The 144,179-nt window shown below is 38.0% G+C and overlaps 2 protein-coding genes and 1 pseudogene across 2 annotated transcripts; 2 read left to right on the top strand and 1 right to left on the bottom strand.

Annotated features, from left to right (window-relative positions):
• The first annotated feature begins 5,178 nt into the window (after positions 1 to 5,178).
• LOC136142030 (melanoma-associated antigen B4-like) lies at positions 5,179 to 6,227 on the top strand (annotated as a pseudogene).
• Positions 6,228 to 26,099: 19,872 nt separating this feature from the next.
• On the top strand, positions 26,100 to 27,146 carry LOC136142758 (melanoma-associated antigen B10-like). Its single transcript, XM_065901034.1, has 2 exons — positions 26,100 to 26,241; positions 26,356 to 27,146. The coding sequence occupies exons 1-2, from the start codon at positions 26,100 to 26,102 to the stop codon at positions 27,144 to 27,146; spliced, it is 933 nt and encodes a 310-aa protein (XP_065757106.1).
• Positions 27,147 to 32,526: 5,380 nt separating this feature from the next.
• Positions 32,527 to 103,329, bottom strand: LOC136142029 (programmed cell death protein 7-like). Its single transcript, XM_065900133.1, has 5 exons — positions 103,258 to 103,329; positions 99,855 to 100,132; positions 99,220 to 99,529; positions 73,316 to 73,403; positions 32,527 to 33,746 (listed from the first exon to the last, which is right to left on the bottom strand). Exons 1-5 carry the CDS (start codon positions 103,327 to 103,329, stop codon positions 32,527 to 32,529), a joined length of 1,968 nt encoding a protein of 655 aa, XP_065756205.1.
• Between the last annotated feature and the right edge of the window lie 40,850 nt (positions 103,330 to 144,179).

Here is a 144,179-nt window from a genome sequence, read left to right as displayed (position 1 = left end):
ACAGAAATCTCTTGCATTCCTATACAATAATGATGAAAAATCTGAAAGTGAAGCTAAGAAAACACTCCCATTCACCAGTGCAACAAAAAGAATAAAATATCTAGGAATAAACCTACCTAAGGAGACAAAAGACCTGTATGCAGAAAATTATAAGACACTGATGAAAGAAATTAAAGATGATACAACTAGATTGAGAGATATACCATGTTCTTGGATCGGAAGAATCAACGTTGTGAAAATGATTCTACTACCCAAAGGAATCTACAGATTCAATGCAATCCCTATCAAACTACCACTGGCATTTTTCACAGAACTAGAACAAAAAAAAATCACAATTTCTATGGAAACACAAAAGACCCAGAATACCCAAAGCAATCTTGAGAAACAAAAACGGAGCTGGAGGAATCAGGCTCCCTGATTTTAGACTGTACTACAAAGCTACAGTGATCAAGACAGTATGGTACTGGCCCAGAAACACAAATATAAATCAATGAAACAGGATAGCAAGTCCAGAGATAAACCCACGCACATATGGTAACCTTATCTTTGATAAAGGAGTCAAGAATATACAGTGGAGAAAAGACAGCCTCTTGAATAAGTGGTGATGGGAAAACTGGACAGCTACATGTAAAAGAATGAAATTAGAACACTCCCTAACACCATACACAAAAATAAACTAAAAATGGATTGAACACCTAAATGTAAGGCCAGACACCATCAACGTCTTAGAGGAAAACATAGGCAGAACACTATGACATAAATCACAACAAGATCCTTTTTTCACCCACCTCCTAGAGAAACGGACATAAAAACAAAAATAAACAAATGGGACCTAATGAAACTTAAAAGCTTTTGCACAGCAAAGGAAACCATAAACAAGACCAAAACACAACCCTCAGAATGGGAGAAAATATTAGCAAATGAAGCAACTGACAAAGGATCAATGTCCAAAACATACAAGCAACTCATGCAGCTCAATATGAAAAAAATAAACAACCCAATCCAAACATGGGCAGAAGAGCTAAATAGACCTTTCTCCAAAGAAGACATACAGATTGCCAACAGACACTTGAAGAAATGCTCAACATCATTAATCATTAGAGAAATGCAAATTAAAAGTACAATGAGATATCATCTCACACTGGTCAGAATGGCCATCATCAAAAAATCTACAAACAATAAATGCTGGGGAGGGTGTGGAGAAAAGGGAACCCTCTTGAACTGTTGGTGGGAATGTAAATTGATACAGCCACTATGGAGAACAGTATGGACGGTCATGTAAAAATTAAAATTGAACTACAATACGACCCAGCAATCCCACTACTGGGCATATACCCTGAGAAAACTATAATTCAAAAAAAGTCATGCACCAAAATATTCATTGCAGCTCTATTTACAATAGCCAGGACATGGAAGCAACCTAAGTGTCCATCAACAGATGAATGGATAAAGAAGATGTGGCACATATATACAATGGAATATTACTCAGCCATAAAAAGGAACGAAACTGAGGTATTTGTAGCGAGGTGGATGGACCTAGAGACTGTCATACAGAGTGAAGTAAGTCAGAAAGAGAAAAACAAATACCATATGCTAACACATATATATGAAATCTTAAAAAAAAGGTCATGAAGAACCTAGGGGCAACACGGGAACAAAAATACAGACCTACTAGAGAATGGACTTGAGGATACGGGCAGGGGCAACGGTAAGCTGGGACAAAGTAAGAGAGTGGCACGGACATATATACACTACCAAACGTAAAACAGATAGCTAGTGGGAAGCAGCCACATAGCACAGGGAGATCAGCTTGGTGCTTTGTGAACACCTAGAGTGGTAAGATAGGGAGGGTGGGAGGGAGGGAGACGCAAGAGGGAAGAGATACGGCGACATATGTATATGTATAACTGATTCACATTGTTATAATGGAGAAACTAACACACCATTGTCAAGCAATTATACTCCAATAAATATGTTAAAAACATCAAAAATAGGAAAATAAAGGAAAGAAAATACACCATACACAAAAGCAACAATATAAAAAATATACCTAGAAAGAAACCATACAAAAATCTATATAATCTACATGGAGGCAACAATAACAATTTCCTGAGTGACTTAGGAAAAAGAAGTCTCAACCAGAATAGCATGTTATGTGTATTTGTGAGACACAGATATTGTAAGAATATCGATTTTCCTTAATTCTTTTACAGATCTAGTACCTTATCCATAGCAGCTGATGACAATCAAACATGGGCTACTGTTTCCTGTAGCCAAAATCAACCATGGAAAAATTATAGAAGGAATAAAGAAAAAACATTAAAAAAAGCAAAAACACAAAACTAAATAATCCCTGAAGGACAATAAGTCTCCACTGAACTAGAACCTGAGTGTGGGCAGGTAGGAGGAGGCCCTGAATTCGAGAGAGGTCTGTAGCCTGCAAGAGAGGCAGATGACAGGATTGATTAGAGAAAAGCCTATAACGTTGAGCCCTTGATTCTTCCACTGTGCTCTGGGACCATGAATCTCTACTGCTTCACTGAAGGAATCTGAGGCAGCATTTCAGAGCCCACATGCCAGGAGCGTGGGACACCAAAGATTGGGCTGGATGTGGCAGTATGGTCCACAGGCTGTGAAATAACCATCTGAAACTTTGTTAGTGGATGACAACTGGCCTTTTTAAGTGATCATCTTAATAGACTATCGCACACGGACTAAAAGACAAAAGCAAGTAACACAGTAGTTGTACAGAAGGACAGAAATTCATTTCTGAACTTTTGGGTAATGCCCCTGATGTCAACAAAGAGAGACCACAGTGGGAACTGTCAGGCTAAGGCGGCCCTTCACTAACTCCTCTGGGATTCTGTGGGGCACGGTTGGGGACAGGGATGGATTCATGCCAGAGAAGGAAGGAATCGCAGGCCCTGCCAGCAGTCAATGTGAGGACCTTGAGTGAGACCTGACGGGCTCCAAACCACAGAAGAGAGTCTCGCCTCCTTTCCCCTCAGCTCATCTTACCTGCAGCAGCCATCTCTGGGAGGCTCTAGGCAGAAGTGTCCAGATGAGACGTGCCTGCACTTCACACCAGCCGTCTCAGGGAGTTGATGTCTTTGATGTGAGGCCTTGGCCTCAGGTCAGCAGACGGGAGGTAGCCCAGCATCTGCAGGGAGTCAAGAGAAGACACTGAGAGAGGATTGAGAGCAGCATCCACCATAGAAGAGGGGGCCCCAAAGAGCCCTCACTGTCAGTTTCGGGGGACCCAGGCATGGCTGTGAGGCTCAGGGCCCCAGATACTTACGGCTGAGGTTACCGACAGAAATGAGAGCGAAGGTGTGACGCCTGCTGACTCAGCTCAGCAGAGGGAAAAGTCCCAGAACCTGCAAAGAGCCAATGAAAGGCCCTCGTGCCAGGCCTGCCGGAAGCTCCCCCGGAACCCCTCTCTGATACCCCGCCCCACCCCGCCCCACCCCGAACACAGTCCGCCCTGCCCCGGCTCCAGCTCGCCCCTGCTGTCCACCTGGATCCCAGATGCGCATGGCCGGAAATGACGTCATCCTAAAGACGATGTGGGGGCGAGGCCATTTTTGAGAGGTAACTTCCAGCGAGGGTGAGCCGTGGTAGGAGTGCCGCGTCTCGTCAGGTTACAAGGTGTGAGGTGACCCCAGTAAGAAGTGCCGGGACACGCCCCCTACACCGCCAATTCCCATTCCCTCCGAAAAGTGGCAGCCACACAGGCCCCACCTCCCCCGCCCCTGCTCTCGGCCCCAGAGGCTCGGGCCTGGCTGTTAGGCCCAAAGTCCATCCGCTTCCCCTGCGGGGTCTCGGGCAAGGAAGGCCTCGCTCTGAGGCTGCTGGACCCTGGCTCAGCTCAGTAGAGGGAGCGCCCCAGGCCCTGTGGAGTGAAGGACGGGACCCTCGCGGGGACCGAGGGGCTCCACACCCCAGAATGGCGGCCACGCGGACCCCGCCCCTGACGTCGGCCTGGGAGCCTCCGGGCAGGTCTAAAGACTGAGGGGCTCCCTCAGTGCGAACGCGGACGGACGGACAGACGCGGGAGACACAGGGAGGAGGGGGTCTTGTCCTGAGGGGCTTGCCGCAGGTCAGCAGAGGGAGGATTTCCAGGGCACGGGGGGAGGAGTCAGGGTGAGAACCGTCCTCACTGTTGCAAGGCCACCTCAGAAGCCCTCCCCTGTTGTCAGCCGCTTCCTTCTGGCCACACACGGAGGAGGGAGGGCTGCTGTCTGAGAGGACAGGTGCAGGCCAGCAGAAGGCGCATCCCTAAGCACTCCCAAGAGTCAGCCCAAGCCCCTGAGTGAGGGCCAGTGGGGCCGCCAGCCACAGGGCCTCGACCTGTCTGCCGCACGCTGCAGGCTTGGTAAAACTCTGCCACATGCGGCCGCGTGGTCACCCTCACTGCCTCCGAATGAGACTCAAGGAGGTGCCGGCACTGGTGTGAGCAGATGGCCCTCGGGGCAAGAGGAGCTCCAGGCTGCACCGGCCGTCCAGGGAGGACCCCGAGTGAGGACTAAGGGAGTCACCCACCCCGAAGAGAAGGGACAAGAGAGAATATGGCCTGTTCCCTCCTGTCAACCCTTAAACTCCCAAGAAAGGACTGTCAGGCTGAGACTGCCCGTAATTTCCTCTGCCAGGTCCGAGGGAGGTTAGAGCTTTGTTCTGAAGGGGCAGCCACCAGGCAGCAGAAGGGAGGGTCCCAGGACCCTTGGGTGGTGGGCTGAACGCTCCCTCCTTTCCTCCTCCTGGGTGTCATGGAAGATGGTGGTGTCAACTTCAGAGCAGCAGAGGGGATGGGGTGGGGGGGTAGTCTTGGCAACAACTGTCATCCTGACTCTGAATGGGAACCGCGGAGACCTACCTCCCCTGCCAGCCCCCACTGTCACCCCAGTACCGCCCAGGCATGGCTGGCTGGCTGGCTGTGCCCCAAGGCTCACTCTACCGTCCTCCACAGGGGTCTCAGGAGACAGGCTGAGCAGGAGAACAGGAGCCCTGTGGGTCCTCGAGCAGTGCCCTCAAGGACCCTGCAGAGGCGGCCTTGGTAAAAGCCAGGGAGGAATCTCCCCACTGAAGGTACTCACAGCATCTCCTTTTCCCTCCCCCAGGTGCCCTCGTTGCCTGCCTTCCTGCGCACACTCCCGCCTGCGGGCCCTGACCTGTGTCATCATGCCTCGGGGCCGGAAGAGCAAGCGCCGTGCCCGTGAGAAACACAGTCAGGCCCAGGGGGAGACTCAGAGTCTCAAGGGTGCCCAGGCCACTGAGGCAGCGGCGGCGGCAAAAGAGATACAAGAGTCGCCCTCCTACTCCGCTTCTGTTTCTCGGGGTACTCCCCCGAGCTCCCCTGCTGCTGGCACTCGCCAGGAGCCTCAGGGAACCCCAGGCACTACCTCTCATGGTGCAGGGGTTTCATGCCCAGGATCTGAAGAGGGTGCCCAGAGCCAAGATGAGAAAAGTGCAGGTACCTCCCAGGCAGCACCTTCCACCCGCAGGAGTTGCAGAGATCCTCTGAGCAGGAAGTCCACAATGTTCGTGGAGTTCCTGCTGGAGAAGTACATAACGAAGGAGCCCATCCTGCAGGCAGCACTGCTGAAGACTCTCAACAAGAAGTATGAGAAGCACTTCCCTGAGATCCTCAGCAGAGCCTCTGAGATCATGGAGCTGGTCTTTGGCCTCGAGCTGAAGGAAGTCGACCCCAGCAATCACTCCTACGCCCTCATCAGCAAGCTGGCCCTCCCCAGCGAGGGAAGTCTGAGTGATGAGTCCTGGCTGCCCAAGTCCGGTCTCCTAATGGTTCTCCTGGGCAAAATCTTCACGAAGGGCAACGTGCCACCGAGGACGAGATCTAGGAATTCCTCAATGCGTTGGGTTTGTATGCTGGGAGGAGTCACTCCATCTTTGGGGAGCCCAGGAGGCTCATCAGCAAATATTTCGTGCAGCAGAAGTACCTGACGTACCGCCAGGTGCCCGACAGCGATCCTCCGCGCTATGAGTTCCTGTGGGGCCCGAGAGCCCACGCTGAAACCAGCAAGATGAAAGTGCTGGAGTTTGTGGCCAAGATCATTGGTACCGTCCCCAGTGCCTTCCCAGATCTCTATGAGGAGGCTCTGAAAGATGAGGAAGAGAGAGCAGCAGTGAGAGCCGCGGCCAGGGCTGCAGCTGTTGCTGAGGGCAGAGCCCCTTCCAGGGCCAAGGCCTGCAGCTCCTCCCACATGTAGGGAGGGAGGCCGCAGGCAGTTTGCTCACTTTGTTTTGGAAGAGAGCAGTCAGGCTCCTAAATAGTGCACAGTAGTAGGGGTGGAGGGAACAAAGCATAGATCTTATTTATCTTCCTGTTTTAGACTAGTAACTTCTATATATTATTGATTGATTGATTTAGGTTTTTTCAAATGTTTTTTTCTTGTAATAGATAGTGTGTTTTCTTAAGAATAGGAATTCGTGAATGACATTGCTTGCATATTTATTGCTGTTTAAAGAATTCTAAAGTTACGGTTTTGGTATATGTAAAAGAAATTCACGAACCATCTATATTTTCTGTATGATCCAGAAGTAGAAAAACATGGCACTGCAATAGACATTGTCATGGAAATGTGAAAGGCGACCACAGAAAATATTTAGAAACAAAAAATGGAGAAAACAGAGAGTAAAAGCCATTTAACTCGTGGTTTGCCTTACTTCGTTTAAACTTTCTTTTGGTAGAAATAAAAGATACTTTGACTGATTTAGCTCATTTGTGAGTATTTGTTTCTTTTGCCCTAGTGGACTGCATATTCTCTGCTACCTACTGGATTAAAAATAAACTCTGATGGGAGGGTGGTATTTTGGGGGTTCATAATAATCATATCATAACTGCCATTCATCAAAAACCCAGTATTTCTTAATGAGTATGCCACTGCTTTACATGTAGTACATAACATTCCAACATTCACGCAGGATAGGATTTAGCAGACTCCCTTTACAGGTGAATAACTTGCAAATTTCTCAAGTTCACAAGACTGATTAAGTGACCTTGCTGGGTCTAGTCCCCTGGTCTGCAATAGTCTAGAGCCTACACTCTTCCACTCCTCCCAGCCTAAGCCAGACCTTATGTCTTTTAATTCATTTTTCTTCTCACCACTCCAAAATGTATCTCATGGGATAAAAGGGGCCCTGTTCCCAAAGCACTGTTTTGGAATACAGTAACAGTAACGCTGAATAAGTGAATGGTATGAATAAAAAGAAAAATTTTCGGTGACAGTGGGGTCTTCTACATACGCAATGTCAGATACCCTGAAAAGATCAGCATCTCCTCACTTACTCTTCAAGTTTCTCAGGGACATAAAAGCCTTGGTTTAAGAGCTGTGTCCTCAGGTCAGTGGAGGGAGGAGTCCCAGCCTCTGATAGTTACTCAAGGTGAGGACCTTAGAACAGAAGGGGGCCCCACAAAGCCTACCCTGCTTTCTCCCTTGTGTGGCCATGCGCAGAGCTGTCTGTCTGAAGGTACCCCTTCTTTTCCTCCGGGGCAAGGGTGGAGAGGTTCTCAGGGAGGTGAGTTCCTTGGTCTTGTGGCAGCATCTCCAATTCTGCCCAAGCAGGAGATCCTAACAGGCCTTAATTTGCTTCAGGGTGAGGACACTGGGTGCCGATGAGTGGACTCCCCATAACAAAGGGGACCACACAGAGGCCCCCCGTCAGGGGTAGCCAGGGAATAGGTCTCTTATCTCCCCTTCTGGTGTCTCAGGAAGGTGAAAGCCTTGGCCTGAGGCTGGCAGACAGTAGGGAGGGTGGAGTCCCATATGCTACCTGAAGTCAAGGTAAGAAACCTGAGTTAGGACTGAGGGGCCACTGACTCCAGAAGAGTGGGGCCTTGTAAAGTCCTGCTCCTCAGAAGACCCCGACAGCTTTGGACAGATCTGGTTCATCCTGACTTCCGATTCAGAATTCCCAAGAAGGTAATGCCTTTGTTCTGAGGAGCACAGCTTCAGGGGAGTGGAGGGTGGAGTCCTGGGTCTGGTCAGGCATCACGATGAGGACCCTGAATGAGGAGCAAGAGGACCACTCACTCCGGAACAGAGGAGAATGCAGAGTCCCGCCCCTGAGCTCAGCCCCAGGAGGCCCAGGACAAAGCTTTCTGGCTGACCTGCCCCCTCTTTCCACTGGGGGTGGTCTCGGGGAGGCGAGGGCCTTGGTCTGTGGGGAACAGCCTCACTCAGTAGAGACTGGAAATCTAGTGACTCTAAATGAGGATAAAGGGACTCCACCTAGAGCAGAGCCCTGCCACTGGACACCTCCCCTTGGCAAATCCAGGAATGTTGGCATGATGCGCCCCACGCCTTTCCTTTTAGAGCGTCTCAGGTAGATGAGGCACTTGGTCCCAGGGGCCAGCCTCAGGGGAGCACAGGGAGGAATTCCAGGTCATGCCAAGAGTCGAGCAGAGGACCGTGAGGACTGAGGGAACCACCCAAATCATAAAAGTGAGGACGCCACAGAATCCCTCCCTTACTGTCGGCCATGAGTGACCACAGGCAGTCATGCCCACGTGAGGCAACCCTCACATCCTCCTAGGTGGTCTCAGGGAATTAAAGGCTGTAGTATGAGCGCACAGGCCTCTCTAGGTCACGGGAAGAGCCAGCGTAAGGACTCTATGAGTGAGGACCAAGGGGAACGCACAACCGAAAAGAGAGAGGAACAAACACATAGCCCCACCACCCTTTCGGCCCGGGGAAGCCCCAGGCAGGGGTAGTTCGATGTGTCACCCACTTGCCTCCGGCTCTGGAGGACTCAGGTCGGTAGAGGGAAGAGTCCCAGATCCTGACAGAGTGAGGACTATTGAGGTCACAAACCCCAGAAGAGCGGAGCCCGGGGAATCTTGCCCTCTGTGTTAGTCCTCAGAAGCCCCTCAGAAATAGCTGTGGCTGCACGTGGCCTACTCTGACTTCTACTTCTGGGGACTCAGGGTGGTGAGGACTTTGCTCCGAGGCTGGCTGACTCAGCACAGGGGACATTTCCAGGTTGTGCTAGGAGTTGGGGTGAGGACCTAAGGCTGGAGTGGAGCATGAAAACCGTAACGATGGGGGCAGCACATCATCTCTCCCCTGCTGTCAGTCCTGGGAGACGCCTGGAGAGATGTCAGGCCGAGCAGAGGCAACCCTTAACTCCTCCCAGGGTGACAGAGAAGTGGGGACAGTAATAGGTGAAGAGGGGGAGAAATTATAGGTCTTCCCAGGAGTCAAACTGAGGAAGGGCCTGAGTGAGGACCGGCGCGGCCAAGCATAATAAGGCCTGGATCTGCCGGCCCCAGCTTCCTGCCTTCAGAGACCACAGGTAGACGTGGGACATCAGGCTACCCTCACTTTCTTCTGTTGGCTCTCAGAGAGCGGTGGGCCCTTCTATGAGCACATGTCCTCAGGTAAAGAGACAGGAGCCACAGGCCTTCCCAGGAGTCAAACTGAGAACCCTGAGTGACGACTAGGGGGAACATGCCCCACCCGCTGAGCTGTGGGGACGACAAAGAGTCTAGCCTTGCCCCTGCTTTCAGCACTTGAAGGCTCAGGACAGGGCAGTCGGGCCGAGGCTCCTTTACATCAGGTCTGAGGGAGGTGAGACCCTTAGCCTGAAGGTAAAGCCGTCAGAGGGCAGAAGGGTGGGTCCCAGGCCCTATGTGAAGCCAGCTGAGAGCACTGAATAGGGACTGAGGACCCAGTGATCCCAGGATAGAAAGGACTCCACAGAGCTGTCAGTACTGTGTTCCCCCTGTCAGGCCGGTGAGCTGGGCCACCCCTCCCTTCCTCTTCATGGGTCCCCGGGATCACTGAGGTGTCAACGGCAGAGCAACGGAGGGGAGGAAGCCCAGGTCCTGGCTGCCGTCCACCTAAAGATCCCGAAGATGAACTGAGCAGACTCCCCGCCCTAGAACACGGAAGGTCCCACTGGCAGCCCCTTCTGTCACCCCAGTGACACTCAGGTAGGCTGGCAGCCTGTAGCCCAAGGCTCACTCTACCGTCCTCCACAGGGGTCTCAGGGGACAGGCTGAGCAGGAGAACAGGAGCCCTGTGGGTCCTCGAGCAGTGCCCTCAAGGACCCTGCAGAGGCGGCCTTGGTTAAAGCCAGGGAGGAATCTCCCCGCTGAAGGTGCTCACAGCATCTCCTTGTCCCTCCCCCAGGTGCCCTCGTTGCCTGCCTTGCTGCGCACACTCCCGCCTGCGGGCCCTGACCTGTGTCATCATGCCTCGGGGCCGGAAGAGCAAGCGCCGTGCCCGCGAGAAACGCCACCAGGCCCGGGGGAGACTCAGAGCCTCAAGGGTGCCCAGGCCACTGAGGCGGCGGTGGCGGCGGCAAAAGAGATACAAGAGTCGCCCTCCTACTCCACTTCTGTTTCTCGGGGTACTCCCCCGAGCTCCCCTGCTGCTGGCACTCACCAGGAGCCTCAGGGAGCCCCAGCCACGAGCTCTCGTGATGCAGGGGTTTCATGCCCAGGATCTGAAGAGGGTGCCCAGAGCCAAGGTGAGGAGAGCGAGTCACACATGAGCGGGCCTGCCCCATCCTGGACGGTTCGCCTTTCCCTCCCCTACCTGGACACTGGTGGTTGCAGCATGCCCAGAGATCCTGCCTGTCGTGGTCAAGGACCACTGCTAGGTTTCCAGCCATACCAGGACCAAGCAAGACAAAACCGCCAGCACAGGTTGACGCAAGCGCACCAAGACCTACAAGGTGACTCAAGGTAACCCAGGGTTCATTACGCCTCATTTGTAATAACTTAGCGTTGCGGCTTTTGCTTCCCCGCCCCACCCCATGGGTTCTGCTTGGGTGCTTATGGGTAAGTGCCTGCATACTAGCAGGAAAGTTATATAGCCTAAAGCTGTCAATCGATTTGTCAGTCAAATAACACAGGACACAGGGAGGGACCACCACTCTACAAAACACAGCCCTACCCCATTCTGGGGCTGCGTCTGGTTTCCAGACAGCCCGCTCTCCTGCTTTCTCGGGAGCGTACCTTTGCTCTGCTTAACTGAACTCTTGCTACTTAAAACTGCTCTTCGCCTCTCGACAGAATTCTTCCTCTTTGGGAGGGTAAGAGCCCAGGACATCGCCATTCTGCTGGTGACAGTATGGATCACATATTCATTACTTTTATCAGGTACAAGTTAAAGTTTTGATATTTCATAAAACAAATTTTAAAACGTTCCATTTTTTTTTTTTATGACCTAGAACAAGAAAACACAGCAATGGAAGAGGGATTTCCATGGAACTGTGAATAGACTCGGCAGTAAAATAATGTGGGACAAGTAAAAAAAGAAAAGAAAAAGCGTACATGGTGGTACATTTTTGGTTTGTTTTATTCTTTTAGTGCTTCTGTTTGTAAAACTGAAAGATGTTTTCTTAGATTATTCAAGATTGTGAGAGAAATTAAACAATAATAAAGTAGACATCCTTATCGTTGCCACTCTTATTCCCAACCATTAATTGAGCATCTACTCTTTGGAAGGCTCCGTGGCAGAACTGGGGATGGTAAGAAAAAGAAGACTGAGCCACTGTCCAGAGAACTTTAGAGCCTAGGAGCTGCTGCCATATCAAGAAGATGGTGAGACACACTCTGAGACCTAAATAAATGGCAAGTTAAAACAAGGGGTGAGAAAGAGAGGAGGTTCCAGATGAGAGCAGTCAAGTGTAAATGCTCTGAAGCAAGGAAGTCTGGAGCTTTGGGACACTGCAGTTCCCTTGAGGAGGTGATTTTAAGTTAGGCGGGATGGTGGGCTAAATGAGGCTGAGTGAATTGTGGTGGGGGAGGGTGGGACCCTTAGATGGTGGGCCTCAGAGCTGACAGACTCAAGACTGGAATGGAAGCTTACCCTGAATTTTTACTTTGGGACTGTGGGTAAAACAGAGAGAATCTCCACCCGGGGCAGGAATAAAATGGCTTCCGTGTTCCCGTCCCAGTGCAGGTGAACACAGTGCACAAACTAGGTGTTTTAGTCCCATCGCCTCCAGGGAGTTTCTGAGAAACAAGGATGATACTTCCTTGAAGTGAGATGTCAAGAAGCCACTGTGATAGCACTCTTTGCACTGGGGTCAAAGGGCCAGAGGCCACTCCATTAAAGGGATGTTCTACTGCTTACCTTAAGTGTAATCTGGGGAACTCCAAATGAAGGCTACAATTTTTGGTGGTGGTGAAATTATAATGAAAATAGGGGTGGTTTGGATGAAAAGGCACCTGGGAGGGAAGTTGTTGGTCCTTGACGCAAATTCTAGAACCTCTGAGTAGCATCCAGCTGGGAGAGATTCCTCTACACTCAAATGACATATTTACAAATGGGGAAATTTTACATAGTTTCACTGTCTAAGCAGTTTTGTTCGTTCCAAAGGGGCTGCGTATCGTATTTTCTGACATCTCATGAGATTAAAGAAAAAAATCCCAAAGAGTTGGTATTATTGTCTGGGGTCAGAGTTATCGTAGTAATAAATGCTCAATATCATTAGTCATTAGGGAAATGTATACAAAAAAGACAGAGTGGGATACCATTTCACTAGGTTGGTTATAAAAATGGAAAATAACAAGTGTTTGCGAGGATATGAAGAAATTGGATCCCTCATACATTGCTGGTAAGAATGTCAAATGGTTCAGCCTCTTTGGAAAACAGTTTGGTAGTTCCTCAAATTTAAACAAAGAATTACCGTATGACCCAGCAATTCCATTTCTAGGTATATAACCAAAATAACTTAAAAATTGTATTTAAACAAATCTTTGTACCCAAATATTCAAAGAAGCATTATTCATAAAAGCCAAAAAATGCAAACAACCCAAAATTTCCATCACTGAATGAACGGACAAACAAAATGTGGTATATTCTTACAACGGAATATTATTCAGTCATGAAAGGGAATGAAGTACGGATAACTGAGAGACCACGGATGAACCTTGGAGACGTTATGATAAATGATAAATGATAAATGAAAGGAGTCAGAAACAAAAGGTCACATATTATATGACACCATTTACATGAATTGTCCAGGATAAGCAAATTCATAGAGACAGAAAGCAGATTGATGGATGTCCGGGGCTACGGAGAGCTATGAATGAGAAGTAACTTTTTGAAGGGTAAGAGGTTATGTAAGCAGATAGGATAGGCGGTCCCTGGAGAAAGAGAACCAGGCATGGCTTTCTTGACATAAGAGAAGCCAGTTTTTGGCCTAAGCCATTTTGTGATCTAAGCCATTTTAAGATCATTTTGTGAACCTGGAGACAAAGTGTGCCCTTGAACACACCTCCGTAATAATGATCTTAAGGGAATAAAAGAATGCAGCAACGAAAGACTGTTATCAGGCAGGAGTAGTAACAGTAGCAAAGGTAATAAATCAGTTGTTAAGACTCCCAGTCTTCTCAAGGGTAAAGATTAGCCTGAAGCACAATCTTCAGCTGTTCTGCAGAATTCAAACCCCCCTCGAATGGTCAACCACCACCAGACCAACTGGAACCGAAGGAATGATGACGGTAATCTTCTCTGACCCTTGTGCCTTCAAACCCCTATAAAGCTCGGACTCTGTTGACCTTTGCCCCAGCTCTAGGCTGAATTCTCCTCTGCTCAAGCCCCTTCATGAATATGCATGTACCCTTAGCTTGAAACTTCCCCAGTTCTGCTGTCCAGGGAAACACTGCTTTGGGGAAGATCCCCAGGGTTCTCCTTCCTTGCTGCAAGTAATAAATCCTTCCTTCTCCTGCTCTTTGACTTGGCTGTGTATTTGGCTCGACACCCACCAAGAGGCAAACCCAGGTTCCGGGTAGCAGTTACCTTTTGGAATGAGGAATATGTTTGGAGCAAGATAGAGGCGGTGATCGTACAACATTGTGAATGCAGTAATGCCACTGAATTATTCACTTTAAAATGTTATGTGGATATATATCAATGAGTTATATTTTTAATATTATATATAATACAATCAATAGATTGATTGATTCCACTATATATATAATATATATAATATATAGGTATATGTATGTATGTAAAATCAACGGAATGATAGAATAAGATAGAATGAGTGAATTACCATTCTACAGCCCCTAATGGATTAATGGATAAGGGTAAAGATCCTCACTACCTGTCAATACCACCAGGAAGCAGAAAACAGACACTATGTATCTCCTAATGGAAGCACACAGCTTTGTCTCAGGAGTGAACTTGCCAATAAACAAACTGGTAAATCAATAAGCCTTAATCTGAACAAGCTGTTTCCTACAATTATTGAGGATCCTTGATGCTGAGTTCCAGGTATATTGGGTTCATTATTTTATTCTCTGTAATGTTGTATATGATTGTTTTTATTATAAATATCATGCCTTTAAATTTGAAAACCCAAGTAAAATGGAACAATTTTTAGCAAACTATAAATCACTAAAGTAAAAATGTAGTCCAAACCCAGAGCACCATCAAAATGTTCCAGGACAATCCAGGTTTGGAGCCCCCTCACACCAAATGATCAGGGAAAAACTAATCACCACCTTATTTGAATTCTTCCAAACCATACAAAAAGATAGAAAACGGATCAACCATGTTAATAGGGTAGCCCTCCTTGATACAAAGTCCAGATAAGAATGCCCCAATAAAAGGATACTCACACATAACCATGTGATTAAATGAAGAAATGGGCTATGACTAAGGAACACAAAGATATCATATTAGAAAATACTGACAGTTGGAAATCACCGCACTAACAGAGAAAGGAGAAAATGCATTTCTAAAGGGAAAGAATATTTGTCTCTACACTTCTATTCCCAAGCCTGTTGACACCAAATGAATGGGCTTTTTGTTTTGTTTTGTTTTGTTTTGCTCACACAAACCAATTCTCTACCACCAGCTGAGAATCCTACAATTCAATTCAATTCTGACAATACCTACCTGCAGTTAGCATCAGATCCCACAAGGTAAGGGCTCATTCCCACAAGATTGCCCTACACTTAATCCAAACCCAGGTCTCCCATAATTCTGACTGACTGGCTATAAATTGGGGGCTCCCACAACCCCCTCCCTGGGTTTGGTAATTTTCTAAAGTGGCTCAAAGAACTCAAGGAAACAGTGTACTTACTAGATTACTGGATTATTATATAAGGATGTGACTCCCTAACAGCCAAATGGAAGAGATGTTTAGAGTGAGGTGCAGGGAAGGGGTGTGGAGCTCTCATGCCCTCTCCAGCTGCATCACCCTCATAGCACCTACATGGGTTCACCAAACTGAAAGCTCTCCAGGCCATTTTGGTTAGGATTTGTACGCAGGCTTCATTACACAGGCATAATTAATTAAATCATGGGACACTGGTAATTAAGTCAATCTCCAGCCCTTCTTCCCTCAGAGGGTAGGACTGAAAGTTCCTAGCCCCTGATCACATGGTGGGTCCCCCAGGCAGCCCCCCACCCTTAGGGGCTTTCCAAAAGTCACCTCATCAACATAAACTCAGGTGTGTTTGAAAGGGGCTTGTTACCAGTAACATGAAACACTCCTTTCACCTTTCTTGCTCTTTTCACTTAGGAAACCCCAACAGTTTTAGCAGCTCTGGGGACAAAGACCAAATATATATTTCTTAGTATAAATCACAATTTAATTATATGCAGGGGTAAAGAAAGGGCCTTTGATAAAAATTTTACACCAGTCCATGGTAATAACTTTTAGCAAACTCACATTAGTAGGGAGTTACTCTTCTGTAAAATCTATACGTATTAAACATACTTAAATGTGGAATATTATCAGAATTCCCAATAAAATAAGAAACAAGACGCAGATATATGGTACCACCTCTACTATTTGACAAGAATTTTCCTGCTCTGCCCCGTGAACATCTTGGAAGTCTTCACTCCCATCCTCACAATGACAAAAAGCTGAACAAACTCAAAATCAACAACTTTTCTTAGACCATCAGAGAATTGAAGTTACAGGGAAAACCAATGCTTCAAAACTGAAGATGCAGGGAAATACAGGGAATCACAGCTCACTGGGAGCTGAAAGTCCTGGATCCAAGAAGGAGGAGAAAAATTTACATTGTACTTGATGCAACACTGGAAGCTATGTGTGACAAGCTTCAGAGCCCAAAACTCCTAGGAGCTGTCTTAGGGGAGCCCACACACTTCTGTGAGTTTTACCTTCTAGGGTCCTAACAGGTTCTCACCGTAAAGATCCAAGAAAAATGTCCTCATGCTTCTGGCATGAGGGGGACATAAGCCCTTTTGAAATACACCTAGGAAAAAGTAACCATTTTGAAACACAGGCCCAGATGTTTCTGTTCTGTGTACTTTCCTAAACCAACTAACTTGGATGAAGGGAAAATCCTAACTCCAGCTCCCTCCAGACTTCCTATGTCACATAACAGGGGGGATAAAAGCTGAGAAGCATTTGTGAAGGTAATAGCCCAGGGGGCACAGAGCCACTAAAACATGGACAGCTAATCACAGGATTATAGAACACTTCCCGGACAACTTACCACTGCATCAACAAGGTCCAATATAATACCAGAGGATTCCTGCTGAAAGAACTGCAAGGCTTAGACTACTTATGAAGGCGTTCCTAGGGAAAAGCAAAGACAACAAGAACACTCAAGGAAACTGAAATCTCAGGTGCCTACATTAAGAGCAAACAGTAAACACGACATAACTCTTATGCAGATAAATACAAACTCTCATGCTAATGGCCCTTTAAATCGATTCCTATTTTCCAATACATTAAGTCCAGCCTTCAACGAAAAATTATAAGATATGCTAAAAGGCAGAAAAGCACAGTCTGATTAAACAAAGCAAGTAAATTAACCACACTCAGATATAGGAGATAATCTGGAATATCAGACTAGGATTTTAGAATACTTATGATTCATACTTAGGCCTCTAATGGAAAAAGTGAACAACATGCAAGAATAGTAGGTAATGTACGTAGAGAGACGGAAACTGTAGGAAAGCATCAAAAGGAAATGTGAGAAATCAAAAACATCGTAACTGACATGAAGAATACCACTGACAGACTCACCAGTAGACTGCACATGGCCAAGGAAAGACTCAGTGAAATTAAAGATATACTTTGATAGAAAACCCTCAAACTAAAAAGCAAGGAGAAAACAAAATAATTTTTAAAAAGGGAAAGAGTAACCAAGGATTGTAGAACAATTGCAAGAGATGTAACATATGCATAGTGGGAATAATCTGAGAAGAAACAGAGAAGGAAGCAGAATTTTCAAAGTAATAATGACTGAGAATTTCCCCAAATTAATGACAGACACTAAACTACAGACTTAGGAAGCTCAGAGAACACCAAGCAGGATAAATAGAAAAAAATAATCTACACCTAGGCATATCATACTCAAACTGCAGAAAACCAAACAAAAAGAGAATTCTTGAGACGAGGTAGAGAAAAAAGAACTTACTATAGAGGATCAAGGGTAACAATTACCAAGATTTCTCTTCACAAATGATGCTATCAAGAAAAGACTACAGTTAAATTTTTAAAGCATTGAAGTGAAAAAAAACCCAACAACAACAAAAACACTACCACCAACCTAGAATTCTGTAGCCAGGGAGAGAAAATCCTTCAACAGTAATGAGAAATAAAGACTTTCTCTGACAGACAAAAAAACTGATGGAAATTTGTCACACAGATCTACTTTGCAAGAAATGTTAAAAGAAGTTCTTCTGGGAAAAGGAATATGATATAGGTCAGAAACTTTGGCCGACATAAAGAAAGGGAGTAACACAAGGAGTAAATGAAGATAAAATAAAGCCTTTTACTTTTATTATTTTCAACTCATCGAAAATGATAGCTATTTCTTCAAAATAATATGACAGCAATGCATCCAGTGATTATACATTATGGATAAGAGAAATAAATGGCAGAAATGGTATAGTTGCACTGTTACGAGATACTTGCACTAACCATGAAGCAGGATGGGGTTATTTGAAAGAGGACTTGAATACGTTGGAAGAGTAAAATGCAAATGCTACAGAAACCACTACAAATTTTTTAAAAGTATAACTGATATGCTAAAGAGGACAGAAAACGGAATAACATTAAATCTTGAATTAAAACTAGAGAAGGCAGAAAAAGAGCACAAGATTAAAAAGGAAACAAACAGTAAGCTCAATGAGTAGAAAACAGTTACAAATATGGTCAATGTTAATCCAACTGTATCAATAATCACTTTTAATGTGAATGGTCTAAATATACCAATTAAAAGGTAGAGATTGATAAAAAGAATGAAAACAAAGGAGACCTAAGCCTATGCTGTTTATAAGAAACCCACTTTAAATATAAAGACATGAAATGATTAAAAGTAGAGGGATGGATACAATAGCTGGTCATGGAAGCAACCTAAATGCCCATCGACAGATGAAAGGATAAACCAGATGTGGTACATATATACAATGGAGTATTACTCAACCATAAAAAGGAACAAAATTGGGTCATTTGTAGAGACGTGGATGGACCTAGAGTCTATCATGCAGAGGGAAGTAAGTCAGAAAGAGAAAAACAAATATCGTATATTAATGCATACATGTGGAATCTAGAAAAATGGTACAGTTGAACCAGTCTGTAAGGCACACATAGAGACACAGATGTACAGAACAAATGTATAGACACCAAGGGGGGCAAAGCGGGGGTGGGATGAATGGGGAGATTGGGATAGACATATATACACCAATATGTACAAAATAGATACCTAATAAGAACCTGCTATATAAAAAAATTAAATTAAATTAAATTCAAAAAAAGAAAGTAAAGGGATGGTGAAAACTCTACCATGCTAATATGAGTGGAAAAAAACAACATCTGCTCTAGCTATATTTATTTCAGACAAAGCAGTATTCACAACAAGAAAGTCAGGAATAAAGATGGGCATTACTTAATGATTAAGTGGCCAATTCTCAAAGAAATCATGGCAACCCTTAATGTGTATGCACCAAAAATTTCTGTTAAGATACACGAGGCAAACACTGATGAGACACATCTACTCTTATAGAAGGAGATGTCAACACATCTCTTTTCATAATTGACAAATCCACTAGGCAGAAAATCAGTAAGGTGCAGTTGAACTGAAAAGCAACATCAATTAACTAGATCTAAATGACATTCATAGAATACTTGACAACAGCAGAAAGCACATTATTTTCAAGTCCACATGGAACATACACCAAGATAGATCACATTCTATGCCATAAAACACACATCATCAAATTTAAAAGAATATAAATGATACAAAGAATGATCTCATTCTGCGATGGAAATAAACTAGAAATTGATAACAAAAAAGTAAAAAGAAAATCAAGGGTATTTGGAGATTAAACAATATACTTCTAAATAACACATGGGCCAAAGAGTAAATCTAATGAGAAATTTTAAAATACGTTTAACTAAATGAAAACAAAATTACAACTTATCAAAAGTTGTGCAATATAGCAAAACCAGTACTTAAAGGGACATGTATAGCATTGAATGTCTATACTAGAAAAATCTAAAATCAATAATTTAAGCTTCTACCTTAGTAAACTGGTGAAAGAAGAGAAAAAAAAGCAGAGGAAAAAGAAATAATAAATCAAAACAGAAATCAATGACACTGAAGAAAGGGAAAAAATAGAGAAAAACAACAAAACCAGAAGCTATTTCTTTGAACATATCCAAAAGAAAAAACAAGATAACATTCTAACCAGGCTACTCAAGGAAAATAAAAAGAGAGAAAACACCAATTAAATCGCTAATAGCAGAAATGAAAGAAGGGCCATCACTAGTGATTGCACGGACATTAAAAGGATAATAAATGAATGTCATAAACAACTATATGCCTACAAATTTGAAAAGTTAAATCGACAAATTGCTTGAAGATACAATTTCCCCAAACTATACAAGGATAAATAGATAATCAGAATAGGTTTGTATCTATTAAAGAAATTTAATCTATAATTAATAAGCTTCCAATAAAGACAGCACCAGGCCCAGATGAATCCACTGATGAATTCTAACAAAAATTTAAGGAAGACATGAAAACAATTCTCTACAACCTCTTCCAGAAAACAGAAGCAGAGGGGACACTTCCTAATTCATTCTATGACGCCAGCATCACTCTAATGTCAAAACCAGAAAAAGAAATTAAAAGAAAGGAGAATTGACCACCAATATCTCTCATGAACATAGATGCAAATTCCCCAACAAAATATAAGCAAAACAAATCTAACAATGTATAAAAGGAATTATATACCACAACTAAGTGGACTTTATTTCAGGTGTGCAACATTTGAAAATCAGTAATGATAACTCATCATATCACTAGGCTAAAGAAAATAATCACATGATCATATCAATAGGTGAAGAAAAGAATTTGATAAAATCCAGTACCCATTCATCATAAAATTTCCCAGCAAACTAGAAGTAGAGAGCCATTGGCTCAGCTTCGTATACTGAATAGAACATCTAAAAAAAACCAACAACAACAGGTAAAACATCCTACTTCATACTGAGACGATCGATGCTCTCACACTATGATCAGGAACAAGGCTAAGATATCCCTTTTCACCATGCCTATTCAACACTGGACTGGAAGTCCTAGCCAATGCAATAAGATAAGAGAAGGAAGCAAAAGATATACAGATTTGAAAGGAAAAAATACAACTGTTTTTGCTCACAGATGACCTAATTGTCTACGTAGGAAATCTCAAATCATCAATCACAAACGAACTCCTGGTATCAATAAGCAAAGGTTAATATTCAATAGTCAATTGTTTTCCAATAAACAAATGGAATTTGCAATTGAAAAACCTAATGCCATTTACATTACCACCAAAAAAAGATTAATTATAAGTAATTCTTAGAAAAATATGTATAAGATTTATAAGAGAAATACAAATGTCACTGAAAAAAATTAAAGAAGATCTAAATAAATAGACAAACACTCCATGTTCATGGATAGGAGGATGCAAGATTGTTGAGATGTCAGTTGCTCCCAACTTGATTTATATACTCAATACAATTCTGCTCAAAACTCCAGCAAGTTGTTTTGTAGATAGCAACAAACAATCTAAAGTTTATATAAAAAATGAAAAGATCCATAATAACCAACTCAAATCAATACCGAAGAAGATCAAAGTCAGAGAACTGATATTACTGGATTTCAAAACGGACTTTAAAGCTACAATAATCAAGACCACATACTATTAGCAAAAGAAGAGACAAATAGACCAAGGCACAGAATAGAAAACCTAGAAACAGACCCCTCATACAGTCAACTGATCTTTAACAAAGGAGCAAAGGCAATTCAATAGAGAGAGGAGTCTTTTAACTCACAGTGCTGGGACAGCTAGACATCCACATACAACAAAAAAGAATGCTGATACAGACTTTATATGTTGCAAAATAATTAACTCAAAATGGATCACAGACCTAAATGGAAAACTCAAAATTAAAAAAAATCCAGGGACTCCCCTCAAGGTCCAGTGGTTAAGACTGCACTTCCACTGCAGGGGCCATGGGTTTGATCCCTGGTCAGGTAACTAAGATCCTGCCTGCCATGTGGAGTGGGAAAAAAAAAAAAAAAAAGAAGGTAATATAGGAGAGAGTGCTGGGTTAGGCAACAAGATTTTAGACACAACACCAAAAGCACAATCCATGAAAGAGAAAAATGATAAGCTGAACTTCATTAAAATTAAAAACTTCTACTCTGTAAAAGGTACTATTAAGAGAATGAAAAGACAAGCCACAGACTGGGAAAAAATAATTGTAAGAGACATATCTGATAATAAACGTGAATCTAAAATATACAATGAACTCTTAAAAAACTCAACAATAAGGGAACAAAAAATTCAATTTAACAGTGGTTAAAAGAGCTGAACAGACGCCTCACCAAAAATATACACACAGATGGCAAACAGCATACGAAAAGATGATCAACATCACATGTCTTCAGGGACTCTGGGATTAAAACAACAATGAGATACCTATTAATATGGCTAAAACAAAAACAAACACCTGACAATACCAAATGCTGGCAAGGATGGGGACCAATAGGAACTCTCATTCAGTGCTAAAGGGAATGCAAAGTGATAGAGACACACTGGAAACTGTCTGGAAGTTTCTTTTAAGCTAAACATAATCTTATCATATGATCTAGCAATTAAACGCCTAGGTATTTACTCAAAAGAGTTGAAAACTTATGTCCACCCAAAAGCCTTCAAACAAATGTTAATAGTACACTAATTCATAGTTGCCAAAAACTGAAATCAACCAAGATGACCTTCAGCAGATGAATGGGTAAACAAACTGTGGTAGTCCACATGATGGAACGCTATTCAGCCATGAAAAGAAATGACATCTCAAACCACAAACAGATATAGAGAAACGTAAATGTATATTGATTAGCAAAAGGAGCTATTTGTAGTGAGGTGGATGGACCTAGAGTCTGTCATACAGAGTGAAGTAAGTCAGAAAGAGAAAAACAAATACCTTATGCTAACACATACATCTGGAATCTGAGGGAAAAAAATGGTCATGAAGAACCTAGGGGCAAGACGGGAATAAAGATGCAGATCTACTAGAGAATGGACCTGAGGATATGGGGCGGGGGAAGGGTAAGCTGGGACAAAATGAGAGAGTGGCATGGACATATATACACTACCAAATGTAAAACAGAGAGCTAGTGGGAAGCAGCCGCATAGCACAGGGAGATCAGCTCGGTGCTTGGTGACCACCTAGAGGGGTGGGATAGGGAGGGTGGGAGGGAGGGAGACGCAAGAGAGAAGAGATATGGGGATATATGTATAACTGATTCACTCTTTTATAAAGCAGAAACTAACACACCATTGTAAAGCAATTATACTCCAATAAAGTTGTTAAAAAATAAATAAATAAATGAAAAGCCTACATACTGTAGCATTCCATCAATATTATATTCTGGAAAAGGAAAAATTTCAGAGAGAGTAAAAATTTCAGAGTTGTCAGGGGCTCAAAGTGAGGTTTTGAGGGATGGACAGGTGGAGCACGGGGGATTTTTAGGGCAATGAAACTCTTCTGCATGATGCTCTGTTGGTGAGTAGATGACGTCATGCCTCTGTCAACCACTATAGAACTGAAAAGCACAAAAAGTGAAATGTGTTATAAACAGTGGACAATAATCAATAATAATGTATCACTATTAGCTGATCAATTATAACAAATGAACTTGTATCCACTGAACCAATACAAGATGTTAATAATAGGAGAAACTAACTGGAAGAAGAGAGTGGCTGTATGGGAACTCTTTGTACTCTCTGCTTAATTTTCTGTAGTCCTAAATCTGTTCTTTAAAAAAAGTCTATTAATTTAAAAACTGGAAAAAAAACTTGGACAAGAACACATAGCCAGTACAGAGCTATATACAGCAATAGCAAATAAATAAGAGTCATGAGTAATGAAAAGCAAAAGATAACAATGGTAATAATTTGATCCTCTAATTAAAAATCTAAGGGAATAGGCACAGAGAATAGTCAAGTATATAAAGAACTTCAGAAACCTGGTGGAAAAAAAGATCACCACAGCAAAATCAAGAGACTGGCCTGAAACAATCAACAATTCCTTAGATCATGTTAATCGAAAATACACCAAAGACAAAAGCAACAATGTAAAAAACATACCTAGAAGGAAACCATACAAAAATGTATATAATCTACATGGAGGCAACAAAAAGAGTTTCCTGATAGACTTTGGAAAAAGAAGTCTCAACCAGAATAGTATGTTATGTGTATTCATGAGGAACAGATATTGTAAGAATATCGATTTTCCTTAATTCTTTTACAGATTTAGTACCTTATCCACAGCAGCTAATGACAATCAAACATGGGCTACTGTTTCCTGTACCCAAAATCAACCATGGAAAAATTATAGAAGGAATAAAGAAAAAACATTAACAAAAGCAAAAACACAAAACTAAATAATCCCTGAGGGACAATAAGTCTTCACTGAACAAGAACCTGAGTGTGGGCAGGTAGGGGGATGCCCTGAATTCGAGACAGGTCTGTAGCCTGCAAGAGAGGCAGATGACAGGGTTGACTGGAGGAAAGCCTTTAAATTTGAGCCCTGGATTCTTCCACTGTGCTCTGGGACCATGAGTCTCTACTGCTTCACTGAAGGAATCTGAGGCAGCATTTCAGAGCCCACGGGCCAGGATGGCACCAAAGGTTGGTGTTGTTTGAAACAGAATGAGTCCAGAGGCCGTGCAATAACCACATGAAACCTCTTTAGAGGATCAGGACTGACCTTTTAAAAAAATTAATATTATGATCAAATATAAGGAATGGAAAGAATGAATCACACTTAACAAGGGTAGGTGTTCTTTCATGAAAAAATGCATATACACACACACTTGTTAGAGATATAAATATATTTCTTAGTATGAATGAGGGTCAAAAAATAAAAGTGACCACACTGGACTGAGCAATGTGAGGTAATATAAAAGAGCTAGGTCTCACAAAATCCTGTAGCTTAGCCTCTTCTCCTCAGAAAGTAGATCTTTTAGAGTAGAAGGTTCCCCAAAGTCTAAGTATGGCTGGCGAACAAACGCTATGGGCCAGTGTGCCTTTTCTTTTACAGCCCACCATGTGTCCTGGGACCCCGCCTTATACTGCAACTTTCCCGTCTGGTATGTAGCCTGGGACTCATCCATTTTCTGCAAGGTTTGCAGGGAAACAGCTCAGAGCTTTCAGAGAGTTAGTATTTCCCAGGAAGTCTTTAAAGAAGCAGCCAAGAGGAGGACACCCTACTCCATGCCTCCACCTTGAGGAATGACGCGACAACCCACCCCAGAATAGAGGAACCCGCACAGAGCCCCGCCCCCACTTTCGCTCCTGGGAAACCCAGGGCAGAGCTGTCACCATGAGGTACTGACTGACTTCCACCTCCAGGGTCTCAGGTCTCTGGAGGGGAGAGGAGACGCTGCGAGCGAAAGGAGGACGCTTAGTTAGAATTGCAGGAACGTGCCTCCTTAGAACAAAGGAGACGTCATAGAATCCCTGCTACAATCCGACGCGTGCTAAAAGGCTAGCGGCAAGACTGTTAGGCCCAACGCACCGTCAGTTTTGCCTCGGGGTCTCAGGGAATGAAGACGTTGATCTGAGGCTGGTGGTTTCAGATCAACAGAGGAAAACATCCCAGGCTTTATTTGGCGTCTAGAGGAGACTGAGCGAGGACTGAAGGCACGCTCAACCCGGCACACACACTTGCTGTCCCTGCGGTCCACCCTGGGAGGCCCCGGGCAGGGCTGTCAAACTCCGGCAGGGGCCGGGGATGGGGGGCGGCTTGGCCTGGTGGGGGTGGCAACATGAGCGACGACTGAAAACCCTAACAAAGGGGGTGGCAACATGAGCGATGACTGAATCTAAGTGTATGAATGATATTGCGGAAACGCAACGCTGGCTGACTGTGGATCTGAGGCTCGTAAGCAACATAAGCCGGGCTCTGGGAGAGGACGCGGCGGGGCGGGGCAGGTCTGATTTTCTGTTTCGTGCAGCCAGCTGAAGGCTAAGTGCAGCTCTAGATGGCGTGAAGCATGCCTGCATCCGCGAGCAAAGGAACTAGCTCCTTGGGACTCATTGAAGTATAAAAGTTTATAATTTTACAGCAGTTGAAATACTGACATCAATATTAAACCCATCAACCCCTGCTCCTGTTGTCAGCTTTGGAAGGCCCCAGCAGGGGTGGCCCGCTAAGGCTCTCCCTCATTTCCTCCTGGGATGGGGGGTGGGGTTTAGGGAGGGAAGGCCATTGGTGGAAGGAGTTTAGCTTCAGAGCCGTAAAGGGGAGGATGGCCGGGCCCTGCCAACAGTTGACAGGATGATCCTAAATGTGAACTGAGAGGATTACAGAGGGGACCACACGGAGCCTAGACCTGCCAGCCCAAGGCACACTGACTTCTCTGCAGGGGTCTCAGGGGACAGGCTGATCAGAAAAGGAGCCCTGTGGGTCCTCGAGCAGTGCCCTCAAGGACCCTGCAAAGGTGGCCTTGGTTAAAGCCAGGGAGGAATCTCCCCGCTGAAGGTGCTCACAGCATCTCCTTGTCCCTCCCCCAGGTGCCCTCCTTCATGCCTTCCTGCACACAGTCCTGCCTGCTGGCCCTGACCTTTGTCATCATGCGTCGAGGCCGGAAGAGAAAGCGCCGTGCCCGTGAGAAACACAGTCAGGCCCGGAGTGAGGCTCAGCCTCTCCAAGATGCTCAGGCCCCTGCAGCAAAGGAAGAAGAGTCTCTCTCCTCCCCCACCCCTCCTCTTGGTGGTAATCTCCAGAGCTCCCCTGCTTCTGGGTCAGGTAGAAGATCCCAGGGGTCTCAGAGAGCCCCATCCACTACCACTACTTCTGCAGGTGTTTCATGCACAAGATCTGATGAAGGTGCCAAGAGCCAAGATGAAGAAAAACCAAGCACCTCTCAGGCATCACTCAGCACTGATTTTTCCTGCAGAACTGTTGTAGACCAGAAGGCAATTCTGTTGGTGCAATTCCTGCTGTGCAAGTATAACATGAGAGAGCCCATTACAAAGGAGGGTATGCTGAAGCATGTCATCAAAAAGTACAAAGAGCAGTTCCATGAGATCCTCAGGAGAGCCTCTGAGCTGATGGTGCTGGCCTTTGGCATTGATGTGAAGGAAGTCGATCCCACCAGGCACTGCTACGCCCTTGTCAGCAAATTTCAGTGCACCAGTGATGACAGGATGAGGGGTGAGGAGATCATGCCCAAGACCGGCCTCCTTATGACAGTCCTCTGTGTGATCTTCATGAAGGGCAACTGCACCACTGAGGAGGATATCTGGGAAGTACTCAATGTGATGGGGATATATGCTGGAAAGAAGCACTTCATCCATGGGGAGCCCAAGAAGCTCATCACCAAAGATTTGGTGCAGGAAGGGTACCTGGAGTACCGCCAGGTGGCCAACAGTGATCCTCCACGCTATGAGTTCCTGTGGGGCCCGAGAGCCCATGCTGAAACCAGCAAGATGAAAGTCCTTGAATTCTTGGCCAAGATTCATGATACGGTCCCCAGTGCCTTCCCACTCTTGTATCAAGAGGCTTTGAGAGATGAGGAAGAGAGAGCCCAAGCCAGATTTGCAGCTATGCTTCTCACTGGTGCCGTGGCCAGTGTGCGTTCTGGGGCCGACTTCCAGGGCAGCTTCTCCCACCTGTAGTGAAATCTGAAGCACCTTCCTGCAGTAGTGTAGGGGCTGAGGTGGTGTTGGAGGGATCACAGTGAATAGCATATTAGAATAACTTACAGATTTATGTTCTGTTGTTGAAGGTTTTCAAATGTTGCTTCTTCTTTAAAAAAGTTTAATTAGCTTCAGAATCTAAGTATATGAATGATATTGGTTACATACTTAATGCTGTTTATGAAGTTTAAGAGTAATAGTTTTGCCATTTTATTAAACAAATAGGGTAACCTTCCATCTTTTTTAGTGACCTGGAACAAGAAAAGATAGCATTGTAATAGGCATTTCCTTAGAAATGTGAAAGAAATTAGCAGTAAAATAGTTGGGATCAAAAAATAGAGAAAAATGTAAAAGATGATCAATTCTCGGTTTCCCTTATTCCTTGTATTTTGCTGTTCTGTAAAATAAAAGTTATACACCTGAACTTGCTTCGTTTATTCAATAATATAGGAGAAATAAAATCATAATAAATTGTTCATTTTTTTCCCCCTCAAACATTAGTTGAGCATCTGCTCTTTGGAAGGCTCCATGGTAGGATGGGGGGTGGTAAGAAAAAGAAGACTGAGCCTTTTCCCATTGAATTAGAGTCTAGCAGCAGCTAACATATAAGGAAGATGGTGAGATGCCCTCTAAGACAAAAAAGACAAGCAAAAAAAAAGGATGAGGGGGAGGGGGAGGGCCAGATGAGAGCACTTAAGTATAAATGTCCTGAGGCAAGACAACTTGGAGCCTTGGAAAAACCTCAAGTCCTTCAGTGAGAGGTAATTTTCAGTTAAGATGGGTGGTGGGTCAGAGGAGGGTGTGTGAGGGTGGTGAGCAAGGGCCAGACCCTTGCGTGGTGTGTCTCAGAGTTGAGAAACTGAGCCTCCGATGGAGAACTGCTTTTAGCGGTTATTTGGGGATCATGGATTAACCAGAGAGAAATCTCCACGTGGGGAGGGAGTGGAAGGTACCCTGTGCTCTTATCCCAGTGCACAAACTAGGTGTTTTATCCACATCATCACCAAGGAGATTCTGATAAATAAGGGTGATACTTCCTTGAGGTGGGATGCCAAGAAGCCACTGTGCCCATATCCTACTCTTTAACCTGGACTAGGAGAAACAGAGCCTGCTCCATTAGTAGGGTATTTTAATTGGGTTAATGTGAGTAAAATTTGGCGACCCCTATGGGAGGGCTTGATTTTGGTAGGAGTTAAATGAATGAAAATAGGGGTGATTTGGATCCAAGGGCAGCTGGGAGGGAGAGAAGGAGTTGGTTCTTGACACACATTTAGCTTTGAGTTGCATCCAGATGGGGAGGATTCCCCAACATCCAAATTAAATAATACATCCTCTAAGGGGCATGACTTACTGAGGTATATTTTCTTGTTAAGCAGAATTTTTGGCTGACTTGATGTTCAGTGTCCTATAGCACTGCATATTCTCAGATATCTCCTGGTTTAAAACAACAGCAAAACAAAACAAAAATTCTCGGCAGGAGGGTTGGTATTATCTGGGTCAAAAAATCATGGCAAAAATTGCCACTCTTTAAAGTTTCAATGCACACCAGTCACTGTGCCAGGTGTTTTACATACATTATACACATTCCAACAGTCCTAGAAGACAGAGCTTATCAAACACACTTCATTGAAGAAGAATCCAAGGCTCACAGAATTTGGTAATGTGCTGAGTTCACATAGCTAGTGACAGGGCAAAACTAAAGCCCTGGTCGAAATTCCTCCAGAGCCCATACTGTTCCACTCCTCCCAGCCTGAGGCAGCCCTTCTGTCTCTTAATTCATTTCTCTTCTCACTGCTACATGATGTCTCTGAGGCAATAAGAAAGAGGAACTTGTAGCCAAAATATTAAAAGCAGGCCTAAAGAAGGAAGGTGAACACGAGAATCAGACACCATTTGGGGATTGTCTGTGGGCTTCGTTTACCTAGGATCCTCCTGCCCCTCGCCACAGGCTTCCCTGAGAGCTGATTGCCCCGGTCCCGGCACGGGGGTCCAGTCCCAGCACTTTCCGGCATCACAGCGCCCTGCCCCTGGGTCTTCCCCAGTGTGCCCTCGTGTCCAGACTGGAAGCTGACCTGCTGGCCAGCTCTTCTCTGCATCTTCCTCTGGAGGCTGCACTCAGCTCCCGGAGGAACAGACAGCCCGTATGCCCTGCCCTCCCCTGACTCGAAGCATCCCGACTCCCCGCAGATCCCGTTCGTCACCGTGGACCCCTGGGACAGCAGCTGCCCTTTCCATGTATCTGTTCACTTCAGACAGTGACGTTTACACACCTCCTCATCCCCACTGGGTGCCTCCACCACATTCTCGGTGTTTGCAAGCCTGCTGGTGACAAGACTCTGATTTGGTGTGGACTCTACAGGGCCTTGGCTTATAACCCCAAGGCTAGGGAGGCCTTGTTTGAAACAACGTGATATTTGCAGTAGGATTTTAATGGGCTGAATTATTTGAGATTGGCCACTGACCACATACCAATGATTAAGTTTGCCTTTTTGGTCAAAACCAAAGCCTCCTCCATAAGAAGTAGATGAGAAAAGATCATCTATATAGACAGAACTCCTAAAAACTCAGGTGTACTTCTAGGAGGTGGAAAATGGTTCTGTGGCAGACGTGCCATCCTTGATAAGAAAAGAAAAAGTCAACATTCTTCCACTGCCTCTTGTCTCTATGTTTGCCCCTGAGGAAAATTTTGGTTTTAAGTAATAGTACAAATGCTCTTACTGCCCCCAGATTCTAATAGTATGGATAACTCACAATTCCCCTTCCCTATCACATTCCTCTAGAATTCATCCCTCTCCTCAGAAGCAACCACAATTAAAATTTTGTTATTTGAAAATTGATTCTAGACTTTTCCTTACATAGATGTGTTATAAAAATACATTGTGAGTTTCTTAACATACATGGATAACAGTGTACATATTGTCCCGTCTCTTGCCCTTGTCACTTACTAAAACGAATGCAGGGTCTTTCCCTGAGAGCACATATAGATTCATCTCACTCTTTTAACTACTCCTAAGTATTCTAAAGTGTGTATGTGCCATAATTAATTTAAACATTCTCCTCCTGATGGACACATAAATTATTTCCCATTTGTTGCTATGATTAATAGAACTTGTATCAACATTACTGAGCATGAAGTCTTGGGCAAATATGTATGTTTTCTTATAGGAAATACACAGCAAAGTGCAAACTGGATTGAATTGGAAAGAATGTGATGATTGTAAATTTTTATGAATATTGCTGATACTCTGTTCAAATAAAGCTGTACTGATTCATATTCTCCCATATTAATGTATGTAATTTGCACTCTCACAGGCATTTTATTGTATCAACCTTTTAAATTTTGGTCAAACTTTTAGGTGAAAACATATTGTCTCACTGTTATTTTAATTTCCAGGTTTTCTAAGTAGGTTGAGCAGAAAATTAACTTAAGCCCTCATCCATAGAAAGTGGGATTTCTTCAGTGATGCTTTGAGTATCAGAATTCCTCTGGGCATGCTTTAAAATTCTGAAATGTCAATAAGATTTTTCTCTTTACTTTGAGAAAGAAGAATTTGATCAGACCGACCAGGTGTCAGTGAAAGGGTTCAGACAGAACACCCCCAGCCAGTGAGGAACATTAGAAAGAACCAGGGAGAGAGCAGTGACCAGAGTCCATGAGAGGGAATATGAAGTCCAGAGAGGCCAGAATTTCACAACACAACCTGTTATCTAACTGGTCTATAGCAGCTATAAACATTTTAGACTTAGGGCCTCTTATTCCAACTTAAGCCTTCCCCAGAAATCCAATCTGTGATTTGAAGGCAGTTAGGATGCTGTATGGTAGCCATTATTTTTGGACTACATTCATCCTATTCCTACAGCTTAGACTTGTCTGAAACTGTACCAAATTACTTGGGGTGTTCAAAGAGGATGCTCCCCTCTGGCTGTTCAATATTTAAAAGTCTTCCAGCCATGTTTGTCTTCCAATAGTTGTTCAGCTCACTGCTCTCCAGTATTTTTTTTAACTCCCCTGGTAGTTGCTCTTTGCCCAATCCCATGGAGTCCTGCCCTTTACGTGAGCAGCTTAATGTTCAGTGAAAGACCCAAGGGGACCTTCTACAGATTTCTGGAGCATTAACTCCACCCAGCTCTCTTCTCGCCACCAACTTGCTCTGCAAATTTCAGCAGCTTTACTATTCCCAAACTCTACTTACTGTATCCTCAGTTCAATGAGTCCACCGCGCTCTGTGGTGGCTTATCCTCCTTGCACTACAGTCTAGACGTTGCCTCTAAGCAGAAATACAGGGTCATTTGGGGAGCCTACCTCATCTGTTTTCCTACTTTTGGGGATCATAATCTTGTGCTGACTGTTTTCCAGTCACTTCATATATTCTGCCTATTTTGAAAGTTGTTTACAGCAACTAATGTGGAAGTCTTCCTGAATTTTTTATAATGGCAATTTTTTTAATGAGTATAAAAAAATAAATTTTATTATTTTTATCTGCTTTTCCCCCAGCTTAAACTACATGTATATTTTTGGAAGCTTGAGTTCCTAAGAAAATTCCACAATTTCCACTATACCAGCTCCCACAATGTGACTGAGTGAGGTTAATCAAGGTCCCACTCCCATAAGGAAATTAATTTTTATCCTTGCGGATTCTGAACAAGCAGACCTCTAGGAGCTTAAAAAGCAGGTGCTTTCATTAGGATCCTTCTAATATGGGGAAAATGCAGCCATCATCCATTAAAACACAATCCAGTTTGGGTACAGGTACTCTTCAGGCTTTCCAAGTTCTCCACTTGACTACCAGACAACGCCACCAGCTTTTCTGGCAACCCAGCCTCTCCAGCTGCACCAAAAGTGGGATTCACAAAACTGAAGATAAAGCGTTTCTGACCTTTCTTCCTGGAAGTTAGGAGGCTCTCTGGGTAAGAAAGGTAAGGAGGTTTTGCATCAAGCTTGCCTTAACAAGGAGTACTGGGGGAGGGACTGCTAAATCTACCCAGTGCACACCTGTGTCGAGGGTATGAGTGTATAGCGTATACTTATCCATCACCACACAAGAAAGATAAGAGTAAACTTATAAATCAATCTGGACCAAGCCCCTCAAAACAGAGGCGAATTTCATGAACAGGCCACTGCCTGTCGTAAAAACCTCAGTTCACTTAGGTCCTTTCTTGAGGAACCATATTAATCTCCTGATTCAAGAGGCACCTTGGCCAGGACAGAGGACAGAAGGGAAACGTAACTTCTGGGTAGGGAAATGCCACATGGAGTTTAGAGGTTGTGATTTATACTACAGTACAAGAAGATGGCAGCGTCACTAATACTTAGAGCTGGAAAGAGCCTTGGCTGGACGACACTCCTAGAGCATCTTTACTAATGCAGCTTAATGGCGGTTGCCCAGATGTCGTTGCTGGGGAGCGGGGGAAGAACCCATCCTTGGGGAACGGAGTTGCCTTTGGGATGATCAGATGGCACCAGGTACTGATCCCAATCATGCCTTATCTGGATGAGCGCTGGCAGGGAGTGCTCAGCCTGGAGGTAATACTGCCGGAAAGGCTGCAAGAGGTGAGCAAGTGGGAACTCATCTGGATCCCCAAATAACTTGGACTCAATTTCACGCTTCTGTAGTAAAAATTTTTCTTTTTCTTTCCTCTGTTTCTTCTCTAATTCTCTTTTCCTCTCTTCCTCTTGTTCTCCTTCCAACATAACTCTGAGGGCTCTCTCTTCAGCTTCATATAATTCAGAGCGTTTTTTAATGAGTTTTCTCAGTCGCTGAAGGTGATGCTCAAAGGTCTCATCTGCTGAGGCTGGAGGACAGACCCCTTTCCTTGCTGCAGCCTCTTTCCTGAGTTTCCTCAATTTCTCCAAGGCCCGAAGAATGTCCACCATTCTTTTGGTGTCTGCTTGTTTTTTCCTCACTTCAGATAGGACACCATCAGCAGCAGCTTTAAGTTCCTGCTCCCGCTTCTTCTCCTCCACCTCCTGCACGCACTTGACCCTCCAGCGGTCAATCTGCTCGCGCTCCGCTGCCCGCGTGGCCTCCGCCTCCAGCTCGGCCTCGCATTCCCGGGCCCTCTCGCGAAGCCGCAGCCGGCGGCGCCGGACCCTCTCCAGCCTGCACCGCGCCTCGCCCACATAGGCTGCCTGGGTCAGGAGCTGAAGTCGCTCGGCCAGCTCGGCGCGCAGCGGCTGTGCCTCCGCATGCAGCTGTGCCCAGGCCACGCCGTCAGCCTCGGCCTCGCGCAGCGCATGGCCCAGGTCGCGCAGCCGCCGCACCAGGCGCAGGGACCCGTGCAACCGGGCCCGCACCTCGCCCAGGTTGGGGCTGGCGGGCGCGCGCGGCGGCACCGGGCAGCCGGCCCGCCGCGGGGTTCCGAACACCGCCTCTAGCCACTGCCGGTCGTGCAGGCGCTGCAGGGCCGCGTCCCCAAGCACGTCGGACGGCGGCGGTGCTTCAGGCCAGCGCGGGCTCCAGGGCGGCCCCTGGCCTGGAGGCGGCGGCCGCGGGCGCTCACCGGCGGCGTTCCCTAGGAAGGGCCGGCACTGGGGCGGCGGGGGTATAATGGCAATTTTTAAAAACGTTTTATTTGAAACTATTTTTAGACTTACAGAAAAGTTGCAAAAATAGTGCAGAGAGTTTATCCCTCATCCAGCCTTGTCCAATGTTAACACCTTAGGTAACCATCATACGAGTACTAGAACAAGGTAATTATTTTTGTCTTAGTAGCATTAACCAAACTAATTACCTCATTTAAACTTCATAATTTTTTCCACTATTATCCTTTCTAAAGATCCTAATCAGTGTCCCACATTGCGTTTAGTTGTTATTTCTTCCTGGACTCCTACAATCTACAATAGTTCCTCAGTCTTTCCTGCTTTTTCAATACACCGTCAGCCCTGAAGAGTATTGATCAGTTATTCTGCTGAATGTTCATCACTTTAGGCCTATCTGGTATCTTCTCATTACTGGACTGAGGTCATAGTTCCTTGAAAAGAGAACCACAAAGGGTCTTCCTTGGTGGCACAGTGGTTAAGAATCCGCCTGCCAATGCAGGGGACACGGGTTCGAGCCCTGGTCCAGGAACATCCCACATGCCGCGGAGAAGTTAAACCTGCGTGCCACTACTGGGCCTGCGTTCTAGAGCCCACGATCCACAACTTCTGAAGCCCGTGTGCCTAGAGCCCGTGCTCTGCAACAAGAGAAGCCACCGCAATGAAAAGTCCATGCACGGCAACAAAGAGTAGCCCCCGCTCCCTGCAACTATGGAGAAGTCCGCGTGCAGCAACGAAGACCCAACGCAGCCAAAAATAAAATAATTTATTTTTTTAAAAAAAGGAGAACCACAGAAATGGTGCCATTTCGTTCAACAGTGCACCAATATCACAGGGTTCCTGATTTCAATGCATATTACTACTGGCAACAATGACCTTGATCACCTGGTCAAAATGATCTCTGCTGGGCATTTCCACTGTAAAGTTACTATGATTTCTCCTGTAGTCAACAAATATCTTGCAGGGAGATAATTTGAGACAGTGCAAATATGTTCTCTCCTCAGATGCACTGATTGTAGCACCCATTAGTAGATTAAGTATGCAGTAATCACCACTGTGATATATGCCTAATAGTGGCTTCCATTTCCCTTCTTTAAATACTTATTAATTGCAATTCCACTATGAGGAGGAGCTGTCGTGTCTCTTCCATCTACATATTTAATTATTTATATTGTTATGGACTCAGGAATTTTTTTTATTCTTTGGGTTATAATCCAATATTAGCATTATTTATTTTGTTGCTCAAAGCTTTGGCCATTAAGAGGTCCTTCTCCTAATGTTGTCTTCTTTCAACAATGCTCTCTTCCCTGTATCTTTTGAGAATATTCTTTTTTTTTTCTGGTTCTACAAGATGTTCCAAGCTCATTTTGATTTTTTCCATCTCAGCCCTGAAAGAACCACCTTTCCAAGGATCCTTGGTTCCTTTTATAGAAGAATGATGCTTAAGAAACCAAGATCTTGTCTCTAGGTATGCTGATTACTACTGGAATCTCATTGTTTCTAGGCTCTCTCAGCAGCCAGGACTGGGAAATATTTGTGTATTAACCCATGTATACACACATATCTATTTTTATATCTGTGTGTGTGTGTGTGTGTGTGTGTGTGTGTCTGTAATGAGTTTATACTAATACCTCAGATTCCAATTTAACACCATAGGAATCTTTTTAATCTCCCCAGTTTATTTAATTGTAATTTCTTTCTCCAATTGTAAGAAATCTTAGTTTTATTGTTAACAACCTATTTACTTATTTGTTCAATTCTAGTATTCACATAAATTAGTTTCAGAATGTCTTATCAATGCCTCTATGAGAAACACATTTACTGACTACATAACATTTGTGCACAGTTCTTTTCGTTTTTATCCTTTTAGCATCCAGTCAAGTTATTATTTTCTAAGGTTATTTGGGTTAGTTCTTTCCCCCTTACCTTCAGTATAGTTATGTTATTGATTTTTATTACCGGTAGTTTCATTTGTTAGTGTTTGTATCTCATGTTGGGTTTCTCCCACATCCTGACTGGTTTTAAATATTCATTTATTAATGGCAGCATTTCTTAACCAAGTATTTATTTCTATTGATTAATGCTTTACCAACAGACATCATCATACACACAGTAGATGACCTCATAATATCCATATCAGCTGGCCGTGATCATAAGGATGTGCCAAAAATATGCATCCAGATATCTAAATTAGAAAAATCTGTTTGTCTTGTGCATTCCAGGGGTACCTTGTTTATTCAGGTGAATGCCTCATGTTTATTCACTTTTTTCCACATACTAATTCACAGACGACGGCTAAAATGTTTTACATTGCTGCACATAGCACAGCTCAATCTGATCTTATGCACTGGGCTTAATTCTTGAAGGCAAGAAATTTAATGTCTCCATATGGCCATTAAAACCAGCTGAGGAACTACTATTTGTCATGATGTTGATGATGGGTCCTTTACTGCTTGTGTTTTTTTTTTTTATTATTGTTGCCAAGTAACTGAAAAACTCATGCAGCAATGCTGAGGATAAGACCTTTCCCTATTAAGAAGAAAAAGATGACAGCCTGCTGTGTGAACAATAGGGAAACTACCCTTATCATTCCCAGCACAAACACTTCATCAGTAGGGGTGCATTTTTACAAAAAAAAAACTTTTTAATTTTTCTGTAAAATATTCTGTTCCTGTTCACTGACATGAAACTTTTAGAGCTTTTAAAGAAAAAATAATATGTTAACTGGCAGGAAAAACAAGGAGATAAAAATCCAGAAAATGTATTACACATCTGTCTTTACCAAATAGTTGGTATCTTAAAACTTCACATTAGGAGAGATAGAAGCAGTTATTATTATCACATGGCATCTTGCCCCACTTAATTCCAGCAGAATAAGCCACCTCCCACTGTGCTGTAGAGAAGGATAGTCTCAAGTCAGATCAAAGGCCAAGCTGTGATTATTGTGAAAAGAAGAGAAGAGCATTGCATACTCTTTTTTTAGCTATCTATCCTCTCAAGATATAGTTTCCCATTTGAAATATTGCTACATGAATGTCAAAAAAGTATCAGATGGTAAAACAGTATCAATAGCTCAACTTTGTGAAAAATAGCCTTTGAAAATGGAGGTCCATGGAAACACAGTTACTAAGCTCTTTCAAACCAAATCTTCTTAGCATTCCACAGTGATTCCTTCAAGAATAAAATTATAGACTTAAACTCTCATCTGACATTTAATCCCTTTTTTATAAATAAGAATTAATTTTTTTCATATAACATGGAAATGTAGAAAATTTATGCTTTTAGATTTATCTTCATGACTTGGATATTACTAAAAGTTAGAGATTAATCTTGCTCTATCCTTGAATGGACAATATGATGCATATGTTTAACTATATTATAAATAAGAATACTATAGGAATTTAATATGTATAGCAAAATTGATGTGTGCCTCTTTTAAAGCAGATATTCACCTTTAAATGTTCCCATGTGCTAAAAAATACTGACATCTTTATTCATACAGCCTTTCCCAGGAATAACTAAAATTCTCCCTTTTCCATGCCCTCTAAAGAGGCAGTTAATACCATGTGCTGGCTTATTATCAAACAAATGAACAAATATATGATACTGTATTTCGAAAAGTAACCCAAACTACTTATTGTACATATGATGAATAGAAATTAATTCTCCCCTCCTTCTGGGTATCTAAGTACATATTCTTTTACATAAATCACGTATTAAAATATACAAGATAAAAATCTTCGAAAAGTTCTAACCTCAAATAAACAAAAATAAAATAAATCCAGTATATATATATATATATATATATATATATATATATATATTTTGGCCACTCCGTGTGGCATGCGGGATCGTACTTCCTGGACCAGAGATCGAACCCACATCCCCTACAGTGCAAACACAGTCTTAACCACTGGACTGCCAGGGAAGTCCCAAAAATAAATCCTGTATTAAGACCAGTAACAAAACATATTCAAGTCACGTGATCAATGACAGAATAAATGAGCTTATATTCATCTCTGATCCAATATTTCATTTCTCCAACCCAATTTTCAAACCAAGAACTGGAATTTTTTAAAGCACTTTATTGTGGTATGATTGACATACAAAAAACTGTGCACTTTTAATGTATACAACTTGATGAATGTAGAGGTAAGAATCTATCAATGAAACCATCACCATGATTTATGCCATAAAGCTATCCATGACCTCCAAAAGTTTCCTACTGCCTTTTTATTTATAATAATTATTATTTTGTGATAAAATGCTTAATATAAGATTTACCCTCTTAACACACTTATAAGTATACAATACAGCATTATTAACTATGCTGTACAGTAGATCTCTAGGTCTTATTCATCTTACATAAACAAAACTTTGTGCCCTCTAATATCTCCCAGTTTCCTTCTCCCTCCAGGCCCTGGCAAACATCATTCTTTTCTCTGCTTCTATGAGTTTGACTATTTTAGATTGCTCTTATAAGTAGTATCGTGTAGTATTTGTTCTTCTATGTCTGGCTTATTTAACTTAGCATAATGTCCTCCAGATCCATCCATGTTGTCACAAATGGCAGGATTTCCTTCCTTTTTAAACTTGAATAATATACCATTTTATGTGTATACTTTATGTGTACATTTCTTCAAACCAAGAACTTGAAAACAGATTCTCCCTCACTAAAGAATAAGGATATTTGTTAGACCATTTAAAATTGGGGGGGGGTGCTTCAAGATGGTGGAGGAGTAAGACGTGGAGATCACCTTTCTCCACACAAATACATCAAAAATACAACTATGTGTGGAACAACTCCTAAAGAATACCTACTGAACACTGGCAGAAGACCTCAGACCTCCCAAAAGGCAAGAAACTCTCCACGTACCTGGGTAGGGCAAAAGAAAAAAGGAAAAACAGAGACAAAAGAATAGGAATGGGACCTGCACCTCTGAGAGGGAGCTGTGAAGGAGGAAAAGTTTCCACACACTAGGAAGCCCCTTCACTGGCAGAAACGGGGGTTGGGTGGGTGGGAAGCTTTGGAGCCATGGAGGAGAGCGCAGCAACAGGGGTGCAGAGAGGGCAAAGCAGAGAGATTCCCGCACAGAGGATCCGTGCCGACCAGCACTCACCAGCCCGAGAGGCTTGTCTGCTCACAGGCCAGGGCGGGCGGGGGCTGGGAGCTGAGGCTCGGGCTTCGGAGGTCAGATCCCAGGGAGAGGACTGGGGTTGGCTGCATGAACACAGCCTGAAGGGGGCTAGTGCACCACAGCTAGCCGGGAGGGAGTCCGGGAAAAGTTTGGAGCTGCCGAAGAGGCAAGAGACCATTGTTTCAGGGTGTACGAGGAGAGGGGATTCAGAGCACCGCCTAAAAGAGCTTCAGAGATGGGTGCGAGTCGCGGCTATCAGCGTGGATACCAGAGGCAGGCATGAAATGCTAAGGCTGCTGCTGCTGCCACCAAGAAGCCTGTGTGCAGGCACAGGTCACTATCTACACCTCCTTTCCTGGGAGCCTGTGCAGCCCGCCACGGCCAGGTCCCGTGATCCAGGGACAACTTCTCCGGAAGAACACATGGCACTCCCCAGGCTGTTGCAGCATTAAGCCGGCCTCTGCCGCCGCAGGCTCGCCCCGCATCCGCACCCCTCCTTCTCCGTGGCCTGAGTGAGCCAGCGCCCCCTAATCAGCTGCTACTTTAACCCCCTCCTGTCTGGGTAGGGAATAGACGCCCTTAGGAGACCTACACACGGAGGCAGGGCCAAAACCAAAGCAGAACCACAGGAGCTGTGCAGAAAAAGAAGAGAAAGGGAAATTTCTCCATGCAGCCTCAGGAGCAGTGGATTAAATCCCCACAGTCAACTTGATGTACCCTGCATCTGTGGCTAGACAATGAATCATACCAAAATTCAGGAAGTGGACTTTGGGAGCAACTGTAGACTTGGGGTTTGCTATCTGTGACTGACCTGTTTCTGATTTTTATGTTTACCATAGTATAGATTTTAGTACTTGATATCTTTGGTGGATTTTTTTATTGGTTTGGTTGCTCTCTTTTATTTTTATTACTTAAAATTTTTTTTTATTTTAATGATTTTTAAATTTTAATTATTTTACTTTATTTTATATTTTTATTTTTTAAAATTTATTTTCTTTCTTTTTTTCTACCTCTTCTTCTGAGCCATGTGGCTGAGAGGGTCTTAGTGCTCCGGGCTGGTGTCAGGCCTGAGCCTCTGATGTGGGAGAGCCGAGTTCAGGACATTGGACCATCAGAGACCTCCTGACCCCATGTAATACCAATAGGCAAGAGCTCTCCCAAGATCTCCATCTCAAGGCTAAGACCCAGCTCCACTCAACAGCCAGCAAGCTCTAGTGCTAGACACCCCATGCCAAACAACTCGCAAGACAAGAACACAACCCCACCCACTGGCAGACGGGCTGCCTAAAATCATACTAAGTTCACAGACACTCCAAAACACACCACTGTCTTTCTGGTGGGCCCTGCCCAGCAGAAAGACAAGATCCAGCCCTACCCACCAGAACATAGGCACTGGTCCCATCCAACAGGAAGCCTACACAAGTTCCTAAACCAGCTTTACCCACTGGGGGCAGACACTAAAAACAATGGAAACTACGAACCTGTAGACTATGAAAAGGAGACCCTAAACACAGTAAGTTAAGCAAAATGAGAAGACAGAGGAATATGCAGCAGATTGAAGAGCAAGGTAAAAACCCACCAGACCAAACAAATGAAGAGGAAATAGGCAGCCTACCTGAAAAATAATTCAGAGTAATGACAGTAAAGATGATCCAAAATCTTGGAAATAGAATGGAGAAAATTCAAGAAACTTTTAAAAAGAACCTAGAAGAACTAAAGAGCAATCAAACAATGATGGACAGCATAATAAATGAAATTAAAAATTCTCTAGAAGGAATCAATAGCAGAATAAATGAGCCAGAAGAACGGATAAGTGAGTTGGAAGATAAAATAGTGGAAATAACTACAGCAGAGCAGAATAAAGCAAAAAGAATGAAAAGAATTGAGGACAGTCTCAGAGACATCTGGGACAACATTGAACATACCAACATTCAAATTATAGGGGTCCCAGAAGAAGAAGAGAAAAAAAGGGTCTGGGAAAATATTTGAAGAAATTATAGTTGAAAACTCCCCTAACATGGGAAAGTAAATAGTCAATCAAGTCCAGGAAACACAGAGCGTCCCATACAGGATAAATACAAGGAGAAACACGCCAACACACATGTTAATTAAACTTTCTAAAACTAAATACAAAGAAAAAATATTCAGAGCAGCAAGGGAAAAGCAACAAATAACACACAAGAGAATGCACATAAGGTTAACAGCTGATCTTTCAGCAGAAACTCTGCAAGCCAGAAGGGACTGGCAGGACATATTTAAAGTGATGAAAGGGAAAAACCTACAACCAAGATTACTCTACCCAGCAAGGATCTCATTCAGATTTGATGGAGAAATTAAAACCTTTACAGACAAGCAAAAGTTAAGAGAATTCAGCACTACCAAACCAGCTCTACAACAAATGCTAAAGGAACTTCTCAGGTAGAAGCCACAAGAGAAGGAAAAGACCTACAATAACAAACCCAAAACAGTTAAGAAAGTGGTAAGAGGAACATACATATTGATAATTACCTTAAATGTAAGTGGATTAAATGCCCCAACCGAAAGACATTGACTAGCTGAATGTATACAAAAACAAGACCTGTACATATGCCGTCTAAAAGAAACACACTTCAGACCTAGGGAAACATACAGACTGAAAGTGAGGGGATGGAAAAAGACATTCCATGCAAATGGAAATCAAAAGAAAGCTTGAGTAGCAATTATCATATCAGACAAAATAGATGTTAAAATAAAGACTATTACAAGAGACAAAGGAGGATACTACATAACGATCAAGGGATCAATCCAAGAAGAAGATATAACAATTATAAATATTTATGCACCCAACATAGGAGCACCTCAATACATAAGGCAAATGCTAACAGCCATAAAAGGGGAAAGCGACAGTAACACAATCATAGTAGGGGACTTTAACACCCCACTTTCACCAATGGACAGATCATCCAAAACGAAAATAAATAAGGAAACATAAGCTTTAAATGACACATTAAACAAGATGGACTTAATTGATATTTATAGGACATTCCATCCAAAAACAACAGAATACACTTTCTTCTCAAATGCTTATGGAACATTCTCCAGGATAGATCATATCCTGGAACACAAATCAGGCCTTGGTAAATTTAAGAAAATTGAAATCGTATCAAGTATCTTTTCCAACCACAATGCTACGAGACTAGATATCAATTACAGGGAAAAAACTGTAAAAAACACAAACACATGGAGGATAAACAATGTGCTGCTAAATATCTAAGAGATCACTGAAGAACTCAGAGAGGAAATAAAAAAATACCTAGAAACAAATGACAATGAAAACACGATCACCCAAAACCCATGGGATTCAGTAAAAGCAGTTCTAAGAGGGAAGTTTATAGCAATACAATCCTACCTCAGGACACAAGAGAAATCTCAAATAAACAACCTAACCTTACACCTAAAGCAATTAGAGAAAGAAGAACAAAAAAACCCCAAAGTTAGCAGAAGGAACAAAATCACAAAGATCAGATCAGAAATAAATGAAAAAGAAATGAAGGAAACCATAGCAAAGATCAATAAAACTAAAAGCTGCTTCTTTGAGAAGATAAAGAACAGTGATAAATTATTTGCCAGACTCATCAAGAAAAACGGGAGAAGACTCAAATCAACAGAATTAGAAATGAAAAAGGAGAAGTAACAACTGACATTGTAGAAATACAAAGGAACATGAGAGATTACTATAAGCAACTAAATGCCAATAAAGTGGACAACCTGGAAGAAATGGACAAATGCTTAGAAAGGCACAACCTTCTGAGACTGAACCAGGAAGAAATAAAAAATATAAACAGACCAATCACAAGCACTGAACTTGAGACTGTGATTAAAAATCTTCCAGCAAACAAAAGCCCAGGACCAGATAGCTTCACAGGCGAATTCTCTCACACATTTAGAGAAGAGCTAACACCTATCCTTCTCAAACTCATCCAAAATATAGCAGAGGGAGGAACGCTCCCAAACTCATTCTACGAGGCCACCATCACCCTGATACCAAAACCAGACAAAGATGTCCCAAAGAAAGAAAACTACAGGCCAATATCACTGATGAACATAGATGCAAAAATCCTCAACAAAATACGAGCAGACAGAATCCAACAGCACATTAAAAGGATCATACACCATGATCAAGTGAAGTTTATCCCAGGAATGCAAGAATTCTTCAATATACTCAAATCAATCAACGTGATACACCATATTAACAAACTGAAAGATAAAAACCATATGATAATCTCAATAGACGCAGAAAAAGCTTTTGACAAAATTCAACATCCATTTATGATAAAAACTCTCTAGAAAGTAGGCATAGAGGGAACCTACCTCAACATAACAAAGGCCATTTATGAAAAACCCACAGCCAACATCATTCTCAATGGTGCAAAACTGAAACCATTTCCACTAAGATCAAGAACACGACAAGGTTGCCCGCTCTCACCACTATTATTCAACATAGTTTTGGAAGTTTTAGCCACAGCAGTCAGAGATGAGCAAGAAATAAAAGGAATCCAAATTGGAAAAGAAGTAAAACTGTCACTGTTTGCCAATGACAATATACTATACATAGAAAATCCTAAAGATGCCACCAGAAAACTACTAGAACTAGTCAATGAATTTGGTAAGGTTGCAGGATACAAAATTAATCACAGAAATCTCTGGCATTCCTATACATCAACAACGAAAAATCAGAAAGAGAAATTAAGGAAACACTCCCATTTACCATTGCAACAAAAAGAAGAAAATACCTAGGAATAAACCTGCCTAAGGAGATGAAAGGCATGTAGTCAGAAAACTATAAAACACTGATGAAAGAAATGAAAGATGACATAAACAGATGGAGAAATATACCATGTTCTTGGATTGGAAGAAGCGGTGTTGTGAAAATGACTATACTACCCAAAGCAATCTACAGATTCAATGCAATCTCTATCAAACTACAATTGTGTTTTTCACAGAACTAGAACAAAAAATATCACAATTTGCATGGAAACACAAAGACCCTGAATAGCCAAAGCAATCTTGAGAAAGAAAAATGGAGCTGGAAGAATCAGGCTCCCTGACTTCAGACTATACTACAAAGATACAGTAATCAAGACGGTCTGGTACTGGCACAAAAATAGAAATATAGATCACTGGAACAGGATAGAAAGCCCAGAGATAAACCCACGAACCTATGGTCACCTGATCTTTGATAAAGGAGGCAAGAATATACAATGCAGAAAAGACAGCCTCTTCAACAAGTGGTGCTGGGAAAACTGGACAGCTACATGTAAAAGAATGAAATTAGAACACTCCCTAATACCATATACAAAAATAAACTCAAAATGGATCAAAGACATAAATGTAAGGCCATACACAATAAAACTCTTAAAGGAAAACATAGGCAGAACACTCTATGACATAAATCACAGCAAGATCCTTTTTGACCCACCTCCTAGAGAAATGGAAGTAAAAACAAAAATAAACAAATGGGACCTAATGAAATTTAAAAGCTTTTGCACAGCAAAGGAAACCATAAACAAGATGAAAAGAGAACCTTCAGAATGGGAGAAAATATTTGCAAATGAAGCAACTGACAAAGGATTAATGTCCAAAATATACAGGCAGCTCATGCAGCTCAACATCAAAGAAACAAGCCAATCCAAAAATGGGCAGAGGACCTAAACAGACATTTCTCCAAAGAAGATATACAGATTGCCAACAAACACATGAAAGGATGCTCAAAATCAGTAAGTATTAGAGAAATGCAAGTCAAAACTACAATGAGGTATCACCACACACCGGTCAGAATGGCCATCATCAAAAAATCTACAAACAATAAATGCTGGGAGGGTGTGCAGAAAAGGAAACCCTCTTACACTGTCGGTGGGAATGTAAATTGATACAGCCACTATGGAGAACAGTGTGGAGATTTCTTAAAAAACTAAAAATAGAACTACCATACAACCCAGGAATCCCACTACTGGGCATATACCCTGAGAAAATCATAATTCAAAAAGAGACATGTACCACTATGCTTATTGCAGCACTATTTACAATAGCCAGGAAATGGACGCTACCTAAATGTCCATTGATAGACGAATGGATAAAGATGTGGCACATATATACAATGGAACATTACTCAGCCATAAAAGGAATGAAACTGAGTTATTTGTAGTGAGGTGGATGGACCTAGAGTGTGTCATACAGAGTGAAGTAAGTCAGAAAGAGAGAAACAAATACTGTATGCTAACACATATATATGGAATCTAAAAAAAGAAAAATAAATAGTTCTGATGAACCTAGAAGCAGGACAGGAATAAAGACGCAGATGTAGAGAATGGACTTGAGGACATGGGGAGGGGGAAGGGTAAGATGGGACGAAGAGAGTAGCATGGACATATAGACACTACCAAATGTAAAATAGATAGCTAGTGGGAAACAGCCACATAGCACAGGGAGATCAGCTCGGTGCTTTGTGTCCACCTAGAGGGGTAGGATTGGGAGGGTGGGAGGGAGATGCAAGAGGGAGGAGATATGGGGATATATGTATACGTATGGCTGATTCACTTTGTTATACAGCAGAAACTAACACAACATTGTAAAGCAATTATACTCCAATAAAGATGTAAAAACAAAATAAAATTTTATAAATCATGTGCATTAACACTTTTTTTTTTTCTTAAACCATATCTTGCCGTATCACTCAGTCTGAGAATCCACTATAGTGTATGCAAGCTTTTGTATGTATTGATGCATTGTACAGTTTTCCTTCATGGGAGGGATTCAGTGCCTGTCATTATATTTTTTTAAAGTGTTAATGATTCCAAGATAGTTGAAAACTTCTTTTCCAGTATCTATCATACTACTGGAATTTTAAGTTAAATTCTAAAATTTATTAATTTTATTTTTTTAATGGCTCTGCAAGCAGAAGTTGACTCATTTGTATATGGTTAGGAGAATTGATAAAGAGGCAGAAAGGGTCAATTCAAGTGTAAAGAAGCATTTGATTTTGGATATTAAAATATGAAATGAAAGAACGCAAATACTTTGAGTTAAAATGATTAAGTTCCAAAAGAATATTGTCAGATATAATTGTCACCTGAGCTGATAAATAGATATAACATATAGATTATTATGTGGGGATTTTCAAAATATTTATTAGTATCTCAAATGTTTAAAATTATATATATATATGAATAGAATATATATAAGAATCAAGTATAAATATAGTAAGGTTAGGAACTAGTTATATATATGTATATATGCATATTTACACACACACACCCAACATTTTGTATATTGATTTAAGATGCTTCTGGCAGCCAGTGAAAGAAAACACAACTTAAACTGACCTAAACAATAAAGAATTTTATTTGCCCATATAACTGGCAGTGAAATTGTAAGTTAGGTTTCAGGTTTGGCTTATGCCAATAACTTCTGCTTTATTTTATTGAAATAATCTTGACACTAGCCAACCCCCTTCTCTGTCTTTAGTCTACCAGCAAGATAGCTGTAGCAGTTCTGGGCTCCACAACGGCATATAACAATTTGCAGAGGATAAGAAAGAACTCTGGTGTTCCGGCACTCGAAGAGGCGTTTTTATCACCCCCCCCCATTACCCATTTATCTCATTTGCCCACTTCTGTCCAGTTTCTAGGAGGTAGTATGTGCTAATTAACTTAAGCCAATCAGACTCTCACATCAACGAGATTTGTAGCGTCAGATTCCTCTGAGGCCCATGGAATGAGAGTACTGATTGTTTGACCTACATCAAGATTCTGTTAGGATTCAAAAGAGGGGAAAGAATGTTGTGAGAGCTTCAACAATGCCCACTACAGTTGTATACTGCTGCATATTTTACCAGATCAATAATATTTAACATTTTGATGGACGAGTATCTATAACGTGATAAAATTATATTTTACTTGCTGTTGCTGTTCTGTCATAGCTGTGGTGGTTCTAAATACATCTCATTCTATTACTATTTCATACCTTTAAAAACTGAAAAACCTCACTGAATCAAAAAAAGGAAATATTTAATTAGAAATAAAATGTATTCTGAATATTTCATGATTGTATTCTGTGCAGGGAATTCTTGATGATTTTCTGTATTATGAGAGATAATGTCAAGCTCAATTATTTTCGATCAGGCTAAATCTTTCTACATTGAAAGTGCTGAGATAAAAGCTCTTCAATTTACGGGTATTTTACTTAGAGCATAGGCCTCAGTCTTTGAAACATTTTAAGTGAAGTTCATTTTTCATTATGCATTAAAGTTCTACAAAGTTTCTCACATGGGACCTCAAATTTGGTTTGTCTTTATGAGGCTGGCAGGTTCTTAAAAATGTGTCCGTTGTTCCTCTGTTTGTTCTCAACTACATTCCTCTCCTTTTTTCCATTTTATATCATTGGGGCTGACCCCAGGAGAAATATTTCTCCTAGATTCCTGGGTCAGCTGACTTCACCTGTAGTCTGCCAATGGGAGGCACTATCAGAAGGAGGGAGTATAATGGGTATTTCTCACTCTCTCTGCCTGCCAATGGCGCATTTTTGGCATCAGCTGCTTCTCCTCTGTGGCTTCAGTTCTTACAGGAATTGAATCCAACTTTCACCAGGAGGACTCCCTGGTTTCTGGGCTTCTCCTCCCTTCGTTCCTTTAGCAAAGGCACTGCAGCAGCTTTTGAGATTGCTAATCTCTGAGTTGCCTCATTATCTCCTGTTAGGTTTTTCACCTATCACCTATGTAATCACTTCCAATATTAAATTCCCTCTGTCTTAAATATTCTGAAATATTTCTGTTTCCAGAATGGAACGTAACGTGTGCATACTTAAACACAGTTTTATTTAATTTACCTGTACTTAACCCTCTGTTATATGTTTTCTGTTTCCATGCTCCCACACTTGAAATTGCTCTGGCAACATCATTAGTGGCAAAAAATATTGCTAAATCCAATGGACAAATTTTAGATTTGGATATTTCTGCTTTGTTTGATACTTCTGACTATTCACTTTCTTAAACTATTTGTTTCCTTTATTTCTACAGTGCTAATCTTTATTATTTCTACCTCTCTGATCATCTTGCTTAACCTCTTTCATGACCTTCTAATCCCTTTCTCATTTTTTTTAAAAAAAATGTTGTTTCCTTTCATCTCATTTTTATCCTCTACTTGGATGAACTTTCCTAATCTTAAGATATAAAGTACCATTTAAATGCTGATGATTCTCAAGTCTATTTCTCCATCATTAACATATTAATGTACCTCAGAAACATATTATTTGGTACTTGCTGATAATTTCCAAAAGTGAATTTATTACCTTCTAACTTTCTAGAAACACACATACACACAAAACAAAGCAAGCACCCACAATAACTCTGCTCCTCTTCTATTGCTTATCTTGTAGATGTCACTATAATCCAACTGAACACTGAAGACAAAAATGTGGGCTCTATTATTGACCACCGTGTCTGCAATGAGTCTTGCCTCAGGTTATTCATGCCTATGTGTAGTCATCTTGCACGTATGCAACTAATAGGATATTGCCCAAATGACTGTGCTTGACTTCAAACACAAAAAGGTTTGCAGCTTATACCTTTTCCTTTTTCTTGGATAACTGGTTGTTAGGGAAAGTGAGCTGCCATTTCATGAGGATACTCAAGCAATCCTATGTAGATATTTATTGGCAAGGAAATTAGTCCTCCTGCCATGAGCCAGCAAGGCACAGGCTTCCTGCCAACAGCCATGTGAGTGAGCTATCTTGAAAGCAGATCCTTCAGCACTAGCTGACATCATGACTGCAACCACATGAGAAGACCCAAGCCAGAACCATGTAGGTAAAGCTGCTCCAGAATCCTGACTCACAGAAACTGAAATAATAAATGTTATCGTTTCTAGCTGCTAAGTTTGGGGGTAATTTGTTGTGTGGCACTGAATAACCAATACAACTATTCTGTCTCTCCTTACTAATCATCAAGTTCTGTCAATGTCATTGCACAAATATTAATGAAATCCACTTTTCATCTTCAAATACTATTGTCCTAGTCAGGTCTTCATCAACTCTGGATTGGATTTAGCCCTCAAAATTATCTCTTCTCCTAGCATGATACTTTTCAAATCCATTCCCCATTCCACTTTCTAAGTGACTTACAGAGAATTCAAATTAACCATTCCACTTTTATGCAATAAAGATGTTAAAAAAACCAAAAAACTCCAGTGGTTCTTCTGCATTAATATGAAAGTAAAGTATTTGCCATGATGTAAAAAGTCTTAGGTAACCTGAAAGCTTTTATTTTCCTATCCAATTTTATTTCTCACTACTTCTCAGAACTCACTTTGTACAATAGAAATAAATACTGGACTCTTTTTTGACCTTGACACACAGCAGCTACATACCTCTATGTCATTTCTCCTAAGTTTCCTCTTCTTATAAACCCTTCTATCATCTTCTTCCTGACCACTTCATTATCAACTTTTGAGACCTAACTCAAGAATCATTTCCTCCAGGTAAACTTCTATAACTCCTGGAGGTCTGATGAAATAAACTTCTTTTGTTAACCTATAGGACTATTTAAATCCCTCTATCATAGCACTTACCACGTCATAATAAAATTCTTCAAGCATCTGTTTCTCCTACTACTGTGTGTGTGCAATGAACTGAATGCTTGTGTCTCCCTAAAATTCATATGTTGAAATCCTAACCCCGTAGGTAATGGTATTAGGTGGTGGGACCTTTGGGAGGTAATTAGGTCATGAGAGTGGATCTCTCATGAGTGGGATTAGTACTTGTAACAGAGACCCCAGTGAACTCTCTAGCTCTCTTTCCACCATGTGAGAATAAAAGGAGAAGTCAGGAGTCTGAAACCTCACCAGAACCCAACCATACTGGTACCATGATCTCAGACTTCCAAGAGTGTAAGAAATAAATGTATGTTGTTTAAGACACACAATTTATATTTTTGTTATAGCAGACCAAACTGATGAAGACAGTGTGGAAGAACAAATCTTCACATTGATTTTGAATAGAAATCTACTGATTGCATGCTTTATTTACTTGTAGTTTGCAAGTCTGCAAATGGAACAAAGAGACTCGGGATTGAGGTTTTCTGATTAGCAGAAGGAGTTATATGAGAGAGAGAGAGAGAGAGAGAGAGAGAGAGAGAGAGACTAGACAAATTTAGATAGAAATAGTGGTGGATCAAATTAGTACAAGGCCAGTGGGTTATTTTATGTGCTAAGTGATCAATTTACATTTCTAAAAGAAATATTTAATAATATAAGTAAATAATATTTCCTACAACAAACATGATTTACAAGTTTACATGGATAAACTATTACATTTATAAATCTTGCTTCTTTTTACTACTTATTATGCATAAGAAGAGGTTCTTGTAACTCAGACAATAGATTATGCATAGTTTGATCTTAAATAGATTTTTCTTACATAGTCCTTTCTTTACAGTATTGAGTTAATCAGAATATGTTATCTAAAATTTACTTCCTTACTTTTAATGAGATATGTTGTACCAATTCCAGCATTTTAAGTCAAACAATAAATATAATTGTAATTCCCCTTTTCTTTAATTATAGGTGTAAAATAAAAACAGTTTATAATTGTTAATGTCCAAAATAAGAAACATTTGAATATCAGGGTTTATGTCAATCATTTCTATACATTCAGTACATAGATAATACCTAGCCTATATCAGATACTCCATAAATATTGTTTATATAAGAGTGAATTGGATCAAATGATGGATCAATGATATCACTAATATATTAACACATCATATATGGGCTAATATGAGTAGATTATCATTTATTTAAGGCTTGAGTTTTGATCCAATTATCTGAGAAAATAATCATTAAAGACTAAAACATATTTTAATAAACTGTACACTGTAACTTAGATTTGCAACAAATTTTAATAATACTGATTAGGGTCACACACATGGTGGTTAGTGACATCAACTCTAAGAAGTGAGAGAATAAGTGTAACTGATCCCACGATACACTTTTCGGGGGTTGGGGAATGAAAGATTTTTGCAGGTGTAATGAGGTAATTAATTTAGGATGATGTCTAAAATATTAAGTAGGATTGTTGATCTGTCCATTTCCTGTCAACCGTAATATCTTGCTATGATAATGAGAACATTATAGGTGTAGATGAAAGGGAAATAAGAGAAGCCTCCTACCGAGAGTGACAGTTGACAAGAATGGAGAAAGCAGAGATATCAACAACTATGTCAAAAAACATTACAATTGGGAGAATTCAGAGAGTAATTTAAACTCTGAAAAATTTAATAATGCCAGGGAATATTATTGATTTCTAGCACAATAAAATAAATCATTTTCATAACATTTTCTTCTGTCATTAATAAAAAGTAAAATTAGGTTTAGTATACCCAGTTATAAAGTAATTGAAAATCAAGAGAATGCACTGAAAATAGCTTATTTCTAGAAAATGTTGAAAACTTAATTATGCAATGAATTCATCAAATAATGTGTTATTTCTAAATTACATAATATAATGTCCTTCTAAAACAAATATAATAATTTAAAATAGATGCATAGTATAAAACATAAGACAAAGATAAAATGTATTTACCTGCTTTATCTTTTAAGGATATAAAATATGCACAACTCAAGTTTCACCTTTTATCCCCTTACCATTTCTGCCTCCAAAAGTAGCCTTTATATTGCAATTAGTATGTACCCATCCCATGCAGGCTTTTAAATTTTTCATAAGCATGAACATACATACAACCATAATAATTGTAGTAAATAAAATTGACATTTATTGAGCATAAATCTGTGAGAAGCACCATTCTATGTACTTTACAAGCATTCATTTATTTAAGCTATGTAAGTAACTCCTTATGAGATAAATTTTATTATTCCTATTTTATTTACTTATTGAAGTATAGTTAGCTTACAATATTATATTAGTTTCAGGTGTACAACATAGTGATTTGATATTTTAATACATTATAAAATGTTCACCACTATGAGTCTGGTTACCGTCTGTCACCACATAAAATATTACAATGTTATTGCCTATATTCCCTAGGCTGTACATTACATCCCCACGACTTATTTATTTTATAACTGGAAGTTTGTACTTCTTAATCCCCTTTACCTATTTCACCCACCATTATTCCTATTTTAAGCATGAGGAAAGTAAGATACAGAGAGGATAAATAGATTTACCCAAGATGACAGGATGTAGTCTCAGGATTTGAACCAGATAGTCTCTATCTAGAGTCTGAAATTTTAACTATTAATTGCACTTATTTTTTAAATTAAAATTTTTATTTTGAGATAATTATAGGTTCATCTGTAGCTATAAGAAACAATATAGAGAGATCCTGTGTCCCCTTTACCCAGTTTTCCCCAATGGTAACACTTGTAGAACATTACTACTCTATGAAACAGGATACTGAAATTAATAAAGTCAAGATACAGAATAATTTTATCACCACAAGGATCCCTCATGATGACTTTTATAGCTACCATCTGCCTGTCCCTGGCCAACTGAAACCACCAGTCTCATCTTCATTTCTATAATTCTGTCATTTCAAGAATGTAATATAAATGGAATAATATAGTTTGTAGTATTTAGGGGGATTGCTTTTTGTTAATCAGCATAATTCCCTGGAGATCATCCAGTTGTTTTGCATATCAATATTTCATTCTTTTTCATGCTGAATAGTATTCCATGATATGGATTACCACAGTTTGTTTAACTATTCACCATTTGAGGGACATCTGGGTTGTTTCTAGTTTTGGCTATTACAAATAAAACTGCTATGAGCAGTTAATTAGTGTACAAGCTTTTGTGTAAACATAAGTTTTCACTGCTCTGGGATATATATTGCTGGGTTGTACAGTAATTGCATGTTTAGTTTTATAAGAAACTGCCAAACTCTTTTCCAGAATGGATGCACCATTTTTACATCCCCACCAGCAACCTATGAGTGATCTAATTTCTCCACATCCTCACCAGCATTTGATGTTGTCATTATTTTTTATTTTAGCCATTCTGATAGTTGTGTAGTGATATCTCATTGTGGTTTTAATTTGCATTCCCCAATGGTTAACGAGGTTGAACATCTTTCCATGTAACTATTTGCCATCCATATATCCTCCTCAGTGAAACGTCACTTCATATCTTTTGCCCATTTTATGATTGGATCTATTGGCTTTTCGCTGTTAAGTTTTGCAAGTCTTTATATAGTATATATAGTATGCTAGATATTAGTCCTTTGTTGGATAGCTTGTCTTTTCGTCCTCTGAATAGGATACTTCACAGAGCAAAAGTTTTTAATTCTTATGAGACCCAATTTATCAGTCTTTCCTTTTATGGAACATGGTTTTGGTCTACAGTCTAAGAACTCTTATCTAGACCTAGATTCCAAAGAATTTTTCCTATTTTTTTCAAAGTTTTATAGTTTTCCTTTAACATTTCAGTAACTGTTTTTAAGTTAATTTTTGTGTAAGGTGTGAGGTTTAGGTCAAGATTCTTTGGTGTTCTTATTGTTTTGCCCAGGGATGTCCATTTGCTATAGCACTATTTGTTGAAAAGGTTATGATTCCTCCATTAAATTCCTTTTGCATATTTATAAAAAAAAAATCAGTTGAGCATATTATGTGAACTGCCTCTGGGTCCTCTATTCTGTTCCTCTGATAATACAACACTGTCTTGATTACTGTAATTATATAGTAGGAGTTAATATTGGGTAGAAAGATTTCTCTCATTTTATTCTTTTTCATTGTTTTAGCTATTCGAAAGCCTATGCCTTTCTACATAAATTTTACCATAACATTTTCTATATCTACAAAAATCCTTGTTGGGATTTTCATAGTAACCACACTAAACCTATAGATCAATTTGGGGAGAACTGACATTTTTACTATATTGAGTCCTCTAATCCATGAAGACAGTATGTATCCCCATTTATTGAAGTCTTCCTTGGTTTATTTCATTAGTAAGATATTGTAACTATTTTATGAAGACAATGATCATTTCTCCCCTCTGTCTCATCTGAACAACCTCAATGTCCATTATGCTGGTCACTCTGCAATCACCATGCTAAGTAAAAACTAAAAGAGCACCTATAGCTGGCTGTTGCTAAAACTCAAAAAGATATCACATTTCATTAAGCTTCACACACACACACACACACACACACACAGACACACACACACACACACACACGGTACACTGAGAAATCTCCAAACACCTATCTGGGGGATCACGGCCATTATGAAACACACACTCTCCCATACACTCAGCAGGGAGGAGACCCTAACAAGGAGGGATCACAGGGGTAACAGTGAGACTGGCATTTTATCTGCCTAGGCATTCTGGAGCTATTGACCAGGATGGATGCAAACTTCTCACAGGAGTTTTCAGCATACATATTCTGTACATGATTTGTTAGATTTATACCTAAATATTTCATATTCTTTGTTAATGTAAATGGTATTGTTTTTTTAATTTCATTTTCCACATGTTTATAGCTAATATATAGATATGCAATTGATTTTTATGTGTTAATTTTGTATTCTAAAACATTGCTAATCTCACTTATTAGTTCTAGTTTTTTTGTTTTTTCTTTTGGATTCTTTAATATTTTCAATATAGACAAGGATGTCATCTGCAAATAGTGAAAACTTTATTTCTTCCTTTCCAACCAATCTGTATGCCTTTTATTTATTAATTATCATCATCATCATCATCATGCTTTATTTCAGTGGTCAGAATGCCCAGTTCTATGTTGATTAAGAGTGGTGAGAGTGGGCATCCTTGTCTTGTTCCTGATATTAGGGGGAAAAATAATGCCTTTCACCTTTAGAGATGATGTTAGCTGTAGGTTTTTTGTAGGTGCTCTTTATCAAATTGAAGAAGTTCCACTCTGTTCTCAGTCTGCTGAGAGTTTTCATCATGAATAGATGTTGGATTTTGTCATATGCCTTATGTGTCAATTGGTATCATGATATGATGTTTATTCTTTAGCCTGTTGAATTGTGGATTAAATTCACTTTCAAATGTTGGACCAAAGTAGTTGCATCAATATGCATGTCCATTAATGTTCTTAACTAATACTAGGCCTTTCACACTTTATAGTTTTTGGCCTTCAGAGGGGAGTGAAATTGTATCTAGTTGTATCAATTTGTGTTTTCCAAATTTCTGGTAAGAATATATTTTTATGTTAAATTCACGTTTCCTATTCTGTGAAATTCCTGTCTGTGTCCTTATCTGTATTAGGTTTTTGTTAACGATTTGTAGGAGTTATTTGCTTTGGTACCCCTAACATATATATGATATTTTTGCATATAATATCTGTTGTATATGATATTATACTTCATAAATTCTGCTATAAGTGGCAAATTTTTTCAACATTATATTTCTGAGATTCAGCCATACTGAAACATTTGGCTTAATTTCACCTTTCACATTTTATGAAAATAACACATTCCATACATCCATTATCTTGTTAATAAGTATATACAGTAAGATTGTTTCCATTTTTTTCCATTTCTATGAACATTTTTCTACATGGGTTTTTTGGAATATTTGTAAGAGTTCCTCTAGGAGAAAAATTATTGACTTATAGACTAAAGGCATTGTGATAGAGTACTAACATGTCTTCCCAAGATTCTTATCCCCAGTATACACACACTTTCTCCCAGCTTCTCAATAAAACACTAATCTAGGTACTGGTGTGAAGAGATTTTGCAGATGTCAAATAGTCCCAAATCATTTGACCAAGTGTTGTCTTGAAATCAGTCAATTGAGCATGGTATAACTGACTGTGGTCTCTGCAATTTCTACCCCAGGGGTAGTAATTCTAAATTTTTGCCTCCTCATCTTTATTGTATCAGCCATTCCAATTGGTGTATTAGCCTCTAATCTTCCTTTAATAGGAGGTGTTTTGGTTTTCTGATTAATTATGACTGATACACTTTTTCTTGCAGTATTTATCTTTGTTTTTAAAATGTTCATATAATGTCTTATTCTTGCTTGAGATATGATGTGACTGTGTATTTCCATTGCTACAAAAAAAATAATTTCCATTTTCTTTAACTCTCTCTTGTACATCATATGCCATCTATTTTTAAATCGATAGCATACAAACAAAAAACAGCATATTTTTTACAGGTACAGAAATAAAATGATTGTGAGAAGAATTCACTACATATCACTCCTATTGTTACTAAAATGACATAGTACCTAATGTCAGGGAACATAACACTTTTCTTCACTGAATACCCTTATGTGTATCCTCAAGAATATTGGAAACTGAGAGAACTTGATCCACCTTGCTGGAGTGTATTACATTTAAACTGTACCTGAGGGCTTCCCTGGTGGCACAGTGGTTGAGAGTCCGCCTGCCGATGCAGGGGACACGGGTTCGTGCCCCGGTCCGGGAGGATCCCACATGCCGTGGAGCGGCTGGGCCCGTGAGCCATGGCCGCTGAGCCTGCGTGTCCGGAGCCTGTGCTCCGCAGCGGGAGAGGCCACAACAGTGACTGGCCCGCATACAAAAAAAAAAAAAAAAAAAAAAAGAATAAAGTGTATCTGAGTATTTTTAAAGAAAAGACTACAAAATTCTTCTATAAAGCAATTCATCTTCGAGTTCCTCCTCCTCCTTCTCTTTCTTCTCCTTCTTTATCTCTTCCCTTCACCTTCACCTTCCCTTTCTTTTTCTTACGTGTCCCATCTTAATTATGCAAATATGAAGAAAGGAGGTGCCTGTTGCCTTGGGAGATGTATATATCTGCAGTATAATTAGCCTAGCAAAGAAGGCTCCTCTTAATATCCCTTGGTTGCAGATTCTGTTTACTGGGAGGAGATGGATAAATGTGCCTGAGAGCCAATGAGTCACATGGGAGGAAAGGATTAAAACTCCTGCAAATCCCTTTGGAGGTCAAACATTATTAAAAACTCACTGATGTTTTGTGATGGTTCTAGACAAGATCTGCTGACATGAAAGGCCACCAAGCACAAGCTATGTGCTATGTAGAAATGGGTAAAGCAGTTGAAGATCTAGACTCTTTATTAAGAGGACTATTCAACTCAAGAAACAGAAACTGGATTCCTGCTGATATAATCATTCGAGGATGCGAGCATTTGATTTGATTTCAAGTTCAAAAAGCAAATCACACTTAAACTTTAAATAAAGCAGTGCATGTAAAGTACCTCTGTAGTCTCTGACAGTAAGTGGCTACTCAGTAAATGACAGTTATTTATCCTATAACTCCTCCTCTACCCACACTGGGGGGAAGAAATAGAATATGTATCATTTGGTTGGAATTTGCAGATTTCTTTTGGGCTTCTGTTCACTGCAAAGCACAAACTCCCAATTGATCCTCCCTTCATCTCTAGAAAGTCCTCTTACCATTATTATTAACAGCTCTTCTATAAAACTGCCACAATTCAAGTAACTTCGTGTCTTAGACCTCTTTTCTGTCCTTACAACATATGAAGGGACTTCCTGTGGCTGATCAACATTTATTGAACCAAATATTTGCTGTCTTCCAATAGCATTGAATTAAAATTATTCTTAATTATATCAATCCCAAAATTTTAAGATTATCCCATTATAGATGTACTTTATTGAATTTAAATAATCTAATTATCAAAATATTTATATATTAGGATTTCTAAATTCTTTAACACTAATAAATATTAACACTGTGGGAAATACTTCATCTTCTGACGTTGTTTATTAACAAACTCAGTTTGTGTGTGCATCACAGTAGTACACTTAATCAAGCCAAACTATTTTTATCCAAATAGATGGAGAAAATAATTAGGTCAACTCTTTTGCTTAGTAAATCTACACTCATTTCAAAAAATTATTCATGGAGATCCTCACCTTCTATATGCTGCCAATATTATCAATGAAAAAAATAGTGCTATTTTTGAAATGGCAGTTATATAAACTTACCTTTCCACATTTTCTTAAAAGTGACCTACCTTTTAAAGATTCAAGGCATGTATTTTATTTCAAATAGCATGTTTTACTACTGTAACAAGTTAATCTACTTGCCTACTCCTTCAAAACTTAAGTTCTTGATTTTTTTAAACTCATCACATTTTTTTACAATCCCTTCTCCCTCTTCATAGACAGCATTCTTGATTTTTAATAGAAATTGCATATATTTAAGGTGTACAACATGATGTTTGATATACAATACATAGTGAAATGATTACTACAGTCAAGTTAATTAACACATCCAGCATTCTTGTTTTTACTTAAAAGCATCACAATTTTCAAAACTGTATTCCTCAACTTGTCATAGAGTAAAAACCTCCTTTTGGCTTAAGTTATGGGTGTTTTCCTATCTCATATTTTGCTCTGGAAATAGAGGAACAACTAACTTTAAATCTAAAACGTATTTATAAATTTACATCAAGAATTTTAAAGTCTTTTTAATAGAATTATGGCATGTTTTATACTGTTTTGTTAACAACCACTTGCAAATAAGAGGCATTTGGCAATTGTTAAACTGAATTATATTCTCCTTATTATCATATGTAGATCTATATCTAAGATGAACCCCAACAAAACATAGCGGCATCTTGGTACACTCAATAGGAATAAATACAATGAAATGTTTGCTTAGGTTATTAGTAAACACATGCTGATTTGTTTCCAGAAAAGCTTCAAATGTTGTATTTAAAAAATACTAGAGATATTTTATACTTTAGCTTAAAAAATAAAGACACTAGTGTATTGATAAATGGTAGTTTGTGCAATCACTTCTGATTTGGTATACTGGGGTAGAAATTTTCAGAAAAGTGAGAAATAACTTACTAAAAGTGAGTATGTACTATGTATTTTGTAAAAGTACAGGTAGTTATTATATTGCTGTAGCCCTTCATTATGAAGATAACTATATGTTATTGCAGCCCAGACTATATTCGCAAGTTTGTAAAGAGATACCTAACTAGCTGTGTTCACAAAACTGCTACAAACCAAACACTCACAGCATTTCATTTCATTCTCAGTGCCAAATCAAAGATGAAGTACCTGGATAGGGTATGCCTTTGTACAATTAAATGGGAACATTCAGGATGAAGGAGCATAATTGCCCAAGTTCACACAATTTGAATATGTCAGATCAGGAAATAGAACTCACATCTTGTGCGTCCAGAGACATTTCTAAGACTGTTTCTATATGACTGTTGCTTCTAGACTATCTGTATCCAGAACTATGTCCATAGATGATGTTCTCTTCCCCCTTCCTAGATGCCTCTATACACATCCCTTCTTCACCTGTACTGAGCTAATTGGCTTTCATTTGAGGTAGGAAATATGACTCTGACCGTTGACAGATTTAGAACAGATTTTTATTTCTATTCTTGTTTCACAGGGGTGAGACTTATGAATGCTATTTAAATACTTCTTAATTTAAATGTGCTAAAATAATATGAAGTTAGAAACTCTTTAAATGGGTGGTAATTCCAAGTATTCAAACACATTAGGAAATGTAGATGAGGTCATTTTGCAAAGTTAAAAGTGCAAGAACTCAAAGTATCTAATTTAAAAATTAATTTATTCTTGTATCTGTTATGGAATTAGTTCTCCTCTTCCTTTTTTTCCTGTACTATTTTTATCTCCTCCTCTTACTTCACAGGCATATATTCAGATATCCAGCCCCTGTCAATGAGCCTCCTTAATTGAGCCAGGTGGTCTTGGAGGCAGAATTTCACCAGGAATACTAAAGGCAGTGCTTATGTGGATGCTCCTTAAAGCCCCAGAGGACATTTGGCAATGACTGAAGACGTTTTTGGTGTCATAACTAGAGTACAGGTGCTTCTGTCATCTAGGGGATAAAGACCAGGGAACCTGCTAAACATCCTTTATGCACAAGACACCCCCCAACACACACACACACACACACACACACACACACACACACACACCAAAGAATTATCTGACCCAAAATATCAATAGTGCTGAGACTGAGCAACTCTGACCTAGGTAGGCATGGATCTCATTTTCTACTACGGAAATCTTGTAAAAAGTTTTTTATGATTAACCTCTTAGCAAGTTCTATCTAACTCACTGGCAGAGATTATATTTATGATTGATATGATCTAGTGCACTGTCCAGTATAGCAGTCACGAGCCACATGTGATTATTTACATTTAAATTAAATTTGTCATTGAATAAAGTGAAAATTTCAGTTTCTTGGTCATACTAGCCAGATTTTGAGTGCTCGATAACCACATGGCTAGAGGTTTCTTTACTAGAACATTTCCATCATTGTAGAAAGTTCTATTGCACAATGCTAATCTAGAGACTCCACATATGAACCACAGTGAAAGTGAAATATCTGATAGACACCATGAATGATATATCATGTGTGTGAAGGAAATGGGGGTGGGAAATGTTATCTATTCTGAATTTTATATTTTTACTTTTAATGATCAGTCATGTACCTACAACAATATCTAGAGAGGTTAAGGACTGAGCAAGATAACCAAAAATAAAGTAAAATAAAAATAAATTTTTCTTGAGAACAATTGAGGCCACGCTCTAGAATTTTAACTATACACATATAATATGCAAATATGTGTTCAACAGCCTATACGATGGGTTTTAAACATCGATTTCCATTTCTTTTTCAATCAATGAAATAGGATAATAGTTAAGCAACTGTTTTCCTCTTCTCTGTCAAAAGCTGCCTTGGGCCTACCTCACACTATTTGCACTGGGATATATGTCTCTGCTTCATAGCTCTGATTGTGTAAACCTTACTGGGTTTGCTAAGAACAGACTGTAATCATAAAGTCTGTGTAATTTCCCTCTGAAAAATTATTGCATTCCTCTCATATGTTTGGTTTAACCCAGATTGTGGTCCTTAGTATAGCTGCAATATCTGATCTTATTCCACATAAAATTAGAAGGAAACAGAATTCTCTATGCTTTAAAAGAAAAATTGCACCAGATCGGTTCAACAGCCAAAGGAAAACATATTCAAGACTATTGCAATAGGGGAGAGAGATATAACTCAGCTTCACTGAAACAAAAAGCAGGAAAATTTTAAAGGCTGAGGTGAGCTAATGGAAAAATACTGGAGGATGTTGGAGGGAAGTGTGTCAGCGTGATTAGGCTATCTGTGTTTGCTAACTGGTGCTTATTTAAGTTAGTCTTCAACTATCACAGAGTCTGGGAAACATTTCTGATAATTACATTTCAAAGGGATGGCTCCCAGGTCTTTGAAAAAGACATTCCTAGGTTGTAGAAGACTTACATCTCAAAGAGACAGAGAAAAAAAATTATCATTGCCAGTTTTCTTAAATAAATGTTCTACAAAAAGGAAGTCAGGGGTCTGTAGTTAGGAAGAAGCCTGGCTAAAGTTTAGTCAAGCTGAGGGGAATGTTAAGGCTGTCTTGGTCAGTGCACAATGAACTGTGACATTTTAACCCTAAGTTGCTGGGAAGAATAATTACTGATTTGAGTTTAGGTCAGAAAATGGAATCTTCCATTGAGCAATATCACACCCCCCCCTCATACAACACAATTTACATATTTTATCACCCTGAATGAGGCCTAAGACAGTGCTATTTAGTTTTGTTTTGTTTTCAGGTAAGCAGCTTCAAGAAAACCAGTACTGAGTAATGGAAGGAAGAAAGAGTCTGAAACAGTAAGGGCAATTGTACCTAATTATCAACTTGATGACAAATTGAAATTATAATGGAGTTAATCACAGTTAAGGCATACAAAACTGGAGTTGGGCAGCCATTAAGGATCTGGTTTCAGACACATCTTTGTACCACTGAGAACTTGAATTTTCTTTGAACTCTACCAGAACCAAGGACATCACCAGCCAGCTGCAACCTTATGGTCTCAAGGTTGCTTGTAACTAAGCAACCATTTCGGACCCCAACCAACCATTACTTAACAAGCATCCTTACTTCTTGCCAGCTCCAATTATAATTCTTGATAAACAACTTACGTAAATAACTGTAACCTTGAGGATTTTGCCTTTATCAGCCTCCCCCATGTTGTAGTCGGGCGGAACACAATTCAAGTGCTTCTTGAAGCTGTGTCTCCCAAGGTGCAGTACTAACAAACCCGAAATAAACACTAAAAAGAAAAAAAATCCAATCAGTTCTCTATTTCTGAAATTTTGTTTAACAAGCTGAACCGAATTAGGACACAAAATTCATTCATTTTCAGAGTTTCTAAGAGTATCTTCTAAGTCCATAGCTATACTATAATGAATCAGATTTGAGGACAAAGTCTCCATTTCAGAAGCTCACAGAGTAGGAGAGATAAGCTCCTAGGCAAATTGGTCATCTCAAAGAGAATTTGCATGAAGCAGACGTGCAGAGCTTCCTGGTTTCTGAGCAATATTTTAATTTTAACCTCCTAAGACTATTGTGCTGCTTTTACCCCAAACAGTGTGGGTTCTAACTTCTCCTTCATCTCCAGAATAAGGCAAGTCTCCCAGTCTCATTTGTCCATAACATTGCCTTTGAAAGCATTTATCACAATTGCAAATATTTAATTATTTGCGTAATCACTTAGTTTTAAAATTACCTGCCCTAGTAGCCTGTGAACTCCACGAGAGCATGTATACTCATAGCTTCCTTTTCCATTGCTGTGTCTCTAGCCTCTAGCTTAGCACATGGCCAAGAGTAGGTATTAAATGATTATTTTCAATGTAGTGATATTGTGTGATAAACTCTTTGCTTCTTAAGAAACTTACAGGTAAATTCCTTTTACTCTGCATCAGGCTTCTTAAGGAAATTTTCTAAAATGTACTATTTGTTCCTTTAAAATAATATTGCATATTCAAAACAATTCAGAGCACAATGAAGCATTTCGTAAGTTATGAGCACAGATTTGTCTCCATATGTTATATGTCATAATATATGTTATTAATTTTCAAGATAGAGAGAAACCCAATCTCCTCACATACTTCAAAATAAACATTTTATAGATAAAAGTGGCATAACCGAAGTGAACCATATCAGTTTTTAAAAATGTACAAAGAGTATGTGGCCAGTAGGGTTGGTGTGTATTTCCACTGATGGTCAGAAACAATTTTAGACTAAAAAAATAATGATGTAGTCATGAAAAACAAAGGACACAAATGAGACACAATAAGGGCAATGAGATTATGCTACTTAAATGTAACTCAAATATACTGTATGCCTAATATATCTTAGATACTTTATAAATTGCATTTAACAAAGTAAAATAAATTTTTTGTTGAGGAAATATTACCCTAAGAAGGTTAGCTAGAAAATAGCAACAGAAGCTAAAAGAATGGAAAAATGATAGTTTAAACCTTATCCCTAAAACCTAACTCCAGTATTTAAGTTTGAATTAGATGATTTTCCCAACTGAGATTCTTCATGTATTTAGTAAGCTTGACTGGACTGATTCTAATTCATTTTCATACACAATGAGGCCTGCTCTTTAGAAACTCTACACTATGTAATGTTTCACGTCACCTTTACATTTTTAAATAGTTCACTGTCAGCCAACATTTGCTCATAAGGGTTCAATAAAAATGATGAGGATATAAAGAATGAATGATATTTTAACCTTGTTCTTTTCTCTTCCCATTGGGCACATAACATTATCACAGTGTTCAAATCTGCATCAAATCTTATAATCCTGGGTTATTTGTAAATGTTTTAGAGATAGTTGAATTTTTTGGAAAGAACATTTTAAATTAAATTTATGTATTTAATTTTCTGATAGACAATCAGAGCCTTTTGATCTAAAAATTATTCCTCAAATGTCTTGTAGAAAAAGTGCCTCAAGAATAAACTCATGCAGAAAATATTGCCCGAGCTTTATTGAGATATAACTGACACATTGTGCAAGTTTAAGGTGTACAATGAGATGATTTGATACATTTATACATTGTGAAATGATTACAACAATAAGGTTAGTTAACATATCCTTCACCTCACATAGTTACCATTTTTTAACTATTTTAGATGGCCAATTACTTTTCCAAGTTATATGTTAATATATGTAAAGAGAAAAGTTTTCTCTGAAAAGTCCTACTTTTTGTTTAATATTTCTGTTATATAACATATTGTATTATATGTTGGGGTTAATTTTTTCCAAAACAAAAATGAATGTTTAATACTTCGTTCTTAAAAAATAAAGTATATGATATGTTGATTTTAAATTTTGAAGAAAACTGTGATATTCTTATAAATTAACCAACTACTTTCCCTCCCCCCTCCCTCTTTTCCAGATGCCTCCTTTATCCAGATGTCTAGGACTTCCAACCAACTTCCAAAGGCTTTGCGTTTTTCTCATCTTAAAAAATTTCCCTATTATTTGATTCCTATGATTGTATTTGCTCACTATATACCATTAAGTGTCGATCATGTTGTCTAGGGCTCAGCAAACTACCTCCCCTTGGACAAATCCAGCACACCACCTGTTTTTGTTAATAAAATTTTATTGGAAGACAGCCACGCCCATTCATTTGCATGTTATCTTTGGCTGATTTTATACTACAAGGACAAAGTTGAATAGCTGTAACAAAGATCATATGGCCTGCAGAGCTTAAAGTATTTACTCTCTGGCCCTTTGCAGCAAAAGTTTGCTGTCTCCTATCCATTGCCTGATATATAGCAGGTGCTGAATATATACTCATACATTAATTACATTAATAGATGATGGATGGCAAATGATAGGGAGATGCAGGCTTTATGTAAGAGGAGACCACTTCCTTCATTCCGGGTGTTGAGATCCAAATTGGCTTCTGGAGTATGAGTGGGTTTTATTATGGTTAGAGAAAAAGAAAAATGTAACTCTTCACAGAAACAATAAATATTGGGACCAGGTGGTGAAGTGAACTAAAAGATTTAGTTCTTGGCTGTTGTAAAAAACATATACTTTCATATCAGAAGAGTGTACTAATATCTGATTGCCTCCAATTCTCAAAAATTGGATGCTCAGTAAGAACACTAAGTGTGGTAGAGTTCACTATTACCTAATTTAAGAAATTTTCACAGCCTATTGTGTTTCTTATCTTGAGGTACTTTCATTGCTACTTCTACCTTTGCTGTGGAACTGTTAACTAGTCAAAAGTGAAAATAAACAGTCAATGAATTTCTTTCTAAAGATTGCTATAAAATGCTTACAGTATAAGTTAGGAGTTTGGAATTAACCTGTTCACACTACTATATGTAAAACAGATAACCAACAAGAACCTACTGTATAGCACAGGGAACTATATTCAATATTTTGTAATAACCTATGAGGGAAAAGAATCTGAAAAAAATAGATATATATGTATATATAACTGAATCACTTTGCTATACACCTGAAATTAATATAACATTGTAAATCAACTATACTTCAATAAAAATAAGCAAATAATTTTTTTAAAAAAATGCTTAAAGTAGAAGAGCTTGTAATATTTAGGGTTTTTAGTTATCAGAGTTATATTACAGTCCTTTGAAATATGGATAAATAAGAGCTGGCTTGAAAAAAAAGTTTAATAGAAATTATGCAGCAGAAATCCAGAGAAGGAGAAAGAATATAGTTTCTTCAGTTAGTGAAACTTGATTTCTTAGATTTCTCAAGTAATTACTGGACTATGGAATCTCCAGAGAAGTGACTGAACACCAGAAATTTTCATGGTTGATAGAAATACATTTTCTTTGGTCATATACGAAGCAATCTTGAGGATGGGCAAATATACTATATAAAGAGACTGTCAAACGTTGTTGTTTAAATTGTATTGCTTTTGTGGATTTAAAGTGGGTTTATAATTGTATATTATAATATATTTAGTATAAAATAGAATGTATAATTGGATTCTTCAAAATATAGAAATGATATTTATGTCTCATTTCTACTTTCAGAATTCCTTATTTCATTTTTTCCATTTAAATTATCTCTGTCGTGCTGTTTTACATTCTTTTTATCTGTTGTTTTATTTATATTTATATTTGTTTATGAAGATAGAAAAATTCATAATAAAGGATGTGGTTGGCAATAAATAAGCTGTGAGACTGCATATTTTGTAACAGAGGAAGCTTGGGACATGAAACAGAAGCCCTGAGCATTAAACTTTCACTCTCTGTGGACGCAGGGGGCTGTGGCATTACTCCTGAATAAAAGAAGACCTGGCTGTGGAGCTGTGAGGACTTGAAAAATCTGTTTACAAGCATGGTGCCCAATTTGCAAGTTAAAGTGGAATATAGCTGGACAATAAATTTAAGAAGCAAATCCCCCTGCCATAAAGGGCACTGCTTTTCAACCAAGAGGCCAAAGAAAAGTAATAGTTGGGAAAGTCCTGATCTTAGAACTAGGCACTTTGAATAAAAATTATTAACACTGGAGAGGGAACTGCCATATAAAATGCTTGTATCAGACCATCTAGTTTGGTGGATGAGGAAATCCGGCATATCTAGTCATGAGGTATTTGCAGGACAAAAAGCAAGATATCAATCCATTGTTAGAATACCTTCCATCCTCCTCCAAATGGTAGAATTCAAGAATGAAAAAGAGACCTTACAAATGAAGAAGAGACTGAAATGTCAATAACAGCCTACAAAAGAACTGACTTTTCTTTTCTTTCCTTTTTCTCTTTCTTTTCCCCTTTCTTTCTTTCTCTCTCTCTCTGTTTTTTCATTTATCAATGCTTTATACAATCAACAAGCATTGAGTGGCAATTATAATTTATTGTGATGAATACTGAAGATAAAAAGATAAAAAATAAAGCAATATAGTAAATGGATTAATAGAAATGTGCACATAGTATTATTGGGCACCTAGAGGAAGAATGTAACACCATTTAAGATGAGGAATTCAGGAAAGAAATAACCTCAATATTGAGTCACTGGTATGAGTATGAATATTGAATATTGAGTCATTGGTATGAGTATGAATTGGCTGCGGGAATAGGGACAGGAAAGAAGTGAGGCAGAGATTGAGCAGAAGATATTTTTGGCAATTAGTGTGTTATAAGGAAAGTCTTTGAAAAGCAAAACTACACAGTGTATGAAGGAAACAAGTACCATTCTGGGTTATTGAAGCCAGAAATTTGAGGCAGGGAAATGGTCAGTGATAAGAAAAAGGGTCAGATCATAGAGAGCCTTGTATAAGTCTTTTAGAAATGTTGGAATCCATTCTATAAGTAACTAGGACCCATGGAAGCATTTTAAGCAGCTGAAGTACTTGAAATATTGCTTTTTAAATAATGTTGGTGGCTTTTTACAGGGTTTCCACATTTTTAGTGGGGGCCACTGAATATTGATTAGTCACCCAAGCAGATTTAGGAAGTTGTAATAGTGAGATGTTAGATTTAAACTTGAAATATTGAAGTTGTTATGAGAATGAATAGAAGGGAGCTTATTAAAAATATTTAGAGGGTAAAACTGACAGACTGTTATAACGAATTTGATGTCAGGGTTGAGAGAAAAAAGAGATTTAAAAATGACACCTAGCTGGAATGGTTGGGTGGATGGTGGCATAACTAAGTAAGATATAAAATAATCTAGAAGGAAACAAAAATCTGGTGGAGGAAAGAATAGTGCAGTATTCTTATATGCTATATTTAAGGTGTCTGCAGACAGCTGGATTTAGTGTGTAACTCCAGGAGAGATCTGGACAATGACAAGGACTGGGATCTCACATATAGAGCAGTGGGTGAAAGGTAGACAATTACAAATTTTCAAGGCTGACAGATATATCCAGATTTGGAAAAACAATGGATGAAGAATGGGAACCAATATTAGAGGCATAGGTTCAAGGAAGTAGATCATTGAAATATGGAAACAAAACATTTGCGGCAATGTGTAGGTCAATCCAGGCTAGCTCCATAATGTCATGCTCTGTCCACTCCTAACCAAAACTTGGCTGACTCAGATGGAAGGTCCACTTTTCATTTCATTTCTCTTTACTTTCTCACTTCCATCTTGAATTTAATTCTTTGCTATATTCCTTTTGGGTTCCAAAAAACCTCCAGATTTGAGCATTTTCATGCTTTCTCTCCCATAGGCTCAACTTTCCCCATCCCCACACCCTTGTATGTATGCTTTTCAAAATCATGCCAGTATCCTGGCAGTCTCATTGTAAGGTGATTTTGTTATTGCTTTTGTTGTTGCTTACTTGCCTTCACCATATTTGTGCCAAACAGTGTGATGGATGTTGAAGAAAGCAAAAATAAGAGGATGTTAATTCCAGTTCTTTGGGGGTTTGTAATCTAGGTATTAAGATATGCTTAAAAATCACTATCATTTGCTGTAGGAATTACAGTGAGGTAAGCGAAAAAAAAATGTAATATAATATGATCCCAGTATTCTTAGTTTCCTTCCTTTTTCCCACTTTAGAAGTATTAAAACTGAAACCCAGAAAGCTGATCTTGACTTTCCCAAGATCACAGTACTGACTAATGTTTAAATGAATAGTTCTTTGGTGAACAAATGGATATTGTGGGGGCTGAAGATTCAGATTTAGGAGTTGACTGCAGGATTAACTATGCCCGCACAAAGTGCACATTATCACAGAGAGCTATCTATTTAACTGCGTTTCTAGAAAAGGCATATTACTTAATGGAAAATTCAAAATACATGACATGTTCATTTCCATTCAGTATATCTTGCTACAATAATTCCATGTGCTTAGTAAAAAGAAAGAAAGCTCTCTAAAAACAGCAGGCCACAGTCTTTCCTTGTTGAAAACCTTACTCTTTGCCATATTGGCTGATGTTCAGTTGCACACAAAGAAGCAGGTTGTTCCTGCTGGGCTTCACAAGGAGGAGGTGACAGAAGCCCAGGTATGAGCTCATAGCCATGGTCCCCGACATGGTAGGGTACAGCAGTCCCTCCATTCTGCACAGAGCCACATGTTAATTGTATATCTGCTGAAATGCTGCTCGCTCCAATCCTGATCTACAGAACACTGTGATGAGAGCTCTAGGGAAGCCCTGTTCCAGAACCAAGGAATTTTTATGGCAGTGATATAGGAAGATGAAAACATCTCATCCACAACTTCCATTAAGTTGGCTACAGTAACCAGGCCAGGGGACCTAGGCTTCTGGTGGGAGAACTCACAGATCTTTCTGGCATGCCTATAAATGTCCAGATAGCCATCATGGATCCCCAGAGAGAGCTACTATCTTCCTGGCTACCAAGCAGATGGCATCATCCTCAAAGGCTTTTAAGTACTTGAGTCAGGACACTAAAATATGCTGTAATTGGCTGTTAAGTATAGCAATGGAAGGACATATTTGGAAGACACAGTCAGCTAGATAATGGTTCATAATTATTTGTTCTGGAAGATTCATTGTGCTGGCAAAGGTCAGGATCACAAACCGGGCCTCCTTGTGATTGGGCCAAAGAAATTGTATACTATATCTTATTTTGACTCCACCGTTTGAATTCATCCACAAGCAGCAAGACAGTCTCCAGAGATGGTTCAAAGCTATGTGATAGCAGTTTTACTATGAACTACATATGTTGGCCTTTACACATTGGAATAGGAAGCTTCTCTAGAGGAAGGTTTCTGAACCCTGGCACTATTAACATTTTGGGTTGAATAATTATTTGTTGTTGGGAAACTGTCTTGTGCACTGTAGAATGTTTAGTAAGGTCATGCTCTCTGCCTACTAGATGCCAGCAGTAACACCTCATCAGTTCTGACAACCAAAAATGTCTCCAGATATTTCCAAATGTCCCCTGGTGGAAACCACTGCTCTAGAATTTTATTGGTAAATATATTCGTATAGCTATGTTTTGTTTTTTCATTAAATCAACTCACACTTTAAGTTATTTAATAGATTTTATAATACTGATATTTAAAAAATGTTTTTGATTGTCTATTTACATAATAATTATTTATCCAAATTTAGCAAAAATATAAGTAAGAATTCCATGGATACCAACTTTAACCAAAATTCCTTTGTCTAGAGAGGAAGGTATGAGCAAACACAGAAGGACCCAGGTAACAGTAGTGGCATTATGTAACAGAGAGGAAGGTATGAGCAAACACAGAAGGACCCAGGTAACAGTAGTGGCAAAGGAACATATGGAGAACCAGGAAACACACTACTAGCTATTTACCCAAGTTATATGCAAACATGTATGCTTGCACAAAGTCTTGTACAAGAATGTACATAGAGCTTTAGAGCTTTATTCATAAAATCCAAAACTGGAAACACAGCTCAAGTGTTGATCAATAGGAGAATAAATAAAGTGTAGTATATTCATATAATGAACTACTTAGGACTACAAACAGTAGTGTGTGTTATTACACATGTAACCATCACTAAAGTACTGTAGAAGAACAGAAACCATTCAAAATTTACTAATTTTAGCATGACTTTGAAAGCTACTTAGTCTTTTAGAAATGTTGGAATTTTTTAAGACTGGAATTTACGAGTATCACCTTAACATTTTTCTTCTGCTTTCCTTTAATTTCTCATATACGTAGTGTCATTTCTTAATGGTGACAGAGGCTTTTGGTACAAACAAGCTTTTTACCAGAGAGTAGTATGTTTTTTTCTGCAAGATAACCAGCCTACATTTTGGCATTAGAATTTTCTAAAAATAATAAATATCTCACTTTTTCCCTCAAAGATTATCCCAATCCTAAATAAAATTAATTCAGTAAGATGCTTAACATTTAACTGGCAATGGTCTTCAGAGCTGTTTCATTGGATAATTTTTCACTAGGATTTTTTTCAGAATCTCTGGTATCAGAGAAAGCTTATAGTAAAGGAACAGATAATTTTATTTTTAAAATATGCTTTAAAATTACTTAAGCCTTTGGTGGGAATGTAAAGTGATACAGCCACTATGGAGAACAGTATGGAAGTTCCTTAAAAAACTAAAAATAGAACTACCATATGACCCAGCAATCCCACTACTGGGCATATACCCTGAGAAAACCATAAGTCAAAAAGAGTCATGTACCACAATGTTCATTGCAGTTCTATTTACAATAGCCAGGACATGGAAGCTACCTAAGTGTCCATCAACAGATGAATGGTTAAAGAAGATGTGGCACATATACACAATGGAATATTACTCAGCCATTAAAAGAAACAAAATTGAGTTATTTGTAGTGAGGTGGATGGACCTAGAGTCTGTCAGAAAGAGTGAAGTAAGTCAGAAAGAGAAAAACAAATACTGTATGCTAACACATATATATGGAAATCTAAAAAAAAAATGGTTATGAAGAACCTAGGGGCAGGACGGGAATAAGGACGCAGACCTACTAGAGAATGGACTTGAGGACGTGGGGAGGGGGAAGGGTAAGCTGGGACAAAGTGAGAGAGTGCTATGGACATATATACACTACCAAATGTAAAATCAATAGCTAGTGGGAAGCAGCCACATAGCACAGGGAGATCAGCTCACTGCTTCGTGACCACCTAGAGGGGTGGGATAGGGAGGGTGGGACGAAGACGCAAGAGGGAGGGGATATGGGGATATATGTAGAGCTGATTCACTTTGTTATACGGCAGAAACTAACACACCATTGTAAAGCAATTATACTCCTATCAAGATGTTAAAAAAAAAAGATACACTTATGCTGCAACCAGGAAACACACTACTAGCTATTTACCCAAGTTATATGCAAACAGTATGCTTGCACAAAGTCTTGTACAAGAATGTACATAGAGCTTTAGAGCTTTATTCATAAAATCCAAAACTGGAAACACAGCTCAAGTGTTGATCAATAGGAGAATAAATAAAGTGTAGTATATTCATATAATGAACTACTTAGGACTACAAAGTAGCAAGTTCCTTGCACAGAAAGTGACATGGATGAATGTCAAAAACATGCTGAGTGAAAAAAGCCTCACACAAAAGAGTATATAGTGTATAAACAAATCATAGAAAGTCCTAGAACAAGCAGAGAAAAATTAATTTATGGTTGAAAAAAGTCAGAATAGTGGTTACCTCTGAAAGCAGGGATGAAGTGAAAATGGACTGGAAAGGAACATTTGAAAACTTTTCTGGGGTGATGACAACATTCTATATTGTGATAGGAGTTTGGGTTATTTGTCAAAATTCATCAAAATGCCTGCTTAAGCTCATGCAGCTCAATATGAAAAAAAACAAACAACCCAATCCAAAAATGGGCAGAAGACCTAAATAGACATTTCTCCAAAGAAGATATACAGACTGCCAACAGACACATGAAAGAATGCTCAAAATCATTAATCATTAGAGAAATGCAAATCAGAAGTACAATGAGGTATCATCTCACACCAGTCAGAATGGCCATCATCAAAAAATCTAGAAACAATAAATGCTGGAGAGGGTGTGGAGAAAAGGGAACACTCTTGCACTGCTGGTGGGAATGTAAACTGATACAGCCACTATGGAGAACAGTATGGACGTTCGTGAAAAAACTAAAAATAGAACTACCATACAACCCAGCAATCCCACTACTGGGCATATAACCTGAGAAAACCATAATTCAAAAAGAGTCATGTACCACAATGTTCATTGCAGCTCTATTTACAATAGCCAGGACATGGAAGCAACCTAAGTGTCCATCAACAGATGAATGGATGCAGAAGATGTGGCACATATATACAATGGAATATTACTCAGCCATAAAAAGAAACGAAACTGAGGTATTTGTAGTGAGGTGGATGGACCTAGAGTCTGTCATACAGAGTGAAGTAAGTCAGAAAGAGAAAAACAAATACCATATGATAACACATATATATGGAATCTAAAAAAAAAAAATGGTCATGAAGAACCTAGGGGCAAGATGGGAATAAAGATGCAGACCTACTAGAGAATGGACTTGAGGATACGGGGAGGGGGAAGGGTAAGCTGGGACAAAGTGAGAGAGTGGCATGGACATATATACACTACTAAATGTAAAATCAATAGCGAGTGGGAAGCAGCCACATAGCACAGGAAGATCAGCTCGGTGCTTTGTGACCACCTAGAGAGGTGGGATAGGGAGAGTGGGAGGGAGGGAGATGCAAGAGGGAAGAGATATGGGCATGTATGTACATGTATAACTGATGCACTTTGTTATAAAGCAGAAACTAACACACCACTGTAAAGCAATTATACTCCAATAAAGATGTTAAAAAAAAATGCCTGCTTAAAATTTGTACGTATTGTTATAAGTAGATTTTACCTCAAATTAAAAAAAACTGTAAAAAAATACTGACCTCTAGCTTATGAGTTGCATACTAAAATGTTTATCACAAGTATACTGATGTGTGCAAATTATGATAAAATGCCTACAAAAAATACGATGGGTAGAAGGATAACTAGACAAAGAAACGTGATAAAACAGGTAGAGCAAAATGTTGTGTCGAGTATTGATGTTGGGTATATGAATGTTCACTGTAAAATTCTTTCACATTTTCTTCACACTGGAGATATTCTATAATAAATTATATATATATATATATATATATATTTAACACCAGAAAGTGGCAACAACATTTTCTCTGGCTTTATGACTAGATCTGTGTTACCCACCATTTCTGCAGAGGCAGGAACACTGAAATCGTCAGTACGATGGAAGATTCCTGAGGAGGCTCTGAGGTAGCAACTACAAATGCTCTAGAAGGCAAAAGAGAAAAAGAAGGAAAAAGTATTATTCAAAATGAGACTCTTAATCAAATGCAAAACATGAATAAATGGTTTTTTACAAAAGAAAACCATCAAAATTCACCATTGAAAATATTAGTGCAATAAATCACATGAAGGAGGCTGCACAGCCCTAATGAAATATAATCAGGTACTCTAGATGGTGTTAACTGCTTCTAAGAAAAAGAAAGTATAATTAAAACATCAAATTGTCATTTTACAGCATAACATTTCCCTGATGGGACTTTGGATTGGTACATGCTATTTTAAGTATATAAAGAAAGGTACCAGAGAAACAAATATATCCAATTATGACTTGGTCTTGGAATGCTCAGAAACAATTCAACTCAATGTATTAAATTAATGCATGCATTCATTCATTCAACAAATGTTTATTAAACACTTAGAACAATCCAGGTACTATCTCTGTAAAAAACAGCTAATTACAAGGCCCATGAAGAGTATACTTTTGACCTTTTTTTTAGTGTTATTGATATAACTGACATACATCACTGTATAAGTTTAAGGTGTACAGCATAATGGTTTGACCTACATATATAGTGAAATGATTACCACGGTAAGTTTGGTTAACATCAATCTTCTCATATATATACAATAAAAAGGAAAAGCAAAAAAGAAAAGAAAAAATATTTTCTTCTTGTGATGAGAACTCTTAGCTCCTCAGGGTTTACTCTCTTAAGAACTTCATCTTTACCTCTAAAGCATTAAGGGATGACAAGGGTAAGCCTAGAAATAAAAGCTATATTGGGCATCCAGGGTTAGTGAATCGAGTTAGCAAAAATAATGTATGCAAACTACACTTATTAGATGTTCTTTTTCATTTTGTCTCTACTTGAGGCTAACAAGATATTGGGGTGGGCTCCTGGTTGCCAATGAATGCAAAACACATTTTTACTGGGAGACCTTAAGTTGGTGCTTTCTTATTGTGGTCAGGAAGAATTTTAGGGGTCGAGTATGTGATTTCTCAAATACTTAAAAAGCTATTATGTTGACAAAACCCAGAAATTGTATTAACTGAACTGAATTGTATTTAGCTGAATTGTTGGTTAAAAATTCTAATCTATATGTTTGTTGAAAGAGACATGTAATGCTATTTCCTCAATTAGCTCCAATACAGACCTCAGCATATCCACATCTTCTCCCCAAATAATACACACATGTTGAAACTATTATTCATTTATCTATTCAAAAATATTGATCAGCAACCATTTTCTCTGCTAAGGTTTCTCTGCTAACTGATAGGAACACACCTGTGGTCAAAATAGATATGACTCCTGACTTCATGGGGCTTATGCTCTTGAGAGGAAGATTGACAATAATTAAAGAGAAAAAAAGCCAAGATAATTATACGATCTTTTCTCTATAATAAATAATGGAGTGCCTATTGAATCTAAGAGCCTCTTACCTTGATTCAGAATTAATCCAGTGGAGGATTTTTGAAGTCCTTAATTTAAAGAAAAGTTTATGTCAACTCAATTGTACTCTTTACATCCTTGTTGGAACTTAGTAACGTCATTTTTTTCTAAGCATAATGGGCACTGAAATAGTATTTCACTGTGCTTTTAATTTGCATTTTATTGGGGCTTAATTCACATTTCCCCAGTAACTAGTGAGTTTGAACATCATGTTTATTGACTGTTTGAGTTTCTATTCTGTGAACTCTCCCATCTGAGTTTCTATTCTGTGAACTCTCCCATCATGTGGTTTATACTTAATTTTGTTTATGGACTTTTTGTACATTTAAAATTTTTTAATGACAAAGAATTTTTTTCTCATCATGTTCATACAAATAAATTTCGACCTTGTCCAATATTCTCAAATCTTACATATACAAACCCAGGTTATCAGTAGACAAAAGGTATTCCAGTCTTTAGAACCTATACATTTTAGAAAGTGGTCAGAGTTTTAAAATTTAAAACAAAACTTTCTACATAGCAAAATTTTATAATTTAGATAGATGGATAGATGATTGATGATAGATAGATAGATTTTTAACAAGTGTAATTGGTTTCAATTTACTCACACAGGGACAGACAATGTGCAGTGTTCGATAGAAGACAAAATGTGGGAGGTTGAAGCTTCTGTTGGAGCAACTATGGAGAGACTTTTTTAAAGAGCAGATATTCCATTATTTGCTTTTACTTTTACATTTCAGCTCTGTAAATCCCCCCATCTGTCCCATATTTCAATAAATTTTGCTACACAACAGCCTTTTGTATGGATGAAGGAAATGAACAGAATTCTATATCTAAGCTAGCATGATGTAGAACGGGGAAAGCGTGAATGACTCTTTAGATCATCATCATCTGGACCAATTTAGAGGGGAAATGGAATTTAGGGTCAGAAGTGAACATGAGAAGCCAATCTGAGGAGCTTCACACAAATGGAAATTGGACTTTCTGCATACCACGGAATGGCGTCTTGAGCTAATGTTCATTATATTTAAAGGAACAGGGCAATTCTAGATTTGGTTTTCTATGTTTGGTTTTCTACTTCCAAGATGAGAGAAGAGACACCCAAGTAATGCAGCAGAGAAGCTGAGTGTATTAAGGCCATACAAATAAAGATTTTTTTGTATATAGTTAGGCATCAAACCAATCCTTTCACCTTCTCTTAGTACAGTTTACTTTAATTTAATAAAGTTTTATTGAGAAAAGTGAGGAAATAGGTTGAATTCCACATTTAATTTGGATGCCTAGACACACAAAAGGAAAAACTTTAAAGCTGAGAATAGAGAACAAAATGTCAGTAAAGGGGAAATTATAATCAAAGGTGACGAAGAAATTAAGTCCAAACCATCCCATCTACCGCACACAACACAAATGAAAGTATACATAATGGGAGAAGAATGGGTTTGGAATTTGAGCTATTTTCTTTTAGATCTTGTGGGACACATAGATTGTGCTAACCCCATTCTCTTTAAGAAGCACAATACTCGCTAAAATTGCAACTGCCTATTGTATAACTCAAGCTCAGTACTTCTCAAATCTGGTTTCATTTTAGAACCACATGGGAAGCCTTAAAAAATAAAAATATCGAGGCCCTATGACATACCAATTAAATAATACCCTCTGGGCTGCTTGGTCTTCTGCCCTGGTAGTTTTCAAGCTACCCAGGTGATTGTTAATATGTAAGAGTTGAGAACTACCACATCCTGAGTCTGTCAGGCTGAGCAAACCTGGGCAGGAATATAAGCATTCTAGCTATTTCTTTGCAGTTGGATATTTTGTAGACTTTCTGCACGAGCCACGTCCCAGAAGCAGAGCTCACTGGTGGCAATAAAAATGTGCCTGCATGTTCCATACCTAGTTAAAGTGAAATGCATTACTGTAGAGCAATGTTTCTCAAACTTGGCTTTTCATAAGAATCATCTGAGGAACTTTTAAAAAATACATTAAGGGGCTCACCCACAGCCTACTGAGTCAAAATCTTTAGGGATCTCCAGGAGAGGAGCCCAGAGCTTGCGTCTTTAACAAATATCCTAGGTAAATTTTATGGTGAGGCAAATTTGCTAAATACTGCTTTGGAAGAATCACTATTATTGATTAGGATATTGGACCTTCAATATCTCTTGTCTTTCCAAAAAGGCATCCTGTTATCACATAGGAATATGGACGCAGTCTACCTTCCATAAAATCTGGTAACTTTCTGAGGTAGGGCTAAGACATACAGTCAAAAGGAAAGTGGGATGCCACATTTTGATTAGGCTTTAGCCATCTTCGCAGAACTGGGATAATAAGTATGACTAATTCTTTTAGGGGACCTATTCTAAAGAGAAAGACCAAGCTAATTTCATTTTTAGACACTACTTAAAACTTTATGTATATACTTAATGATTTGTGCACTCTCTGTACCAATTAATAGTTAAAAAACAACAGTGCCAGGAAACCCCAACAATTATCAATTTTTCCTAATTCCCCAAAATAAAAGTAGGGTGATTTGCATAGTCACACATCCAGAAATCTTCTTTCAATGCTGAAGTTTTAAATAGGTCTAACTTCAGATTAATATGTGAGACCTGAGCTGGTGAGGAAATGATGCTGAACACCCAATTGGGAATAATCCCCTAACTGAGTAATTACAACTAGCCAATGGGCAGACTCACCTGGGGCAGTTTTAAATATACAGACCCCTGAGCTATGAAAGGATAAACAAAACTCAACAGTAACAACAAGAACAACAAAACTAAAATTAAAAAGGCAAAAACAATATTACAAATTTACTATAGAAATTTTCAAGCATACACAAAGTTAGAGAAACTAGTATACTAAACCCAGTCCCGTGATTAGTACTAGCCCACTTTTTGATCTTCTCCAAAATTTTGGGAGGTAGAAATTTATAAATACCGGACTTTATGTCATTTTACAAATAAATACTTTGCTATAATGCATAAATGATAGATATTTTGATTTTTAACATAATGATTATGCTATTTTTATACATATCAGAATTTACAATAGTTTCTTAATGCTATCTAAATAACCAGACAATATTCATATGCTCTGATTCTCTCAAAGAGTATTTTTACAGTTAGTTTTTTTCATTTTAATTAGGTTCCAAACAAGATCTGCTTATCATGTTTGGCTCTTTTGTCCTTTAAATCTCTTTTATTCTGTAAGAGCTGCGTATCCCCACTCCTTTTTCCCCTTGCAATTGATTTTCTGGAAAAACTAGGTCATTTGTCCTATAAAGCTTCTTACATTTTTTTTTTTTTTTACTTCCATGCTTTCTGGTAGTATCGTTTAACTTGTTCCTTAAAGCCATGTATTTTGTATAAACTCTACATTAAATCTAGAGGCTGATTTGATTTAGATTCAATTTTTTTAAAGCAAGAATACTTCATTACATCACATCATGAGACACATGACGTCTGGTTGTACTACTTGTAGTGATGTTAAGATTGATCTTAGTGGGTCCAGGTGAAGCAATGAAGGAAATAATGTGAGAATGTATTCCATTATAAATGTGGAATGTATTCGATCTCATTCCATCATAAAAGTGAGTTAAATAATAGAGGAGGAATAGATTTCTTTGGAGATTTGCAATTCATCACCTTCCCCTCCTTTGTCATGGGTCTAAGTAATGGGAACTTCCATACGGACACTCAATTGTGTAGTCCTGAGATATGGAGAACCTGTGCTTGATTCCTGCTTGAGAAAGCTTAAAGTGTCTCTAACCACAGGATTTGGGTGGCTGTGTTAGGATCAGCCTATAATCTTTGGGGCATGAAATGTTCAAGAGAGTCCTGTGGACTAGATATAAGAAAGAGCCAATATGACATTGTATTGAGTCCTCTTCAGAGGTAGCATTACATTTTGCCACTGAATAAAATGGGCAAGGTGAGGACAAAACAAAATTGTATTGTGCTCACATCCCCTGAGTTGTGTGTTCTATATTCTAGTAACACATGAAGATACAGATTGAATAGAAATACAGCTGTTGAAGATGACTGCAGATGAGTAAGTGGAGAGACATTTCTCAGAAATTTGGCTGTGATGGGGCCAGAATAATGGAGTGTTCACTGGAGGAAAATGCAAGGAGGATTTTATTTAATGTAATAAAGAGATCAGGAGACCATCCAATAGGGCCATCTAGAGGGAGGCAGACACCACCATCAAGTAATGGGATGTACTTTCGATACTAGGGCTTTGAAAAGAGCTGCAAGTGATGATCTGGGAGAGAAATCCACTTGGATCAAGGGAAATGCAGGAGTGGCCCCTAATAATAGGAATTTCCAAAGAATTCAGGAAATTGTCCCAAGAGAGAAGTTAAAGTTAAAAGGTAGGCAACCTAGTGATAACCTTTTGGGATACATGCAGAGTATTAGCAGCCATCATTCTGGAAGGCTGCACAGTGGAATCACTTGATCCACAACCCAGAATAATTCAATCAGAATCTCTGGGGGCAACCCAGATATTGGTATTTTATTAAAGATCCCCAGTGTTTCCAATAGGCAGTGAAGTTTGAGAACCATCACCATAACTGATATGCTCACTTTCAAGGAGAATCAAGTTTCACTAAAGGTAAAGACATGATACAGTGATTTCACAGGATGGAGTAGAAAGCACAAAAGAGGAAGGCTGCAGTGGGGAAAAGTTTCAAAGATCATAATAAGCATAACAGCACGGGAAGGATGGCAGGCTTAAAGTTTGGGCTTTGGGGTACCATAATCTTGGACTCTAATTCAGGCTCTACCACCTTTTAGCTTTGAGATCTTGAGCAAATTACATGCCTTGGTTCAAATTAAATTTCTTCATTTGTAAAATGATTTTATTACTAGAACCTATCTATCTTGTTTGTTTTATCTATTTATTGCTTGTCATCTCTCACTGAAATGTCAACTTCTCGAGAATAGGAACCTTACCTGTCTCGTTCAAAACTGAATTCCCAGTCCCTATAGATCAGTGCTTGAACATGCAGTAGATGTTTATTACATGCTTTTGAATGTATGAATGGAAATACTTTATATTTTTTGTTTACGTATGATGCACACTTTTTTCTAAGCAGTTTACACCCATCATTTTCTTCAATTCATAAAACAACCCCAGGAGATCAGTACTATGATAATTTCCAATGTTCAGATGAAGACAATTAAGCAGAGGTCAGCTAATTAGTAGACAGTACACATGACATGATGCATGTAAAGAATTTAGCTAATCTAAAAAATTCTCACTAAATGCCAGCTAATAATGAGAAAAGGATAAAAGGCATCGTGGAATTAACTGCTGTTAAGATTCCGAGAGGAACTCAGGTGTTAGGTTTTGTCCATAAATTACACATGGGAACTGAACATTAGGATATCAAAAGCAAGATGATGTTTAGAAGTATGCAACCTTTGTTTACATTCTAGATGAAACATGAATTAAAAAGGCGTTTCACGCTTCTCCAAAGCTAGCCGAAGGTGATGTGGTAGCAAGTCCCATATACCAAGAGAGATTATTGCCCACCTTGGATTTTGGCTCAACCTCTTGTATCTATCATTGAGGAACCAGTGAGTCTGTAAAAATTTACTTTTGATTATTATTACGTAAGGGGAAGCACTGAAGGAAGTGATTTTTTGCATCAAGAAATATAATATTCTTTGGAAAAGCTTGTAATACGCAGTTTTTCTCCTGTTAATAGAGTACAAAAAAATGCTACACCAAACTCAAGTCTACCGGTCCTTACAGAAGGTGTGATGTGAACTCCCAGTACTTTCTAGCTTTAATATTACTAACTACAGGAGTGAAAGGTATTTCTCTCCTCAAACCCATCTTAAATCTAGCCATTCTGTTGAGATTGTCAACAATGCAGAAAATTATTCCTTAGAACATTTTCATGGGCAGAATTTATTAAGTGGATAATAAATTATTTATTTATTATTTATTTAATAATTTTTCATACTATTTTTAAAGTGTCAAACTTCATTGTAAATCACAGCCTATTTTATTCTGAATTGTAACATTTTCCTTACCGTACCCTTAACTTGACAATTTAGTCAGATGATCTCTTTGCAGTTCATCTATGTAATCACAGCATAACAGATGACCATTAGAGGATCAGAGCTGAAATGTGCGGGAACGCACAAGCAATCTCTAGACAGGATTAAAACCAAATTGCCTGCCAACTTGGTACCAATAGGGAGAGCTTTGCTTTATGCACTGCCCAGTAAACTGCTGCCCTATTTAGCAAAGGAAGTATGTAAAACTAAATTAAAAATCATGTGTCTACTCATACAATCCCTTAGCTTCTGTAAGATTTCTATTTCTTGAAATAATGTAAATAAAATGACAGTGTAGAAGAAATGAATAATTAATGTTATCAGAGCCTCATAATATGTGTTTAAATTTTAATCCTCTAAAAGCAAACATATTTTTCTAATGTGAATTTTTTCATTAGCCTATAAACAACATACCATAATTCTACTAAAGTATCCTTACATACATACACCATTTCTAAAGCTACGTGGAAATATGTAGCACCTTAAAATAAAGTTGATTGGAACAGTCTTGTTTAACAAAGCACAGCAACACTTCTGACGACTAAAGAGGAATGGGGTAGATTTAATTATTGTTCCTAATTCTTCACTCCCTCCCTTAACAGAATTCTGCACACATTCCCTTTGCTGTGCAACTTTGTAGAGCCTATTAACAGAATAGGTGGATTTTACATCTCTGCCCTATTAACTTTGAGCTTCACCGTATGACTAGCTTTGGACAATAAATAGTAGATATGAAGCAAGTGGAAGCTTTAACTGGGCTGGTGTGGTCTGGCTTGGCCTCTTGTCCTTCTGTGCATGTGCCACAAAAATAACTGCTCCTCTCAGGAAGAAAGACTTGTGGAGCAGACCTAGACCCAACCCACAGCCTGAAACAAAGCCACCCTGACTGACCTGCAAACTTGTCAGCAAGAAAAAAGAATGTTTATTGTTTCAAACCACTGCGATTTGGAGCTATTTGCTTTGCAGCATCATTGTACAGAGACCTGAGGGACACAAGGAGAAATGCGGAAACTGAGGCTCAGAGGATGAAAAAGGCCTTTCTCAAGGTTATATAGCAAGTCACAAGACACTCAAGGTAAAACCTAGCTAGTCTCATTTAATCCAAGTACTTTATAACCTTGACTAATATATTATATTTTTGCTAGGTACAGTAACTTACTTTCTTATATATATCTCTGCATATATATGGCATCCACAAATTACAACTTAAAGTTTTGGGAAGAAAGAAAAGTTAAACTTTGAATATCCATTGAAAATAACAGAGGCAGCTCTGAGTATACCAGAACTCAGAAACTCTGGGTTAGCTATCCACATAGTGTTTTATCATGTATTTGATCACTGCTCTGCTCTTTATTTTCTCTGAACCTCAGTTCGTTTAATTGTTAAAAAGAGTTAACATGATTTTTTCAGAAGGTCTGTGAAAAAAAGATATTTTAAGTAATGGTCTTGTAAGTGACAGGCAAATGGTATCTAATCAATATTTTGTATCAAATATAATTTTATTTTTAACATCCTAAGATACTGTGTGAGTTAAAATATTTTATTGCTCATTTATACTTAGAACGTTGTTGATTTCGGTACATCATAGTTGATCACGTCTTCCTCTCTAGAGCTTGTAATCTAAGGCATGTGTCATCAATTTAAAAGTGAATAAAATTTTATATTCCCAAATATCCATCTACTGCTAACAGAGAGAGAAAAAACTCTCTTAGGAAGCATTATTGAAAATGCTTTGATATTACAAAACAATTGTGTAGAATGGAGAACAAATGACAAAATATGCCTTAAAAAACAAACTGTAAAGAATTTATCCTTTAAAGCATTTTCAGAGTTTTGCTATTCCTGGAATCAATAATAGAAGTAGTAGAAATGCAACTGTTCTTTAACAATTTTTGAAAGGAAAATTTCCTTTACTGTATTTAAGTATAATTAATAGAATACACCACAAAAAGGTTGTTTTTCATGGTCAACAAAGTTGATAAAACTCAAAATGAAATACTTTCACAGTTATTTAAAGGAATCTTCTGCTGAGATGCAAATTAATAATTGACACAACTTTTTAACCTGTAGACTACAATACAAATGTCTTTCTTAAAGTTAAAGTAAAATTTATGGAACCTCATTATTATGTAGAATATTCAGAGTTGGTTACTATTACTTTCAATATACCTGAAAATTAGAAATAATCAGTAGTGGATATTTTCCTAATAGGGTATATATAATTCCTCTCCAATACAAACACAGGAAAGAATTGATGTTGTTGACCAGCCAATCAAAAGATTAGGGCAACTTATGTCTTAATCCTATTATTACTTTGTACTTTCTAGTTCAGTTTCCAAGCCCAGAGGTCTGCAACTAGTGAAGGGGAAAAAAAGAGAACTGTAATCGTGTTTCTTATAATACTTAGAGTCTGGCAGAAGACAGTTAGTTAACCATCTAGTGCCCTTATGCCTTGAATAAACTCAAGTATGTCAGATGAGTAAGCAATATATTCCCAGGGAAATATTTATTTCCTGTGAGATCATTCAAACATACATCTATATTGAAATTTCCCTGATTTTCACAATATTTTTTAATCAAAAAATTCTGGGAAAAAAATAATAGCATCTATGTTTAATCAGACACAATTGTTAAATTAATGAATTTAATAGTAATTAATTAAATTAATAGGTTAATAAAATTATACTTTATTGGTATATGCTGGAATACTTGTTGGTATCATAAACATTCAAATATTTTCCTTGAATATACTGAGAAAGTGTTGTAGAAAAATAATAACTTTACCTTTTTATCCTGAGAAAAATCAGGGTCATAATCCCAAGTTATTTATTTTTCTTTAAATAGTAGGATTAAAAAATAATAAATAAAAGGAAGGTAAAAATTAAAATAAAGCTAAACACTAGAAATTAGAAAGATCAACTATGATGTCCACTGCTTAGAATAGGTCAATGTTTGGAAGCATTTGGAAAAGTCCTGGAGATTCTCAGAGGTCTTAAGTTTTCTTTAATGTTTGCACTTAACTTGAACTAGCTTAATAAAACATGGAAACCTACAAAATTATCAAAGTGTTCCTTTTCTGTGTGTAATAATTTTGGAATGAGTCAGATTATTAAAAAGAAAGATATATAACCGCAATTTTTTAAATTAATATTTAAAAAACAATTAATTTTGGCAAAAAGAAAAAGGTAGCATAGCTGAAGCACTTTGAGGAACATTTTAAAATGAAAACTTCCCTTTATTCTGGAAAGCCATATATATATACATATATGTTTGTGGCTTATGTCCTCCTCTTCATCCTTGTCTCTTACCCCTCCTTGACATATAATGTAGCTTCCAGCCACGTGGAACCAGTTGTGGTTCCTACATTTTTCATGCTGGTTAGTGCACATGTGTCGACACATTGCACATGCCATTGATTCTGTCCAGACTACCTTTGCTTCTCACTTTGACGATTCATTTCAAGTAGCACATCTTCTGAAAAGCTGCCCTGCCCCTGACCCCCACTCACGGTTATGTGCTCCGTTTTGTGCACTTATTGAATCCTATATTCTCATTAAAGCAGTTCTCTCTCACACACACATACTGTATTATTATTTTCCTATCTCTTCTCTAGACAACTGCTCTCCAAACTTCTACGATTACTCACTCCAAAACTTTAAAAATATCTGAACATGCACTACCAATAAATGTGTGCATTATGATGTGTATGCTTGCATGTATACTTAACTTATTGATAAACATATTTCTTGACAATATTTCATTCATAAATATGCTTACTACTGATAATCCATACATCAAATTCTTCCAAGGCTTTTTTTTTTGGTACGCGGGCCTCTCCCTGCTGTGGCCTCTCCCACTGTGGAGCACGGGTTCTGGACGCGCAGGCTCAGCGGCCATGGCTCACGGGCCCAGCCGCTCCGTGGCATGTGGGATCTTCCAGGACCGGGGCACGAACCCGTGTCCCCTGCATCCGCAGGCGGACTCTCAACCACTGCGCCACCAGGGAAGCCCCCAAGGCTTATTTTAAATAAACAATGAATATAGAAAATTTTAACATATCATTCCTTTAGTTTTGAGAATCAACTTGGTCTCTCCTGAGGTAAAGCACTCCACTTTATAGGCTACTCCTCTAGATTATTATTTCCTTGAAAGCAGATCCTTAAAAAAACTATCTGTAACCCCAGCACTTGTGCTTGATAATATCAAATGTGCATCCCTCATTAAATGCTATACATAGGTTGATACCCACTGGGTTGATTTCAAGTGTCTAATTCATGGAACTAAGAATTATAGAAACAGATGGGAAACTTAAGACCACCAAACAGAATATCCTTATTGTGTAGATAAATAAACTAAAACTCGGACAGGTCAAGTGATTTACCCAGTATCACACATTCAGTGATTGATGGCCAACTGGAGCCTAGGCTCCCATTTCCAAGTCTCCCAGTTCCAGTAGGATGCTCTTACTATGATCTCCTTATAATGGTAAAGGAATTTGAGGAGAAGAGGCATTTGATACCACCTTTCCTCTCACACTTCTAACCTACATGAAATAGCTTGATATTTCAGAAATAGACCAAATACACTGGGAATAACCCCTTGAGTTAACTAGATTTTCTCTTTCAACTGGTTATCCTGGTTCACTAAAGCTGCCAGTCTGATCTGAAAGCTGTTGAAACTGACAGTTTCAAAGCCTAACTTAGAATATAGTCATCTCTAGACAATTGCTGTCCAATAGAACTTTCCCTAATGATGTAAATGGTCAATATCTGTGCTATCTAATACACACTATGTACTTGAAACGTGACTATAATGACTGAAAAATCAAATATTTAATTTAATTTTTATTTTAATTAATTTGACTCTAAATAGCCACATGTGGCTAATACCTGCTCTATTGGAGGGTGCAGCTCTAGACTCAGAAAATAAAATGTCAAATGTAAATGTAGAAAAAGTACTTTTGTGGAAATGAAGTCTTTCCAATCTAGTGTCCACAAGAAAACTAGCATATTTTTGAGGCAGCTTGAGAACTTAGCATCCAGGCAAAGATAAAAGAGAGTAGTGAGTAGGCAAGAAAAAGAAGTAGTGAGTACATGATATGCAAATGAGAATAACCAGCTGGAATGTTCTTTTTCCTTTCATAAAATATTTTTGAATCATACTTCTCAAACTTAAATGTGCATATGAATCACCTGGGGACAGTCTTTTAAAAATACAGATTCTAGTTCAGTAAGTCTGAGATGAGGTCTGAGATCCTACATTTCTAACAACTTCTAGGAAATGATGATGCTGGTGTGTGGACCACAGTTCAAGTAGTAAGAATTTAGACAAAAGGTAAGAGCTCTGGGGAAAAAAATAATATTTGGTGAACAAAGGGTAAAAAGGCATTCAAAGGTAATCATAAACCATATAAAACTGGATTTAGAAGAGCATCCCATACAAATTCAAATTGAATTCTCTCCACAAACCAATAAATGACTTTCAATTCCCAACATTACATAATCAAATTTCACCTTCTATGAGATGTAACTGCAGCAGAGAAATCCTTTGTCATGTATCCTTGTGTCACTGTGGTCCATAAAAATATTTTTAAATGGAGAAAGGGGAAGAAAATCGATTGTTCCTTGAAAGGAATTATACTGGAGCTCACTGAAGGAAAATTCCCAAGAAATATTTCAATGTAGAGATAACCAGGGTCATGTCTATGACTGGCCAAAGGATAAAAGTAGAAATCATTAATAACTTGTAGAGTTTGAATGACAATGGTAAGGCTTCTTGCTTGATATGAACTGAATATAGCCGCATGACTTTCACAGTTTTGGTTATTTTCACAAACATATACTGGTGTGTGGGGGGAATCTAAACTTATTATTTCTAGTAACAACCCAGACAGACACACCCATTGGTTTGATTGTTCCTATCAAGAACTTTAGGGAACAAAACTAGGTGCAAGTAGTAGATAACTAGCAAAAATGGCTAAGAAGCTTGGGGCTAGGGCAAAAGACAAGGGGCTGGTCTAGATTAAAAAATTTCAAACAATGTTGATTCCAACCAAGTTCAGATTTGCCTTCATTCATGTTTACGACTGAGCCCACAAACAAGCAGTTAAATTGGAGGGGATGCAGACACCAAATTTCTGTGTATCCATATTTCTTTTTGGTAGCAAATCTGGAGTTTGAAAATCTATGTACCCCACAGGGAGTGAGGAATCTGTCAAGTTTTAAGAAACAAAGAAACCATGGGCTTAATGCACTTTATACATTGGGTTTAGAGAGGGACCATATCAACATTCAAAGGTCTACATATTACTAGGGAAATTATTTGATGTTCCATAGTTACATAATATCATGTTCTAATCCTTACTCCTTTGTCAGGTCCACAGCTGTCCTAGAAAGGCAACAGGACAGCTAAATCTTCTGATGGTCATATCTTCTTGTGCTTTACAGTAAGAAAAGAAATGATTAACAAACCAATCATTTATCATCATAATGTTGTAAGATGCTGATGACTCCCCCATCTTCAAGCCTGTTAGTGTTTATATCTTTACTGAATTTAAGCTACCAAAGTGATTATCTTTCAATAGTCAGAGACACTACAGTGATAGAGGTCACAATGTGCGCAATGGTATAGACATGTTCAAAAACAGTGTGTTATTTCCCTTTTCACTCAACCACTCAGCACAGACTTGTATGTATCATTTAGGATGCCTGGAGTTGTTTGCAGTATCTACAGTTTAATATCCCAAGTCAGTTCTCAAAATGAGGTCATCTGTAGAACTGCTAAAGGATGTTATTTAGGTAGTAAACCTGTAAGTATGCAGAGAAAGATTTCTTATTTCTGCTATGGGTAAGTAGAAAATGAATTGTTTTGTAGTTGTAAAAGCTCTGAATTACAGATGCAAAGATATTTGGGGAAGAGTTGTAACTACTATTTTTTCCTTATAAATATATAATTGGCATTCTGCAATTTGATAGGATCAATTTCAAGATGTTAAGTTTACTTTGCTCTTTTTCATACTAATATATGAAGCTCCTGAATTTTTACATTGCCAGAAGTAAATACAATTAAAAAGAAAAACAAAATCTCATCTATCACAATAAAGTATTTTTCTTTGGCAGAAGCAAATTGCCTATCTTCATTCTAAGTCCCTTTCCTTGCCTTCAGTCCCAAGAAGAGAAAAATCAAGCAATATAGAGATGTCAGAAATTAATTCACTCTTTTATTAAATATCAATAGAAAGTTTTAAATAAATTATACAGTAAATATAATATAGCAAAATAAATTTTAAATCCTTCCCTCTCTCTCACTTGCTCTGTGTGTGTGTGTGTGTGTGTGTGTGTGAGAGAGAGAGAGAGAGAGAGAGAGAGAGAGAGAGAAAGAGAGAGAGAGAGGGAGAGAGAGTGTGTTCATATACACAGAAATAGATAATGGATAGATGTAAAAAAAATATAGACACTATTTACCTATAGATCCAGTGTTTTGTCCTATGTGCTCTTATAGCTCTTCAAAACTAATGTTTGTTCATGTTCTTGTCAAGCAATGAGAATGTTGACTATTCCGGAAATTTTGTTTGTTAGTTTGTCGTCTAAAGTAAGAAGGTAACACGGAGTGGCAAAGAAGATGTCTGAAGCATAGGAAAAGCAAAAGTGCAAAGAGAAAAAAATATTTGTATTATATAAAAAATTTAAGAGCTGAAAAGTAATCCTTTTCATATACATAAAATTTGTTGTGTCTCAATGAAAAAGGAAACCAAAATTTCTGAACAAACTAAATAGTCCCATTCTTCCAAAATAAATGGTCTCTTCATACTTAAGGATTACTTTAAGAACTCTGATTACTGTGGACAACACAGATTAAATAAAATATTAATTCTATTCTATTCTACCACTTGCAAACTCTGTAACCTTTGTGGACAGCAAAGGGCATCTATTATTATTATGGCTTCTTATCCACCCAATAATCATATATTTCTTCCCACTTATCTTGGAGGAAATTCATTTCATACTAGAAAAATACTTTACTTGCCATCATCAGGCCACAGAATGCCTAACAGAGAAATTACTATGTGAAACTGGTTTATGTGTGTGGAAAGGATTCACTTTTACTGGTGACTCTCTATGGCTTAAAGAAAGTATCTATTTTCTAACACCTAACTACTTTATCTGACACATAACAGGAATTACAGAGGAGTCCAAAATGCTTTTATATTTTACAATTTAAATGACTATTACAAACATCACTCCTACCTCTTCACCTTTGCGGTACCAATTTGATTTATACGGCTAGTTTAGGAAAGCTAAAGTTGAACTGATCCTCATTCTTTGTCCAGAATATATAACTACGTTTTAAGAAGTTGGAAAAACTGCAAACATCAGTCATACACATTAAAAGATAAGATATAGTAAGTTGTATGAATGAAACCAATGTTTTTATTCCTACTTTAATAGGCCAATTGGAATTATAATTAGAGAGTACCCAGGAGTTCCACCAGAATTAAGGACCTGTCAGCATTTTCACTCAATTTTCATCTTTTCCAGGGGTTAACATTTAGCTATTAAAAGAAAATAATCCTTCAGACACATAGTAAATATTCAAAGAGATTTTAAATGACATGTTCTCCTTGACAAATTTGGTTGGTGCCACATTGATCATTTTTAACTTGTAGATAAGTGAGATCAACTTCTACATTAAAGGTTTTTCTTTCTTCTTAAGTGTGGCTAACACGGCCCTCCCTAGGTAATTCCAAAAGTATTCACAGAAAAATATCTCAAATTTGTGATTCATTTTGGGAAATACTTGTATTTCATCATAACTAATATATAACCATTATAAAGTACAATATGGAAATATAGACAAAACATAAGTTTAGTTTTGTTTCCACTTTCCTCATTTTTTATTTGATCATCATCTAGCTTTACTTTGGTATTACATAAACAGATTAAAAATAGAAACTCAATTATTTGCTCCTTCCTGAATACACATTCTTCACAATGTAACTTTGATGTTTCCCCCATTAGAAGATGCAATTTGTTATCCCAACTCTAGAATCTGGGCTGCTTACCTGACTTACTCCTGACTCATGGAATGTGGTGGAAATTACATAGTGCTATTTCCAAGCCTAAGCCTCAAAGAAGCCTTTGGTGCCTCTGCTCTTTCTCTTGGAACTCTGCCCCAGTCACAAGAACAAATCAGAACTAGCCTTCTGGAGAATATGGAACAGAGACATGTCATACTAGCCAAGGCCACTGTAAGCCAGCCAGCCCTCAGCTAATCTGCCAGCTGATCACAAGTCCATGAGAGTTTAAACCAGAACTTTCCAGCTTAGCCCAGCCTAAACTGATGGCCTTACAGAATTGGGAGCTAAGTAAATGGTTCTTGTTTTAAGCCACTAAATTGGAGTGATTTATTATGCAGCAAAAGCTAACTGATACAGATATAAATATTCAAAACAAAGTGCACACAATTTTTTTTAACATCTTTATTGGAGTATAATTGCTTTACAATGGTGTGTTAGCTTTTGCTTTGTAACAAAGTGAATCAGATATACATATACATAAAACCCCAACTCTCCTCCCTCTTGTGCGTCGCTCCCACCCTCGCTATCCCACCACTCTAGGTGGTCACACAGCACCGAGCTGATCTCCCTGTGCTAAGCGGCTGCTTCCCACTAGCTATCTATTTTAAATTTGGTAGTGTATATATGTCCATGTCACTCTCTCACCTCATCGCAGCTTACCCTTCCCCCTCCTCGTGACCTCAAGTCCATTCTCTACATCTGTTTCTTTATTCCTGTCCTGCCCCTAGGTTCTTCATAAGCATTTTTTATTATATTCCATATATGTGTGTTAGCATATGGCATTTGTTTCTCTTTCCGACTTACTTCTCTCCGTATGACAGACTCTAGGTCCATCCACCTCACTACAAATAGCTCAATTTCGTTTCTTTTTATGGCTGAGTAATATTCCACTGTATGTATGCGCCACATCTTCTTTAACCATTCATCTGTTGATGAACACTTAGGTAGCTTCCATGTTCTGGCTATTGTAAATAGAGCTGCAATGAACATTATGGTACATGACTCTTTTTGAATTATGGTTTCCTCAGGGTATATGCCCGGTAGTGGGATTGCTGAGTCATATGATAGTTCTATTTTTAATTTTTTAAGGAACCTCCATACGGTTCTCCATAGTGACTGTATCAATTTACATTCCCATCAACAGTGCAAGAGGGTTCCCACACCCTCTTGTTTTCTCCACACCCTCTCCAGTATTTATTGTTTGTAGAATTTTTGATGATGGCCATTCTGACTGGTGTGAGGTGATACTTCATTGTAGTTTTGATTTGCATTTCTCTAATGATTAATGATGTTGAGCATCTTTTCATATGTTTGTTGGCAATCTGTATATCTTCTTTGAAGAAAGGTCTATTTAGCTCTTCTGCCCTTTTTTGGATTGGGTTGTGTGCTTTTTTGATATTTAGCTGCATGAGCTGCTTGTAAATTTTGGAGATTAATCATTTGTCAGTTGCTTCATTTGCAAATATTTTCTCCCATTCTGAGGGTTGTCTTTTGATCTTGTTTATGGTTTCCTTTGCTGTGCAAAAGCTTTTAAGTTTCATTAGGTCCCATTTGTTTATATTTGTTTTTATTTCCATTTCTCTAGGAGGTGGGTCAGAAAGGATCTTGCTGTGATTTATGTCATAGAGTGTTCTGCTTATGTTTTCCTGTAAGAGTTTGATAGTGTGTGGTCTTACATTTAGGTCTTTAATCCATTTTGAGTTTATTTTTGTGTATGGTGTTAGGGAGTGTTCTAATTTCATTCTTTTACATGTAGCTGTCCAGTTTTCCCAGCACCACTTATTGAAGAGGCTGTCTTTTCTCCATTGTATCTTGCCTCCTTTACCAAAAATAAGGTGACCATAGGTGCATGGGTTTATCTCTGGGCTTTCTATCCTGTTCCATTTATCTATATTTCTGTTTTTGTGCCAGTACCATACTGTCTTGATTACTTTGTAGTAATCAAGTAGCTTTGTAGTATAGTCTGAAGTCCAGGAGCCTGATTCCTCCAGCTACGTTTTTCTTTCTCATGATTGCTTTGGCTATTCAGGGTCTTTTCTGTTTCCATATAAATTGCAAATTTTTTATTCTCGTTCTGTGAAAAATGCCAGTGGTAGTTTGATAGGAATTGCATTGAATCTGTAGATTGCTTTGGGTAGTATAGTCATTTTCACAATGTTGACTCTTCCAATCCAAGAACATGGTATATCTCCCCATCTGTTTGTATCATCTTTAATTTATTTCATCAGTGTCTTATAGTTTTCTGCATACAGGTCTTTTGTCTCCTTAGGTAGGTTTATTCCTAGGTATTTTATTCTTTTTGTTGCAGTGGTAAATGGAAATGTTTCCTTAATTTCTCTTTCAGATTTTTCATCACTAATGTATAGGAACAGATTTCTGGGCACTAATTTTGTATCCTGCTACTTTACCAAATTCATTGATTAGCTCTAGTACTTTTCTGGTGGCATCTTTAAGATTCTCTATGTATAGTATCATGTCATCTGCAAACAGTGACAGCTTTACTTCTTTTCTGATTTGGATTCCTCTTATTTCTTTTTCTTCTCTCATTGCTGTGGCTGAAACTTCCAAAACTACGTTGAATAACAGTGGTGAGAGTGGACAACCTTGTCTTGTTTCTGATCTTAGAGGAAATGGTTTCAGTTTTTAGCCATTGCGAACGATGTTGGGTGTAGGTTTGTCATGTATGGCCTTTATTATGTTGAGGTAAGTTCCCACTCTGCCTACTTTCTGGAGGGCTTTTATCATGAATGGGTGTTGAATTTTGTCAAAAGCTTTTTCTGCATCTATTGAGATAATCATATGGTTTTTCTCCTTCAATCTGTTAATATGGTGTATCACATTGACTGATTTGCATATATTGAAGAATCTTTGCATTCCTGGGATAAACCCCACTTGATCATGGTGTATGACCCTTTTAGTGTGCTGTTGGATTCTGTTAGCTAGTATTTTGTTGAGGATTTTTGCATCTATGTTCATCAGTGATATTGGCCTGTAGTTTTCTTTCTTTGGGACATCTTTGTTTTTGGTATCATGGTGATGGTGGCCTCGTAGAATGAGTTTGGGAGTGTTTGTCCTTCTGCTATATTTTGGATGAGTTTAAGAAGGATAGTTTTAGCTCTTCTCTGAATGTGTGAGAGAATTCGCCTGTGAAGCCATCTGGTCCTGGGCTTTTGTTTGTTGGAAGATTTTTAATCACAGTCTCAATTTCAGTGCTTGTGATTGGTCTGTTTATATTTTCTATTTCTTCCTGGTTCAGTCTCAGAAGGTTGTGCTTTTCTAAGAATTTGTCCATTTCTTCCAGGTTGTCCATTTTATTGGGATTTAGCTGCTTGTAGTAATCTCTCATGATCCTTGGTATTTCTGCAGTGTCAGTTGTTACTTCCCCTTTTTCATTTCTAATTCTATTGATTTGAGTCTTCTCCCTTTTTTCTTGTTGAGTGTGGCTAGTGGTTTATCAATTTTGTTTATCTTCTCAAAGAACCAGCTTTTAGTTTTATTGATCTTTGCTATGGTTTCATTCATTTCTTTTTCATTTATTTCTGATCTTTATGATTTCTTTCCTTCTGCTAACTTTAGAGATATTTTCGTTCTTCTTTCTCTGACTGCTTTATGTGTAAGGTTAGGTTGTTTATTTGAGATATTTTTTGTTTCTTGAGGTAGGATTGTATTGCTATAAACTTCTCTCTTAGAACTGCTTTTGCTGCATCACATAGGTTTTGGGTGATCGTGTTTTCATTGTCATTTGTTTCTAGGTATTTTTTGATTTCCTCTTTGATTTCTTCAGTTATCTCTTGTTATTTAGTAGTGTATTGTTTAGCCTCCATGTGTTTGTATTTTTTACAGATCTTTTCCTGTAATTGATATCTAGTCTGATAGTGTTGTGGTCGGAAAAGATACTTGATATGATTTCAATTTTCTTAAATTTACAAAGGCTTGATTTGGGGCCCAATATATGATCTATCCTGGAGAATGTTCCATGAGCACTCGAGAAGAAAATGTATTCTGTTGTTTTTGGATGGAATGTCCTATAAATATCAATTAAGTCCATCTTGTTTAATGCATCATTTAAAGCTTGTGTGTCCTTATTTATTTTCATTTTGGATGATCTGTCCATTGGTGAAAGTGGGGTGTTAAAGTCCCCTACTATGAATATGTTACTGTCGATTTCCTCTTTTATGGCCATTAACATTTGCCTTAGGTATTGAGGTGCTCCTATGTTGGGTGCGTAAATATTTACAAATGTTATATCTTCTTCTTGGATTGATCCCTTGATCGTTATGTAGTGTCCTTCTTTGTCTCTTGTAATAGTCTGTATATTAAACTCTATTTTGTCTGATATGATAATTGCAACTCCAGCTTTCTTTTGATTTCCATTTGCATGGAATATCTTTTCCCATCCCCTCATTTAAGTCTGTATGTGTCCCTAGGTCTGAAGTTGGTCTCTTGTAGACAGCATATATACGGGTCTTCTTTTTGTATCCATTCAGCCAGTCGATATCTTTTGCTTGGAGCATTTAATCCATTTACATTTAAGGTAAGTATCAATATGTATTATCCTATTACCACTTTCTTAACTGTTTTGGGTTTGTTATTGTAGGTCTTTTCCTTCTCTTGTGGCTTCTACCTGAGAAGTTCCTTTAGCATTTGTTGTAAAGCTGGTTTGGTGGTGCTGAATTCTCTTAGCTTTTGCTTGTCTGTAAAAGTTTTAATTTCTCCGTCCAATCTGAATGAGATCCTTGCTGAGTAGAGGAATCTTGGTTGTAGGTTTTTCCCATTCATCACTTTAAATATGTCCTGCCAGTCCCTTCTGGCTTGCAGAGTTTCTGCTAAAAGATCAGCGGTTAACCTTATGGGGATTCCCTTGTATGTTATTTGTTGTTTTTTCCTTGATGCTTTTAATATTTTTTCTTGCTATTTAATTTTTGATAGTATTATTAATATGTGTCTTCGCATGTTTCTCCTTGGATTTATCCTGTATGGGACTCTCTGCACTTCCTGGACTTGATTGACTATATCCTTTCCCATGTTAGGGAAGTTTTCGACTATAATCAATTCAAATATTTTCTCAGTCCCTTTCTTTTTCTCTTCTTCTTCTGGGACCTCTATAATTCGAATATTGGTGTGTTTAATGTTGTCCCAGAGGTCTCTGAGACTGTTCTCAATTCTTTTCATTCTTTTTTCTGTATTCTGCTCTGTGGTAGTTATTTCCATTATTTTATCTTCCAGGTCACTTATCCGTTCTTCTGCCTCTGTTATTCTGCTATCGATTCCTTGTAGACAATTTTTAATTTCATTTATTGTGTTGTTCATCATTGTTTGTTTGCTCTTTAGTTCTTCAAGTCCTTGTTAAATGTTTCTTGTATTTTCTCCATTCTAGTTACAAGATTTTGGATCATCTTTACTATCATTACTCTGAATTCTTTTTCAGATAGATTGCCTATTTCCTCTTCATTTGTTTGTTCTGGTGGTTTTTTACCTTGCTCCTTCATCTGCTGTGTGTTTCTCTGTCTTCTCATTTTGCTTTACTTACTGTGTTTGGGGTTTCCTTTTCACAGGCTGCAGGTTTGTAGTTCCCATTGTTTTTGGTGTCTGCCCCCAGTGGCTAAGTTTGGTTCAGTGGGTTGTGTAGGCTTCCTGGTGGAGGGGACTAGCGCCTGTGTTCTGGTGGATGAGGCTGGATCCTGTCTTTCTGGTGAGCAGGACTGCGTCTGGTGGTGTGTTTTGGGGTGTCTGTGACCTTATTATGATTTTAGGCAGCCTTTCTGCTAGTGGGTGGGGTTGTGTTCCTGTTTTTTTTGCAGTATGCGGTCCTCTCACTGTTGTGACCTCTCCCATTGTGGAGCACAGGCTCCGGACACGCAGGCTCAGCGGCCATGGCTCATGGGCCCAGCTGCTCCACGGCGTGAGTGATCTTCCTGGACCGGGGCATGAACCCGTGTCCCCTGCATCGGCAGGCGGGCTCAACCAGTGCGCCACCAGGGAAGCCCCTGCGTTCCTCTTTTGCTAGTTGTTTGGCATCGGGTGTCCAGCACTGTCGCTTGCTGGTCTTTGAGTGGAGCTGGGTCTTAGTGTTGAGATGGAGGACTCTGGGAGAGATTTCGCCGTTTGATATTTCCTGGAGTCGGGAGGTCTCTGATGGACCAATGTCCTGAACTCGGCTCTCCAACCTCAGAGGCACGGGCCTGACACCCAGCCAGAGCACCAAGACCCTGTCAGCCACATGGCTTTCTGCCTACGCTTCTGCTCCCAGAACTCCAGTATTCTCTCCAGCAGCCACTGTACCATTTAGCATTCTAAGCACTGTGATAATCTCCTTACAAAAACCTGAAGAGTGATCATCATTACCTTAGAATTCAAAAGAAAATGACTCTACTTGCATTTTTGAAACCACTAGTATTTTATCAGATGAAATTTCTTGTCAAGGAGGATGGGGGTGCTTTTGGATCAAATAGTCTTTAAATCAACTCAAATCACAGATACATACAAAACTTCTAAAAATCTTCTGGTTATTATATCACTTATCAGAATGTGTTGAAGCTGTTATTCAAAACCAGATATAGTCATATTAAAATTGCCTATAAAATAGTCCAAAACATATCAGCTCTCCCTCTAAAAATTCATGAGTTTAAAAATAAAAATACTGAATATGCCATGTTAAACTGAAGATCCCTTATGATTAATCTCTATTTTTTGCTACAAGTTTATAAACATGCCAATAATTCCTGCACTACATTAAAAAAAAAATCTTTCTTATGAACTGACCATGGCGACAAGGATACAAAAGTCCACATTTTAAAAATATGAATTTGAATTTCTCCTTAACACTGACATAAAAACAAGCATTGACTAGAGTTGCATCAATCCTTCCCAACGTCTCAAAAAATATGTGCACTGTTACAATAAAAACAGTTCACCAACTGTTTATGTAAAATTATTTGATGAAAAACAAGCATGGCCATATGGCACTGTAGCTCTGCTGTGGGAGCATGGAGAACAATTTTGTAGGCTGTAGTATATAATGGTCATGCTAAGTAGGGTGTCAACTATTGCAGACACTTTACATTAATAGTTAATCTATCCTTTTATCCTCTAAGTACTTACATTTCTTAACAACTTGTAGTTTGGAAACAAGTTTAACAACTCACTTATTAAGAATTAAAATTTGGGGAATGACAAAATATTTGATGTAATGTGGACATACACAGTATTCATTCACTAATTAAAGATATTGTTTACATAATACATTAATTGGATGATAAGAATGTGATAGAGGAGCTGGTTTTCATTACTAAGGTTCCAGAAATATGAATGCATTGAAGGTACTATGCCACTGATTTAGAAGAAGAAAATAATTAGAAAATGTACTTCATTTAAGAACCAAATCCACATACACACTTGCATTCTTAGAGTGTAAGAATTGTACCTTACTCACCTTTATATTTTTTGCAATATCTATTGCTGTGTCATGCACATTGTAACCATGTAGTACATATTTGCTGAATAGAACACTCAGAAAAAAATGAATTATAAATGCCGCTGCCAGACCCTTGAATCCTTAATTTTATCTAGAATTTCTGGAATACTTCAGGGAATAATTCTCATCCATTACGTAGATTGCATAATAGAATGATCTTTATTAGCATATGAAAGTCCAGTATTTTGCCCTCACATTAACTCTCCTTTTTGAGTTGTTTACGTATTGGGGGCTAGAGTCAACAGAAAGACAAAAGTGAATGGCCTGACTCTCATTAGCAAATCAGACTACTTAATTAAAGATCCTGGAAAAGAAGGTGGAAACCAAAATGGAGAAGAAAACAGCCAGGTTAGAATCCAGTCATTCACATTTGTATGTTTTGGTCGATACCCTGAAAAAAGATGTTTGTTGACATGTGGCTGTGTCATTAATAACTTTAAAATGTCAACTGAGTGTCATGGTGACATTAATAACTGAGAAAGAAACCACAGCAGATATAGTTCTGTAAGAAAAATGTTGCAGACATACCATCTATTTCTAAAATGCTTATCCTCTGTGGTTTTCATGGTTCATTTGATACACGAACGCCGAGTTTAAACTCATGATCTGTGTGGTCCCCCCCACCGCATATGAATTCCAGGACAAACATGTTACTCTTTTATTTCAGAGACTTAGAACTCCACATTAAAGTATTTCAGATTCACCATGACTTCCTTGTTTACACATGGGAAGTACATTGATGTGCAGATGATTATAACAAGGGGCATTGGAAGAAGGCTACAAACTCTGGTATGGATAGCTGGTATTGGTTCATGGAATATAACAACTATAACTAATAAGGGTGTTTTATGAAAGTAACTTGAAAGCTATTCAAGGGGACAAGTTTTAAGTTGTTATAGGTACAAATAGTGAGATCACATAGCTTAATATTTGAATGATGAGACAATTAAATACTGGAATCACAGAACTTTCAAGACTTCAGTCAATGACAGTCACAATGGAGCAAAGCTCATAAAATTGGAAGAGACTCTAAGATACAGCATCATTATCCCTCTATGATATTCATGTTTAAGAAAGATTAAACTTTTTAGGTGACCTTGTTTCACATGCTACACAAAAATCTATCAAAAAGACTATTTTCTGGGAGCGTACACCTTTTTATTGACTTTTACTATGGCGTGATTAAGGTAACTCGTTTTTATCAAGTTAAAATACTTTTTTTTTTTTACAAGAGAGTCTGCTGCTCATTTCTTCACTATGAGATGTAGTGTTTTTAGTAAAATGTTAGATACATATGTATTTAAGATTTCAAGGTACACACAATATTTGAGAAGGCAACAGTATGAATATTGAGAGATGTGCTCACCCAGAATGGGTGATGATAATTGGTCAACTAAAATACTAATTTGTGAAATAAAAATCAACTGCTATTAGGAGATAAGAATACATTTAAGGGGGAGTTCAGATGTCTTGATTTGTGGATAAATATATATATATATATTTTAAAAATTCATTATAAGCTATTCAGATATTAAAATTAAGCATGCTTACTTTTAAAAGTAAGGGATTGCGCTCTCCTGGGCTGGGCCTAAGCCGCGCCAGACGAGGGACGAACGTTCCTGGCGAATGGGACCTCTCTTCTCATTCTGTCCGCGGGCTCCTCCCCTCTTTTCACACACACCCCCACCCGCCGGTCAAGGGATGTGTGGAAGGCAGGGGTGTGGCCTCCCGCCCTTACCCTCGGTCTCCGTCCCCCTGCCTCGCGTTGTCTGCAGGCCGTCGTCCTCTGACGCTGCAGACGCTCTCGCTTCACATCTTTCGCATGCGCCTTGCGAGGTGTCCGCCCTACGTTAAAGGGGGCGGTCCCGCCGCCGTGCTGCGTGTCCCGGTCGGCGCGTGAGCGTGCCTTGCCTGGTCTTCTGTGGTTACCCCGGAGCGCTCCAGGTCGTCCCTCAGGTGCCCGAGGCCGAGCGGTGGTGTCGTTCCCCTTTCGCAGCGTGCTCCTCGGGTTCCCGCCACGGTGGTGTGTCCTGTGAGTGCCTCTCTTGCTGCGGTCGAGAAGGTAAGGGAGGTGTGCCTGTCCCCCCCCTCCCCCCGCCTCAGTGAGGCCAGGTGCCGCCTCATCGTGGTCGTCCTCTCACGGTGCACTGTGGGGGACTGACTTTGGCCAGGCGAACGCCACGTGTGCCCCTCCTTGTGGGAGGGTCGCACGCAGGCTTGGGTGCCATCATGGTGGGCCGGGGCCTGCTACAGGGGGGCTGTCACGCTTCTCAGGCTTGCTTCTCCCTTCAAGAGCCAGGTGGACGAGCCTGGGGGCAGCAGAGGTTGTGCGCCGGCCGTGGCAGCCAACGCTCCTGTGGGCCTTGTGCTTACCCATACCGCAGACCCCTCCCCCCGCCCAGTCGAGGACTTGGCGGCTCGTGGAGCGCCTCCGTGGACCCGAAGGGGAGACGATGGGTGGGGGATGATGCACCCTCAGTGAGAAAGCCTTCTCTAGCGATCTGAGAGGGAGCCTTGGGGTACCGGACCCCCCCAGCTGCTGCCCCTCCCAAGCGTGCAGTGGCCACCATGGCGACTGCCATAGCACGTAGGCAGAGCCCCTCGCCTTCGCTGGAGGGGTGCACCGCCCCGTGGTGGGGCCGAGCGCCCCTCTTTGCCAAAAAAAAGAGAGGGATTACCCAAAGAAGAAATAAAAATCGCCCATAATTTCATATCGAGAGATAGTCTATAAAGATATATTTTAAAAGTTTATTCACGGTATTTTACATTTTCTATAATATTTGTGGAAAACACTTTCTGCGTCTGTATTTTTACTTTGTTCATTTAATTTACATACAGAATTTTACTTTTTTGTAGTTAAAGCTATCATATTTATCATTCATATAAGATTTCTGAATTTGGAGTCATATTATAAAGGTTGTTTTCTCTCCCAAATTATCTTTAATATTCTTCTATTTTTTTAACCCTTAAATTTATAATATATTTACCAGGCAAAATCATAAACAGTTGGTCTGCAATTTTTCTTGGATTTTTTTTATTCATGAAGTGAAGTTTTTGTTGTTTCTATTGCTTTAGTTGTTAATGTGTGTGTTTAGAAACTTATTATTGAAATTCAGTGTCCATAAAAACAAAAACAGTGAGCTGATCATAGATACAGCTCAGTGTATTTTCAAAAACTGAACACATCCATGTAACTGTCATCCAGATCAAAAAAAAGAACCACAGCAGAGACAGTACTGTGAAAAAAAAGTTGCAGAAATGCCATCTGTTCCTAAAATTCAGAAGTCCCCAACATACCTCCTTCCAGTTGCTACTCCTTCCAAAACATAACTACTATCCTAATTTTTTAAAGTTCTAAGAGATAAATTTGCCAGTTTTTGAGCTTTATATAAATTGAAGCAATGAAAATAACTGCTTTTCATATGATTATTGACCATTTGGATATTCTCTTTTATAAAGTGCTTATTGAAGTCTTTTGTCTATTTTTCTATTGGGTTGTCTGTCTCTTTTATTGTTTCATAGCAGTTCTCTCTGTAGTTTGGACATAAGGACTTAGAAGTTTGTGCTAAACTTATCTTTTCCTATTTCTTGGCTTGCTTTTTCATTCTCTTAATAGTGTATGTTGATACCAAAAGTATGGCAATCTTAATGTACCCTATTTTATCACTTAAAAAATTTTTGATTATTGTTTTTTGTATCCTATTTAAGAAATTGTTGTCTATTCCATGGTTATGAAGATATTCTACCACATATTCTTCTAAGCACTATATGTGTATTTTTCACTGAAGTATAATTGACATATTGTTTTAACTCTCACAGTTAGATATGCAATTCATCTACAACTAAGTTTTTTATTATGTGAGGTAGAAATCAAGTTTTTTCCTCCCTCATAAATACTCAGTTGATCCAGTACCTTTTACAAATAGGCACTTCTTTTTTAATGCATTCAGTTGTCATAAATCAAGTGCTCATATATATGTGGATCTATTTCAAAAATCTCTGGTCTTTTCTATTGGCCTAATTTACTCTTCTTTTATAAATACCATATTGTCTTAATTACTGTGGTTTTTTAATCATTTCTGATATCTGGTAGTGTAAGTAATGAAATTTTGCTCTTCAAGATTGCCTTGGCTATACTTGGCTCTTTATGTTTCTATACACATTTAGAGTCAGCTTGTCAATTTCCATTTTTAAAAAACGGCAGAAATTTTGATTGGTAGTGCATTGATTCAGTAGGAGGAGACTTGACATCTTTAAAACATTCCGTTCTCCAGTCAATGAATAATTATTTAGATCTTCTTTAATTTCTCTCAGCTATATTTTGTAAGGACATCTTGCTCATATTTGTTAAATTTACTTCTGGATATTTTATTTTTTTTAGATGACTTAGTAAATGTTTTTATTAATCTCATTTTTATTTGTTTATTTAAAGGATAATATAGGAATACAAGTAATTTCTTTATCTTCAACTTGTGTCCCAGCCTTGATGATTTTACTTACTACTTGTAAATATTTTGTCTATAGATTCTTTAAAGTTTTATGTAAAACGTTTTATGGTTTTTAATTGCAATTAATAACCATTTAATTCTTTCATTTGAATCCTTAGGTCTTTTTTTATTGAAGTGCAGTTTATTGACAATATTGTGTTAGTTTCAGGTGTACAGCAAAGTGATTCAGTTATATATATCTATTTTTTTCAGATCATTTTCCATTATAGATTATTACAAGATGTTGAATATAGTTCCCTGTGTTATACAGTATCTCCTTCTTGCTTATCTATTTTATATATAGTAGCTTGTATCTGTTAATCCCATACTCCTAATTTATCCCTCCCCCATCCCTTTCCTCTTTGGTAACCATAAGTTTTATTTCTATGTCTGTGATTCTGTTTCTGTTTTGTGTATAGATTCATATGTATTATTTTTTAGATTCCACATATAAGTGATAACATATAATACTTGTCTTTGTCTAAATTATTTCATTTAGTATGATATACTCTAGGTCCATCCATTTTGCTGCAAATGGCAATATTTCATTCTTTTTCATGGCTGAGTAATATTCCATTGTATATGTATACCACATCTTCTTAAACTAATCGTCTGTTGATGGGCACTTGAGTTATTTCCATGTCCTGACTATTGTAAATAGTGCTGCTATGAACATTGGAGTGTATGTATTTTTTTCAGCCTATCGTTTTCTCCAGATATATGCCCAGGAATGGGATTGCTGGATCATATGATAGCTCTATTTTTAGTTTTTTAAGGAACGTCCATACTGTTCTCCATAGTGGCTGCACCAGTTTACATTCCCACCAGCAGTGTAAGAGGGTTTCCTTTTCTCCACACCCTCTCCAGCGTTTATGATTTGAAGACATTTTGATGATAGCCATTCTGATCAGTGTGAGGTGATATCTCATTGTGGTTTTGATTTGCATTTCTCTAGTGATTAGCGACGTTGAGCATCTATTCATACGCCTGTTAGCCATCTGTATGTCTTCTTTGGGAAAATGTTCAGGTCTTCTGCCCACTTGCTAATTCTTGCAACCCTAGTTATGAAGGGAGTATGTAATAAAATGGTGGCAGATGGGTCGGGTTTGAAGAGTTCTGTGCACCATGATATGGAGTACTGAAGTTACTCCATAGGGACAAATAGTTTTAAATAGAGTTATAACAAAGTAGGCTTCCAAAGAAGAGTGAAAGGGGGACCTGAAGCCATTAAGCAGCCACGCCTTAGTAATAGCGTGAACAGAGCCCATTTTGCTTTCCAAATATCTCACCTGTAACGCACACTTGGTGTCTGGCATCACCTCTAACATAGCTGGGGTGTGATAGATATTTCCTTTGCACATTGCCAGCATCTCTCTGTTTGCTTTTTACCTCAGAGGATTCTCCAAAACTGGGAGTACTTTTTCTGGGATTTCCCCCTTTTCTGTTTCACTGACCCTATTCTTTCACTCCTACTTCTGAGGATCAACATTCCTGCTTTCAATTTCTTGTCTTGGGTTCTGTTCCTGGGTTCACTTAAACTAAGACATTATCTTTCTCCATTTCTTTGAAAAAAGCAGGGCTGAAAAGTCCTTGATTTATTTGCAAGCTACCCGTTCTACTTAATGAAGTTTGAGTGTTCCCTAGAAGCAGAGCTTAGTGCAGCTAGACTGAAAGTCTTTAGTAGTCATTGTACAAGATAACTTGAAATGATCCCACATTTTATCGTTCATGTGTGAAATAAACTTGATAGGGTCTTCCTAATGTTGGCAGTAATTCTTTTGAATCCTTATGTCTTAATGTATGTATATATGTATGTGTCCTTATGTTTTTTTGGTTTTGTTTTGTCTTGCTTTTAAATGGCATTCTTTCTGCCTCAGGATTTTTAAAAATTGAAGTATAGTTGATTGACAATATTGTGTTAGTTTCAGGTGTACATCAAAGTGATTCAGTTATACATCTAGATATATTTTTTCAGATTATTTTCCATTATAGATCATTATAAGGTATTGAATATAGTTCCCTGTGTTATATAGTAACTCCTTGTTACTTCTCTATTTTATGTATAGCAGTTTGTATCTGTTAATCCCATACTCCTAATTAAGTGTTATATGCTACTCTAATATATAATACTCCATCTTACTTCTTTCCCTATCTCCCTGGAGGTTTTGATTTATTTATTCATTATTGATAGTTTTATTTAATTACATTGTGATTAGTGACTATAATTTACATTATTTAAATTTTTGGAATTTCCTTAAAGTTACTTTGTGGTCTAGTATATGGTCAGTGACTTTAAATGTTCCCTGTGTGCCTGAAAAAAATGCATGTGATGAATTTATTGGATAAAATGTTCTTTATATATTCTGTACATCAAATTTAAAACTGTTAAGATGTCCTGCATTTTATAGATGTTTTACCTGCTTGATCTATCTGTTCAGAGAGGCATACTAAATATATTAAGGGTTTCTATGTATAGGATCATGTTATTATCAGACAGTAACAGTTTTACTTCTTCCCTTCCAATTTGGATGCCTTTTATTTATTTTTCTTTTCTGACTTACGGTGGCTAGGACTTCCAACTGTATGTTAAATAGCAGCAGCAAGAGTGGACATCCTTGTCTTGTTCCTGATCCTAGAGAAAAAGCTTTCAGTTAGTTACCATTGACTGTGATGTTAGCTTTGGATCTGTCATAAATGGCCTTTATTATGTTCTCTCTATACCCACTTTATTGAGAGTTTTTAATCATAAATGGATGTTGAATTTTGCCAAATGCTTTTTCTCCATCTATTGAGATGATCATGTGATTTTTATCCTTCGTTTTGTTAATGTGGTGTATCACTTTGATTGATTTGCGTATATTGGACCCTGGAATGAATCCCACTTGATCATGATGTATGCTCTTTTTTATGCATTATTAAATTCATTTATTTAATATTTTTGCATCTATGTTCATCAAAGATATTGGCCTGTAATTTTTTTTTTTGTGGTGTTTTTGGTTTTGGTTTTGGTTTTGGTCTTGGCTTCATAGAATGAGTTTGGAAGCATTCCCTTCTCTGATTTTTTGGAAAGTTTGAGAAGGATAGGTGTTGACTCTTCTTTAAATGTTTGGTAGAATTCCCCTGTAGAGCTGTCTGGTCCTGGACTTTTGTTTGTTGGGAGTTTTTTGATTAATAATTCAATTTCAGTACTAGTAATTGGTCTGTTCAGAATTACTGTCAATTTCTCCCTTTATGCCTGTTAATATTTGCTTTGTATATTTAGGTGCTCCTATATTCGGTAAATATGTGTTTACAAATGATATATCCTCTTCTTGGATTGACCTCTTTATAGTTATATAATTCCCTTCTTTGTCTCTTGTTATAGACTTTAAAAAATCTACTTTGTCTGATATGAGTATTGCTACCCCAACTTTCTTTTTATTTCCATTTTCATGGAATATCTTTTTCCATCCTTTCACTTTCCGTCTCTCTGTGTCTTCACCTCTGAAATGATTCTCTTGTAAGTAGCATATAGATGGGTCTTTTTAAAATTCAGTCAGCCACCCTATGTCTTTTGATTGGAGCATTTAGTCCATTTACATTTAAAATGATTATTGGTAGGTATGTACATATTGACGTTTTGTTACTTGTTTTCTGGTTGTGTTTTTAGTTCTCTGTTTTTTCCTTCTTTTTTAGTCTCTTCCCTTGTGGCTTGATGATTTTCTTTAATATTATGTTTGTGTTCTTTTTAAATTTTTTGTATGTATTGTAGGTTTTTGATATGTGGTTACCATGAGTTTCATATATACCAACCTATAAATATACCTACTTGTCTTAAACTGATAGTTGTTTAAGTTCAAGCATATTCTCAAAGTTCTACCTTTTTTACCACGCCCCCATATTTTATATTTTGGTGTCATATTTTACATCTTTATGTGTATCCCTGAACTGTTTATTGTAGTTATATTTGATGTACAATTTTTGTTTTTATACTATCTTATTTAACTGGTTGACCAACTGCCTTTGCTATATATTTATCTTTACCAGTGAGATTTTTTTCCTTCAAACATTTTCTTATTTCTTGCTATGGCCTTTTCTTTTACACTTAAAGGAGACCTTTTATCATTTCTTGCAAGGCTGGTTTAGTGGTGCTGAACTTTTTTAGTTTTTGCCTGTCTGGAAAACTCTTTATCTTTCCTTCAATTTTGAATGACAGCCTTGCTGGGTAGAGTATACTTGGTTGTAGGTTTTTTTCTTTTCAGCATTTTAAATATATCATGCCACGCCCTTCTGCCTTGCTTACAAAGTTTCTGCTGAAAAATCAGCTGATGGCCTTATGGGGATTCCACATACATGTGACTCTTTGTTTTTCTCTTGTGGCTTTTAAAGTTCTCTCTTTAACTTTTGCCATTTTGTTATATTTTGGTGTGGGTTCATCTTATATGGGATTCTCTGTGCTTCCTAGAACTGGATATCTGTTTCCTTCTTCAGGTTAGGGATGTTTTCAGCCATAATTTCATCAAATAAGTTTTCTACCCTTTTCTCTCTCTCTTCTCCCTCTGGGACCCCTATAATGCGAGTGTTAGTATGCTTGATATTATGTGAGAGGTCCGTTAAACAATCGTAATTAAACATTTTTCTTTTCTTTTGGCTGCTCTGATTGGCTGATTTCCACTATTCTGTCTTCCAGGTTGCTTATGCATTCTTCTGTATCACCAAATCTGCTGTTAATTCCTTCTAGTGTATTTTTCATTTCAGTTATTTATATTTTACAGTTCTTTGTTGAAATTTTTATTATGTTCCTCTATTCTTTTCCCGAGTTCAGTGAGCATTTGTGTTGCATTGCTTTGAATTCTGTATCAGGTAAATTACTTACCTCAGTTTCATTAGGGTTTCTTTTTATCTGGGGTTTCATCTTCTTTTGTTTGGAACCTACTCCTCTACCTTCTTTTTGTTTGACTTTCTCTGTATGAAATTAGGTGAAACAATTGTTTATCTAATTGTCTTGATAGTGTATCCTTGTGTGGAAGCATCCCTGTGTAGTCTTGGTGTGTCCAGTGGATTTGGTGGGAGAGCTGAATTTGAAGTCAGCACTGGCCACATCTTCTCCTCGGGTGCATTGTCAGCTGCCATCTTGGTAGAGTGTAAGGCTGGAGTTAGAGGGGCCAGAGCCTGAGCCAGGTGTGTGTGGTTGTTTCTCCCAGGCTCAATGGCAGGCATCACCCTAATGAGGTTGGGGCCAAGGTCCGAGGGGCTAGAGCTGCAAATATGAACTAGCTCCCTGGTGCAATGGTGGTCCCTGCCTTGGTTGGGGTTGGAGCTGTACCCCAGGAAGTAGAGCCACAAATCTGAGCTAGCTCCATTTCTCCCCTGTACAGATAGCAGTCTGTGCCTTGGTCAGGAGCAGTGCCAGAGCAGGAGGGGATGGAGCAGGAGCTTGGTACAGTCTAAGGGGCATTCTGGGGTGGTCCTGGTAGGCCAACTGGAGCATTAGGCAGTTTTCAATCTGCTGCTTTCACACTAGGACTGAGAGCAAGTCTGTGCACATGCAGAGTCTCTATTTTCTACAGCCCTCTAGTAAACCCCACTGGTTTTCAAACCAGCCAAGGGGGCTCACCTTCCTAGTTCTGGACCCCAGGGCTGGGCTACCACATATGGAGTTTGAATCCCTCACTTCTTAGGAAGGATTCCCGAGCCTGCGATCTCCTCCTCCTCTTCTGGTTCAACTGCCAGGGGTGTGGGTCCTGACTAGATCTTTTCTCCTCCCCTCCTTCCAGACTCTGTGTGGTTCTTTCTTTGTAACCTTGGTTGTAGAAGAGCCATTCTGCTACTCTTCAGGTTGTTTTCAGAGAGAGTTGCTCTATATGTAGTTGTAGTTTTGATTTGTTCATGTGGGGAGATGAGTTCGGGGTCTTCCTAGTCTGCCATTTTGATCCTTCCTCTCCTGGAATTCATCTTTTGGTCACATAGCCTCTGAGCCTATCATAGGCATTATTTGCTTTCAGCTGCTGGCAAAGGAGAGCATGTAGTATTGCAAGTATTGCTTTCACGTATTTGGATTTCTGTCTTTTCCAGGATATTGGCTCTCTATTTCCTCATGATCTTGTAGGCTTTCCGATTGTATTTTTTTTCTTGTCCAGATCCTTTAGTTATGCTTATTGGGGTGCAGGTTATGGATTATGCAATCTATCATTTCAGTCAACTTTAGGGGGCTTTTTTAGTCATGATCTTATAATATCGACACATGAGTGTTGGCAAAGAGTGTATGTTCCATCTCTAATTAGGCTTCCCTTGCATGTAAATTTTCTAGGGCAAAAACTATGTATGAAACTTTCTCTGGAAAGTACAGAAATTGGTGCAAGTTTAGCAAGGATTATTTATTCAATAATATGTAAGGAAGTTCTTTGTAAGTTTCTGAGCCATCAAATTGTGTTTCCTTTCTTTTTGACTGTGAAAAGATTTATTATTGTTAGGTTAATCCTCTTAAATGTAAATATTGAACTATATAACAAAAAGGCTAAGCAAAAAGCTTAAACCCACTTGGCTGCAGCAGGATAGATGGTTATTCATGTCTACCTCTAGAAAACCATACTATAAACAATGCTAGAACCAACTGGAAAAAAAAAACAACCTGACATACTGGAAATAGTGCACCATGCTGCACTTCTTAGCTGACCATTTAATTACTTTAATTCAACAACTTTTACTAAATATCTATATGTGGCAGGCACCATCCTATGTACTGGGGATATAGAACATGCTGTCCCTATTCTCAAAGACACCAAAGTCCCATGGTAGCAACTGTCTAATAGATACTTGTGCAACAGTGTGGTGAGTTATCTGGTAGAGACAATGATATTAAGTTCTCAGAGTCCTGGGGGTAAAAGGATTGATTGACAGCATCACAGCTTTGAAAAATTAGTGTGTCTTTCCCTTCATCCCAGCTAAGGATGCGCATAAAAGCCAATTCCATGTGCTATTCCTCCTTTCTTCTCTCCTCTGTTTCCCAAGAGAGAATGGCACCATTCCTAAGTTTCCTCCACTACTGCATCTTTATTTTTGAATAGAATCCCTAAATGATTCCAATAAAAAAAGCCATGGGAAGAAATGACATGTACAAATATGGAAAAAAGAGGTGAAAGTAAACAAATACATATTTTTTGAAAAACCATCAAAGAAAGAATAGTGCATCAAGGAGATGGCAGCTATTGTTTCTTTTCTGTGACAATCTTATAGCCTTCAAAATAACTTTCAAATACGTTTATGAAACAATTCAAATTTTATTTCCTTTTATCCATTATGAAAATTTACATGCTGATCCCATTTAAAACTTTGCTGATAATTGTAATTCTTGATATTGAGTTTATTGTTATAATATACAATATCTTGAATTCAAATTCTCTAAAAAATTGAACCTTCATGTAAAAGTGAGTTTTTTGAAATAAACTAACTCATGGCATTACTTCAGCTCAAAAGTTTATAAAGTATGTTGTTTGAATAACTTTAATTAATTTTAATGAAATTTAGTCCTAGAGAAGTTGGATATATTAGCAAAAGGCTTTGATTATTTAAATAAAGATAAAAGGCCAACATTTTAAGGACAGTACAGATTCAAAACAAATCTACTTCAACAAATAAAGGAATATGAAACCAAATTATCTGTAATCCTTCACTGAAACAAAAAAAAGAAAAGTAATAAAATGAGTTCACTTAGATCAGTGCTGGTACTCCAACTAGTCATGTATTCTAACATATTAATTTCCTTCCATTCTTCTTCTGAAAGTATTAGCAAAGGAATCTCATTTTAAAATCTACTTGCATCTGTTAATTTCAGTCTGCCTTCCCAATAAAATATGAAAATGAGCTTTTAAAATATTAACATGATTAATCTAAGACAAGTATATTAAAAATATAGGTTTATATATTAAAAAGTACAAAAACAGTTTGGTTGAGAGTTACTTTATTTTCATCATATCTGTGTTTACTTATATATCCTGAGGACTTTTGATGAAAATATACTTTTAAAGTATGAAAGCTTTTCTAATACTCATAACGTCATAAAATGTTCTTCTGCGACCACTAATTATGTATTATTTATCAAAGATAAATAAATTAAGCTCAATGATTTTCTGGTATATATGAGGCACTCCACTTTATACATCTAGGCTGAGAATTAAGATACACAAATCAATATATATGAACTTTTGTACGTCCCTTTTTATAGTTATTTCATTTACTAGATATTAAAGTGCTCTTTTTTTTTTTTTTTTTTTTTTTTTTTTTTGCGGTACGCGGGCCTCTCACTGTTGTGGCCTCTCCTATTGCGGAGCACAGGCTCCGGACGCACAGGCCCAGCGGCCATGGCTCAAGGGCCCAGGCGCCCTGCGGCACGTGGGATCTTCCCGGACCGGGGCACGAACCCGTGTCCCCTGCATCGGCAGGCGAACTCTCAACCACTGCGCCACCAGGGAAGCCCTAAAGTGCTTTTTTAGTGGGAAGATAGAAGTATTAGATATAAAGAGGAGCAGAAGGAAATGTTAATGTCTTTATTTTCAACTTACACTTGTTTCTTATAATGATGACTAAAAAAAGAGAATTCTTTAAAAAAAATTTTTTTTGGCTGCATTGGGTCTTTACTGCTGCTCGCAGGCTTTCTCTAGTTGCAGCGAGCGGAAGCTACTCTACGTTGCAGTGGCTTCCCTTGTTGCAGAGCATGGGTCCTAGGCATGTGGGCTTCAGGAGTTGTGGCACACAGGCTCAGGAGTTGTGCCTCAGGGGCTCTAGAGCGCAGGCTCAGTAGTTGTGGCGCACGGGCTTAGTTGCTCCACGGCATGTGGGATCTTCCTGGACCAGGGCTTGAACCCGTGTCCCCTGCATTGGTAGGCGGATTCTTAACCACTGCGCCACCAGGGAAGTTCTTATAATGATAACTTTTGAATGATTTCTGCTCCATCTCCTGTGTAGCTGATTATTAAATAATAGTTTTAATTAAAAAATATATATCAACTAGGGACCAGGCATAGAAAGAATTTAAGCTATGGAGTTCAATAGAGGGAATTTAATACTGGGAATATAATGTTCAAAAAGTGTTAGAAGAACTGAAAGGGCAAACAAGTGACTACGAGGCAGTCTGGCTATTAGCCAGGAGGATTACTATCACAGTTAGCAGTTTACTATTGCTAAACTTAGTGCTAGAGAGTCAAGGATAGGAAACAGTGGCACAAAGGAATGGGAGTAAAGGCCTTCTGATAGGAACTGGGATTTAGGATGGAGGAGAGTTGCTGGAAGTTACAATGACAAGGAGATGCAGCCACACCAAGATGGCAATCTAAAGCAGAGAGGTGGGAGAAATACCCTAGAATCTGGTTTCCACTCTCCACTCACCCTCAAATATTCCGATTCTGGCTCCCATGGGCAGAACTCAGTTAGTCACTAATTGGTAAGGGAGCATGGGCTATGTAGTCGTGGGGCTCGGTCCCCTGAGACACAGAGTACAGCAGGAGAAAAGAAGGACATGACCCTTAGAGCATATTGGACAATAAACAGATCAATATATTCTAAATAGTTAGTACCTATAATGGTATTCTTTTCTAGCATAACATCACATTCTAAAATTTGTACAAGGTTGGAAAATAACCAGACTACAGATGACAAACTCAGTACGTATAGGGGTTCAAGGTAGTGTGGGAAGTCTTGAAAATATAAAAATGAAACAATGCACCAAAAAAGTATTTGAAAAAGGAAGTATTAACTCTACTTAAAAATGAACAAATGGAAAATATAATGATCCTTGCTTAACACAATGATGAATACCTTTGTATTATCTATATTACAAAACAATGAATTTGCATCTAACTCTGAAATTTGACAAAAGTGATGTTGCTACCATGTTTCTTGGAATTGCACTGCTAGTCCTGGCATATGGAATAATGTGGGAAAACAAAATGAGATATAGCTATTGTAAAATAGTAAAGAAAATTACCATTATTTGCAAAAGATATTATCTGCATAAAAACTCAGAAAATTGTCTAAAAAAGTTATCACAACTTAAAATGCATTTTATTATTAAGAATAAAAAGTAAATATTGTGAAAAATTCTATGTATTATCAAAAGTAACATAGAAATATAATGAAAAATATACTCTATTCATAACAATAACAAAAAGTTGGTAATACTCTGGTATAAAAAATGGATGTGAACTTCATGAAAATTTCTATACACTTTATACTTGATGAGTAAATAGACTCATATCAGGCTTGTGATGATTAACTTTAACTGGTCAACTTGACTGGCCACAGGGTGCCCAGATTAAATATAATTTCTTTGATGTCTGTGACACTGTTTCCTGATGAGATTAGCATTTGAATTGGAAGACTCAGTAAAGTAATTGCCCTGTCCAACATGAGTGAGCATCATCCAATCCAATGAAGACTTCACTAGAACAAAAAAAGGTAGAGGAAGGAGGAATTCAGCTTTTTACACTTCCCTCCATCACCTTACCTTACTGCTTTAACTAGGACATCTCATCTCATCTTCTCTGGCTCATAGACTGGGATTTATACCATCTACTTCTGTTCTGAGGCTTAAGACTCAGACTGAATTACACTAACAGTTTCCCTGAGTCTCCAGTTTGCAGATGGCAGATCATGGGAGTTCTCAACCTCCAGAATCATATGAGCCAATTCCTCATAGTAAATTTTCTCTCTCTCTGTCTCTATACATACACACATATAATTATTTATTTACATATTATATATTATTTATAAATGTATATGTTTTATATATAATTATATACCTATACATATTATATATAAACCATAATAAAATTGTCAATTAAGAAAATAGCCTATTTTTAGATGAGGGTTATTGGTAGATAGAAACCTGATGGTTCCTATTAATAGCAGATTCAGAAGTGCTGGAAGTGAAACTAACACCAGAAGTAAGCAGATCTTCTCAAGGAAACAGCAGGAGGATTAAGCTGAGAGTCAACAGATATCAAAGCCAGACTGAGCTGTGGGTCAATTGTCAAAATAATTATTTTAAGGAACTTTATTGAGAACACTTGGGATGTGTGCTCTTTTGTCTATAGCTCATAAACACAACAGCTGGCTGTAGTCATTTTGTCCCCAGGATGAAGTTCAAGAAGTTTTTTGGGATAAAATAGTCTGTTCTGGGACAAGGTTACTAATAAGTGTAATGTGGCTTAGGAAGAAAGCTAAGCTGAAGTTGAGACAGTCCTCAAAGGAATATGAAACGAAAATGTTGGATGAAAGGGAGAGAAAATATTAGATATTTTCATTCCCAGAGTAAAACTCCTTGGTTTAGCAGTTATGAAGACTTTGGGCATGCTTGCTTGCCTGCTCACCATCCATACGAAGGTCATTAACTGCCACAGACTATAACTTGTTTACTTACACAGATCAGTGGTCAGCCTTAATTATGAGAAGGTCCTATTGGCGAAACACAACCACCACCATTGTGGAATCCAGCATGCTGTGTACCAATGCCAATTAATGCTGTACTTCATTTATGAATATTAATAGATCAACACACATGACAATACATTTGAGGAAAACACGAACTGTGAAGGAGATGGACGGAGAAGAACGAAGAGAATAACAGAATTAACAGACCAAAAATTTCAGAGAAAAAAATAATTCAAAGAAGAGAGAATAAATTAAACTTAATTCATATCCTGAGAGAAAACTGAGATGAATATTGCTTCCATAAAACAAGAATAATTGGCCATGAAAACAAAAAAAATCTGAGATGTAGACTACATTCTTGGAAATTTAAAATTCAGTGGACTGACTAAATTACAAATGTACATAATTTATGTTTGAATTGCAGATCTAGAAATTCTCTCATAATAAATGAGATAAAGTCAAGGAAAAGTGTGTGACATGGTGCACAGATTCAGGTAACCCCAGAAAATAGAGGAACTAATCAACTGACAAAAAAGTTCTTGAACTATGGAAAGACATAAATTTTCAGATTTAAATGGCCCATTCACTGCCCAGCAGGATAAATAAAATAAGACTACACTTAGAAAATTTCATCATCAACATGAAACTAAAAATCCTACAGATTTCAAAGAGAAAAAGAAACTTTGTTTACAAGGAAAGGAGAACTGTAAGGAGGTAATATTCTCATCAAAAGTATAAGCTGTTCAAAAGAAAAAAAGAATATATTTAAATTTTTATGAAAAATAAATATTTTGAAACTAGAATTCTATATCCAATCATATCATTAATCAGCCATGCCTGTCAAATAAATATATTTTCAGGTACTTAAAAACAGATAAATCTAATACCTATGAAAAATTATAAAACACACTAACGTCAGAGTATGATCTAGAAAATTAGAAATAAATGAAAATCCATTATATGTTTATATATAACATATTTTTTTCCTTTCAGCAGGAAACAATAATGATTCGAGGGCTAGTCAGTTGTACTACTTAATTCTGTGATAATAAACATTTGAGTAGTTGACTGGAAAGTGCTGTTTTTTGCTTTTCATGCTTTAATATCAACACATAAAGAAAATCTTTAAGAATTATAGGGAAATGAGTATAAATACTATAAATGTCACATTAAAAATATATAATGTGCAAAAATTGGGAAGTATGGAAAAAAGAGGTGCAAAGAAGGAAACACGTTAATTCTAATTTCCTCTTTTAATAACAGGCATTTATTTTCTAGAGGTGAGGTATTATGGAAATCAAGTACATTGTTTAAATTTTAAAAAAAAATCAGAAGAACTAAAAAGAATACTGTGAATACAGGTAGGGGGTAAAGTAAATGCAATACACCCTCTATTTTCCTAGAGAAGAGATAATAAAACTGTATACATTTTGTATTTGGTAAAGAAAACAATGTTTGAAGTTATAATGGTAATTACTGTAAGAGGTAAACTAAAAAACCATTAACCATGGATGACTCTAAATTGTGCATAAGGGTGTGTGTGTGTGTGGTATGAGAAAGAAGGCTTTTTTAAAAAAATCCTAGTCTCTTCTGTAATGTTTTCTTCAATATGTACATGTAGTCTCTTCATAAAACATAATTTGATAAGGTTTGCACTTACTAATAATGTGTCAAAAAACTGTCTTATTTAAACCGTGTGATACCAGTTCCATGATGAACAAATGGACTATGTGGAAAAAAGAGAAGTTCCTGATAGAGTCTAACAGTGTCAGGGAAAGGAAGTGTTATTAAGTAAAAATTGCCAGCATACTTAGAAAAGCAATAAATATAGAGGTATTCCTTATGAAACAAATATGAATATATTTTTAGTGTGGGGAAGGATTTTCTATGTATGAACACAATAGTTAGTGACAGAATGGTAAATATTGTTAAATGTAGTTTAAAAAAAACCATAAAAATAGAGAGCAAATATAAACACATAAAATATATTCTTATCAAAATGAGTAAAGGATGCTATCATTATTAAAGAACACTTATAAAGCAAAAGAAACCTACTTTCATATAAATAATTGGGACATGAACTGACAATTTATAAAAGAATATAGATGACCAAGTAAATATATGAAAAAATATTCAATTTCAGTAATGCACACATATTTTTTTTAATTCCATTTAGGATCATTGGATTGGGAAATTTAAAAATTATAAACATATTTTTGGCAATCAGCATTCTTTTCACTTTCTTCTAGGGGTGTATATAAGCATAACCTTCCTGAAAATCCATTTTAAATGAATTTTTAAGAGCCTTAACAAAGGCATTTCTCATCAGTCCTGCAAAATATAAAGAAATGAAGTCAAAAACATGCAAAAAATGGCCATTATATCTATTATACTCTTTATAATAGCAAAATAGTAGAAATAGCTTCTCCAAGAAATGAAAGTGTTTAAATAAATTAAGAAAAATCTATTTTCTTAAGAAAGTAGAAACTGAAGCAAGGATTAAGTTGCTTAAGTTTCACTCAGGAGATGTCAGCCCAGTGTATTGGGGGTGAGGATAAAAAGGAAATGAGTTAAGATTCAAAGCAATGTCAAGCAGTGCATTGCTGCATTTGCTACTGCTTCAAATAAGCCACAGAGACAGAGGAGATCATTCTGGAGGCATGTTTACTTAGCATATAAGACCCTTCCGGAAGGGTAGTCAGTCCTGGGAGTGGACCACCAAAGAAAGGAGGGATACTTATCTGCCCTGCTGTCTTCCGTTTCTTATTTCCTGCTGGCCAAAGTCCATCTCAGGGTGGCTAATCCCCCTCTAATTTGGTGTACACTCTGGAAGCTGGATTCTGCTCTTCACAATGTATTGTTTCATCCATGTTCAAAAAGGGGAAGAATAATCTGGAATGGCTTGGCCACCAGCCAGGAAAGTGAAAGAAGGAGATGGTCAAGGAAATATGAAAAGGCACACAAGGCTGGAGTCCCAGTAAAATCTAGATGGATACTGATCATAGAATCCTTACAATCATATTTTCTAAAAATAAAGAATTGTACAGAAATGGAACTATGTTAAATTTTAGAAAAGAGGGGGAAAATGGCTGTAAGTATATGTTAGGGACCCAAGATCATGAGATAGATATATGAATATATAGCGGGAGATTCTGATGGATATATCAATAATCTAGAAGCAAATTTACTAACAATATGTTGCTTCCCGTGTAAGGTGACTTTTAGCTTAAGATTATTTTTCCAAATAGTGCCTGCAATGTTCAAAAATTTTACCATGACTTTGTATTACTTTTATAGTTAGAGTTAACCTGAAGCATATATTTTAAAAAACACAACTAAAGTAGTTACAATGGGATCTGATTTTGCTAAATTTTAATAATCTTTCAATATACATATTAAATTTCAGGAAACTTCAGACACCAGAATAAAGACTCCATGGGGATGCATAAAATACAGAGTTTAAAAACCAGTTGATGTGACAGGTGTTCCTTTTCCATCGTGTCAGATGAAAATAACATTATACCTTTTATAGGAAGCATTTTTTTGAGTAAAGCTCTCTAAATAAATCATCTATGTAAGTTTGGCATAATAGATAAAATAAGAAATTATTTCACATTTGTGGTCTCAAGAACCTTTAAAAACACAAAATAAGATCATTTGTCAGTTGTAGTTATGCTTTTAGTAAAATAATCTCTGGTACTTTAGATTATGTTAAAGAACTGGACAAAATTCAAGGGCATTGAATGAAGGTGTATCGTGACATAATTTACTGTTAGACGACGAATGGAAAAGGAGACCAAACATTTTAGCGTTTTTATAGTTTAACCAATTCTATATTCTTCCACCTTTATTTTGATCAGATTTACACAAAGCTAAGCTTTTAAAGCAAAACAAAAGCTAGCCTTTTGCTTAGATGTTTTTTGAATTAGATAGAATAATTTTTGAATGTCAGTAAAATTTTCTAAAGGCTGGTTACAGGTGTTTATTTTCAATTTGTTTGATTTGTTTTCTGAAATTTCACCAGCACACCAAGAGCCCTAGATAATGCTTCTGAAGCAGGGGGAAATGAATGGGTAACAAAAAGAGAGATCATAATAATAACAGCAAATATGTGAAGAAAACTTCATAATTGTCAGCTATAGTTCTCAGTGCTTCACACACATTAGTAACTCATTTAAGATGGAGAAAATTCTGTGAAGTGAATATTATTATTGTCATTCCTGTTTTACAGAGAAACAGCTAGTGAGTGGAAGATACAGGATTTGAACTAAAAAGCCTGGCTCCAAAGGCTCCTCTACTAACCATTATAACACCTACTACTGTCATTTGGCAGTTGCTGGAAAATCAAAATTATACATTTCATAGAAAATATTCTGCCATGAAGAATCTCTTCCACTTTGCTCTGGTGCAGATGCCTAATTATTGCTGGCTGTTTATGTTACAGATATCTACAGAGCTGAGATCTTACATCTGCTTTATGGTCCTTCTTTCCATGAAGTACTACCCAAACAATGAAAAAGAAGTAATGATGTTGATTTGCCTCATTGCTCTGTTTTATTTCTTCGTACACTTTTCGTAGGTAATGCTACTAAATATTCTAACCTTTTAGTCTTTTATTGTATTTTACCATTCCAAGATTTAATGTCAGAACATATGACATTGATATAGGCAAATTTGGCAATAACATGTTTATAGTTTACAGAGTTTGAATTTTCAATTTACTATTCATTTCAGAGAAAGAAAACTTATAATTTATCATGTTTTTTCTAAAGTCATACATTTTACTACCAATACATGCAAATCATCTAAGAAAGTATGTAACTTTTATTTATGCAATAAATAAAATTATAAATTTATAATTCTAAATTATCATGAAATTACAAAGCTCTAAAGTTAAGTGTAGTGATAATTTCAGAAACAAATGCTTGGTAATTCCTTTTAATTTAAATACAGAGAGGAAGATAAAATAAGATTGAAATAAAGTGATAGAGGTAAAATAATAGTTCCAGAGACTGGCATGGCACTCACATCTTCAATATAATCTGACTGGACAACTGAAAGAAAATTAGGTAATATCAAATAAATCAATAACAAGTGTAGAGGGAAAGATAGGGCCAATCGTACATTTTGCTTTAACAGAGACAGGAAGTCCTTATGATTGCTTACTCAACTTTCTAAGTTTTAGAATAAAATGATATACATGTAGATAAAAATAATACAGGAAGTACCCCCAAAAGACCGCAAGTAAAGTAAGTCAATGAATAGTGTTTGTATTCCTAAAATTAAGATTAATAACAGTAGCACTGGTAAAAGCAAACGTTGGATTTGTCAAATTAAAAGATAAACTTCTTGAAGAATCAAACTTGACAGCTTGGTATACCAGAATGAAAAAAAAAAAACACAGAGAAAGTTTCATTCTTTCATTTTATATTTAGAGTATTGAATATTTTTAGATACTCATTGTCACAGTACTACTTCTTGATAAAAATAGCACAGGATATTGGTTATTGCCTTATTGTTATGTATTTAGATTTTCGTCAAATTTTCTTTTATTATACTAGGATAAACTTCTTTGAACCTAGATCTTTTTCCATATTTCAGATCATTTCTTTAGGACACAGTCCAAGAAGTTTACTGAGATACTTAATATAGATGATATAAAAGTAATTTCCAGTGGCCAGTTAGAGGAGTAAGCTGTGACATATTTATCATTTTTTGAACAACACAACTTAATCATGCAAAAAGTTTATCTGGTATTCTGATTGTCTCTCCAGTTGAGTCATTTAACTTGGAAAACCTCTACATTGTTGAATTTGCAATTTCCATTTGAAATATCTTCACAAACACTTTTATATGACATTAGCGGTGACTACACTGACTTGAAAGGTTCTTCTTTTTATAAACAAATGTTTTTAAAGGGTTTTTAATTACATTTTTTATGTCTGTCACCTGTCAGGCAATGTGATTAAAAGCAGGAAAAATTGCTTATTTGCTTGATATAGAGTATATTCTAAGCTAAATACATGTTTGTGACCAAATTCATGTGCTGTAAACTGCTAGCCTTAAGAATAAAATTATGGGGGCTTCCCTGGTGGCGCAGTGGTTGAGAGTCTGCCTGCCGATGCAGGGAACACGGGTTCGTGCCCCAGTCCGGGAGGATCCCACATGCCGCGGAGCGGCTGGGCCCATGAGCCATGGCCGCTGAGCCTGCGCGTCTGGAGCCTGTGCTCCGCAGTGGGAGAGGCCACAACAGTGAGAGGCCCACGTACCGCAATAAAAAAAAAAAAAAAAAAAAAAAGAAAATTATATACTTTACTTTTATTTTATCCTATTTTTTATTAAATTTAAAATGCAAATGAGAACTGGTTATACTTCAGTATGTATGCCTTGAAATTAAGCTGTCAGTCCCAAAAGTAGTGACACTGCACTGTTTATGAAAAATATGATACTCTGGTTAAAAGAAACAAAGCTAAGCAACAAAAACAAAAAGAAAAACTCTCAAAGGCCATCAAATTTGAGAATAAAATCCAAAGCTCTTATCCAGCCTACAGCACTGCCCCTAGCTGCATGAGCTGCCTCCTGGACCTCTTAAGTCTGTCTCCTGTCACTCTTGCCTGTGCTCTTTCTTCCCACTACCTTTATCTTTCTCACCATCCCTCTATCACTTGCTCCCTCTATCAGGGAACTTCCCCCAGATAGTCACATGGCTTACTCCCTTAATTTCTTTCAGAGCTCCTGATAAAAGCCCTTCCCTGACTACCCCCTTCATTTTCTAGCCCTTCACCTGCCTTTTACTTTTTTTCTAAAGCATTCCTCTATACCTGACATTATAAAATGTGTATGCTTCTTTATTGTCCTCCTTCTCAATGAAATCTAAGCTTTATTAGGAGAGAGACTTTTTTTGCGAACCAGTGCACTCGCATCACCTGGAACATCGTGTCACATAATAGGTTCTCAATATATACCAAAGGAGTAATACGATGCATTCACTGCTGGGGGCCAAAAGTGATGTAGTAGAATCTTTATATTCTCCATGTGAAGTTACTTAATACTCAGACTTTAGTTGTGATATGGAAAAAAAAAATCAGCAAGGTATTGCATAGATTATGTAATCAAGTGATAATAATTTTTTAAATCGATGGCATGTATTTGATATAATAACATCCTATAATAGATGACATCTTTTGTATGTTGGAAAACATACAGTTAGGTTATTTATTAAATTTTAACTAGTTATTTCCCTGATAATTATCCTCTACTTCCTATACCACTCTCTCCCCCTACCTACCCCATTTGAATGCCTAAGTTCATTGCTTCAGGGGAGGGAGGAATGAGTAAGCAGAAAAGAGAATTCAAGTTTCTTCTGGATGTACACATCCCAAATCTAAAGCCCTTAGGTAGAGGACATACTGAGCATTGATGAAAATGGGAAAAAATCATAAGAATGAGGAACATTTCTTCATTTTCTTGATATTCTCTACACAAATATCTTCCAAGTTTGAGGGTGGGGAAAAAACAATAGAGTGATACCCAAAATATAGCATAACAAGTATGAGTCTGCTGTCAACATATCAGGCACATTTGTTGAGTCTTCAGTGGCTATACCACAAGTCGGTTCTAATTCCTTTGCATCTTCAGGTCCCCGGGAACTTTGATCAAATCTCTAAGAAAAGGGATAAATCCCTAACTGACTGAGAATAAGTTTCTACTACTCCAGTAGAATGAGGATTTTAAATAAAAATTAAGAGAAAAATGAAAGAACTGTATTTTTTGCACAACTAAGCTCTATATACTGGCTACCCACAATATATATACCCAGTGACAGATTTTCTATGAGAGTAATGAAGCTTACACTTCAGGGTCTCGCTTGCACAAGTCCCTGGGTTCTAGGAGTGCCTGCAGTTCTGGTATGTTCTGGAAACCAGTTTGCACAGAAAACGTTTATACGCATTTATAGAAAATTGTCTAAAGAGACCTGAAAGGAAATGAATCTGAATTGTTAAGGAGCCAGCTATTTGTTGTGGTTTATGTTTTCATTTAAAAATATATATGCTTTTGAACATAATTATAACTACGTAATTTCGTATTCTTTTTTTAAAATAAGACCATCATATTGTATAAACTTCAGGTTCCACCTAACCTGGGCCCACCCTTGGATGTGCTTGTATATACATATAACTTTAGAAAAATATACAACAGGCTGATGAGTGTATTGACTTTTGGAAAGTAGCTATGGCAGACCAAGTAGAGAAAGGTTTTTCAAATTTTACCTCACATATCTTCATAATTATTTACTACATATGCTTTTTATTTCTTTCTTTAATTCCCTGACAAAGAGAAACAAGATTCTCATTTCTTCAAAATAACTTAGCGTCCAGTAAAAACTGCCAAAATAAAACAAAATAAAAAAAGAAACCAAGTGTTTGGCTTTGGCAGTGAAGGAAAAAATACCATGTCTTTCTCTTTTCTTTCACAGCCAAATTTCTATAAAGATTATCATTATTTTTATTTTTAGATTTTATTGAGGTATAACTTACGTATCATAAAATTTACACATTGTAACAATTCGATGAATTTTTTAGTGAATTTATGAATGTGTGTAACCAACACCACAATCCATAAATATTCCCATTACTCCCCAGAATTCCCTTGAGCATGTGCCCAGTCTATAAAATAATGATTTTGTAAATCTGTTTTTATTTAAGAACCATTGTCTTAACTTGATCACTTCTTAGTACTCTTCTTACCTCACTCCTTTTGACTTCTGCCATGTCATTCATTGAACCTTTCCTTGCCATGGTTACTAATAACTTTTTTGTTATTAAAATTAATGGATGTTTTTCTACTTTTATCTTGATCCTTCAGCTATCCTTGCCACTGTTGGGAATTCCTTGCTTTATGAAACACTCTTGCCTTTTGTGATGGTGAGTTTACCCAATATCTCTTCTTCCATTTCCTTTCTCCTTACAAATAAGAACTCTCAGATGTGACCATGTGATCAGCTAAAATATATAAATTATCAAGGCCATTTGCTTTTGGGGAGGTGATGAGATGTAAGAAGTTAGTTAACATTTCTGGGAAAGATTTTGATTCCTGATATAGATGTCCACGCTTCTTGCTTTCCCCACTTTGTCCTTCCTGCCTGGAACACAGTAACTTATTGAAGTTTCATAGACCATCTCCCCACCATGATAAGAACGGCAAGGCATAAAGGTACAAATTGCTTGGAATATTAAGAGCATCATGTAGACTTTATAACAGCTGTGATCTTCCTTTCTTTGGACTTAAATGAGAGGAAACAAACTTGCATCCTGTTTAAGCCCCTGATATTTTGGTTTTCTCTTACCAATATCTGATTATAATCACTAACTAAAAATAGCTTAGATGGCTTTTCTTATTTTGAGCTTATGAGTAATGGTGCTACCTGGAAAAGTCTTTGTAGAAAAAAACCAAGAATGTTATCTGATGAATTTATTTCTGAGAATATCCTATGATGCGACATCCTCTTCTGTCTTAGAGAAGGCAGTTTTAATGATTGGCCGACCATGGATTTTATGGACCACACTTCCTTACATAAAGACAAACTGGTGCACTGTGGCAGTAAGCAAGTTTGTTTAGAAAATTAAAGGTACCATTTGCATATTAGGGTTATGGCCCTGGGAGGAAAATATCTTTTAGCTATCCAAGATACCAAGACGAAGTTCTTTGTAGAGCTATGCACATTCACGCTTCCTTCCTCTCTCCCTCCCTTCCTCTCTCCCTCCTCCTCCTTCCCCTTTCTCTGTGTGTCTCTGTCTCTGTCTCTTTTCTTTCTTTGTCTCCCTCTGTCTCTCTTTTTCTGGGATTCATTATTAAGCCCAAATGAGCATATAGGTGATGACAGAAAGAGAAGACCGAGTTTCATTTTCCTCACTTCGTAATATAGATTCTTTTCATTGTTTTAAGCCCAATAAAATGTGTAAGCCCAATATTTTGGCTGTTACAAAAATATCAGACAGAAACAAAAGAATAACGAGGGAAACTAAATATTGTGAGAAAAGTTTCAAAACATGGTTTTCATGTTTATAGTGTGAGGATACGAACAATGTCTAAAATTGTTGATGGGAGTCAAAACTGAAACAAATGCATGGAGGCAACTTAGGGATAACAAAAGCCTTATCTTTTATTACCATTGTGACCGGTGACACTATTTCCATAAATTTCTCCTAATATAACAATTTTGCTGAAGCCTATTTGGAGTGGAACCTTGTATTAAAGTTAAAATTTTGCTGAGCATTTATTCTTGTGCACCCACCAGGCAGTGAATCAAGGTGGTGTGGTGGGGGACTAGCACTCTCTTTCCATAAAAGTTAACAGATAAGTTGTTGTTTTGACAATTAAAAGTTTTTACAGTAGTTAAAACCCTTCGCTGCATCCTGTATTTTTCTTTGTATCTACCACAAATTGGTTTGTTTACGACCTAGTTTGATAATTAAGGACAGGGACAGTTTTCTTCCCGTATGCAGTACAGTCATTATTTGAATGGCTTGCCATACTAATTTTCCCAGGAAATTTTTTTAAATGCAAAACCTAATAAATCTGAAATCCCATTTTCATTAATTATATGGGAAAAGCAACTATCCATAATTAGGCCAGAGGAAGTATTTTAAATGAAATTTTGATATTTTTTATTTATCATAAAATCACTCAAAGAAATAGTAATTATATGGGGTGATGCAAGATGTCCCTTAAATAAGTTTTACAAATCTTATAAACATTTTTTCATGTATTTTTAAAATAATGACTTTTTGTGAATGATATCTCTGAAAGAGATTAAGTTTATTATCTTCAATATTTTTCCAAGAAATCAAGTAAGAAACTTTTGGAGTGCAGCATGACCTGGGATTTCCTTTTTTTCCTGTGTAATGAAAGTATGTCTGGACAGTTATTCCAAAAGGCCATTATTTATAGACACCAACCAACCTTCTTCCACATGATCTTCTAAAGTTCTTCAGGAAAGTCCTGTCAGCCTCAAAAACAGAAGATGCAGCCTTGTCCACGGCTATAAGACTCAGCAGGTTTCATAACATTTGAACAGAGTGACTCCCTAAGAATTTCAATTCTGCATTATCTTCTCCCTTTTCAAACATCTTCTTGAGATCTTTAAATAAAGACCATGTACCAGGGTGAATCGCCGTAAGCTCAGCACCTCACTCTTTAATTGAGGCTATCTAATCTAGGAGATCAAAATCCCCTAGAACTTTCTGAACATCAGATACCCAGCCTCAGCCACTTAAGGTGATTTTTTTGGAGCCCCAAACAAATTCAACGCTCCTTCTGACATTTTTCTTGTTTGCACTGATGAAACAGAGATACATCTCATTTTTTTTGGCCTGCTTCCACTTGCTTTACTCTAATTTTATACTTAAAAGGTAATTTTCACTTTATCCTTTTTAGGTTTAATATCTACATATAGTTACCTTTAAAAAATATTTTTAAGCCTGTTCTTTTGACCATGATGGTGTTATCAATTGTATAAAAGAAGATTCCAAACTGAGAAAACACCAACAAATGAAGGTCCTCATTTAGTTGTCTCATAGGCACTAAGTCTAATCTGTTACTGGGCACTCTGAAGCCAAATGATCAGTATAGAACACATGTTAACTTTTTTTCTTGTCCCAGCTCTCCCTGTAGTTTCCTACTTAACAATAGTAGGGAAGGGTTGTGCCTATCTTTTTTGAGTCATGACCATCACATACCTTAGGTTTATAAATATTTTCTTCATTAAAAAATCATAATAGGAAAAAAGTTATGAATATGTTTTTCATAAAATAAAAAATATACAAACCAAGTGAATTGTTTGTATATCTTGGGCTATTTTGATGAAAGGATGGTGGAATTTCAAAGTTTCCTGAAGAGTACATGGAGGAGGGCAGTGGCAAGAAAAATGTAGAATTTCACAATTTAAAGTGGTAGTGTTGCTATTCATGAAATTTCTAAAAATCCCCAACAGAGATAAAAATATGAATGGTTACTCCATAAAAAATAAGTCTTCAGCTTATCATGCTAATTATTCTGTTTAATAGAGGAAAATATTTGCAATTACCGTATAGCAAACTAGAGAACTGTTAAAATATCAGTCTAGAGGTTACTGATAAAATGCTATGTGTAAGAAAATACTGTGCAAAAATTACCCCCCAAAATCTACAATTCTCCTGGAAAGTATATGGAGTGCCCATGATGGAACAGAGTCAGTAAAGGAATACTGAAAGACATAAGGCAAACTAGATCATGTGTACAGGCATACTTCGTTTTCTTGCCTTTGGGGATATTGCGATTTTTACAGATTGAAGGTTTGTGGCAACCCTTTGTTGAGCGTCTATCAGCTCCATTTTTTCAACAGCGTTTGCTCACTTCATGTCTCTAAGTCACATTTTGGTATTTCTCAGAATATTTCAAACTTTTTCATTATTATTATTATATTTGTTAAGATGATCTGTGATCAGTGATCTTTGATGTTACTGTTGTAATCGTTCTGGGGTGCCACAAACTGCACCCATATAAAACGGTGAACTTAATTGATAAATTTGTGTGTTCTGACTGCTCTACCTACCAGTCCCCCATCTCTCTCTCTCCCCTCAGGCCTCCCTATTCCCTAAGACATAACAATAACGAAATTAGACCAATTAATAACCCTATGATGGCCTCTAAGTGTTCAAGTGAAGAGTTGCATATCTCTGACTGTAAATCAAAAGCTAGAAATGATTGAGTTTAGTGAGAAAAGCATGTCAAAAGCTGAGATAGGCTGAAAGCTAGGCCTCTTGCACCAAATAGTTATCTAAGTTGTGAACGCAAAGGAAAAGTTCCTTAAGTTATTAAAAGTGCTACCCCAGTGAACACAGGAATGATAAGAAAGTGAAATATCCTAATAATGGAGAAAAGTTTGAGTGGTCTGGATAGAAGAGCAAACCAGCCACAACATTCCCTTAAGCCAAAGCCTAATCCAGGGCAAAGCCCTTTTCTTCAATTCTATGAAGGCTGAGAGACGTGAGGAAGTTTCAGAAGAAAAGTTTGGAACTAGCAGAGGTTGGTTAATGAGGTTTAAGAAAAGAAGTCATCTCCATAACATAAAGGTGCAAGGTGAAGCAGCAAGTGTGGATGTAGAAGCTGCAGCAAGTTACCCAGACATTCTAGCTAAGATAAGTAGTGAAGGTGGCTACACTAAACAGCAGATTTTCAGTGTAAACAAACAGGCTTGTATTGGAAGAAAATGCCATCTAGGACTTTCGTAGTTAGAGAGGAGAAGTCAATGCCTGGCTTCAAATCTTCAAAGGGCAGGCTGAATCTCTTGTTAGGGGCTAATGCAGCTGGTGACTAAATTGAAGCCAATGCTCATTTAACATTCCAAAATCCTAGGGCCCTTAAGAATTATGTTAAATCTACTCTGTGCTCTGTAAATGGAACGACAAAGCCTGGGTGACAGCATATCTGTTTACAACATGGTTTACTGAATATTTTAAGCCCAGTGTTGAGACCTAACACTCAGAAAAAAGATTCCTTTCAAAACGCTACTGCTTATTGGCAATGCACCTGGTCACCCAAGAGCTGTGATGAAGATGTACAATGAGGTTAATGTTGTTTTCATGCCTGTTTACACATCCATCCTGCGGCCCATGTGATATTATAAGCACATAATCTGAGAGCCTCTCATTAATAAATGATTGGAACTAATATGAGAATTTAACAAAATGACTATTTACAAAAAGCTCATATGTGATTCCTGCACTAAAATTTAAGAACAATAGCTTATTGTCTTTTCTCTAATATAGCAATTGCCCTAAAGTGGCTTCTGATTTCAGTGGACGATTTCAGCTTTTTTTCTGGTGGGTGGACAAGAAGTACTTTTCTTTCTTTCTTTCTTTCTTTCTTTCTTTCTTTCTTTCTTTCTTTCTTTCTTTCTTTCTTTCTTTTTCTTTCTTTCTTTCTTCCTTCCTTCCTTTCTTTCTTCATTTGAACTTTATTGAGGAATAATTGAAAAATATAATTGTATATATTAAAAAATGTATATATATATGTGTGTGTGTATATTCCTCCCCACCCCAACACGCCACAGAGAGAGGACAGAGTGAGCTTGCCAAAGAAACTCAAAACTTTAACACTTTCCTTCATGGCATCCAAAATTCTGTTCCCATTCAGCTGGTGACTGATAAAGGTCCTTGACCCTAACCTACTTTAGTGCTCCTGCAAGCAGAACATTTACCTTAAGGCCAGGCTATACACCAGGCCAAAAAAATCACTTTTTGCTCTCAAATTATGTGCTGGGGTTGGGGTGAGAAAGAGGGTTCTTGAAGTAGGGGAGCTCCTTGAGCACCTCTTAGCAGTTGACTGTGTGATTCCCCCTGCTCTCAGCCTATGCTCTTTCCTCTGTGAACACACTGGGCTACAAAACCAGACCTATGGTGAACCAGGAAGGTATACACCCCATTGGGGAAGACAATTTCAGGCTTCAATGATGATCGCATTAAACCTCACTCTGCTCTTTAAAACATCTTTACTCACTTAGAAACTGAGGCAACTGTTTTGCTAATTTTTTTCTTTATACAGCATCCTGAACTATGTTGGAATGGTTCTTTTCTCATGTCAGGGCATCTAATACTCATCACAGATGTGTCTGTAAAAGAGTGCGAGAGCATGGCTCTCCACTACGGTACTCTGCAGGAGGCTTCTTCCTTGATAATTCTAGGAAGGGCCTAGATTTGTGTAGCACTGTAGTTGTAATCACTCTATGTACATGTGTAAGAGTAATCAACAGAAAGTTTTATAAGCATTTTGATAGGAAGTGCAGATTTCAGATTGGGTCTTAAATGAATTTGACTTGGCACTGCACGGAAGTCATGGATGCCACGATGATGACGGTTTCTAAATCAGACAGAGGCACTTCTTTTCTCTCCAGTGGGGTGAGGTTTTGCTGCACGTTGTTTTTTTATCCACTTACAAACTTCATTTGAATTTCAAATGAAGTATCACTGATGTGTTGGCCAAGGCAAATTTCTTTAGTTACTATTTTATTTTAAAAACTCTAAACTCCTTGAAAAGCTAACATTTCCCTAGGAAGTTTTTTTTCCCCTACTTTCTGAGAAAATTAAGTTCAGTTGTCTTCTCTCTTTTCAAAACTGCAAAATTCCATCTTCCAGGAGTCTAAACTGATGGCCTTACCTCATATTTTACAGGACATAAAGTCAAAGCAATAACATCAAGCTCCCCATGCCCATCTTCACACCACCAAACCTGCCAGTTTTCTTGACTGAATTCATACCATCTGGTCTGATCCTCCGAAAGGGCATCCCTCCACTGGTGTCTAGATCACATCTCCTTCAAGGGCTTGAATCCTAGTATTTTCCACAGTTCCCTACATCATTCATTTCTTTCTCACACCTAGATGTTTACCGTCAGTATAATTTTTTCTAATATTCTTCACCTTAAAAATAAAGTATAACAATGATCCCTTAATTGTACATCTTGTTCCAATTGTTACTCCATTATTTAAACTCTTCACAGCAAAACTTCTGGGAAGACTTGCCTATGCTCACCATTTTACTTGTTCTCCTCCTGTATACCCTTCAACCAGTGCAAATATGGCTTATACTCTACCTCTGTTCTAAAAATGTCCATAAAATTTTACTTACTACAGAGGTAAGTTTCCTGTTAAAAGATCAGCGGTTTAAAGAAAGCTATGCATGAATATTTTGTACAGTTCCTAAATACTAAGCACTTTACAATTTAGTCTGGCAAAATGTCTCCCTTTGTGAAATTCCTTTTTTTTAAGAATTTACTAAATGTCCTTAAAAATTTCATCTTTATTTCAATTTACACTTTTTATTGCACTTTTATTAGAAGCAGCTTACCAGAAGCACAGCATTGAACAAAACAGTCAAAGAAACGATGAAAGAAAGAACATTTTCAAAAGGTCACAAATAATGGAAGTTCCTCAGTATGAATCACAAAATAAGCAGAGACTTGCAAAACCAAGGGAGCTGAATTATTTCGACTGATACGATAAACATTACCAGAATTATTATGGCTACTAAAGTTAAAGATTTTATCATCGATTTTTTGAAATAATAAAAAATAGTTTTCTATTTTTTGAAATAATTTTAGATTTATAGAAAAGTTCCAAAGATAATACAGAGTTTCCACATACCCCTCACTCAGTTTCCCCTAATGTTAACATTTTGTATTACTTTGGTATATTTGTTAAAACTAAGAAACCAACGTTGATTCTTTACTATTAACTAACCTGTAGACTTTATTCAGATTTTATCACTTTGTCCACTAATGTCCTTTTTCTGTTCCAGGATTTTATCCAGGATACCAAATTGCACTTAGTCACCATGTCTCCTTAGGCTCCTCTGTTCTGTGATAGCTTCTCAGCCTTTCCTTGTCTCCTATGACCTTGAAAGTTTTGAAGAGTACTGGCTAGGTGTTTTGTGGAGTGTTCCTCAATTTGGGGTTGTCTGCTATTTTGTTCATGGCTATACAGAGGTTATGGTGTTTTTCTTGTAGCATACTGGAGGCATGTGATATCAGTGTGACTTTCATGCTGGTGATTTGAACCACCAACACTTGGTTAAGTGGTGCAGGATTTCTTTACTGTAAAGTTATTCTTTTTCTTCTTTTTATATACTGTTTTTTTAACACAAGACACTAAGTCCACCCATACTCAAAGCGAGAAGGGAATCAAAGTCCATCTCTTGACAAAAGGATTATCTACTTATGCTATTTGGAATTATTCTGTAGGGGGATTTATCTCTTACCCTCAGTTTATTTATTTGTTTATTTATTTATATCAGGATGGACTCATGGATCTCTATCTAATACATTAGGCTGTGATGTCATACCACATTATTTGGGTGCTTTGTTTTTGTTTTTGTTTTGGTCAGGTTGTTCCAGCTTTGGCCATTGGGAATTCTCAGTTGTTTCATGTGACACTTTGATATACCCTCATCCCTCTTCCTTGCTATCTGGAACTACAGGATACTCCAGGTTTATCTTGAATATACCCTGCCTTGAAGGGACCAGTATAGTTTTTATCAGACATTTCTCCAAGGCTCCCTGATGCCTTTTATTGCAGAATGATACTCGAAATCTGGGTGCTTGGTGGTGCTCATTACTTCTGGGGTGTCACTGCTGCCAGGGCCTCTCACTGGAGAGAGCTATGAAATATATGTTAGTATACTGACCCATGTATACACACGTTTCTATAATTATTTCTGCATTTATCCACTTTTATATAAATTATGCTAACCAAATAGTGAATTCATAATGATATCTCCAACTCTAATTCAGTACTGCAGAGTTTGTCTAACTTTTACTCCTTGCATATCTATAATTTCCCCCCTCTGACAATAAGAAACCTGGTTTTCACCATCCTTCATCCATTTACTTATTTATTCAACCTGAGACATATATGTAAAGCAGATTGAGAATTATTAGTTAACCTGAATTGTTGTGAGAAACAAATTTGCCAACTAGAGTGCAGTTTTTATATACACTTCTTTTGTCTTTAGCCTTACAGTTGCCCTCCAAAACACCATTTGACAAAGTTATTTAGCTGACTTCTTTTCCTCTCACTTGCTTCAGTGAGGTTATGTCATACGTTTATAACAGTTAGTTCCATTTGTCATAGTGTGTATTCCATTCTGAGATCCCCTGACATCCTGGTTGAATTTCTTTTAGTTTGCATATATTAAAGTTTACTCTTTTTGATGTACAATGCTGTGAGTTTTGACAAATGCATTGAATCATATATCCACCACTCCAGTAGCATATAGAGTAGTTTTATCACCCTAAAATTCTACAGAGATTTTTTTGAGAGGGAGCTACTGTGAGATAGCTCATGGAACAAAACCTTCCCCCCAAATATTTGGTTTTATCTGATGATGTTAAGTTTATTTCTAAAAACATTAAAAAAATTTTCAGATACACTTGCTCACTAAGAATTCATAAGTGTAAGCTTTTAAACAATGTTCATGAGTGTGACTATTAGTTACCACTTACTAATCTCAGAGGATAACATCTGAGACCCAAACCTTGTCTCTTACTTAGAGAGCAATGCAGTGTAGAAAAGAGAGACTACTCTATATGATCCAAGATTTTAATAGTTATGTATCATTGATCTCAGTCCTTCAGAGTGATGATTGTACCTATCAGCTGAGAAAGATAGTCCCTAGAATATCTGGGTCATTATAGCTTTGTAGCAGAGTAATCAAAAGAACCAGTTACTCGGGCTCAGCTATAATTTGAATTTGATTCTAGACAGAGATTCATAAGCAACAACCTTTTCAGCTAATACCACCCAGATCAATGGGTAGCTGAGGGTAGAAGTACTGTCCATTCCACAGCATGTACTGTTTTAATATTTTGTATTTTATTTTTTGGTTTTCTTTGGTTCACTGCTGTTGTTGTTTTGTTTGTTCTCCTCGGAGGCCTACAATTCAGTTTCAGGGGCTTGAGTTGCTAACATACCTGCCATATAGCTGACAGAAGTCCAAGGTGAGACTATAGCCACCTTAATAGATGAAAGGTGACTCTTAAATGTCATGAAAGAATCTTGAGATGTTGGTTCTTAATTTCTGTTGTCAACTAAACCAAATTACCATGAACCAAAACAACTATTTGTTGCAATAATTTAGTTGTAAATTTTATGTGAGCCCCTACTCTGCACCTTTTTAGCTCAATGACTTTGGAAAGTTAACTTCTTTTAACAGGAAGACAGGAAACGTAACGGTTTTTATGTAGAACAGTTGAGAAATTACACTTCAGTATACTTGATAGTGTTTATGTGTATCTTATTTCCATAGATGGTTGCTTACATAATGGGGTTAGAGATAAAGAGGCTGCTGAAGCTAAGAAAGAAAAATTAACATTATACTTTGAATAAAGCAGCAGGATAGGAAACTGCCCAATCCCCTTCAAATGAAAACATCCGAAACCCCTAGTTCTCCCCAGAACACAGCTTGAGACTAGTGTACTAAGCTCCTTGTGAACCTGGTCTGTCATATATCCATCTCTGAACTCTCCCTGTTCAGTGAAGAAATATATATTAAGTGCTCCATAAGGCTTTGCTAACTAAATCTAAAAATCTAAACCTCTCATTTTATTGTTGAAGAGACTGAAGTCGAGGTAAATTATGATAGTGAAGTTCATAGAAGTTGATCACAGGATGGCTAAGATCCAGTCTATTGTAAATTTATTGATTATTCTTTTGGCTCACAACATGGTAGAATGAGCACTGCTGAAGGTTGCTTTTGGACTAACGGAACTCACCAAAATTTTTTTGGCCTGCCATTTAACAATTAGGTTCCATTATATATTTTTTTCCATCTCTATTCTTTTCCACACCTGTCCTTTTAAGGAATGGCTGCCAGAAGATGTCTTCTTAAAAGTATAGTTTGGCATCTGTCACAATTTAATGCAGTTAAATTCTGTGCATAATTAGGAGACAATTATAATATTGCATAAAGGCTACGAGGGCCTACACAGAACTGCCCTGTAGAAATTCCATATTGGAATGAAAACAATTGATGTTGAAAAATTAAATTTAAAGGTGCAGTTTTGCCTGCTTATTTGATAGAATTGTTAGCTTTGCCCGCCATCTCATGGAAGGCTGAAGCAATATTGTATTGCTCTCTTCTGTATGCTAATAGGAGCAATATTTGCATAAATTAAAATTGTAACAATTACTTCCATTTTCTGGGACCTACACTACCAGCTGGATTTCCACCTATAATCATAACTTTATTTTTCAAATTAATTATTTGACTCCCTATCTATCTATCTATATCCATCTATCTGTCTATCTTTTTTTTGCGGTACGCGGGCCTCTCACTGTTGTGGCCTCTCCCGTTGCGGAGCACAGGCTCCGGATGCGCAGGCCCAGCGGCCATGGCTCATGGGCCCAGCCGCTCCGCGGCATGTGGGATCTTCCCAGACCGGGGCACAAACCCGTGTCCCCTGCATCCGCAGGCAGACTCTCAACCACCGCACCACCAGGGAAGCCCTATCTGTCTATCTTAATCAAGTCCAACCTTTCTCTTTAGAGGACTTTTACTCCTCCAAATGGCAAATTATCGAAGTAGTCTGGGGACTTAACGTGGTTCAAAGTAGTTGGGGGTGGATTCATCAGTCAGGGTTCAAACAGAAAAACAGAAGCACCGGGGCGGGGTGATATGCATATAACAGGTGACTTATAATAGGGACCTGATAGTATGTAATTGTGGGAGCTGGTTAAGCAGTCTTCATAAGGCTTTTTTTTTTTGTCTTTGCTTTAGGTGCTGGAGCCCAAAGTCAGCACGGCATTCAGGAAGGAGAGATGGATGTGAAGTGGGGAAAGCAAGGATAGACTGGAAGCCATGAGGAATAGCCTGGAACCCACAAGGACAGACTGGAAGTCGTGTTGATCTTTCACTGCCCAGACCTCCAACTTTGAGGACATGAGTGCCCTGCAGGAGAAGTGGGCACTCTTTTTTATGAAGCTGGTGAAGCTGAAGGAAGATATGAGGGGATGCTGGTGCAGCTGTGGACCTGGCTGCTGCCTCACACTAAGGTAAGCCAGATCAGTAATAATGTGCCCGTGACCCTACTTTCTGAGCACAAAACAAATAAGGTTACTATTTTACCTTTGGCTTCCAAATCTCTCTCCAAATGCCTCTTATAGCACAAGCAAGAAATGTTAAGAAATGTTCGGCGTCTTCTATGCTTTCAAAGTCGATGTCTTCTCTTGAACTTTCCATGGCTGTGCTTTGACTTTCTTACCTGGCGTGGCTGGGAGTACCCCCATTGCCAGTACCGTCACCATTTCTGGTCAAGCTCATTTCAGCATCTGAGCAGACCTCCCTCCCTGCCTCCGCTCCAGAACGCTCCTCAGAGCGATGGGACAGGCCTCTGTTCTCTAAGTCTGGTAGGCCATCTGTGCTGCTCACGTTGTCAGACATCTTTAATGATGCATGCTCTAGTCGGTCTGGAGTGAGTAAAAGTCGTAGAAGCCTGAGGAAGGGAGTAGGCCCACCCCGGGTGAGACAGGCCGGCAGCAAAAAAGGTAGGCCTAGCGCCAAGACGCCAACCAAGGAGGCCAAAGGTGAGGGGCAATTTCTGGTTGAGGCAGTTTCAAGTATGGGAGCTGGTGAGGTTGAAAAGACTTTGTCCCATCTCGAGTCTCGTGGTATTTTGAGACTGCTTAGAGTTTTCCAGAACCTGGAGAGTTCGACCCCAAACCATTTGACATTCTGCTGCTGTGCATACCGTTCTATTGAAGACTGAAACATACTGTGCTTTGGAAGGCATTCCAAAGTGATTCACAGCAAAAGTGATCTTCCTTAGGCAAAACAGTTACCATAAGACTCTCAGTGCTTTGCTTGAACATAACATACATTATGAAATGAAGAAATAGGCAAAAGCAATGAAAGATTGCTAAGGTCCCCAAGCTAGTGAGTTCCTGACATACAAGAAATATCTTCAGCAAATCAAGCAGCTTGAGGGAAACCTTGAGAGCTCTAATTGGTAGAAATGGCATAGGCATGACATAAAATACACGATGACTAGTTCATTACATTTTAGATTAAAAAATGAATAATTTTTTTAGTATGGGTAGATCCCAAATATTGAAATAGACATACTTCTACTAAAAAAATTCATTATTTATCTGAAATGCAAGTTTAACTGTGTCGTGTATTTTTATTTGTTATATCTGGCAGACTTTCTTAGTGAGAAGAGTAATTTATTCCTTCAGTGTAATCAAAGCTGAAATCAACTGGTCAATTTAAAGTAGACATTGAAATGAGTAACTACTTCACCAATTTGAGATAGAAGCACAACCTTTTTTCTCTTTCCAGCAGAGATTCTATATATTTATTTGGAGTTAATTCAATTTAAGACACTTAAGGAACACCAACACAATTTTATGAAAAAAAAATCTGTGATGTTATAGAACTATCAAAATATTTTAAATATCTCCCAAAATATGTCAGAGGCTTTTGGGGGGCTTTTAGGGGAAAAAAGGCAGCTGTTTTAGAGGCAGTTAATTGGCATTGCTGTATTAACTTCAGAGCTTCTCTAAATGAATTATCTAAGATGATGTCAGTAAATGTTTGAAGGGCTACAGTAAACTGCTGACTAAAAATGCCAGAATGAGGAAAACAAGATTTCCCTCAGAGTAATTGCAAGATCAATGTAAAATTGATTAAACGTAGAAGCATAAAGTCTTCTAAAGAGAGAGAATGGTTCCAAGGCTAATAGTAATGGTAAGACACATAAAAGAATATTCATAGCAGTTTGTAAAGAGTAGCACAGCAACCTGAAAAGCACCTGAGAGACCATCAAGAGTAGCATGGATAAGTAGACTAGCATATACATTTCTATAATGGAATAATGTAAAAAAGTGAGGACTAATGAATTTAAACTAAATACATCAACATGGATGGATCTTAAAAACACGATGATGAGTCAAAACACAAGTGACAGAACAATGGTTAATAATTTCATTTTCATACCTACCTTTATAATTTTCATATGTAATAAGACTATTTTAAAAGGCAAGAAAACAATTGACTCACAATTCAGCATAATGATTACTTATGGAGGAAAGAAGGAAGTTAAGATCTGGTAGAGAGGAAGCTCCAATAATTCTTGGTAATATTTATAGCTTACTGTGGATATAGGTATGTCGTTATTCTTTTAATTATTTATTGCCTGGCTTACACATTTGTGTATCCTTTTCTATGTATTATATATATTGCATAGTAGTTTTTTTTAAAGAGATAATGTTCATTCACAAGGGTCTTGCTCGGCCATAGAGTTCAAAAACAGGAAAACCAGAGTATCAAACCCTAGTATGCCCATCCTGGCATTGTCCAGGAGAAGAAGCCTTATTAATTGGCTTTGGAAATGTCTCATTGCAAGGAACAGTTCCATTGTTAGAGGTTCAGTCAGGTTATTTCAATCTGATGCTATTGTATTAGTTTGACTTTTTTCTACATGCTCGTTAAACAAACTTTGGCTATGAATTAGCTTTTCACTTAATTTTCATTTAAGTTTGCTTTGAATTAAATTAATCCATTTGGTATATTTCCATTCCCATTCATTCATTTATTCACCACAAATTTATTTAGCACTTCTATGCACCGTGTACTGTTCTAGGTCCTGACAATACAGTGGTGAGTAAAAGTGTTAATCCCTTCACTCATGGAGTTTATAATACAGTGGAAAAAAGAGACAATAGACAAGTCAATATAGAGATAGAGCATATGAGGCAGTGGTGAAATGTATAAAGGGAAATAAAGGTGTGGAGAGAAATAAAGGTGTGTAAGTAGGTATAGACTGGAGGTTGTTATTTTAGATAGTGCATTCAGGAAAGGTCTCCTTTATGGGGTGACATTTAAGTAGAGGGCTGAATGAAAAGAGAAATGCAGCATGCAAATACCTAGGATAAGAACATTCCTTATACAGTGACATTGAGTGCAAACGTTCTAAAATTGTAGGACAATATGAGTGTTCATGGAACTTCAGGGAGGCCACTATGTCTGAAACAATGCAAGTAAGCACTAGGGAGAGTGTCAGGCAATGGGACTGAAAGAAACAAAGGCCAATTAAACAGAGCCTTGTTATCCATAATAAATAATTTTAATTTTTATTTCGTTCTATGTGTACTGGAAAGCCTTTAGAAGCTTGTGAACATGGCAATTGCATTATCTGACTTGCTTTTTAAAAAGATGATACTGGCTGCTATGTGGAGAATAGAATGGGGTAGCAAGAGAGAGCAGAAGTACTAAAATATTGATCTAATCCAGGTGAGAAATTAAGGTGGCTTAACCTAGGATGAGGATAGTGCATGTCGTGAAAACTGGTTAGGTTTGGAATACATTTTGAAAGTAGAAATTACGACATTTACTAATGAGTTGAATGTGAGTGTGAAGTGGATTAGTCAGGCTACTAGCAAGAAGCACATGTCTCTTGGGCAATTTTAAGCAGTTCAATAGGTGGTTTTTTTTTGCAAAGGTGAGAGAAGGCTGTAGGGAAATCACAAGGGAACAATCAGGATGTCAAGGATATTATGAACAGGAAGATATTATACCCTTAGGCCTAAAGGTGAGGAGAGAGAGCAGTTATCAAAAGACCTGAGACAGAAAGGGCAGTGTGGAGAGACTTGACAGGAGCTATCATTAGCCATCCTTCAGAGCACCTGCAGGGCACGAGCCAGGGAAACGTATCCCCCAGATTAATTTTTCTCCCTCTGCTCTCCTGATGGTACTTCCCACTGAGTCATGTGAAGAAGGTAAGATTTTATATCCTGTAATTTTACTGAATTTATTAGTTCTAACAGTCTGTGTGTGTGTGTGTGTGTGTGTGTGTGTGTGTGTGTGTGTAGTCTTTAGAAGTTTTCATATACTGTATAAGATCATGTCATCTGCAAGCAGATAATTTTACTTCTTCCTTTCCTATTTGGATGCTGTTTATTCATTTTTTATTGCCTAATTTCCCTGTCTAGGAGTTCCAGTACTATGTTGAATAGAAGGGTCAAGAGTGGGCATTCTTGCCTTTTTCCTGATCTTAGAGAAAAAGCTTTCAGTTTTTCACTGTTGAGTGTGATGTTAGCTGTGGAATTTTCATATATATCACCTTTATTATGTTGAGACAAATTCCTTCTATAACTAGTTTGTTAAGAGTTTTTATCATGAAAGGGTATTGAATTTTGTCAAAAGTTTTTTTGCATCTCTTGTGATCATGTGATTTTTATCCTTCATTGTGTTAATATGGTTTATGACATTGATTGATTTGCTTATGTTGAATCATCCTTGCATCCCAGAGATAAATCCCAGATGTTCATGGTGTATGATCCTTTTAATGTGCTGTTGAATTTGGTTTGCTAGCTTTTTGTTGAGGATTTTTGCATCTGTGTTCATCAGGAATATTGGCTTACAGTATTCTTTTCTCATTGTGTCTTTGTCTGGATTTGGTATCAGGGTAAATAACGATGAAATATTCAAAACAGAAATTAAGGAAACAATCCCATTTACAATAGTACCAAAACAATAAAATACTCAAGAATAAACTTAACCGAGGAGGTATAATGAAAGCCATAGAACATTAATGAAAGAATTTAAAGAAGACACGGATAAATGGAAAGACATCCCATGTTCATGTGTTGGAAGACTTAATATTGTTAAAATGTCCATACTACCCAAAATGATCTACAGGTTCAATGCAATTCCTATCAAAATTCCAACAGTCTTTTATTCAGAGGTGGAAAGACCAAACCTCAAGTCCATATGGGGAGTTCTAGAGATCTTTTTACAACATTGGACCCATAGTTAACAATACTGTATTTACACTTAAAGATTGGTCAAGGTAGATTTATGTTGTGTTCTTACTAAAATAAGAACACATAAATAAAAAAATTTTTAAATTAAATTTAAAAAAAGGAGGAGAATAAATCTGTAGGAGCAAATATAAGCTACCTGGTCCCTGGAGGGTAAATATGAATCAGTGATAACTCCTAAGTGTTTTCTAGGAACAGTGAGTGAATGGTGGTGAAATTTACTAAAATGAGGGCTAGGTATGGTGATGGAGGAATCAAGAGTTCTGTTTTATTTATATCAAGTATAAAAATACACACTTAACACTGGGAAAATAGAAATATTGAGTTGACAATTGGATACAGATGTCTGGAGTTTATAGGAGAGATTATAAATATAAATTTGGAAGTCATTAGCCACTGAGAATAAAGTATATCACTTAGGGAGTGAGTACACAGTGAGAAGAGCAAAGATCTGAGGATTGGGTACTGGAACACTCAAATATTTATTTTAGTAAGAAAAGGCAAATCCAACTATATGGAGCAGAAAGAGTGGCCAGTTATGTAGAAGAAAAACATGAGAACATGAAGAAAGTGTAGAAACTATTTTACAAATGAAGCATTGATCAACTGTGCCAAATACTGCTAAGAGGTTAAGATAAGGCCTGAGAACTGACCATTGGATTTGGTAACAGGAAGGTAACAAGTCACCTTCCTGTTACCATACATTACCACAATGTTACATGCTAGTGACAATGATTTAGTAGTAAGGGTGAAAACTGATAATGCAGTGAAAATAGGAGAAGCTTTAGGAGGAAAGCCTTAAATAGGGGAGACGGAATAGGATTCAATGCACAGATAGAGGAATTGTAACAGGAGGGGAGACAAAATATTTAGTACAGAGGCAAGTAGGTTGTTGGATCTGGTGGTGGAAGAATGTGCACACTCTTGTAGTTGCTTCCATTCTCCCAGTGAACAAAGAAGGAAGGATATCAGCTGTGAATGAGGGAGATTAAAGCTGTGCTGGATCTTTGAGGCAAAAAACTTGTGAAATAGTCAACTCAGAAAATAGGAGAATGAGTCCAACAGGGATATGGAGAATAGTTGCCTGGAAGAAGAGAGGGTCCACTTGTGGTTTCATACCCTAAAGGTAAATAAGATAGCATGATTATTGTTTTTCTCTAACTATTTTATTTTATTTTTTATTTATTTATTTATTTTTTGCGGTATGCGGGCCTCTCACTGTTATGGCCTCTCCCGTTGCGGGGCACAGGCTCCGGACGCGCAGGCTCAGCGGCCATGGCTCACGGGCCCAGCCGCCCCGCGGCATGTGGGATCTTCCCAGACTGGGGCACAAACCCGTGTCCCCTGCATCAGCAGGCGGACTCTCAACCACTGCGCCACCAGGGAAACCCATAACTATTTTCGACACTTGAGGACAGAAGTAGAGTAGGCAAATACCTGGATTCAACTAAATTCTGAATTTTTTGCTGGTTGAGGATAATGGAGAGTTGGGGGGCAAAGGAGCTTAGATTCTACATAATGAAATTATTATAATGATGAACCTTGAAATTTAGCTATTAAAAAAACCAATTGAGGGACTTCCCTGGTGGTCCAGTGGGTAAGACTCCATGTTCCCAATGCAGGGGGCCCGGGTTCGTTCCCTGGTTGGGGAACTAGATCCCGCACACCGCAATAAAAGATCCCACATGCTGCAACTAAGACCTGGCACAGCCAAAATAAATAAGTTAAAAAAAAAAAAAAGAAAGACAATTGAGAACAAGAGGGGGAGGAGGAAAAGGGCTAATTTGATAGGGTCAGCAGATTGGAGGTCCCAGTGGAGTCAGCTTTTTTTCTTCTTTTTTTTTTTTTTTTTTTTTTTGCGGTATGCGGGCCTCTCACCGCTGTGGCCTCTCCCGTTGCGGAGCACAGGCTCCGGATGCGCAGGCTCAATGGCCATGGCTCACGGGCCCAGCCGCTCCACGGCATGTGGGATCCTCCCAGACCGGGGCACGAACCCGTGTCCCCTGCACCGGCAGGCGGACTCCCAACCACTGCGCCACCAGAGAAGCCCTGGAGTCAGCTTTTGATGGGATCAGCAAGTGTGTTCAACCATAGAGGAACTAGAGTTCCCTTTTGCTTCACTACCTTATGGCCTGTAAGTATATATGAAGTTTGGGAGAACAGGGTGACCCAGAGCCCTATAATCTGTACCCAAGCTATTAAAGCAAAAGCAATTTGATTAAAAGATTAAAGTAATTCACTCTAAGATATGGCTGACTGATAAGCTTAATTTTCCCAGAAGCTATTTCCTTAATATAAGAGGAACTTCCTACTCTAGGACAGATATTTTTTAGAAGAAACCTTCCAGAGCCATTTGAATACCCCAGGAAATTATTACAACTACTCTTACCGACCAGCAACGTGGCAGCCTGATTCTGAAAGTGGCAAAGAGGGGCCTTTATCTGATTGCCTCACTGGGTTTGGGGATGCAGGAGACAGTCATTTCTAAAATGACCCCTGTCACATAATGGGCTTGTCTTGTTTTCTGCCCTCATGGATGTAACACCCCCTTGAGGGAGACAGATTTGTAAACCAGTATCATGAAATGAAGTCCATACCAAGATTAATAGAGATTTTTCTATGAAGATTTTATAAGATGCTGGCAAAACTTACATGTAAATGTGCTTCCTAGATTTTAGAATTACCTTTTCAAAATTTTAGGAAGCCCAGAAACTTCAGGATGCCATTTGGAGCCAAAGAGAGAAAAAAAAATCTTTATATTCTAGAACAAATTCCATTATAAACAAATAATTAAAATAGCTAAATGTATGCTAATCGATTATTATCAGAGGGTCCTAGAGTGAAAGTAGAGTGACAGGAGAGACTGTTTTGGTGTAGACATAGAGTTTAGATGGGTTTCCAGGAAAGGTATTTGAGCATAACATGGAAGGAAGAACAGTGTAGCAGCACACAGCCACGTCACATGAGTTTTCTTCTGGGCCCTTGTGTATGCGTGCTCACACTCCTCTGCCTCATCCTCATTCTGCCTCAGGCCCTTTTCTATGTGGAATCTGGCAAGGAAGCAGTTGGAGATTAACACATGGTCTGTGACGGGAGGGAAGAGATGGCATGACATATTTTGGGAAATAGAAAGTCTTGGTATGATTGGAGCACAGAGTCAGCGTAAACAACAGGCCAGCCTGTAACGTGGAATGCTTTATTGCAGCAATTCTCAAACTTTTTGGCCTCAGAACCCCTTTGCATGCTTAAAAATTATTGTGACTCCCAAAGTACTTGTACTTATGTGATTTACATCTACTGATATTTGCCCATACTAGAAATGAGAGCTGAGAAATATTTAACTATTTGTTAATTTATTATTTCAAACAAGAATAATAAATCCATTACACATTAACATAAATAATATATTTTTATTAAAGGTAATTAATTTTTCCCAACAAAATAAATTTAATGAGAAGATTGGCATTGTTTACAATATTGCATTTTTTAATTGGTTTAATAGAAGACATCTGGATTCTCATATTTGCTTCTTCAAGCAATCTGTTGCAATATCACAGGTTATTCAGTGTCTAGAAAACTCGACTGTACATTTGTGAGAGAATGAGGACCAAAAAGGCAAATAACAGTTTAGGATTATCATGAACATAATTTTGGCCTTTCACATCTACTAATAGGGTCTCAGGGACCCATCCTCACTCCCCATGAGTCCCCATGCATACTTTGAGAGCTGCTGCTTTCTTATAAAGGCATATAGAGAACAAGTTGGATTTTATCTAGTAGATGATGCATAGACACAAATAATTTAAGCAAGGATTGGATTTGCATTTAAAATGATTACTCCCAGTGTGGGAAATAAGTTGGATAAAGGCAAGGTTAGATGTTTGGAAACTAATTAAATTTGAATAATTTCTCACATTCTGTCTAGTATAGGACTCTTTTACAAACACATGTGTAATACTGGTTATACTTTTTAATGTGTTTAGTTTCCTCTACTTAAGAGTAAGTTACTTGGAAGTAGGTACTGCTTTTGATTCATCTTTATAACTACAGCTTTTGGTCGAGTATACAGAGTAGGAACCCAGTAAAGATTTGTTAAAAATAAATGAAAGAACTAACTAAATGGCTATCAGACTATTGCAGATAAATGATGATCTAGTCTTCAACTTAAAGGCAGTGGCAACAAAGATGGAGTAGATTCGGGAGATATACTCAATTCACTGTTGACTGACTGGAAATGCTGTTGACCTACTTATTGGATAAGGACTGTGAAAGAAAGATAAGGAACACCATTATTTCTGTCATCTACCTTATGTGACCCTGATTGAAGGAGGATAGGAGATAGAATGGGGTGGGGTTTGAAGGGGTGATTTCTGGTTTCATGTTGAATATGATGAATTGCAGATGCTTGTGGGATTTGGGCCTCTCCTAGCACCTTAAGCGGTTTTAAAGCTACACAGTATCTTATTTAAGCCAAGATCACAGTATATTCTAATATTTGTTTTCAGTGCTTTAATATTTTAGTATTTGTTTTTAATACTTTTGATGTTTTAGTGTATTTTTAATGTCTTAGTATTTTAATATTTAATCAGAATTCTTGGATTTTTGCTGTCCTAAATTTCCGGTTCTATTCGTGGATGCTGAGTTACTGCCAACCAAGTGGGATTAATTTATCTGTTGCACAGTGGCTTCTTTTCAAATTCACTACTTCTAAATTTCATCCATAATGTGGGAAGTTGAACTACTCCTACAGCTCTGTGAAGGAATCTGCTGACCCCGCATGTGGTAGAAAGCAGGAGACACAGTATCTGACTTATTCACAGAAACTGATGAGATCGCTTGTCACCATCCTCCTACTTTACAATCCCCAACTAGGGTTGATGACACATTTAAAAGTATGCCTATCAGCAAGCATGGATTTTTGTAATTCACAATTCACTAAATAGACATCATGTGATTGAAAATAAAGAAGCATCATGCAAAGAATGTGTTGTGAACAACTTAAAATGAATTCAGAACGTAACAAAACAATCTGGCTTCATGTTTTCAAGAGAGTAGCCCCAACAGACAGGGAAGAACACTTCAAACACTAAAGTGATTCAGTTCTCATGTCCTTTATTGCCGCTCATCTTTCCATCTGGCCAGAGTTGCTATTTTATCCAGTACTTTCCTGTTTAGTACCATCCTGCCTTTACATTTTGTTTCCAATCTACTCTGCAAAGCTAATTGTTGCCCTGTCCCAGGAGAATGTGAATAATTTTAAAGTTAGAAAGAGAAGCATCTTCATAGATAGAAAATAGCAGTCATTTCATTATAATTAGTCTGTCTTTCTTTTACTTATGCCAGAAGTGTATCAATATCTTTAAAAAATGAATGACTACCACCTGCCTAAAACCTGAATGAAGCCCCTCAACTCTAATTATTTTATTTTCTTCAAATTAAAACAAAATCTGGTCA

The sequence above is a fragment of the Phocoena phocoena genome, chromosome X, assembly GCF_963924675.1.
Source record: "Phocoena phocoena chromosome X, mPhoPho1.1, whole genome shotgun sequence".
Taxonomy (NCBI): Eukaryota; Metazoa; Chordata; class Mammalia; order Artiodactyla; family Phocoenidae; genus Phocoena; species Phocoena phocoena.
This window is presented reverse-complemented; position numbering and strand designations above follow the sequence as displayed.

Coding starts and splice junctions, on each gene's coding strand:
- LOC136142758 (XM_065901034.1), top strand. CDS start 26,100: ATGCGTCGAGGCCGGAAGAGAAAGCGCCGTGCCCGTGAGAAACACAGT. Junction 26,242..26,355: donor CCCCACCCCTCCTCTTGGTG/GTAATCTCCAGA, acceptor GATCTGATGAAG/GTGCCAAGAGCCAAGATGAA.
- LOC136142029 (XM_065900133.1), bottom strand. CDS start 103,329: ATGTGCAAAGGAAATATCTATCACACCCCAGCTATGTTAGAGGTGATG. Junction 100,133..103,257: donor ACACCAAGTGTGCGTTACAG/GTGAGATATTTG, acceptor TTTTTGGCAAAG/AGGGGCGCTCGGCCCCACCA. Junction 73,404..99,219: donor CAGGGGGACGGAGACCGAGG/GTAAGGGCGGGA, acceptor TTTGCCTTCTAG/AGCATTTGTAGTTGCTACCT.